This window comes from Bufo bufo, chromosome 9 (genome assembly GCF_905171765.1).
Source record: "Bufo bufo chromosome 9, aBufBuf1.1, whole genome shotgun sequence".
In the NCBI taxonomy this organism is placed as follows: Eukaryota; Metazoa; Chordata; class Amphibia; order Anura; family Bufonidae; genus Bufo; species Bufo bufo.
In genome coordinates, this window is record NC_053397.1 from 147852222 (window position 1) to 147996400 (window position 144179).

Consider the following 144179-nt stretch of genomic DNA (forward strand, 5'->3'; position numbering starts at 1 on the left):
ACTGCAGTTGCAATAACCATTTTACTTCCATTAATAAAAGCACAATTTAGAAATATGTAATGTGGTTTGCATAAGACATCTGAATTTTCAGAACAAAAACTAATTCCTATACTGAAATTCCATGTAAAGATTTTGCAGCTGGAAAGAAATCTAATACAAAAATACCTGTCCTCCCAAAAAACAGCGAGGATACACTGTAAATATGAAGCAATTCATGCAATTTATCCTGATATAATAAAATTTCAGTTTCATTTAAGGAGGCACAATCAAGTTGTAGAATTGTTAGATGTGAAACAACCAATACAACTGAATGTTCCATTTAAATTTTAAAACCATATTCAAACACAGTAACAATGTAAACTGTAGAAAGAGCGAGTGTGCAAGACAGGACAGCCTGCACAATTCCTGAACTATTTTTATTTTTTTTTAGAATAGAAAATTGATGGGAGGAGGAGCAGCAGAAAGACACTCAAAAAGGGGAAAAAATAAAAACATTTTGAGTTTTAAAACAACTGCTCTTTGGCATTGGGATATGGGAGAATGTAATAGACCAATAAAGGGATGGATGGGATAGAGACCAAATACTGAAACACAGTCCTTTTTCAAGTTAAGGCACAAAAGAAAAAGTTCACATAAAGGTATAAAAAAAGAAAATAAACACAAGACATTAGCTTGTTAATCCATATTATGTGTCACAAACAACTGATCGGTGTCCCCAGCCAGTGGGGATTAAATAAAAGTTTTGCCTTTGTATATGAATAAATCACAAAACACTGGATTTCCTCTGTAATACTCGTTATTTTAGGAGCTACACATTCCCAAGTATCAAAGCAAGACATTCCAATTCTTTTGAAAATTATATATCCAATTGTGTCTACTCTGTCAATAGTTTCTGGCACACAGCTTTCACAATAGCTGCTAGTCATCTCCATTTCAGTCAAGTGGCTTGGTTTTGGCCTACTGATACGCAAACACTCAGGATTAGTGAAGTCAAAGAAACCATTTCAAATCAATTCACATTCTGCAGAAGATTGGTCTTAACAAAAAGACATTTCAAAAGTTCTTGGCAGAAATGCAAGCTAATTTGTGACAATAGACAAGTGCTGTACATGGTTTCCATTATGAAAACCCAGTAATTCATCTAAAATAGATTTCATGCGGGATATCTTTTCTAATAAAAAACTTCAGAGGAAGAATTCCACTACTTCCTAACTGCTTTGAGTAGAGATGACATCTGTTGACTGTGGATCACAAAAAGGTCCAAAGCGGCCATAAATGTCCTTTGCCCGAACAGCAAAATAGTATTTGCTGCCTGAAACAAACTGTGTAAGAGTACATGCCATTGGAAGAGGTAGCGCTTTCACTTCACCAATTTTTTTCCACTGTGATGGAGATGTTGCAGTTGGGTCTTCATGATAAGCATACAGGTGGTAGCTATCTACAATGGCACAGGTACGGTCTACCTCTAATACACTCCAGGATAGAACAATTCCATTTTGGCTTTGTACTCTGGCTAATTTCAGATGAGGTTTCTGAGGAAGAGATGTTGAAGCAGCTTCAGGTGGAAGTCGCTGGGGCTGAGGAGCTTCAGGAAGCGGGGCTGGGTGGATTGGCCTTGCAGGTTCCTAAGGGAAGAAAACACCATTGTAAGCAAAACAGTTTCTTATTCTGTGAATATGATCTGTAAACACTGGATAATAAAATATAGGTCAATATTTTTGATTATCAACATTCAGTAAAGAAATGAAAGGGTCCTTACACAAACAGATAAATTGTTATGAGCGCCGATTGTCGATACAGCAAGTGGATCAACGCTTGTTTACTTGTATTCATGTGTGAATAATTGTATTATTCACATAAATTTGATTGCTTAAATCAGTCATTTGTTTTTCCTTACTCCACATGCTCACTTTAATAAGAGGTTACAGAAGAAGATTTACGCCGACAAACAGTTTATGTCACCATAAAGATGTGATTAACAAATAAGCGAATGTTCATTTGATCACTGCACAAGGATTGTCAGTTGTTAGACTGTGTAAAAAGCCTCTTTATTACAGATTGGTGACTAAACGTTTGCCTTCTCTAAATGCTAATCAAGTGTGAATGGGAACTTACTTGTGGAGGTCGATGATGAACTGTGAGTTGTGGTCCAGTAGAACTGATAGGCATCCCATTATTTACTACATATGCAGCAGTTTGTGGCATTCTTACAGACACTCCTAAATATTCCAAAAAGAAAGAAGTCACATTGAATTGATGTAATCCATTTTAGTGATCAATATTTGTAGATGATAAAACTTTACTTTTATTTAATCCATTATATAAAAAAAATAGCCCCTTAGATTAGTATATAAGATATACCTCAAATAGTAATCCGCAGTGTATAGAACTTCTATGAAAGTATATAACTGACTCCACAGAACATCTATGGAAGTGTGTTACTGACTCATGGTAAAGTTACAGCAAACATACCACTTCAACAGGTAGAAAAAGGGGTGCACGGTGGCACTCAATAAATGATAACCTGTTTGTCCTACCGCTTTGTCGAACTCCTCCAATTGTGCCGCAGTTACCTCACGGATCTATGATGTATAGAATCCTTGGTAGTTGGTGGTGATCTTGCTGCACACTGGTAGGGATCCGGACTAAAATTCCCTATAATTACCCTAGAGGGGGTACTACAATAGCCCTAAGGCCTAACTATGGGACACCCACTAAAGCAAGGGTGCCCTGTCCGGAACCTAACCCTGGAATTGGGGCTATTTTTTATATAAAAGAATAAAAGTTAAGTTTTATTATCTACAAATATTGATCACTTCTTTCCTGTACTTAATACGGGTGGTCCTCAAAATATACTTATACACTTCATTTTGTTAATCCATTTTAGTCTTTGATTTCAAGTAGCAAGCAATAGGCTTTAGGCCTACAACATGGTATGCAAGCTATAGAACAATAAGACAACAGACATATATAGAAATAACATGGAAAACACAGGGGGGGAAATGGTTGACATAGAAAAGCTTTGTCAGTTTCAAATACAGAAAAAAAAAAAAAAGTTCAATATATGTAGCAATAATAAAGGCATTTCATATACAGGGTATTCTTGTGTGGTATAATATGTACAGTTTATTTCAGATACTAAAAGTATGTGTTACACCGGTTGCTGCATTCTGCAAAACGGGTCAGTAAGAGTCACAAACAGCGGTGGGTTACAAACTAGTGAGTAGAGAAGTATGTTGTTTCCAATTTACTGCAGTAGAATCCAACAAAATAGTCTGGTTTAAAGGGGTTGTACAGGATTACGGCCGCTTTCTTACAGAAACCACCCCTGTACTTGTGTTGTGTCTGGAATTGCAGCTCAGCTCCATTGAAGTTAATAGTGCCAAGTTGCAATATGGGCCCCATTCACACAACCGTATTTTTGGTCTGCATCTAAGCCGCATTTTTAGACTGCCCAAACCCCTGAATACACAGAACGCTCTGCGAAACATGTTGGGAGGCAGACTCAGTTCGTTTTTTAGCACAGGTAGTGAGCGCTATGCAAAACACATATAGGAGGTAGAGACAGATAGTCTGAAAGTATAAGCGCCGGTGGCAGCGCACGCCCACCAATGCAGACAAGTTGAGAAACTGTGATAGGCTGCCAAGCACGACCAGCACGACAAGTGCAATAACCTTAGCTCACCCTGATAGTTTTTTTTTTTCTGTTTGTTGTCTTATCAGTTGAGCTTATAACCTATATCAATAAAAGTGAAGTTTTAGCAATTCATAGAATGTAGTCGGAAAAGGGAGTTTGTTGTAGTCTTATGACAATACATTACCGAACATGCATTTTTGGCCGACCCATTTATTTCAATGGGTCCGCAGAACATATGGACAGCACTCTATGTGCTGTCCTCATCTGTATGTCCGTTTTGTAGCCGTAAATTTTATATAATATATATATATATATATATATATATATATATATATATATATATATATATATATCTTTATCTCTCTCATGTCCTATTCTTGTATATTTTTTGTGGATCCGCGTTTTGTGGACTGCAAAATACATAGAGTCTTGTGAATGCACCCCATCACAAATAATATGGACAAGCCATCATTTTATAATCCTGTACAAGTCCTTTAAAAAGTGCCTTAACCGCTGTAAAAACAAAGGGACAATGCGGCTGCTTTGAGCGCTCTGCACCTTCAGCTTTCATCTCCTCTGCTGTCTGATTATCTAAATTACAGGTTTCCTATACTTTCTATGATAAAAGCCAAAAGCAAAGAGTATTTTTCCCCCAAAAGGTTTAGATTTAACTTGTGAATATGGATTTATTAACCACTTCTCATTCACTCCATGCAGATTACGGGTCCAGTTTCATGGCGCCTCTGCCAAAAGCCTATTAATTAACAAGCCGACTCAGGTGGCACCAAGTGCTGCTGAAATAATGAGTCCAGTCACTAAAAACCTCTGGACAAAGCTTACATAATGAGTGGTGCTCCTAAATGACAAGAACTGCATTTTTGTGCACACAGATAATCTAGCAGACTGCTACCATGACTTATCAGTGATCTGTATAAGGGGACAGCAGGGGGACAACGTGAATGCATGTACAGTATAGCCTTACCTCCAGTTTGCGGACTGATCTGCCGCAGGTTTTGGCTCTGCATGACTGTGTTGCGTATAGGAGTCTGTGAAGGTACTGTTGGGAGGGCAGTTGTAGTGTAAACCATATGTGGGTTGCTTGATGCTCGAGGAGCTGCAGCTCTTGGTGTAGTCTGGGTTCCTGGCCGTTGTGTTATATTAACAGTTGTCTGGGCTTGAGAGGAAGTAAGAAATGGCTCATTAGACTTTATCCACTAACCAAATAACCATATTTACAAACTGCTATTATGTATTACACTTTATGCAGTGCTTATTGTATTCTGCAGACATACACATCTTACATATAAAATCCAAGTTCCAGATTTATTTTCCATATAGGGACAATAACAATGAAATCATTGAAAAGAAAATTTACTTTAAAGTTGTTGTCCGGGCTTTTAACGCCGATGACCTATCCTAAGGATAAGTCATCAATATCAGATCGGCAGGGGTCAGACACCCGACACTACTGCCGATCAGCTGTATGATGAGACTGAGCAGAACTGTGATGTGAACGAAGCCCAAGGTAAATATTTGTTTTGTGGCATTTGCCGCCACTGTCAAACTGTGCAGGGACACACCCGCAACTGGTAACACCCATCTGTACCTTTTGTTCATAAGCTTCTAACCAGGAATAAGCGAAGAATGTACAACATAGAATTATAAGAAACAAGTCTCCAGAATTGCCATTACATGGAAAATGCAAGTAACTACTAAAACAGACAGGCATGTCAAGAGATGCGACTGGTCCTCTAAAGGGTTTCTGTCAGCAGAAAAATGGTTATTAACCTGGCTGACATTAGTGATGTACTGATGTCAGCTGAACATAACTATATTAGGCTACTTTCACACTAGCGTTCAGAGCGGGTCCGTCTGAAGTCTGCTCAGACGGATCCGCTCCTATAATGCAGACGTTTGTATCCGTTCAGAACGGATCCGTCTGCATTATAGTTTGAAAAAAATTCTAAGTGTGAAAGTAGCCTGAACGGATCCGTCCAGACTTTACATTGAAAGTCAATGGGGGACGGACCTGTTTGAAGATTGAGCCATATTGTGTCATCTTCAAACGGATCCGTCCCCATTGACTTACATTGTAAGTCTGGACGGATCCGCTTACCTCGGCACGGCCAGGCGGACACCCGAACGCTGCAAGCAGCGTTCAGGTGTCCGCTTGCTGAGCGGAGGCTGAATGCTGCCAGACTGATGCATTCTGAGCGGATCCGCGTCCACTCAGAATGCATTAGGGCTGGACAGATGCGTTTGGGGCCGCTTGTGAGCCCCTTCAAACGGAGCTCACGAGTGGACACCCGAACGCAGGTGTGAAAGTAGCCTTAGTGCCATCTCACTGGGTGCCGCCGTTATTGAAAAAAAATATCATATGTAAATGAGCCTCTAGGAGTAGGGGGGCATTGATCCTGCTCCTAGAGGCTCCGTTCTCCCACCTCTGGCCACGCCCTGCTACACTTGATTGACAAGGCCAGGCAGCATCATACCATCGCTCATTAATAAGGTAGCAGAGGGATTGCTGGACTCCTGAATACACTACACTCAACTAGTTTGCTGTAACCTTTCTTTTAGGCAATTATCCAAAAGGAACAATTGGGTCATTTATCAAACTGGTGTAACGTAGAACTGGCTTAGTTGCCCACAGCAACCAATCAGATTCCACCTTACATTTTCCACAGCTCCTTCGGAAAATGAGCAGGAGAATGGAAAGGACGAATTCGGTACATAACTGAGCCGAACGGAACCTAAGGACCCCTTAGACTATAAAGGGGTCCGTTAAGCCTCATCTGACCTATTTTAATAAACTGCTCAAAAAAATAAAGGGAACACAAAAATAACATCCTAGATCTGAGTTAATTAAATATTCTTCTGAAATACTTTGTTCTTTACATAGTTGAATGTGCTGACAACAAAATCACACAAAAATTTAAAAAAAATGGAAATCAAATTTTTCAACCCATGGAGGTCTGGATTTGGAGTCACACTCAAAATTAAAGTGGAAAAACACACTACAGGCTGATCCAACTTTGATGTAATGTCCTTAAAACAAGTCAAAATGAGGCTCAGTAGTGTGTGTGGCCTCCACGTGCCTGTATGACCTCCCTACAACGCCTGTGCATGCTCCTGATGAGGTGGCGGACGGTCTCCTGAGGGATCTCCTCCCAGACCTGGACTAAAGCATCTGCCAACTCCTGGACAGTCTGTGGTGCAACGTGATGTTGGTGGATAGAGCGAGACATGATGTCCCAGATGTGCTCAATTGGATTCAGGTCTGGGGAACGGGCGGGCCAGTCCATAGCATCAATGCCTTCGTCTTGCAGGAACTGCTGACACACTCCAGCCAAATGAGGTCTAGCATTAGGAGGAACCCAGGGCCAACCGCACCAGCATATGGTCTCACAAGGAATCTGAGGATCTCATCTCGGTACCTAATGGCAGTCAGGCTACCTCTGGCGAGCACATGGAGGGCTGTGCGGCCCTCCAAAGAAATGCCACCCCAAACCATTACTGACCCAATGCCAAACCGGTCATGCTGGAGGATGTTGCAGGCAGCAGAACGTTCTCCACGGCGTCTCCAGACTCTGTCACGTCTGTCACATGTGCTCAGTGTGAACTTGCTTTCATCTGTGAAGAGCACAGGGTGCCAGTGGCGAATTTGCCAATCTTGGTGTTCTCTGGCAAATGCCAAACGTCCTGCACGGTGTTGGGCTGTAAGCACAACCCCCACCTGTGGACGTCGGGCCCTCATATCACCCTCATGGAGTCTGTTTCTGACCGTTTGAGCATACACATGCACATTTTTGGCCTGCTGGAGGTCATTTTGCAGGGCTCTGGCAGTGCTCCTCCTGTTCCTCCTTGCACAAAGGCGGAGGTAGCGGTCCTGCTGCTGGGTTGTTGCCCTCCTACGGCCTCCTCCACGTCTCCTGATGTACTGGCCTGTCTCCTGGTAGCGCCTCCATGCTCTGGACACTACGCTGACAGACACAGCAAACCTTCTTGCCACAGCTCGCATTGATGTGCCATCCTGGATAAGCTGCACTACCTGAGCCACTTGTGTGGGTTGGAGACTCCGTCTCATGCTACCACTAGAGTGAAAGCACCGCCAGCATTCAAAAGTGACCAAAACATCAGCCAGGAACTGAGAAGTGGTCTGTTTTCACCACCTGCAGAACCACTCCTTTATTGGGGGTGTCTTGCTAATTGCCTATAATTTCCACCTGTTGTCTATCCCATTTGCACAACAGCATGTGAAATTGATTGTCACTCAGTGTTGCTTCCTAAGTGGACAGTTTGATTTCACAGAAGTGCGATTGACTTGGAGTTACATTATGTTGTTTAAGTGTTCCCTTTATTTTTTTTGAGCAGTGTATATTCCTTGACTGTTCTCCCACCTGAAGGCCTTGATTTTTTTTTAGCTTAAAAAAAAAAAAAAAAAAAAAAAAAGACTGCACTGGTGCATATGGAAATGTAAAAAAGCCATTCTTCAATTGTCGCATATACTCAAACAGCAATATGGATATACCAAATCTACACAAGAATTGCATGGCAGCTGAAATAGTGATGAAGCCCCACTTTTACAGGGTCACCATTTTGCCTCCGTTAGTAAGGCAAAACCAAAATAAGTCCAAAACAAGGAGATTTTTTGTGAAACTCACCTGTAAAATAGATTTTTCTCGTCTTTTCCATTGAGGGACACAGACCATGGGTATAGCCTAGGTCATTACTAGGAGGAGACCCTATGCAAATAAAAAAAATAAAAAAAGAGAGCTTCTCCTCCACGGGCTATACCCCCATGCTCCACCAGGAGGACTCCTTCTCCTACTGCTTTTGCACGCACTGGAGTCCTCCTGGTGGAGCATGGGGGTATAGCCCGTGGAGGAGGAGCTCTTTTTTTTTTATTTGCATAGTGTCTCCTCCTAGTAATGACCTAGGCTATACCCATGGTCTGTGTCCCCCAATGGAAAAGACGAGAAAAAGATTTTACAGGTGAGTTTCACACAAAAAAAAAAAATCTCCTTTTCTCGCACATTCCATTGGGGGAAACAGACTATGGGACGTCCCAGAGCAGTCCATGGGATGGGAAAAAGATCAGCACCTCCAGGGGGAAACGCCCAACGGTCAAACAGGAATCACTGCCTGCAATACCTTGCGCCCAAGGGCAGCATCAGCCGATGCCAAAGAGTGCAGTTGGTAAAACTTTGTAAAGGTATGTAAGGACGACCAGGTGGCCGCCTTACAAATTTGAAATGCCGAGGCGCGATTACGCCTAGCCCAGGAGGACCCCAGCTGGGGGAACGATAGGCCGTGGCAATAGCCGACCAAACCCACCGAGACCTTGGAAGCCGCCAGACCCTTACGAGGTCCCTCGGGAATCACAAAAAGGGAGTCCGAACGGCGGAAGGGTGCAGTAACCGAAAGGTACACCCGCAGAGCATGGACAACGTCCAGGGAATGTAGAGAGCGCTCCTTGAGGTTCGCCGGGGATGGGCAAAAAGAGGGCAGGACTATATCCTCATTAAGGTGGAAGGCGGAGACCACCTTGGGCAAAAAGGAAGGGACCGGGCGTAGCACCGCCTTATCATGCACAATATCTGCATCCTGAAGATTCTAAGGCCGTGTTCAATGTATAAAAGAAGCTATGAATATCACCAATTCCCATATCACTAGAGGCTTTATTTCACGACTAATAAAAAGACGTAAAGCAGGTATCAAACTCTTATCAAATACTGCACCCAACAGTTGTCAAACACTATCTGTATTTGGACCATCCCGCCGACTTTCCACAATTTCTCAGAATCTAAACACTGCCATTTTCCAGTTCATTAAATACTGAATTCTAGAAACTTACTAAACCACGAGACACTTAACCACCTCCGGACCGCCTAACGCAGATTCGCGTTCCGGAGGTGGCAGCGCTGCGCACAGTCACGCATATACGCGTCATCTCGCGAGATTTCGCTCCAAGCCGGCCCGCGCATGCGCATCGCGGGCCGGCAAAAGTTAAAGAACAAGTTAGTCACCAGCCTGCCAGCAACGATCATTGGCTGGCAGGCTGGCGATTTTTAAAAAATCCAATCACAAGCCATATAACAGATCATATTAGTAAATATGATCTGTTATATGGCTTGTCTGCTCCTGTGCTGGTCCTTTTCGTCGGTTGGATCCAGCACAGGAGCAGACTTCACAGTGAGTAGCACCAACACTACACCTTAGCCCCAGATCACCCCCCTGCACCCCAATTAACCCTTTGATCACCCCTTTGATCGCCCCTGTCAATCACCAGTGAAAGGAAAAAAAGTGATCAGTGTAAACTGTCACTTTTTTTTTTTCACTAGTATTGGCTGTTAGGTTTTAGGGATAGTTTAGGCCCCTTGGTTAGGTAGTTAGCGTCAGTTAGCGCCCACCCCACCGCACCGCAGTCACTTTTATTCGCTGAATAGCGTATCGCTAATCAGCATTTGTACTTTTATAGTATCTGTAAGTGATCAAAACTGATCACGGTCAGATCTATAATAGTATTAGTGTCACTTTAGTTCGCCCTCCACCCAAAACGCAGTGTTTGCCCGATCAGGCCTGATCGGTCGCCCACACGTGCGTTCACCCACGCCCGCCCCACCGCAGTGACAAAAAATATATATTTTTTGATCACTGCACATTCATTTTACACGCACTGCGGCGATAAAAAAATCAGTTTTGATATTTTTTATCAACCGCAGCGGCCTCCGGTACTTCGCTAGCCTCCCCTTTGTAAGACAGGTTTGCTTTTTTTCTTGGGTAGTCTCAGGGAATACCCCTAAATTTAGTAGTCCAAAATGTCAAACAGGGGGTATTCTTCTGAAGAGGCCTACAGGATTCTGACCCAGTCGGATGAGGAGTGGGAACCCTCATCTGATGAATCTAGCGGGTCAGAATATGAACCTGTGGAAAGCAGTGGCTCTCTGACCCAAAGTTCGGACGAGGAGGTGGAGGTCCCTGGCAGCACCAGGCGTACCCGGCCCCATGTCGCTAGACCACAGGTTATGCAGGATCCGCTTCAAGAGCAGCAGAGTGGGGCTGTCGCTGCCGGATCACGTGGTGAGGCATACACCAGCAGCGCAGCCCTCCCTGGACCTAGTACCAGCACTGCCGTACAACATGGTGACGTGGCGAGCACCAGAAGGGCAGTTGAAGCTGGTACGGTGGCACGTGCACTAGTTACCCCGTCGCAGCCACCGCAAAGACAGGCCCGTAGAGCCCCTAGAATCCCTGAGGTGCTGGCAAACCCTGATTGGCAGTCACCAACTTCAGCCGCACCTGTAGTTCCCCCTTTCACCGCCCAGTCTGGAGTTCGGGTAGAGACGGCTCAAATCGGTTCGGCCCTGGGATTTTTTGAGCTGTTCTTGACTGCGGAGCTCTTGGACTTAGTCGTGGCAGAGACCAACCAGTATGCCACACAATTTATATCCGCCAACCCGGGAAGCTTTTATGCCCAGCCTTTCCGGTGGAAACCAGTCCAAGTTTCCGAAATTAAATTTTTTTTGGGCCTTCTCCTCAACATGGGCCTGACAAAAAAGCATGAATTGCGGTCATATTGGTCAACGCACCCGATTCATCACATGCCCATGTTCTCTGCTGCTATGTCCAGGGCACGATTTGAGGCCATCCTCCGTTTCCTGCATTTTAGCGACAACACCACCTCCCGTCCCAGAGGCCACCCAGCTTTTGACCGGCTCCACAAAATTCGGCCCCTCATAGACCATTTCAACCAGAAATTTGCAGATTTGTATACCCCCGAGCAAAACATCTGCGTAGACGAGTCCCTAATACATTTTACCGGGCGCCTTGGCTTCAAACAGTACATCCCAAGCAAGCGTGCCCGGTATGGGGTCAAATTGTATAAGCTCTGTGAAAGGGCCACAGGCTATACCCACAAATTTCGTGTCTATGAGGGAAAAGATCAGACCCTGGAGCCGGTCGGTTGCCCTGACTACCTGGGGAGCAGTGGGAAGACAGTCTGGGACTTGGTGTCACCCTTATTCGGCAAGGGGTACCATCTTTATGTGGACAATTTTTACACAAGTGTGGCCCTCTTTAGGCATTTGTTTCTAGAACGGATTTGCGCCTGTGGCACCGCGCGAACTAGTCGCGTGGGCTTCCCCCAACGGCTTGTAACCACCCGTCTTGCAAGGGGGCAGAGGGCTGCCTTGTGTAACGAAGAACTGCTCGCGGTGAAATGGAGAGACAAGCGTGACGTTTACATGCTCTCCTCCATTCACGCAGACACGACAATCCAAATTGAGCGAGCAACCCGTGTCATTGAAAAGCCCCTCTGTGTCCACGACTATAATGCGCTCATGGGAGGGGTGGACTTCAATGACCAGATGTTGTCTCCGTATTTAGTTTCCCGCAGAACCAGACGCTGGTATAAGAAGGTGTCTGTATATTTAATTCAATTGGCGCTGTACAATAGTTTTGTTCTCTACAGTAAGGCTGGGAGAACACGATCTTTCCTCAAATTCCAGGAAGAGATCATCGAGAACCTCCTTTACCCAGGAGGTTCCGTGGCCCCATCCCCCAGTGTAGTTAGCCGTCTACACGAGCGACATTTCCCCAGTGTCGTTCCTGGTACCTCAACCCAACCGTCACCCCGAAAAAGATGTCGTGTCTGTAGCAGGAGTGGAATAAGGCGTGACACCCGCTATTTCTGTCCTGACTGTGCTGACCACCCTGCCCTATGCTATGGAGAGTGTTTCCGGAAGTACCACACACAGGTACACCTAGCATAGGGATTGCATCTCACAGGACAGGCACACAGGGCTATTAGGGCCCTTTTACTCTCAGCTGCTGCAAACCTCTCCTTTCACCTGGGATAAAGTGCATAACGTACTTCGCCACATCTTTGGGCGATTTGCGCTTTGCACATTGTCCCATGGGGAAGGAGAGGTTTGTTCTATAAAGGTAAAAAAAACTAAACAAAAAAAAAATTACCGGTAAGTAAAAAAGTTAAAAAAGTTTAAAAAAGTTAATATGTTCTGTTCTAAAGTTAATAAAGTTATTGCTTTGCGGCCTGGTTTTTTCTTTTTTGTTTTGTTTTTTTTACCTTCCAGGTGGACCAACCGATCGACCAGCTGCAGCACTGATGTGCATTCGGACAGAAGCATTGTGCTGCTGTCAGATTACACGCAAGTCGGTGTATGCGGCGCTGCAAGACGAGATTTCTCCTCTGCAGTAAAAGATATGTTTGCCGAGGCATATGAGCTGAGGAGGTGGCGGTGTTCATATACTTTGGCAAACACTTTGTATATATAAAAAAAAAAATCCCGGCAATGATTTATTCATCCACATCGATTGATGTGAATGGAGAAATCTGGTTTGCCAGGGCATACGAGCTGAAGTGGGTATGGATGTTGGGCGGAGCTCCTATGTCCTGGCAGACGCCTTTCCCCTCCTTTTTCTTTTTTTGGCAGAGATTTTTTCATCCACATTGATCGATGCGAATGAAGAAATCTGTGCCGTTCATTTTTTTCTTTCAGCCCAGAGGCTGAACGGAAAAAAAAAATCTCATTACCCGTATGCTCAATATAAGGAGAATAGCAGAAACTCCTAATGCTGGGCATACATGTAATGATTGCGGAGACCCTCAAATGCCAGGGCAGTACAAACACCCCACAAATAACACCATTTTGGAAAGAAGACACCCCAAGGTATTTGCTGAGGGGCATATTGAGTCCATGAAAGATTGAAATTTTTGTCCCAAGTTAGCGGAAAGGGAGACTTTGTGAGAACAAAATCCAAAAAATCAATTTCCGCTAACTTGTGCCAAAATTTTTTTTTTTCAATGAACTCGCCATGCCCCTCATTGAATACCTTGGGGTGTCTTCTTTCCAAAATGGGGTCACATGTGGGGTATTTATACTGCCCTGGCATTTTAGGGGCCCCAAAGCGTGAGAAGAAGTCTGGTATCCAAATGTCTAAAAATGCCCTCCTAAAAGGAATTTGGGCCCCTTTGCCCACCTAGGCTGCAAAAAAGTGTCACACATGTGGTATCTCCGTATTCAGCAGAAGTTGGGGAATATGTTTTGGGGTGTCATTTTACATATACCCATGCTGGGTGAGATAAATATCTTGGTCAAATGCCAACTTTGTATAAAAAAATGGGAAAAGTTGTCTTTTGCCAAGATATTTCTCTCACCCAGCATGGGTATATGTAAAATGACACCCCAAAACACATTCCTTACCTTCTTCTGAGTACGGAGATACCAGATGTGTGACACTTTTTTGCAGCCTAGCTGGGCAAAGGGGCCCACATTCCAAAGAGCACCTTTCAGATTTCACAGGTCATTTACCTACTTACCAGACATTAGGGCCCCTGGAAAATGCCAGGGCAGTATAACTGCCCCACAAGTGACCCCATTTTGGAAAGAAGACACCCCAAGGTATTCCGTGAGGGGCATGGCAAGTTCCTAGAATTTTTTATTTTTTGTCACAAGTTAGTGGAAAATGATGATTTTTTTTTTTTTTTTTTTTTTTCATACAAAGTCTCCTATTCCACTAACTTGTGACAAAAAAAAAAAATTTCCATGAACTCACTATGCCCATCAGCGAATACCTTGGGGTCTCTTCTTTCCAAAATGGGGTCACTTGTGGGGTAGTTATACTGCCCTGGCATTCTAGGGGCCCAAATGTGTGGTAAGGAGTTTGAAATCAAATTCAGTAAAAAATGACCTGTGAAATCCAAAAGGTGCTCTTTGGAATATGGGCCCCTTTGCCCACCTAGGCTGCAAAAAAGTGTCACACATCTGGTATCTCCGTACTCAGGAGAAGGTGGGGAATGTGTTTTGGGGTGTCATTTTATATATACCCATGCTGGGTGAGAGAAATATCTTGGCAAAAGACAACTTTTCCCATTTTTTTATACAAAGTTGTCATTTGACCAAGATATTTATCTCACCCAGCATGGGTATATGTAAAAAGACACCCCAAAACACATTCCTCAACTTCTCCTGAGTACGGCAATACCACATGTGTGACACTTTTTTGCAGCCTAGGTGGGCAAAGGGGCCCATATTCCAAAGAGCACCTTTCGGATTTTACTCGTCATTTTTTACAGAATTTGATTTCAAACTCCTTACCACACATTTGGGCCCCTAGAATGCCAGGGCAGTATAACTACCCCACAAGTGACCCCATTTTGGAAAGAAGAGACCCCAAGGTATTCGCTGATGGGCATAGTGAGTTCATGGAAGTTTTTATTTTTTGTCACAAGTTAGTGGAATATGAGACTTTGTATGAAAAAAAAAAATAAAAAAAAAATCATCATTTTCCACTAACTTGTGACAAAAAATAAAAAATTCTAGGAACTCGCCATGCCCCTCACGGAATAGCTTGGGGTGTCTTCTTTCCAAAATGGGGTCACTTGTGGGGTAGTTATACTGCCCTGGCATTCTAGGGGCCCAAATGTGTGGTAAGGAGTTAGAAATCAAATTCTGTAAAAAATGATGAGTGAAATCCGAAAGGTGCTCTTTGGAATATGGGCCCCTTTGCCCACCTAGGCTGCAAAAAAGTGTCACACATCTGGTATCTCCGTACTCAGGAGAAGGTGGGGAATGTGTTTTGGGGTGTCATTTTATATATACCCATGCTGGGTGAGAGAAATATCTTGGCAAAAGACAACTTTTCCCATTTTTTTATACAAAGTTGTCATTTGACCAAGATATTTATCTCACCCAGCATGGGTATATGTAAAAAGACACCCCAAAACACATTCCTCAACTTCTCCTGAGTACGGGGATACCAGATGTGTGACACTTTTTTGCAGCCTAGGTGGGCAAAGGGGCCCATATTCCAAAGAGCACCTTTCGGATTTCACTCGTCATTTTTTACTGAATTTGATTTCAAACTCTTTACCACACATTTGGGCCCCTAGAATGCCAGGGCAGTATAACTACCCCACAAGTGACCCCATTTTGGAAAGAAGAGACCCCAAGGTATTCGCTGATGGGCATAGTGAGTTCATGGAAGTTTTTATTTTTTGTCACAAGTTAGTGGAATATGAGACTTTGTATGAAAAAAAAAAAAAAAAAAAAAAATCATCATTTTCCGCTAACTTGTGACAAAAAATAAAAAGTTCTATGAACTCACTATGCCCATCAGCGAATACCTTAGGGTGTGTACTTTCAGAAATGGGGTCATTTGTGGGGTGTTTGTACTGTCTGGGCATTGTAGAACCTCAGGAAACATGACAGGTGCTCAGAAAGTCAGAGCTGCTTCAAAAAGCGGAAATTCACATTTTTGTACCATAGTTTGTAAACGCTATAACTTTTACCCAAACCATTTTTTTTTTACCCAAACATTTTTTTTTTATCAAAGACATGTAGAACTATAAATTTAGAGCAAAATTTCTATATGGATGTCGTTTTTTTTGCAAAATTTTACAACTGAAAGTGAAAAATGTCATTTTTTTGCAAAAAAATCGTTAAATTTCGATTAATAACAAAAAAAGTAAAAATGTCAGCAGCAATGAAATACCACCAAATGAAAGCTCTATTAGTGAGAAGAAAAGGAGGTAAAATTCATTTGGGTGGTAAGTTGCATGACCGAGCAATAAACGGTGAAAGTAGTGTAGGTCAGAAGTGTAAAAAGTGGCCTGGTCTTTCAGGGTGTTTAAGCACTGGGGGCTGAGGTGGTTAAAGGGCTTCTGTCACCCCACTAAAGTCATAATTTTTTTGGGGCTAGTTAAATTCCTTATACTGCGATATATGAAAATATAATGGTCCTACTTACTTTCCTTCAGCAGTTTCTTATAAAAACAAATTTTTATAATATGTAAATTAGGTCTCTACCAGCAAGTAGGGTGTCTACTTGCTGGTAGACGCCGCAAAAAACCGCCCCCTCGATGTGTTGATTGACAGGGCCAGCCGCGATCTCCTCCTCCGGCCGGCCCTGTCAGCATTTCAAAAATCGCGCGCCGATGACGTCTTATCTTTCGGTGATGTCATCGGCACAGGCGCCTGCGCCAAATCAACACAGGCGTGCGATTTTTGAAATGCTGACAGGGCCGGCCGGAGGAGGAGGTCGCGGCTGGCCCTGTCAATCAACACGACGAGGGGGCGGTTTTTTGCGGCGTCTACCAGCAAGTAGACGCCCTACTTGCTGGTAGAGACCTAATTTACATATTATAAAAGTTTGTTTTTATAAGAAACTGCTGAAGGAAAGTAAGTAAGACCATTATATTTTTATATATTGCAGTATAAGGAATTTAACTAGCCCAAAAAAAAAATTATGACTTTAGTGGGGTGACAGAAGCCCTTTAAATTACAACGTTCCAGGCTGTAAAAGAATATCCTTACAAACAGTGAAAATGTCTAAGTCTGTCTAGTCTAACGGGAATCGGCTATTCATTAGTTTCCGAAGTATAGGACTTGTATAAATACTTCTATTTTTGTCAGTCCTTGCATGTAACATTTTATCTAACCCTGCATTTTCACTTCCATCTGCATACAGACCAATTCACAAGTTATCATACATCATTTGCTATACTCAAATATTTGCTTACTTTTATTTCCACATAGTTGTCAATGCATTTTTAGTGTGCTACTACTGTGTAAAATGTACAGCTGTATACAGTTTTTAAATAAAAATATGGCAGTATACTTTAATGATATTTGTGCTTAAAGTGGTTGAATGACAACTTATCACCTATTAATAGGACAGGTGGCAACTGGCAAGTGTGAGATCGGTGAGGGTCCAAATGCTCGGATCCCCACAATCATGAAAATAGTCCCTCGTTTGAACTGGGTGCCAGCCGAGCACAGATACTCTATTCAAACTCTATGGGACTGTCGGAGCAAGCCAAGGAGTAGTAGTGCATTACACAGACAGCATGCTAATATCATTGTAACTGTGTAATATTTAGCACCCCTGTGGTAGAGCTGCAGAGAAATTGAACATCACTGATTCTCGGAAGACCAGCAGTCGGACATTTTCCCTCAGGGTCACCTATTAACTAAATTAAATGTTATAAAGACAATGGACATTTGCTGGTACCTGTTGGTAAAACATGTATAGTGGCTTGAGATGGCAGCCCAGCAGAAGCAGATGAGGTCTGCACAGTGTTTGCCTGCTGGAGCTGGCGACCCATCGGCTGCGATGATTGTGTACTTGTTGGTATAGATGGAGCATTGCTCCTTCTTGAATCTACTGTAAAATATGAAATATTTTGCCTCATTAACTTAGATTTTTAAATGTTCATACAATAGTCATGTAATGTCTAGGTCTTCATTTAAAAAAAAATGGACACACTCACCACGAGTGGACATTTGAGCATCTTCATCATCCAGTGTAAGGTCAATAACACCAGTTGCACCTTTGCCGGCCTGGGAGAAAAGAAGTATGCAATATGTATTCGCCAAATAATTTAGTGCTTCTCAAAATGTTGTGAATGCTTTTAATTTAACAAGTTAAATGGCTGCTGGTAGGTAAATGGGAAAAATCACTATCACATATAGTATCCTTTAATTTACCATAAACTGAAGATGGACATTTCCCCTTCATACAAGATCAATACAAGAAATACAATGCAATGTATTAAAGTTTAACATACTTTATACACAGATTAAAAAAGGACAATTCCATTTCAAAATGCCAGGTCGCTGCAGGGAATTTGTAGCATTACATTCAAATAAAAAGGTCAAAGTAATGCAAGAATGGCTGAAGTCCACAAGAACTGGAGCTGCAGAGTGGCTTTCCATTCTAGTCCCCTTCCTTTACTCCTATATGCCCTGAAGTTCAAAAGTAAGCAAGCACTTGAAGAATTTATAAAAGCACCTTAAGAACCTGTCAGATTTTAAAGGGGTTGTCCGGCTGTTAAAATTTATGACCTTTTGTCAGGATAGGTCCTCAATATAATCGGTAGGGGCCTAACACCAAGCACCCCCGCTGATCAGCTGTTTGAGAAGGGGTGGTGCTCCATGCTTCCTGGTCTTTGCACTATGCCTCGTTTCCCCGTGACACAGAAGTGGAATTAGAAGTTCAAGTGAATGGAGTGAGTACTTCAATTACAATGCACTTCCGAGGTGCTTGTATGGACCGCCGCTTCATCTTCAAACAGCTGATTGGTGGGGGTGCTGGGATTAAGACCCCCGACGACCATTAACAGCTGGACAACCTCTAACTGCTATCAATCTTATAAATATAGATTTTCAGCAAACATACCTGTGCAGTACCATCTGTTAAGCAACGCTTGTTTGAAGCAGTCTCTGCTGTTGGTGTCCGATTAATCTGTAATTCTGTAAATTAAAAGGCAATATTGTAAGTTCACAAAGAAACTAAAAAACTTACCACTGATTGACAGCTTAAGAAAAGAAACAAGATCCAGAAAAAAATAGCAAGCTTTGCTTATCTGACATGTCAAAAAACAGCCCCCTGTCAACTCGGTCTAGAAAAACTTTTACCTTTACCCTAAGTTCACACTTGCGCGTTTTACAGCGCGTTCGAACGCGCTGTAAAACGCATAACCGATGCAAACCAATGCTTCCCTATGGGACTGGTTCACATTCTCGCGTTTTACAGCTCGTTCGAACGCGCTGAAAAACGCCCGACGCATAAACAAGTTCTTGAGCTTCTTTGGGACGTTTTGTCGCGCGTTTGCGGCCATAATCACACAAACGCGCGTAATACGTGCGTTGACTATGGACAAAAACGCGCGTTACACGTGAAAATCAAATACGCTCAGGTCTGAACCCAGTGTGATAGAACCAAACAAATGCACTCACCTGATCTACCTCCAGAGGGCGAGTCACTTGTGGTGGTGGTGCTAAATGCAGACACTGGAGATTTTAACGGCGTCGTATTTCGATTACTTGCTTGATTGTATGCACCAGACGTTCCAACATTTGGCAGGGATTGCCTCGAGGATAAATTAAGTGAATGTGTTGGCATAGCCTGCACAGTCATTGGAGAATTCATTGAATTAGCTGAAGAATTGCGCTGGATGCCCGAGCTGGACATTGAAGGGCTGTTCATTGCTTTAGTAACAGGTAGAGACACAGGGGTTTTTGTAAGATTACTGACTGTGGGCTGATTTTGTACTTGGATAAACTCCACATTGCCAGATTGATGATTGGTCACCAATGTTCCTGTTGTGCCTTGTAAGAGCTGTGTCTGAGAAGGTACTGCAACTGGAACATGGAGAATGACGGGCAAAGACTGAAGAGACATGGACACTGGCTGGGTGTTGCTAGTAGACACCTGGCTGTTTCCAACAACAGTTGCAGTAGTAGAAGCAGAAAGGACTGGAGTCAAAACTGGGGCCGTAGTAACTGGTGGTATAGGTTTGGATTGACTGCTCAGAGTACTTTGAGATGCTCCAATAGTGGAAGCATTAACTGTAACAAAAATAAAAAAAATAAAAATAACCACAACTTGTGAACATTCACACAGAACTGCTTGGACTGGGTATTAGAGACATCAGCACATCATTAGATTTTTTTTTTACACAGTTTAATGTTTTTCTTATCAATAATCTCACTCACTTTTCTGCTGAATTAATTTCCAATCAGGTGGTGGCCGCATTTGTAGTGCGTTACTGGCAGGAGACTGGTTCATGGGCATCTGTGTGGTGCTTGACGTGCGAAGGGTTAAATTAGGTGTGCTTGGTGCAGAAGTCACAGCTAAAACAATAAACAATGCATTTAGTTTTCTCCTGGAAATAACAGATTTTACTTAATATGAAATTTAATTTAACTACATAAAATGTGTGTATCCCATAAAGTGCCTTACCTGTAGGTGAAGATGGGACATTTACTATGCCAGTATCTCCCACACTTCGCTTTGTTTCCAACATTTGCCTCACTGTGCCAGCATTTCTGCAGAACATTAAAGAGTACTGCATGATCATTTGAAGAAAAATGGTCCTCAGTGTTGCAAGACATCAAGATAGTCAAGACTACAAAGGTCATGGTCATTTGCCATCTTTTGACACCAAAGATGTCTGGAAGATTTATTGACAACAATGGGGTTTAGGTTTTTAACAAAATGCACCAGAAATTGTCAACTATAGGAACGAGTGTATTCTAAAACAAGTGGAAAGTGTTGCACAAGGTGAAAATCAAAGACTAAATCCATTTTATCTGTTTCTCCACTCATTTAAAAAGGACAGTCAGCAGTTTTGACCATCAAAGGGGCTGGGGTAGCAGTACAAACATACATTTTGTGGCATTTTAGTTATCAGGAGTAGTGGGAATATGAACTTTAATTCTGCCAGATTCTGCTTTGGCAGGTGTCCCCTGGACAAAGCTGCTTTACAGACCCTCCTCTCAGCTCTGAGTGACAGCTGTCGTGGTCTCCTGGTTGGATGCTACAGCTGTCGCTCAACTCCATGCAGAGAGCACTTCACAGTGAAGAACCCGCCTTTAGTGCACTTGCAAGGGCAGAAACTAAAAAAATAATTTCATATTCACTCTACTCCTGATAATAAAAGCTTCAAAAAGGCAAGGCAAGCACCAAAAAGACAGACTCCCTTTATGTGCAAACAAATGTCAGGTGGTAAAACATGTTTCTTGTTGACATCGGTTTGAAGAAAAGATGAATGGCACAATGGATAAAAAAGGGGAAACAACTTTTCTCAATAACCTCCTGAGACAAAGTCAATATAACAGACAACAACATGTAAGTTTAAGGGAACATATACACGACAGGGGCAGTGCAGTTAGTCATCAATATCAACAGGGCTCTGACACCCGGGACTCCTGTCAATCAGCTGTCTGAAGAGGAGGTAGCCGCTTCTTCAAGATTACACTGCGCGTTATCACTTGAATGGGACGAGCAGTTGTAATTACAGTGCACCGCCATGCAGTGTAATCTCGAAAGGAAGAAGCATTCACATTAGAGTTGCCTATTCGTCAAATAACTGGTCAGTGCGGGCCCCAGGTGTCAAACCAATCCGATATTGATAACCTATCCTGAGGATAGGTTACCAATATCTACCCATAGCACTACTCCTTTAAAGTCTATTTCTGTCTGTCTGTTTTCACGACCAGACCCACCAGGCCTTTTTGGGGTTAAAAAAAAACAAAAAAAAAAACAAAAACACGGGGTTACATGACCACTTGCACATGTGGGAACACAATTGATGATTACGTACTCTGAGGGCACTAAAGGGGTTGGGAAAAAAAAAAAAAAAGGGGGGGTTGGCTCCTCCTATCTAGGTTATACCCACTGCACATGCAGGAGCAAATCAGTAGATGCACAACTGAAAAAAAAAAGAGAAGCGAACAAGTCCTAAACCAGAGAGGATCAACAAAGAGGGTGGGATCTGTCCCCCCCAATGCATCCTACGAGAAAAGTATTTTACGGTGAGTACAAAAATCCAGTTTTCTCGTGAATAACATTGGGGGATACAGCACCATTGGACATCCTAAAGCAGTCCACGAGGGAGGGCAGAAAACAGCCATGCAACGCAACTAACTCACGGATGCTTGCAGAACCCTGCGACCCGAACTGGCATCAGCAGAAGCCAAGGAGTGGATGTGGTAAAACTTGGAAAAAAAAAAAAAAACGTATGGACAAAGGCCTTGCAGACCTGGGAAGCCGAGGCCTGATGTCGAACCACCCAAGAAGCCCCGACCGCCCTAGTGGAGTGAGCGGTCAACCGAAAGGGAGGGACGCTACCCTTTGCAACATAGGCTTGTAGGGTAGCAGAATTTCAATAATATCACTCACACTCTGAACACATGTAAGGAACAATAAAAAGTTTGTTTGTACTTTACAGCTTATAAAGACCCACATAAGTTTATGTATCTACACAACATGAATAGTATAATAATAAAAATTACCTTTTTTTCCTATCAATTTAATATAAAAAATTTGTATCCCATTTAAAAAAACACTGGATCCAGACTATATGTGCAAATCATGCTTGTTTTATTTGTTGATTTATTCAATTATGGTAGTCCCAAAAACTATTATTTTGCTCTGAAAAGCAGAGGCGAACATTGCACTTTCTGCAAAGTGTGTTGGTGTAGACTTTAGCAGTGTCGGCACCGTCCTCTATCGGCTTTGATGGGAAAATGTCCAATCATGTCCTTGCAAACTTCCTTTGGAGGGTGTGCATTTTACTTTTTGGCTGTCTTGGCAGCTGAAGAACCTCCATCTGTATACTGCCTCTTTTGGAAAGTCAAGGGGCCCCCCCGGATGAAACTGGGCTTGTGTATGGTCGCCCTCGCTTTGGCACTGATACAGCCGTGTCGATCAGGATAAGAGAAGATGCCAACTGGGACTGAAACAGTCTCCTGTTCAGCATCTGTTTCTTTGGGATAGCCAAAGCTTTGCAGTCCCTTTTGTACAGGAGCCAAGCATTGATCTCAGCTAGGACAATGGTGTGCCAGAAGATGTAAAGGTACCAGCGGCAGGACTTCAGTGGAAACTTGTATTTTGCTGCAAATGAGTCTAACAAATCCACTCCGCCCAGGAATTTGTTATAGGTAGCCACAATGTAAGGCCTCTTAACTTAAATCTTTTGGCAGTTTTGTGCCAGCGTTGAATCTTCTCCACTGGTTATGGGCCAGCAAAGGATGACCCAAGTATAACCTGCCTGTTGTCAAACCATTTCACAGCACAAATGTTGTGGTTTGACTCCACTCTGACATCAAAGCTTCCTCTCCCCTTTTTCTTCAAGCTTTTCTCATCCTCAAGGTTACAGTTGGGAAGGCGCACTTGTCTGGCTGTTCCTGTGAAATGAATTCCACAATCCAGCAGCCTATCAATCAATGGGATGCTGGTGAAAAAGTTTGTCTGCAAAAATCTTAAAGTTGTGACCATGTGGAAGCAAGTTATCACAACATCCCCTGATAGTTCAAGTTCAGATCTTGCCCGTATTCCATTCACACTGCTTTGGTACACATCAAAATCACCAATTATACCAGAGATTCCAGTCCTTGCCCACAGCTTGAACCCCCATGGGTTTGGCTTGCCACGCATATACTGATTGATGATGATCCCTTTCAGGGGGAAATTCAGCATTTCATCAACAGAGTTATGTTCTTCAGGGACCACCTTTAGGCATTTCTCTCTGAAAGCATCAAGCGATGGTCTGAGTTTGTCAGTGTTTTGTTCCATTTCAGACACGGTTAGACTGTTCACAAAATGTAATAATGTCAGAGACTGGAATCTGTTTTGTGACATTACATTGGAGACAGAAATGTATCTTGTGTCTGCTTCCCAGTACATGCGGACTCAGGCATTTGGACAAGACCCATCTTCAGATACATGCCAATCATCTGCTCTATTTCCTTTGTGTTTGTGGATGATCCTTTCTTCTGAAAACTGTACTGATTGGCGTTATCTGCCAGAGAGTTGATCATGTCTTCTGTCACAAACTTCTGAAAGTACTCCAGTGGTGTGCAGAGGGATTGGACACCATTACTGACATCTTGACCAGAAAAAAATCAATACTGGGACTGATGAAATTCGTTTTCAGCCATCTATACCTGTCACGAGACATGGTCTGGGCATTAGGATGCACTGCCTCTGTTGGGGTGATGTGAACATCAGAAGTTAGGTGGCCGTTGGGTAATTTATTTTCCTTGTCCACTTCACAGATAACTCCATACTCTTAGTCACTTGAATCTGAGTCAAAAGGACATTTCCAAGTCGCTGTCCCCATTCTGGCGGCCTTAACATCCTGTACATGATTTGGCCCCTCTTGGTATCAGGCATTCTAAAAGTTAAAATTAATTATTTTCCAAGCAAAGTAATTGCAATACAAATTAATTGTAATTATGCCACACAAAAGATTCACATGTTCCTAAAAATTTCACACATTCGGAAGGTCCTACAATTTCACACATTCCAAAGCTCCACAACTCTTATAAAAGGTAGACCTATTGTTCAATTAGTCATGCAAAGACTTACACCCACACCTCCCAGAACATTATCACCTTCTCAAGTTTACTGTGCAGACAAAATCTTACAACATAGAAATAACCAGCGCTAAATCTCTCAATATCAGTATATTCAAATGTCATAAAATCTGCATGATCTACACATATCAATTATCACAGAAAAATAATATTTCAAGCTTTTAACTTGTCTTGATTTATCCCGTCCAAAACAACAAAATGATGTACTCCAAAAGCAGGTACCCGGGTTGTATGACTTCATGGCCAGATAAAAACAGGCCTATTTACACAAACAACCATCCAATAGTGTTGCAGAACTAAACAATAGGACCTATTAGTAATGTACATGAGTTTTTAAAAAGAAAAATGGGGAGGGTTTATTTTTGTAGCCATAAATATGATGTTGTAATATTACAACACTGGGTCTCTGGGGGTTAAATTTATTTTACAATGAATTCTAAAGAAGGTCATAATAAATTGAGTCAAATTCTGCTACTCAAACTATTTTGACATTTATTCAGTTACTTGCTCGAAACAATTTCAACAGTAACATGTATTTATGTACATATGCTAACAGCCAAAACCTAAAACATATGCATCAAGGTACTGTCTCAAAATGCAAAATGTGATAGCCTAACAGTTCAGGCTATGATAGTCAGCAAAGCAGTTGCGTGTCTTTGTGTAACAAAAGGTGCACATTACATGTGTCGCAGAGGCTGTGCGATTTTCTATCCCACGTTTGGCACATTGAGCACATAGTTTGCGTCTATCGCTTCTAATCATGGAATGTTTCGGCTTTGGTGCTGGAAGGACACTTCGTGAACTTCTGACTGGCGCTGACGGAGCTTTTCTATGTCTGAGTATCCACCCACCTATCATCTGTCAATATTTCACTGGTGTAAATCACTTTGTACTCTGGGTGCCTCTCTTCATTTGCTTGTATATAAATGCAGTGACTGTTTACAGCAATATCTAGGAGGTCAAAGAAAATCCTCAAATAAAACTTTCTTTTTGACTTCCATTCTGTCTCGTAGGACACTTTCTTCTGATCCATCAGGTCCACACCCCCACGTACTTGTTGAAAATAGAAACAATGGTTGGACATGGAATATGCAGCTTTTCTGCACATCCTGCCTGCCTTCTCAGCACATGCGTCATATCATCCTTTTTGCATGTATGGAAATTTGACAACAGTGTCACTGATCTATTGTCCATCCATTTTACACATATGACGCAATTTGCACTCATAGTATCCACATCTCCTCGTTTCATTTCTTTGTCAGCTTTCAAGTTTTTGGGCATATTTTTTCTGTCCACACGACCTATGCCACAAAAGTAGATCTTCTGCAACATCTCGTAATGTAGCAGTGGAGAATGAAAAAAGAAATTGTCGATGAAAACCTGACAGCATAGCTGTTCTAGTTGTTTTGTCAGCATAACAATAACACTCTCTCCAAGACCATATTCTGTCTGTTTTTCGTCCAGTATAGATGTCAAACTGATAAAAGGTAGCCTGAGATAGCATCACATCTGCACCATAGCTTGAATCCCCATTTCATAGGCTTGTTTCTCATGTACTGCTTCATGATGTTTTGACCTTTATATTTTATCATGTGCTCATAAATCGACTGTTGCTTGCTTGCATTTCTCGCAGCCTGGAAGCATCGATTGAAGTGCTCGATCAATGGACGAACGTTGAAAGCTCTATCACACTGGGGACGAGCTCTAGGTAACATGTCCTCATTATTTGCAAAGTGCAAAGCAGAGCGAATTGCTTCAAATCGAGCAGGACTCATTGTATTTGCTATAAATGGTACCTGAAGATCTGGCTGAGTAGACCAATAGTCTGATAGATGGCAGAACATGATACTCCATAACAAGACATATTCCAACAAAGGCTCGAAGCTCATCTGCATTTGTCTGGAATGGAATGCCCTTCTGTTTCATATAAAGCTCACTTTGCTCCACAACGAGTGAGACTAAAGTGCTGAAATCAGATGCTTGTTCAGAGATGTGACAAACTCCCCTCTTTTGAGTTTGCCACGAGTACTTGGAGAGGACTACTTGCCAGCCTCTTACCATGTGATTACGGTCCCATGTTGAATGCACCGGTTTTATGCAATAGCTGCATAGTTATATAAGTTCATGTATTTTGCTACCATGTGGCTAATGGAGTCTTGCCCCTGTCCTTGGGAGATAAGTGGATCACTTCTCAATTGTCTCCAGGACAAAAGACTGTGTAGAACCGGTTTTGGACAGAAAACCCATGAGTACAGCCAGGCCAAAGAGACTTTTACTAACTTTTGAATTCCTGGTCTAATTCGTGCCATTTTGGGATGTGTTAAATGTCTATGTGTATTGTAAAGGGTGGGACATTGTATATTTGAGTAAGTGATGTGTCCTATTGTCTCCCCGTGTGTATTGGCGATTTCCCTTTGTCCTGAGAGATAATGGAATTACACCTCGGTTATCTCCAGGACAGAGGACATTGTGTATTGTCCTGCCTGGGATAAATTATGTTAACCATTGTGTACCATAATTGTATCACAGGCAGAGGGGAGGATTTCTGATGTAATGAATGGGAGTGTTAGCTGTGTTGTAATATGTTTATTGGTTGTTTTATAACACCGTGTGGGAGGTCCTGTATGTGTAAGACCAAAATAAAAAGAGGCTGTATGTCCCAGGACAGGCAGTTCTTCTTCACCCTCAATTTGAAGTGTCGTCTCTTATTGGGGGAATCTGCTACAAGGGATTGCTATGCTCTGCATATTCCCTTGCTGTAATCACTACTAAGCTCTTGTAAGAGTTTGTTCCTGCTCCACTCTGAAGGGAGATAGCCACAGCCTGCGGTGGTTGTGGTGTCGGCTAGAGTGCTTGGAGTCCTCAGGAAGCGCTAGGAGCATACTTCAACGGAGGTACCCAGTTGGGGTGCCAGGCGATCCGTATCTGCAGAGTCATCTAATTTCAAGTTAACTTGTCCATAGTCATATTCAGTAATGTTTGTTATGATTTTAGTTGCTCCCCTTTTCCACCTAAAGTCAAAACCAGTGATCATTAGAACTACAGTCGTGGCCAAAAGTTTTGAGAATGACACAAATATTAGTTTTCACAAAGTTTGCTGCTAAACTGCTTTTAGATCTTTGTTTCAGTTGTTTCTGTGATATAGTGAAATATAATTACACGCACTTCATACGTTTCAAAGGCTTTTATCGACAATTACATGACATTTATGCAGAGTCAGGATTTGCAGTCTTGGCCCTTCTTTTTCAAGACCTCTGCAATTCGACTGGGCATCCTCTTAATCAACTTCTGGGCCAATTCCTGACTGATAGCAACCCATTCTTTCATAATCATTTCTTGGAGTTTGTCAGAATTAGTGGGTTTTTGTTTGTCCACCCGCCTCTTGAGGATTGACCACAAGTTCTCAATGGGATTAAGATCTGGGGAGTTTCCAGGCCATGGACCCAAAATGTCAACGTTTTGGTCCCCGAGCCACTTAGTTATCACTTTTGCCTTATGGCACGGTGCTCCATCGTGCTGGAAAATGCATTGTTCTTCACCAAACTGTTGTTGGATTGTTGGAAGAAGTTGCTGTTGGAGGGTGTTTTGGTACCATTCTTTATTCATGGCTGTGTTTTTGGGCAAAATTGTGAGTGAGCCCACTCCCTTGGAAGAGAAGCAACCCCACACATGAATGGTCTCAAGATGCTTTACTGTTGGCATGACACAGGACTGATGGTAGCGCTCACCTTTTCTTCTCCGGACAAGCCTTTTTCCAGATGCCCCAAACAATCGGAAAGAGGCTTCATCGGAGAATATGACTTTGCCCCAGTCCACAGCAGTCCATTCACCATACTTTCTGCAGAAGATCAATCTGTCCCTGATGGGTTTTTTTTGGAGAGAAGTGGCTTCTTTGCTGCCCTTCTTGACACCAGGCCATCTTCCAAAAGTCTTCGCCTCACTGTGCGTGCAGATGCGCTCACACCTGAGTGCTGCCATTCCTGAGCAAGCTCTGCACTGGTGGCACTCCAATCCCACAGCTGAATCCTCTTTAGGAGACGATCCTGGCGCTTGCTGGACTTTCTTAGATGCCTTGAAGCCTTCTTAACAAGAATTGAACCACTTTCCTTGAAGTTCTTGATGATCCTATAAATTGTTGATTGAGGTGCAATCTTAGTAGCCACAATATCCTTGCCTGTGAAGCCATTTTTATGCAACGCAATGATGGCTGCACGTTTCTTTGCAGGTCACCATGGTCAACAATGGAAGAACAATGATTTCAAACATCACCCTCCTTTTAACATGTCAAGTGTGCCATTTTAACCCAATCAGCCTGACATTATGATCTCCAGCCTTGTGCTCGTCAACATTCTCACCCGAGTTAACAAGACGATTACTGAAATGATCTCAGCAGGTCCTTTAATGACAGCAATGAAATGCAGTGGAAAGGTTTTTTTGGGATTAAGTTAATTTTCATGGCAAAGAAGCACTATGCAATTCATCTGATCACTCTTCATAACATTCTGGAGTATATGCAAATTGCTATTATAAAAACTTAAGCAGCAACTTTTCCAATTTCCAATATTTATGTAATTCTCAAAACTTTTGGCCACGACTGTAGATCGCGACCTTTTCGGCAGAGGAAGTGGCTCTCCTTCGGAGTTCACTGGTGAAGTCTGGAGTGTACATTTACATTTCGGTAAGCCATAGAACAGCAAAAGGTTTGACAGGTAGAGCTGTACAAGCTAGGTTTGTGCTAGAGTTGGGTTCAATTGATGAAGGATCAGGATGCTCTATGATCACTTCCTGGGTAACACTGTCAACAGCTTCAAACAAGAAACTCTGATCTTAGTCATCGAGAGTGAGGTCCTCTTAATCACTGTGGTCGGCAAACAACAGCCGTTGTATATCCTCTTCACGTATTGTAAACAAGTGTTCGCGCTGTGCCATCGTGTTTGAGGCCTTGCTAAGAACAGATGAACAATAGCGAATAAAATAGGTTACGATAGTGACTCTGCCATTTCATGTAGCTGAAGAAGTGAATGATTTCCTTCAGCTGCCTCCTGATGTACTGCTGTAATTAGATAATACGTGTGTAATGAAAAGGTCTCCTATACAGCACACTTCAATGATACAGCAATGGGACAGCACTGTCCAACAAACATACCTTTCTCACTGATGGCTGACTGACTTCAGTTATACAGAATTTCTTTGTGCTGCATCTCCTTACTCCCCCCTCCCTTCTTCTCAGATGTTACAGAAGGGAGTGCAGCACATTATCTTGTCCCACTTAATCTGTACAAATTATCTTTTACTTTCTAACACTGCTATTGCTTAGCATAGCATTAGCCTGTGTACATCTAGTGTCATGCTGAATGACAGTTTTATCAGTTGCTGTTGAGTTCCAAGAGGTAAAACTGTACAGTAACTGGAAAACTGCTTTTTAATCGACGGTCCCTAAAGTTCCACAGAGCTCAGATAAAGCATAGGCTGAATGACTTCTATACCTGTCCAAAGTTATTTGATAAACAACTCTGCATTGCGGCAGGGTTTCTTTAACAGCCGGTTCAGACCTGAGCGTTTTACAGCGCGTTCCTACGCGCTGTAAAACGCTCAACAAGGAGAAACCAATGCCTCCCTATCGGCATGGTTCTCACCTGGGCGTTTTACAGCGCGTACGATCGCGCTGTAAAACGCCCGACGCCCCAAGAAGTTCAGGAGCTTCTTTGGGGTGTAGTGTCGCGCGTTCCCGTACATAGACTTCCGGGAACGCGCGACAATGGGCGTTCGCTTCTGTCCGACGCGCGATTGTAAACGCCCGTACAGAGCGTACGTTCAGGTCTGAACCCGCCGTAAGGTATGGTCCGTTGAGGACCATAGGGGCATATGTGTCCCACAGCAAAAGAGGTCAGCCAAATTGGTTCAAATGATAAAATCTCTCAAAAAACATTTGTCAAACACAAGTCTATCAACAAATATCAGATGATCCAATAACATCTGACTATTTAGGTCACTTTTTATGGAACGCCAAAAGTTCGTACACTTCAGTTGCTGTAACCAAGCCATTTCATATTAATAACTAGAATAAAGCTAGATCCATTTGTTGATCAGAACTAATATTTTCACAAAAAAAAAAAAAAAGTATTTTAAGTTCTTAATCAGATGATATAGGCAATTAAAAACATGGGACAAATACGTCCCTTGGTCCTGAAAGGGTTGCTCTTGAGTATCTCACATTCCTGGTTACCCTCAGGACTGTCCACAAATTATTCACCCAAATTTTAAATTTGAAACCATATTGGTGTCCCCCATTCAATTGCTCGAATTAGAAAAAGTGGTGGTCAATTAAAGTTAATTCTGCACCAGGTACTGATGGTCTCCCTTTCGAATTGTATCGGCGATACAGTGGGGTTCTACTGCCTCATTTATTATATCTTCTAAATCAGGCATGCTCAACCTGCAGCCCTCCAGCTGTTGCAAAACTACAACTCCCAGCATGCCTGAACAGCCTACAGCAGGGCATTGTAGAAGATGTAGTTTTACAACAGCTGGAGGGCCGCAGGATTAGCATGCCTGTTCTAAATGCTTCTTGGAGTGAGGGATGTTTACCCCCCTCAATGTTGGGAGGCCATCATCACCTTGGACCTGAAAAAGGGAAAGGATGAAATGGAAATGGGATCTTATAGACCCAACTCCTTACTTACTGAGCAAAAGTATTGTAAAATATGTGCAAAAGTATTAGCGAACAGGCTTATGCGTGTAATTACTAAGATAATCCACCTGACCAAACGGGATTCATCCCGAAGCATTAGGAGAAGAGGAGGACCGCTCCATCCTGTCATTGGATGCTGCTAAGGCCTTTGACAGGGTGGAGTGGAACTTCCTATGGGAGGTTATGGATAAAATTTATTTTGGTCCCACTTTTATCCAATGGATTAAGTTATTATATAATCACCCTAAGGCACGGATAAATATAAATGGTACATGGACGAACACGTTTGATCTTCAGCGGGGCACTAGACAGGGATGCTCCTTATCCCCTCTTCTGTTTGCTATCTTTTTAGAGCCTCTCACATGTAGAGTTAGACAAGATGACCAGATACGAGGGTTTGGAGGCCAGGACCTGCAAGATAAAATTAGTCTCTACGCAAATGATGTCCATATATATTTAAAAGACGGATATCATGCCCTACCCCACGTTAGGATGATCATTAACAAATTTGGCACATTCTCAGGCTATGAAATAAACTGGTTGAAATCGGCTCTACTTCCATTAAATAAGTTTCACCCAATTAAAGTCTCTGAAGTTAGGGATAGACCCCTAACAGATTTATTGGAATATCTGAGTGTTAGGATCGGTCCCTCGCTGGTGGATTACACCAAATTGAACATCAACCCACTGATAGAATTAAAAATAAAATCTGAGTGTGGGAAAAATTGACGTTGGGCCAGATAGGATAGCCTTTATCAAAATGGTATTACTCCCACAGATTTTATATAAAGTTTCCCCCTGTCCAATTTGGATCAAGGACTCCTTTTTTAAAACATTGGAGAAATTGTTTAATGAATTAATTTAGGGCAGAAAGAGTTCGTATAAAGCAGAAATACCTTTGGCTAGCTGTGGAGAACGGGGGGGGGGGGGGGGGGGGGGGGGGAACTATCTCTACCCTTTGTTCAGGGCTACTATTTGGTAGCCTAGATCCAAAGGTACTTAAATGGATTAGACAATATATTCCCCCAGCTGATCAGAGCGTATAGGGGAAGTCAGCGAGATGTATTCACTATATTAGAATCTTGTTATTTGGGAGAAAGAGGGGAAAAAAATTATTATAAGTCACTCAATGCAACTAGTTTGGAATACACTTAAATCAATTTTTGGGATCACCTGTACACTTAAATACACGCCTTTATGGTATAATTTTACACTGATTGGGATGGGGAATCTGTGGATGACGCACTGATGGGGGGGGAATCTGTGGATGACGCACTGATGGGGGGGGGGATCTGTGGATGACGCACTGATGGGGGGGGGGGGGGGGGGATCTGTGGATGACGCACTGATGGGGGGGGGGGGGGGGGATCTGTGGATGACGCACTGATGGGGGATCTGTGGATGACGCTTATGTCATTCACAGATCCCCATAAGTGTCATCTACAGATCCCCCATCAGATGCATCAGTGTGAAGGGAGGAGGCGGAGACACTCATGGCGGGGCCCGGTGCAGTGACTCTACTCTAATACACCGGGCCCCACAACTGTTAAATACATTCTATCCGATCTATATCTAAATGTATACGCACTGTTCGGTACTTACTGTAGTACCGTAAGTATAGCAATGCGACGGCGCAGACCGGCAGCTCCCTCGGTCATGCGACGGCGCATGACAGAAGGAGCTGCCGGTCTGCGCCGTCTTAATGCTATACTTACGGTACTACAGTAAGTACCGAACAGTGCGTATACATTTAGATATAGATCAGATTGAATGTATTTAACTAGAGGTGGGACGAATTCAATTTTTTTCAAATCCGAAAAAGGTTCTCGAATATATCGAATCTTTCGACTCTCGAATCCTATACATAATTGTGTGAACGGTGTAAGAAACAAAGTCAGACCGCGTCAGTTTGTCTGAACCTCCACCTCCCAGTCGCACCCTATATGACCCCTGCTCCTATCACTACAGAACATACAGGGTAATACAGCGCCACATACCTCTTACATCCAGTGACGTCTCCTTTGATGTAGATGTTCTCTTTCCTCATCTTCTCCTTTCAGACCAGACCACCATTTTTCAGCCATTTTTCGTCTCTGCAGTTTGACAAAAAAAAAAAAAATCCTACTTTTCCATCATACTCCCATTTTCTGGACAAATCATCCTAACACCCCCAATACTGTTCCGCTGTGCTCCCCAATACTATACTGCAGAAACAGATAATACCCCTGATAATACTAGTACCACACAGAGCATATAAAATACCCCTTCTTTGTGGCCTCAGTAGATGCCCCCAAAGTGCCCCCCAATAATGTGCCAATAAGAAGGAGCCCCACAATAATGTGCCAGTAAGTGTCCCCATAGATGCCCCCCTAATCATGTGCCAGTATTAAATGCCTCTCTCCTCCCCCCATGTGCCAGTATCAAGTGTGGAGTGCCTCTCCTTCCCCCCCCCCCCCCATGTGCCGGTATCATAGTGCCATCTCCCCCCCAATGTGCCAGTATTATAGTGCCATCTCCCCCCATAATGTGCCAGTATCATAGTGCCATCTGCCCCCCATAATGTGCCAGTATCATATTGCCACCTCCCCCCCATAATGTGCCAGTATCATAGTGCCATCTCCCCCCAATGTGCCAGTATCCTAGTTCCATCTCCCCCATAATGTGGCAGTATTATAGTGCCACCTCCCCCCATAATGTGCCAGTATCATAGTGCCATCTCCCCCAATAATGTGCCAGTATCATAGTGCCATCTCCCCCCATAATGTGCCAGTAGTATCAGTGCGATCTCCCCCCATAACGTGCCAGTATCATAGTGCCTCCCCCCCCCCAATGTGCCAGTAGTATCATAGTGCCTCTCACCTCTCCCCCTCGCCAGTAACAGATAAAAAAAATAAAAAACACTTTTACTTACCTCCGCTGCGATGCAGGCCTCTTCTGGCCTGCGTCCCGCGCTGTACGGCTCAGGCGGCGCGATGAAGTCATCGCGCCGCCTGCACCGGCCTCTGATAGACTGCGGGCCTTGTGCCGGCAGCCTATCAGAGGAACAGGGAAAGGAAACGCCTCTCCCTCCCCTGTTGCAGCAGCGAAGCGCTCATCTTCTATAGTGCCCTGCCGCCGCCACCACCAGTCTGGGCACCACCGGGATTCGTCGGATTCGTATCCGGTAAATTACGTCGGGATTCGAGTCCAGCAAGATTCGAGGGATTCGACGAATCCCCCGTCCCATCTCTATATTTAACAGTTGCGGGGCCCGGTGTATTAGAGTAGAGTCACTGCACCGGGCCCCGCCATGAGTGTCCCCGCCTCCTCCCTCCACACTGATACTTCGCTGTCCGCGCTGTGCAGCATAGCGGCCAGCGAAGTATCAGCTCTATAAGACGCACGGCCATTTTCCCCCCACTTTTGGGGGGGGGGGGGAGTGGGTCTTATAAAGCGAAAAATACGGTAAATATCTGATAAAACACGCTTTTGACAGCACTAGAGACAAAGCTTGCTTTTTAGTTAAATCCCATGACTTTATGGATTGGTGCTTTCATGTGAATCAGAATAGGGTGTCTATCTCACAGATCTATAGTAAACTGAGAATAGAAATGGGTAGTACTAATAAGTTCAAAAGTGAAATAAAATAGGTTCATGATATAGGGAATAACAAGACACTTAATTGGACATCCATATACAAAAATATTAGGAAAACATCTATCTCCGGGAATCATAAACGAATCCAGTTTAGAATCCTACATTGGTTATACTACAGCCAGTCTTCTTTCTCTAGGTTTTATAATACCATTCTAGACAGATGCCAGAGATGTAATAGTCAACAAGTGGATTTTGTCCATCTTATCTGGTCATGCCCTGTGATTCAGTTTTTTGGGGAAAATATTTTTTCCGAGTTAGGTGGTTGCTATCCTTTTAACTCTGATAGAGATATTAAAATTGCCGTTCTAGGTATTCCCCTTTTTGATAGACAGGGATGTGAAAATATATTCTGGATGAAGGCTCTGAGGCTTGCCAGGGTTATAATTGCCAGGAAATGGGGCTCAAGCAGCCCCCTGGAATTAACAGAATCGAACTCGTATCAAAAGTGAAGAACTATGAGAAATCTGTTATCCAAGAGAAATGACATATTAAAGTGGGAAAGAACCTGGTCATTTTGGCAAAAAGTATGTTGAAGACCTGAGCTGTCATGAGGAGCCTGTCCATGGCATGTGGCCCCGAGACCATGAGGATGGGTGGGGTAGGGTTGAAGGGGAAAGAGTGGGTTAATTAGTAGCTGTCATGAGGAGCTCTGGACCTGTCCGTGGCATGTGGCCCCCGAGACAATGAGGATGGATGGGGTAGGGTTGAAGGGGAAAGAGTGGGTTAATTAGTAGCTATATACTGCTTAATTTATGATGTATTGTTTTCCTTTTCGATAAAATAGAGACTCTGGAATAATTTAATGTGACCATGAATAAGCAGGAGACCTGAATGGCTTTTTGATTGATGATTTATATAAAAGAAAAAAGTAATAATAAAAAAAAAAAATTGAAACCATATATTTATGTACTACTGTCTGTTGCAATAAGTAATTCTACATGACTTTACAGCATAATTCTTGTTGTAGTGAAGCTTACCTGATATTTGCTGTATTAGCGTTTTGAGCAGAATCATTTACTGTACATTTCACTGGTGATGCAGGCTGGTTGGCTGTGGTCTGCTTTTTTTGGAGGAAAAATAAATAAATTGCAACAACTTGATAAATTAGAATTGTTACTATAATTTCTCTTGCACATTTTATCCTGTTTCCCTTACCAAAGAGAGGAGATTGAAGACTGACTGTGGCAAACTGAATTAGTTGGAGGCATTGCTGACAAGGCTGGATATTTCTGTGCTTAGGTTTGTCTGGTGGGTGGGTTTTAAAGAGGACCTTCCACCGCTCCTGACATGCCTGTGTTAATAGCTTCATCCATTCCTTTCTTATTTCTACTAGAAGTCATGAATGAATTGCTATTAGCCTTCAGTAAAAGGTACAGAGGGGTGGTAACCAGTTTGGGGGGGAGGGGGGTGTACCTGCACAGTCAAAAATTGCAGCACTGATCTGTGCAGGTACACCCCCCCCCCCTCTCCCCCCCCAACTGGTTACCTCTGTACCCTTACTGAAGGCCAATAGCAATTCATTCCTAATTTCTAGTAGAAATAAGAAAGGAATGGCAAAGCCATAAGAATAGATGTTCAAGAATTGTTATTACCTGGAGAATGCATGAAACTATCAAAAACAGTCAAGTCAGGAGAGGTGACAGGTCCTCTTTAAAGAGGACCTTTCACCAAAAAATGCAATACAATCAAACAGCACCATGGTGTAGATCAGGAGGAGCCCAGTAGATTGATATATATATTTTTGTGGGAAAAGATTCAGTAAAACCTGTAATTTATATATTTATATCTCTGCTTTTTCTACCTTCTGTGAACAGCATTGGTACAGGGAGGTGTTGTCATCAGTGATTGATAGCATTGTGTATGTAAGTGTGCATTGCGAGATAGCAGTCACCTGTCCTCCCGATTACCAATAGTGCTTCACAAGGCTGCAGATTTAAAAATTAAAAGGTTTTACAGACTCTTTTCCCACAAAAATATATTTCAATCTGCTTAGCTTCTCCTGCTCTGTAACGTGGCGCTTTCAGATTGCATTTTTTAGTAAAAGGTCCTACAGTGAAGGTTGCATGTTATAGCGCATAAGGAGCTGAGCTAAGGCTATGTGCCCATCTGCGTTGGAGGCTCCAAAAATATTGGAGAGAAAAGTCCTGTATGCAGAACTTTTTTCTCCGCTAAACAAATGTACTTTAAAACAAACCAAACGAATCCCATTATAGTCCATGGAATCTTTCATGGTCTGTTCGTGGCAGTTACGTGCCGAATCCGGCACTTCCGTTATTCCCGTTCTTCTGCTCCAACAACAGAGCAGAAGAATGCAAAATAATAGCGCTGATGTGAACGAGCCCTAAGTCTGTACTCTTTCTGAACACCAGTTATACATTGGCACCATCAGTATTGATATTATAAACTAGTGACTGATGCTTTTTGGGTAAAGTCATGCTTTTAAGATTCCTGGCAGTTTTGGAAGCCAAAACCAGGAGTGAATTTAAAGAGGACCTGTCACCAAAAACTAGATTTTTGTATAACTTACCAGTAAAATCTCTTTCTCGCTCTTCCTTGGGGGACACAGGAGACCTTGGGTATAGCTCAGCTCCCTAGGAGGCGTGACACTAAGTGAAAACTGTTAAGCCCCTCCTCTAGCAGCCCCTCAGCCTGGAGAGAGAGACTGCCAGTTGCGTGTCCAAGTAGTGAGAAAAGGCAATGTCCAACAAGTGGAACCAACAAGCCAACTACCCAACGGGGTAAACCAAGTCCGGAAACCGTGTAGAAAAAACAATGAATGGGTGGGTGCTGTGTCCCCCAAGGAAGAGCGAGAAAGAGATTTTACTGGTAAGTTATACAAAAATCTTGTTTTCTCACCCATTTTCCTTGGGGGACACAGGAGACCTTGGGACGTTTGAGAGCAGTCCAAGAGGGGGGGCACAGCTCCAATGCGAAGCACTCGAAGGCATCAAGGAACCGCCGCCTACAAAACTAGGCGGCCCAAGGCAGCATCCGCCGAAGCCAGAGTATGCACCCTGTAGAACTTGGTAAGGCGTGCAAGGAAGACCGGTGGCCGCCTTGCACAATTGCGGAGGAAGCCCAATGTCTCCAGCCCAGGAGACACAGACAGCTCTGGTGGAATGAACGGCAACAACGAAGGCGGAACCCTGCACTTGGCGCGGTACTCTCAGCAATAACCATTCTGATGAAGCGGGCGAAAGCCACCCTGGAGGTCGTCAAACCATTGCGCGGACCTCCTAGAACCACAAGAGTCCGAGCGCCAACAAGGATCGGTGATCTCCAAGTAAAAACTGCAAGGCCCGAACAACGTTCAATCGGTGAAGTGTCCGTGGGAAGAGGAGGACGATGGCCTCGTTGAGATGAAAAGGCAGATACCACCTTCAGAAGGAAGGAAGGAAGGAAGGGACGGGATGGAGAACGGTCCTGTCCTGGGGAAGGACAGAATGCTCGGAACAAGAAGGGCCTCCATCCAGACATCCGTCTGAGAGACACGATGGTTACCGAAAAATAACCGTACAGGACAGAAGGCGCAGAGAGAAGGGGAAGCTTGGAGCGCCGAGAGCACAGTATGTAGTCCCCAGGGCGGTACCGGGGGACGGTACAGAGGAACCAATGAGCCACTCCGTGGAAGAAGGTCTTGACAGGCCCGAGAAGGACAAGGGAACGCTGGAAGAGGATGGACAGCGCTGACACTTGACCCTTTGAGGAACAGAGTCCCAGGTCCAGGCCGGACTGGAGAAGGACAGAACCATGGGGAGAGAAAGGCAGAGTGGGGGAATGCCCAGCTTCCCGCAGAACCCCAGGTAAGAACTCGAAGTCTGATACAGATCCTGGACAAAGCACGGCCGGAAGCGAACACTAGCGCGCCCGCTGAAATCGCCTGGGCAAGCGGGAAAAAAAAACAACGTGATCAGGCGCAGACCAGTAACACGAGCAGAATAGTCCAGCAAAACTGGTCCCGTCGGCCCCCGAGCAACGTCGTCCCGTATCCACCTGGAGTGGGGAAGCAGAAGGGCAGACGGAAGGAACCGAAAGGGTCCGCCCAGCATCCAACAGATGCCAGGACAAGACAGACTAAAGTCCATGTCGACGTTACCACCAGAGGAAGGGGATCTACCGTCCCGGTGTGGGAGATCTAAGGAAAATCTTGACCGAAGGGTAATCCCTCCCAAGTTACCGAGAAGGTAAGTCTATAGCAGGACAATCGCCTAGAATGGAAAAAGAAATCTGCACCCAAGCGGGAGACAGAACGCGGTAGACCCGGTAAATGGGCGCACAGCAAGTACAGCCAATGTGAACGAGTGAGACGGTACGAGGCCACAAGGAACACCGGAACCATCCAAGTAAACAACCATGCCCTCCCCAGAGGGGAGGGCAGTGAAGGAACAGCCTCTGAAGCCAGGCCGGGGCAGAAGCCACATGGAGTGATATGCCCCGAGCGAGAGCCAAAACAGAGCCGGCTAGAAAAAAGTTACTCTGTGAGACGCCCGGCTCACCGCCTCGCAGAAGGCAAATACCCTGAAGAACCCAAAGTGAAGGTCCCCCGGACCTGGATAATCAAGCACCCAAGAGAAGTTGGGTGACCTACCTGAGGGGAGCGGCCCTAACCTGGTAGCAGAGCAGAACCATAGGAAGGACTCATACCACACTGCATCCGAAGAGGAGGAATTGGTAGTAGGCGAGGGAACCGTAGTCCCGCCAGAGCCAACGTAGAATTTGGGGGGCGCTGCAGACAGCACTCTCGTCCATGTGACCGATTGCGCAGGGAAGCCATGCAGCGGGAGGACGAATGGGTACATCTAGGAACCACGAACACTCCCCAGGTGGAAGGGCCAACGAACATGGCGGATACCGTCACAACGGAATCGCAATATACAATCCAAAACAGAGAATGAGTACCGCCTAGCTCGGTGCAGTAGAGAGCAAGCAGAACCCGTCCGGGTCAGGTGGAAGCAGAATTATCACTGCAGAGAAGAGTGCAAGGCTTGCAGCAAGCATCGTATCCTAAGAGAAACAAGTATGTCGCAGGAGGAAGGGAGGCATACGAGTAGCCCCGTAAGCAGTGAGAAGGCCCACCCACCTACAGGAGGAGAAGGCATACATGGCCCAAACAACGCAGAGCGCACAAGAACGTCCGCTCACTGCAAAATAGTCACTCGGCGAAGGGGGCCAGCCAGAGTCCCACAGTATCTACAGAAGCGTAAAGTGCCGCCCGGAAGGGAGTTATGTACAAGACTAGTATGGCATGCGATGGAACGCAAGCAGTACGCCCAGAAAGGGGGGAAATGTACCTGGCAAACACTGCAGTAGTTAAGAGTGCAAAGGCCCGCCCCAAAAGGGGGTGATGCCCAAGGCCAGTACCGACTTCAGAGAAGTAGGACATACCATATTCAGCACAGAAGGGGGCCATGCACATGGCCGCACAGTATCAAGTAGGAATGCAGGAGGTCCGCCTAGTGAAAGGGGAACATGTACAGGTTTATCCTAGCATTAAAGAGGACCTTTCACTAGAATAGAAAATCTAAACTAAGTATACAGACATGGAGAGCGGCGCCCAGGGATCTCCCTGCACTTACTATTATCCCTGGGCGCTGCTCCGTTCTCCCGCTATGCCCTCCGGTATCTTCGGTCACTAAGTTATGGTAGGCGGAGTCTGCCCTTGTTCTGCTGTAGCGCTGGCCAATCGCAGCGCAGAGCTCACAGCCTGGGAGAAAAGAACCTCCCAGGCTGTGAGCTCTGCGCTGCGATTGGCCAGCGCTACAGCAGAACAAGGGCAGACTCAGCCTACCATAACTTAGTGACCGAAATCTCTGCCTACCATAACTTAGTGACCGAAGATACCGGAGGGCATAGCGGGAGAACAGAGCAGCGCTTAGGGATAATGGTAAGTGCAGTGAGATCTCCGGGCGCCGCTCTCCATGTCTGTATACTTAGTTTAGATTTTCTATTCTAGTTAAAGGTCCTCTTTAAGTGATGGTGCAATAATCCAACACTGAATTTTGTGAGAGTGCAACTACTCCGCCAATGAAGGGGGACATGTACGAGTCCAGCACTTCATGTACAAGGACAGCCATGAGTCCCATGAACGTGCAAAAATCCGCCCATGGAATGAGAGGTGGTCGTGCACCAGGCCAGCACCGTATCCAATGGGAGTGCAAGCATTTCACCCATGGAAGAGGGCCATGCTCACGGCCAGCAACGTATCCGGTGAGAGTGCAGTATTCCACCCAGAGAAGTGGGGTCATGCACATGGCCAGCATCGCATCCAGTGAGAGTGCAAGCACCCCGCCATGGAAGGGGGTCATGCACATGGCCAGCAACGTACCGGCGAGAGAACAACCACAGTCAGTGAGAGTGTACGTATGCTGCCCGAGGAAAGGAGGCATGCCCATGGCCGGCCGCGAATCCAGTGAGAGTGCAGCACACCGCCCTTAGAAGGGGGGTCATGCACATGGCCGGCAGCGGATACAGTGAGAGTGCAAGCACCCCACCATGGAAGGGGGTCATGTACATGGCCATCAACTTACCGGCGAGAGAACAACCCCAGTCAGTGAGAGTGTATGTATGCCGCCTGAGAGTGCAGCATACCGCATATGGAAGGGAATCGTGCACATGGGCGGCAGCGAATCCATTGAGAGTGCATAATTCCGCCTACAGAAGGGGGTCATGCACATCGCTGGCAGCGAATCCAGCGAGAGTGCAGCGTTCCGCCTATGGAAGGGGGTCGTGCACATGGCCAGCACCGTATCCGGTGAGAGTGCAGTATTCCGCCTATAGAAGGGGGGTCATGCACATGGCCAGCCCGCAGCCAGGGAGAGTGCAGTATTCCACTTAGGAAGGGGGTCATGCACATGGCCAGCACCATACCTGGAGAGGGTGACAAATTCTGCCTATAGAAAGGGCGGAAGGGGGCGCTTGCACTTGGCCAGCGCCGTATCCCGGGAGAGGGCAAGGGTCCGGCTAGAAGGGGAACATGCACCTGGCCAGCACCGCAGCCGGGGAGCGCGACATGCCGGGACGTAGGGCTGGAGAAGCCACTCTCTCACCATCAACCGTCTTCACCCTCGGTCCGTTCCAGCAGGGTCGCCCCTTCAGCTACTGGCACCGTAGTGGCAGGACGCTGGAAGAGGGACTTGGCGTGCGGGCGACCCTTGTGCTGGCGGGATGCAGGGGAACTAGGCTGCACTGGTCCACCTTGCCTTCTGTGGGGGAGGCAGCAGTGCGGGTGACCGGCAATGGCGCCGCTCGACCCCGGGAGAAACAGAGAGGTCTATTGCGTCTCTGTTGTCCCTGATGGTCTGGAAGAAAATGAAAAAGGAAAAAATCAAAAACTAAACAAGGAGAAAACAGCCCTGCAGAGCAGGGAGTGTCTTGCCTCCTTGGACACTAAGCGAAAACTGTCAGTCTCTCTCTCCAGGCTGAGGGTATAGCTGTGGAGGAGGGGCTTAACAGTTTTCACTTAGTGTCACGCCTCCTAGGGAGCTGAGCTATACCCAAGGTCTCCTGTGTCCCCCAAGGAATTGGGCGAGAAAAATGAAACACAATCTTACAGCACCATGTTGTAGAGCAGGAGAGGCCAAGCAGACCGAGAGAGATAGATAGGCTTTTTGTGAGAAAAGATTCAGTAAAAACGTATAATTTATTATTTATCTCAGCTTTTTCAAATTTCTGTGAACAGCATCGGTACAGGAGGAAGGTGTTATCAGTGACTGATATACACACAATGTTAAGTTTGCATAGAGAGATAGCTGTCAGTCACTGATAACACCTCCTCCCTGTACCAATAGCGCATCAGATGTAAATGTAAAAAGAAGAAGCCATATCTCCCATTTACACTTTGTCTCCTTTCATGAACCACTCCTGATTTTATATTCCAAAACTGCATCAGGAAACCTGACTGTGCGGCAATACCCTTATCAAAGTGCTGTGTCACTTACTTTAACTGACTAAGCTGTACTGTACTGAACAGTCCTGATATCTGTGAGGACCTGGCTCTCCCCGCCCACCTGCTGCTTACTGTGGCAGGGAAAAGCTGTCAGTGGCAGGTGGGTGGCTGATGAATATGAGGACTCATTGGCAGGCGCTGGAGCTGTCAGAGCTTGGCAGTTAGGACAGAATAAAACTGGTTACAGATTCCCCTTAATTAAATACCAACTTCTGGTGCACACTTCTGTATTTATAGTTATGCATCTTCACCAGGGCTCCTAATCTACCACATTATGCCTACAAGATAACCCCGCCTGATACATACAGAGCAAGAAAAAAAAAAAAAAAAAAGATGAATATATAAAGAATCTCCCACATCAATTTACATATTGCCTTTTTACCTATACCATTCAGTCTTGATAATCTTGCATTAAATTACCTCAAAAGATAAAATTATATTTAGATTTAAAGGGGTTGTTTGCACGTGCCTTCTCCTTTCTTCCTGCTCGCTGCTATGTCTATGGCAAAGCAGCAGCAAGCAGGATGAGAGATGGGGACGTAAAGTGCACACTGCGAGCGCCTTCCCTTCGTACAGTTGAACGGCGGGGGTGTCGGACCCCTGCTGATCTGATATTGATAACCTATCCTGAGGAGAGGTCATCAATATTAAAAAGGCCAGTGAGGTGTAAAATGTTCAAGACTGACCATGGTTCTGTTCTAGAGGAGGAGAAATATTTCACATTTAAATATAAAAGAAAAAAAAAAATTATTAAAAATGCAAGAGGAAATAGTACTGGAATGGTAATGTGTTTTACCTCAGGTCTCTTCTTTAGGTCCTCCTTCGCTGCCCCAAAGCGCTTTGTTAAACGAGTAATTTTAGCCTAAAAGAGCAAAAAGAAGAAATGAGGAACACTGGTATACATTGGGTGCACGGAGGGCAATAATTCATAATGAGCAGAGCTGGAAGAAAAACATTACCTGCATGGTTTGCAGAGCAGTCTCATGTTTCTTACATTGAATTTTCTCCACTCTTGATTTCAGGTCAGCTAATGCTTTGTCAAAGTCCAAACACTGCAATGCACTGAGCTTTTCTTCAAACATTCTCTGGATCACCTATGAATGAATAATTAAGAGAATATAGGTGCAGTAGTCTGAGGTGTGTGCTATGCTTACATAATCATGGCTATGGAGCATGTATTGGTTTGAGTATTGTTATACTAACAATTTAATTGTTGATAAACTTTATGTGAATGCAAAAATCCTACCATCTCCTGTAGTGAACTTTATCTATAGCAACCCAAGAAAAACCTAAAAATTCACCAGGAGTGGTCCCTACATGGATAAGGTATAATTCAAAGATTTCGCCCTGTTCTGTGATTTTGACCTGCACCTGGTGTTGGCTAAAAGGAGATTTTTGGATAACTTACCAGTAAAATCTCTCTCACTCTTCATTGGGACACATGAACCGTGGGTATAGCTATGTCCTCTAGGAGGTGTTGACACTAGGTAAAAGCTGTTAGCTCCTCCCCTGGCAGCTATACCCCCGCCAGCCTGGAGAGAGAGCTTCAGTTTGTGCACAAGCAGTAGAAAAGCAAGCCAACGAAAAAAAAACATGGAACACCAACCAGCAACCGCCACAACTGTGGTCGAACAACAATACTGGATGGGTGCTGTGTCCCCCAATGAAGAGGGAGAAAGAGATTTCATTGGTAAGTTTTACAAAAATCTTATTTTCTCACCCATATTCATTGGGGGACACAGGAACCGTGGGACGTCCAAAAGCAGTCCACAGGGAGGGAAAAACCAGACCCATGGAAGCACGCGTCCCTGCAGGCATCTAAGAAACTGCCGCCTGCAAGACCATGCGGCCCAAGGCAGCGTCCGCCGATGCATAAGTATGCACCTGGTAAAATTTTGTGAATGTGTGTTAAGAGGACCAAGTAGCCAACCTTACACAACTGTGCAGCCGAAGCGCGATTTCTCCACCCCAACCCCGGAGACTAGCATCAGAGATTGGGAGGAAGGATCTCCCTGAAGCCAGAGTCTGAGGGGACAGCCACCACGGGAGTCCAATGCGAACCCGAGGCGGATATGAGAGTCCAGACCCCTCGATGTCCTGTCCCAGAAGGACAGGATCGCCTGTCGCAGAGGCAGAGTGTGAAACTGGGCAAAGGGAACAGCCTCGAAGGAGGCCACCATAAGCCCCAGAACCTGCATGCACTCCCTGATGGAGATACACGGAGAATGCAGAAGGCGAGACACCGACTCCCATATCCGAGAGAACTTGTAATCCGGAAGGAATACCCGGGCTGCAGTGGTGTCCAGAATCATCCCCAGGAAGGTCACCCTCTGGGCAGGTTGGAGAGAGGACTTCGGGAAGCTGATCAGCCAGCCGAACTGCTGCAGAGTCTGAACAGTGAACCAGACGCTGTCTTCGGCCTGGGGACGAGAGGGAGCCTTTATCAGTATGTCGTCCAGGTAGGGCACCAGAGATAATGACGGCCAATGGCGAAGCGCAGGTATCTGTGGTGAGATTCTGCAATAGGGACATGCAGATAGGCATCCCGGATGTCCACTGACGCGAGGAACTCCCCTGGAAGAAGAGAAGCAATAACGGAGCGGAGGGATTCCATCCGGAACCTCCTCACCCGACGGGACTTGCTAAAGAGCTTCAGGTCTAGGACCAGACGTACAGATCACTCCTTCTTTGGCACCACCAAGAGATTTGAGTACAACCCTGTACCCTGTTCCTCCAGAGGAACTGGGGCAACTACACCCTGGACCAGAAGGGAAGAGACCACTTGTAAAAGGGCCGAGGCTCGGGCCAGATCACCCGGAGCCCGAGAAGGGAAGAAACTTTCCGGAGGTCTGGAAGCGAATTCTATCTTGTAACCAGAAGTTACAATTTTCAGGGTCCAGGCATCTCGAACGTGAGCTCTCCAGACCTGCTGAAAGGAGAGCAGACTGCCCCCCCACCGCAAGCGGTGGAGGCGCCCCTTCAGGCGGAGAACTGCTTGGGAGCCGCGGGGCGGGCAGAACTCCCCTGGAATTGTGCCCGCGGACACCAGGGAGGCTGAAGTGTAAAGGAAGGCTCATTGCGGGAGTCCTGAGAGCCACAGGAGGAGGGGGCTGTCTCGAAAGGACTGGTTTCTAGAGCCAAAGGGGTGAGCTCTGAAGGCGCGCTTGGATCTAGATTGGGGCAGGTGTGTGCTCTTGCCCCCCGTAGCGTCAGAGATAACCTCTTCCAGCGTAGCACCAAAGGGCCTGGAGCCCGCAAAGGGGAGGTTAGTGAGGGAGTGCTTGGAGGAAGAGTCGGCGTCCCAGACCTTCAACCAGACCTCCCTGCGCTGCGTGACAGAGAGGGCCGAAATCCGCGCAAAGAGTGCTGAAGTCCAATGAGGCCTCACAGAGAAATATTGTCGCTTGGGACATCTGGAGCGCAAAGCTCAGGGTGTCCGCAGAGGTATCCTGCTCTGCGAGGTCCTGGATGATGGCGCTGCAACCACACCGAAAGCGCCCTGGCTACCCAGGCCGGGGCGAGCGCGGGCCGCAGACCAGTGCCTGCCAGGATGAAGATGGCTTTGGAAAGAGTCCAAATGCCTATCAACGGAGTCCTGTAGGGAGAACCCGTCCAGGACTGGTATTGCCGAATTCTTAGCCAATCTGGCCACCGGCGGGTCGACCATAGGAGAAGACCACTGCTGTGCATTATCTGCCGGGAAAGGATACAGAGTATCCATGCGCCTTGTGGCAGAAAAAACTGTGATTAGGGTGCTCCCAAGCCTTAGAAAGTACCTTGGTGACTCCCATGAATGGGGAATGTCACTGCCTCTGGTGCGTCACCCCTTCTGGAGTGGAAAAGGGGGAATTCCTGGTAACTAGAAGGAGGTTCCCCCTGTATGTCAAAGGTGTCACGGACCGCCGTGACCAAGTCTGCCCCTATGGTGGAGAGCTTAGGCGAGGGTTCCGGTTCAGTGTCCTCGTCCGAGCCAAACCTTTCCCCTTCAGACCTGCAGTCCCCGCGAAGGGGAGAGGCTGAACACGCCTCCAGGCGAGGGGGAGAAGCAGAGTCATCCGAGGAGGGATGTTGCTGCGCATGCTGCCTCTTAATGGTCGAGCGTCCTCTATGGAGGGCACCGGGAGGTGGAACGGTGCTAACCACAGGCATCGCAGGCGGTGGATCCGAGGCCGCCATGCGTTCCATAAAGGCCATGGCCGCGCGTGAGACTTGGAACAAGTCTGCGGCCGCCCTAGCTATGGCAGAGGCCCAGGAGGGCTCCGAAGGGGCGGAGGAGGGACTGGGCTTGTTTGATGGAGGGGGAGGAGGAGGTGGATGATCCTGTCCCGAGGCAGGGCAAGAGTCACAGGAGCCTGTAAACGATAGTGGCAAGCAGCATACCTTACAGGATCCCAGTGGGACCTGAAGTGTCGCTTTAGATTTTTGGGGGGCCCCCGGCCTGGCATGACGGCGGCAATCCCGGAGTCAGGGTCTCCTACAGTTTTGCGGAACACTATCTGTCCTACTGTGACCTGTGAGGAGCTGGAGTAGCAGCCAAGCGTGGAGAAGCGCTGAGGCAAAGTGGAAGAGCCCCAGTCGCGTCACAGATTGCGCAAAAAATTTGCGGTAAAAAAGAAAGAGAAAAAAAAAAAAATCGCGCAAAAATGCACGCGGGAAACATGAAGAAAGGCAGACCCCGGCTCCGAAAATGGCACCCGCCGTCAGGATGCAGGGGGAAAATATTTTAGAGGCTGAAAGGGGCTTTGAACACTGAAAGCCTGGACATGGGGCAACAGCATTACAACAGAGCTACCAGCTTGCCTTGTATAACGAGTTCTCCGTTCAAAACGGGAAAAGGCGCAGCAACATGGCGCTGCGAATAGCCGCTGCCCCAAGAAGGAATCCCTCCTCCCTCTCAGCCAGCCAGCCCTCTCAGATCCACAGGTAAGCCCTGAAGAACCGTGTCACAGTGTGAACATGGGGGAGGGGGAGCTGCAGGAGGGCCGGTGTACTTATCTGAGTCCTGCAGTCTTCACCCTCTGTTCCGGACCAGCATGGGGTCACCTCTTCAGTCATCTGGCACAAGGAGTGGCAGTGCACTGGATAGAGGGCAGGACTAGGTGACCCCGGATCTGGAAGGCCACCGGAGCTGCAGGTCGAGCCCGGTTCCACTTATCTTCTGGGGGGAAAGGGAGGTAGCCGGGGACGGTCATTCGACCCTGGTGCTCGCTCCGCTGAGAGACCAGGGACGCACCATGCGACCCTGCGTCCTCTGTTTAGAAACAAATAGGAAAAGAAAAAGTCTACAGGGACAACCCTGCAGGAGCAGGAGTGTCACCTTCTTATCAGACACTAAGCTAAAACGGAGGTCCTCCTGTTGGAGCATGGGGGTATAGCCAGTGGAGGAGGAGCTGTTTTTTCTTATTTGCATAGTGTCTCCTCCTAGTGGTGGCTTAAGCTATACCCATGGTCTGTGTCCCCCAATGGAACGGGCGAGAAATAATCTCGTCCAGCCGGGCACCAAAGAGTCGAGACCCGGCAAAGGGAAGTCTCAAAAGCGATCGTTTAGAGCAGTGTTTCCCAACCAGTGTGCCTCCAGCTGTTGCAAAACTACAACTCCCAGCATGCCCGGACAGCCTTTGGCTGAGCGAGCATGCTGGGAGTTGTAGTTTTGCAACAGCTGGAGGCACACTGGTTGGGAAACACTGGTTTAGAGGATGAATCTGCCGCCCAAACCTTGAGCCGTAACTCTCAGCAGATAGATATCACTAGAGCCGAGGAACAGGCGACCATCGTCCCAGCGTCCAGAGCCGTTTCGCAGAGATACTTCCCTGCCTGAGAAATTTGGAGTGCTAAGGACTGGAGCTCAGCAGGGGCAAGATCGGACACTAGGTCTTGGTTCAAACGGAGGGCCCACTCCAATACCGCCTTGGCTACCCATGCAGAGGCGAAAATTGGTCGTAAGGCTGAACCACTAGCCGCAAAGACAGACTTGGAGAGTGATTCTATGAGACGGTCTACCGGGGCCTGGAGAGAGGAGCCATCCGCCAACGGGATAGCCGTTTTCTTAGCCAGGCGAGCGACCGGTGGGTCCACCCTCGGAGGAGAAGCCCATTTTTCCACGCAATCGCCTGGAAAAGGATATAGTAGGTCCAATCGCTTAGGAACAATGAAGCGTAGACCTGGCTGGTCCCAAGCTTTTGTGACAAAAACAGAAAAGTCATTGTGTAACGGGAAAGACTTAGGTGTCTGCCTTGAACTGGTGGAGGGGAGTTCCTCCTGAACCTAAAAGGTGTCACATATAGCAGATATCAGGCTATCCACCATGGATGCAATCTGAGAAGAGTGCCCCGGGTCCATTTCCGTATCCCCAATCTCACCCTCCGAAAGCATGTCGTGTAAGAGGGAGGACGCCTGTGATCGGGAGCCGAGAGGGGATGTTGTGGCATCAGAGGAGGAACGGTGGCCTGCTCTGGGACGCTTACTAGGAAGTCTGCTTCTAGTTTGTACACCTTGCGACGGTGTGGATTGCGGTGGCGAATTCTCAACCAAACGACCAAGCAAAGAAAGGGTGAAATGGGAGATTTTAGAGAGGTCGTCCACTGCCCGGGACAGGGACCTTGCCCAGTTGGGTTCCCCACAGCCAGGATGGTCCTGCACTTCTGTGGGCTGCTGTAGAATGGAGGGACGGCTCTGTGCAGGTGCATGGCATGCAGAGCATAGCGATAGTGACTGGCCACGAGGGAACTTTACTGAGCATGAAGTGCAGGCATAGTAGGTGGTCCTGCAGAGTGCCTGAGGGGAGGTATTGGCCGGATGAGACATTGTGACGCTCTATGCTGGAGGGGGTAGCGATCTACCAAAAAAATGGCGGTCCCAGTTCTGTGTCTCACCCTGCAGCCGACAGGAAGGGGGAAGAAGCATTGCCGCGGCGGGAGAATAAGCTCCGCCCCCTCCAACTCTGAGAAGGACGGCAGAGCGGGCCGATGTAGAGGAAGCCACGGCCCCCGCTCTCACTGTGCGGCGCATGGAGCCGCCATTAGCCGGGGATGTATGTAAAATGAATGGCGGCCGAATGTAGGAAGTGGCCACTGAGAGTGCCGCATGCAGCGATATGAGCCCCTGGAACTGGAGGGGATGAGGGAGGGAGCCGCCCCCCCATGCGCGGTTAACATGAGATGTCGCCGCCAGGATTAACCCATGCCGTACTGAATGTGGGGAGTCCAAGATGGGCGACAGGTGGGTGGGATACATCGCTACCCCCTACAGGCAGGGATGGGAGACAGGGTTGATACTCACCTGTCTTCATCTGTGGTCTTCGTCCTTTAATCTTGTACCAGCAGGGCCACCACCACGACCGCTGGCACAAGGCAGCAGGGGTCCGGGCAGAGAAGGGCTGGAGAGTAGGTGGCCCTCTTGCTGGCGGGAAGCAGGGGAGCGAGGCTGCCCTGGTCCGCTTTGTCTTCTTGGGGGGAGGCAAAGCGGCGGGACAACCGACACCGGCCAGCCTCCCAGGGAGACAAAAGCCATGCGAATCTATGCCCCATCCAGGAAACCTATTAAAAAAAATTGAAAAATAAATAAAATTTTAAAAAAAGAGCCACCCTGCTAAGCAGGGAGGTCTGCCTCCTACAACACTAAGCTAAAAAACTGACATGCTCGCTCCAGGCTGGAGGGGGTATAGCCTGCAGGGGAGTAGCTAACAGATTTCAGCCTAGTGTCGCCTCCTAGTGGCAGCAGCAAACTATACCCACGGTCCTGTGTCCCCCTAAGATATGAGCGAGAAAAACTGTATTGGCTGTGTAGTAACTCCTCTTTACAGAACAGTGCAATGCTACATGTACTGTACTGCCTTCTGTCTGTGCCAAGATTAGCTGTTCATTTGGATGTCAGAGAAGGATGGCTCCATTTTCTTTCTAGCACATTGTATGCTAGAATTTATTATATAATTTATATATTAAAAAAAATCGAATAGAATTTACAACATTGGGAACATCATGTGATGTCGGAATTTCATTTTTGACTGGACTGATCTTTTAGGTGCCTAAATGCAGCATTACACATAATCTGATATTAACAGTAACGCTGTACCTTCTGCAGTTTCTCATTCAGATTATCACCAGCTGTGATTTTAACCTTTAGTTCTGCCTCATACTCTTCACCCTCAAACCGCCTCCTCTTTGAGCTCTGGCTGTCCAAATCTTCAGACTTAGAACGCTTCCGGCGGCAAAGTTCACCTGTTCAGACAGAAATATAATGAATACATACAACATACAGACATCATGTGACCCCTTTCACTCAGCAACAAGGTTATGTTACATAGTAGGGCTGCACGATATAACGCAAAATTAATGAATCGCGATAATCGGCAAATGCGATATGGCGATTTGGCCGACTCGAAAATGCCACGATTATATATGAAGGGGCCCCGCGCACATAACTGGCTTTGTGTGTAAAGTATTTTACTAGTGTGTGAAACAATCTCTCTCCTATTGATAACAGGTCCAGCCTCTGTACTCACTGTCACGATGAATGCACTGCAGGAGCGTTACTAAGTGACGTCAGTCACGCGCCGGCCGGCCAGCTCGCTGCAGTGCATTCATAGTGACAGTGAGTACAGAGGCGGCCATGTTATCAATAGGAGAGAGCTTGTTTTACACACTAGTAAAATACTTTACACACAAATCCAGTTATGTGCGCAGTTTAGGACACATAGGGCCATGAGGGGGACCAGCATAAGATGCTATATGTCTTATGCTGGCCCCCCTCATGGCCCTATGTGTCATAGCACAGATCCACCCCATAACAGCGCGTCCTCCACAGATCCACCCCATAACAGCGCGTCCTCCACAGATCCACCCCATAACAGCGCGTCCTCCACAGATCCACCCCATAACAGCGCGTCCTCCACAGATCCACCCCATAACAGCGCGTCCTCCACAGATCCACCCCATAACAGCGCGTCCTCCACAGATCCACCCCATAACAGCGCGTCCTCCACAGATCCACCCCATAACAGCGCGTCCTCCACAGATCCACCCCATAACAGCGCGTCCTCCACAGATCCACCCCATAACAGCGCGTCCTCCACAGATCCACCCCATAACAGCGCGTCCTCCACAGATCCACCCCATAACAGCGCGTCCTCCACAGATCCACCCCATAACAGCGCGTCCTCCACAGATCCACCCCATAACAGCGCGTCCTCCACAGATCCACCCCATAACAGCGCGTCCTCCACAGATCCACCCCATAACAGCGCGTCCTCCACAGATCCACCCCATAACAGCGCGTCCTCCACAGATCCACCCCATAACAGCGCGTCCTCCACAGATCCACCCCATAACAGCGCGTCCTCCACAGATCCACCCCATAACAGCGCGTCCTCCACAGATCCACCCCATAACAGCGCGTCCTCCACAGATCCACCCCATAACAGCGCGTCCTCCACAGATCCACCCCATAACTATGTCATACCCAGCTGCGTCAGCGGCTCATATGGGAAAATCCAAGCAAATAGACCTCTAGCACAATTCCCTTAAAATATCGCATCGCATATCGTTATTGCAATTTTTAGGGCCCTAATCGCAATCGCACAAAATTGCCATATCGTGCAGCCCTATTACATAGTGCTTGGGATGTGACCAGTGACATGTAGAGGTGTAAGCTCTAAATTTTTCAGAACCCGGTCTGGGTGAAAATCCATCAATACCGCAATGTCTTTCAGAAAGGCTCTTCTCCACTTCCTTGGTCAGTATATGTTATTTTTTTCCTTTCTTTGTTAAAAGGGCTTCCCTGGCAAGAAGAGACTAAGCGCCGGCCCCAAAAGGCTGGATTACAAAAACAGCCAAGTGTGGTCGGTGTGCCACAGTTTCCGTAGCTCACTGTAGCGAATTGGAGTTACACAATCCTCATAGCGGAACAGGCCATCTCATTTATCATACATATTGCGCTATATAACAAATTCATCTATCAATTCCTTGCTTGTACACAGAAGCCATAAACTCTGCATTTATATAGAAATGTGAGATTAAATGAGAAATTCTGTAACCAACGCAATTTCTAAAAAGTAAACACTACAGAATTAAAGTACAAAAAAACAGGCTAACCAATCTGTAGTGTTACTGCCATTTTAGTTTATTTGTAATGTATAGTGCAGGGACAGGGATGTTAAACATTTTCATAATATAATGGTCGAAGATATAGAAACAGTCGGCACTGCATAATGCGGTTTTAGTATCCAGCATCATTCACACCCATATGACTTCTCATGCGGTACTTGCGGTGGTGCTCAACTAAATAAAGTATTGAGTCCAATCATTTTAAAAAAAAGAGAGCAAGAAAATAGTGGCACTCACCAAATACTTTTCCACTCCTAGCTTCATTCCGGGTAAAATCACAGCAGATGCGGGTCACTGCACAGAAACACAAGGCAACAGCCATTTTGCACTAAACAGTGCTTTGTCAAGCCTCCCGTGACGTGGTAGGGGGATGTAGTAAATACCTCACTCACTCCACCATGTCACAGACAGACAGGTGAGACAATCACATCTCCATAAGTCTAATACATATTAATTCAATAGTAAAAACAACACGATCATATAAAGACTGCCAGGTTATCAATGATAAGAAGTGAGGTATTTACTACGCCCCCCTACCACGTCACGGGAGGCTTGACAAAGCACTGTTTAGTGCAAAACGGCTGTTGCCTTGTGTTTCTGTGCAGTGACCCGCATCTGCTGCAATTTTACCCGGAATAAAGCTACGAGTGGAAAAGTAATTTGGTGAGTGCCGCTATTTTCTTGCTCTCTTTTTTGAATTTTTCATAATATACTTTATTAGGGAAACGTGTTTCTTTGTTCTAGAAAACACTGGGGTAGTGACAATTGGCGGCTGGACGCCTCTATATGTTACACACAGACAGAGCGAAAACTCTACTTAAATATGCATCTAACGCAGGAAGATTCACATCAAAAGCAATAGCAGAAATTTACCCCCATGCCTGGACCTGGCTTAAGAGGAAAAAGATCCAGAGTAAAATTGCCATTAATTCAGCATCTCAGTCCATAATTCTAAAAGTGTTATCTGGACAACACTGCTGCAATGCTTTAAAGGGCTTCTGTCACCCCACTAAACTCATATTATTTTTTTTTGTGTACTTAGAATCCCTATCCTGCCATATTGCCATACATTATGTTATTAATAATTTTCGTTCAGTAGATTTAGCAAAAAAATTACTTTTATGATATGCTAATTACGTTTCTACCAGCAAGTAGGGCGTCTACTTGCTGGTAGCAGCCGCAGAAAACCGCCCCTCCTTCTGTTGATTGACAGGGCCAGCCGCGATCTCCTCCTCCGGCCAGCCCTGTCAGCATTTCAAAAATCGCGCGCCTGTGTTGATCCAGCGCAGGCGCTCTGAGATAAGGAGGCACCTGCGCCGATGACGTCACCAAAAGACAAGACGTCATCGGCGCAGGCGCACTGAGGGAGTGCTGAGGAGGCGAGCCTCCTCATCTCAGAGCGCCTGCGCCGAATGAACACAGGCGCGCGATTTTTGAAATGGCTGGCCCTGTCAATCAACACGACGAGGGGGCGGTTTTCTGCGGCTGCTACCAGCAAGTAGACGCCCTACTTGCTGGTAGAAAGGTAATTAGCATATTATAAAAGTAAGTTTTTTGCAAAATCTGCTGAACGAAAATTATTAACATAAGGTATAGCAATATCGCATGATAGGGATTATAAGTACACCAAAAAAAAAAGAAATCAGTTTAGTGGGGTGACAGAAGCCCTTTAAGTCTCAAATTTCTGAAATAGTCAAGAAATATTAGAGGACAGGAGTCCTGAAAACGTTGTCCAGCCCCATGAAATTCCTTACCAACAGCTTACAATATTAGGAGTAATACATACCTTACCAATCCCCTCGTCCGTGCTTCCAGGTCCACCACCTACATCTGTTCACTCAGCTCCAGTGAGGATGTGCCAACACGATGTGAGACCATTGCATCCAAACCAGGCCGATCAGTGGCAGCACTCGTCACAAGTTGAGTTGCTGGAGACTGGTAAACAGACTGGCAGGAGAGCAGGATGCTTTGGAATTGGCGTAGCAAGGGTCTGGTAAGGTGGGTATTACTTATTTTATTAGTTTATGGCATTGTAAGATGTTGGTAAAAATTTCTCAGGCCTGGACAACTCGCTTCTAAGGATCCTTTAGAGAAAAGCGGAGCAAAAATATGTCAGTATTGGACTTTTTGGACTTTCTAGTATTCGAGTTACTAGTTGTCCTACAGGATCTTCACCTGAGGCAGTGATAAGGTTTTTAGCATATACAACTACCGTATATACTCGAGTATAAGACGAGATTTTTGGCACATATTTTTGTGCTCAAAAAGCCCCCTCGTCTTATACTCGAGTCTAGGTCTGTATTATGGCAACTTACATTGCCATAATACAGACCAACAGTGGCGTAGCTATAGGGGTCGCAGCGGTCGCAATTGCGACCGGGCCCCTAAGTCAGGGGGGCCCACGGGGCCCCCCAGGAGATAATGAGTAAATCCCTGGATTATTTATTTGGATATCTTACTTTGTTTTAGCTCCGGTAATAGCAGGCAGTGCGGGGGGCGGCGCTCACTCACTGACGTCGTGGGAGAAGCAGGCGCGTGACGTGAGTGAGCGCCGCCCGCCCGCACTGCCTGCTATTACCGGAGGTAAAACAAAGTAAGATATCCAAATAATCAGAGTAAAGAGCCCAGCAATGAGCAATGATTAAAGTTAAAGTAGTTACTGATTCTTTTATAAATATACTGCTGTGAGCGTCGGGGAGGGGGATCTGTGGATGGCAGTGCCATCCACAGATCTCCCCCCTAAACAGTGCCATCCACAGATCCCCCCTCCCCTAAACAGTGCCATCATGGCACTGTTTAGGGGAGGGGAGATCTGTGGATGGCACTGTTTAGGGGAGGGGAGATCTGTGGATGGCACTGTTTAGGGGAGGGGAGATCTGTGGATGGCACTGTTTAGGGGAGGGGAGATCTGTGGATGGCTCCCTGTATTTAATGCAGAGTGTGTGTGTATATAATGCACACACTCTGCATTAAATACAGGGAGTCAGAGTCAGACTCCCATCAATCTGAGTCACCCTCTTTCAGAGGTGTGTATATAATGTAGAGTGTGTGCATTATATACACATACACTCTGCATTATAGCTGCATTTCCCACCCTAGTCTTATACTCGAGTCAATAATTTTTCCCATTTTTTGGGGGTAAAATTAGGGGCCTCGGCTTATATTCGGGTCGGCTTATACTCGAGTATATACGGGTAATTAAATTTAAAAACCATCCTTGTTTTCTAGATTTCTTTTACAGTAATGATCTTTTCTTACTTTTCTCCGCTTGTGGTTCTTCTTTATTCTCTGGCTCTTTCTGTTCATTTTTAGTTCTTTCCTCTGTCTCTTCAATAACTTCTTTCACATCATCTGCAGTAAGAAGAGGCGACTTAAAATGTTACTTAACCCAACGATTATTGTGCATTGTGATTGTTACTCGCTTTTTAACATTCATACAGAGAAGGCTCGTTTTGTGTAGTCCAGTATAAGCACATGCCTTCTTACACTGCCACTGCTCCGTCAGCTGTTTGCTGTTGTGAATAATGTAGCAGACACCACTATTCAGTAAAAGCAAACCAAAGACCCAGACAAAATCTATTAAAAACATTAAGATCGGACAACACAAATGGTTTCTCCATTCTAAAAAATAGAAGTTATAATGTAATAGGTTGCTATGGTATTGATTGGTACCTGTGAACAAGGCAGACAAAGCAGAGCTGGAGAGGGTTCAGAGGAGGGCAACTAGAGTAATAACTAGAATGGGTGGACTACAGTACCCAGAAGGATTATCAAAATTGGGGTTATTCAGTTTAGGAAAAAAGATGACTGAGGGGAGATCTTATAACTATGTATAAATCAGGGGTCTCTCTCATCATCTATTTATCCCCAGGACTGTGACGAGGGGACATCCTCTGCATCTGGAGGAAAGAAGGTTTGCACACAAACATAGAAGAGGATTCTTTACGGTAAGAGCATTGAGACTATGGAACTCTCTGTCTGAGGAGGTGGTGATGGTGAGTACAATAAAGGAGTTCAAGAGGGGCCTGGATGTATTTCTGGAGTGTAATAATATCACAGGTTAAAGTTATTAGATTTCTGGAGAAGGGTCGTTAATCCAGGAAGTCATGAGGAAAATTGGCTTCTACGTTACGGAGTTTTTTTTCCTTCCTCTGGCTGAACTGGATAGACAGATGTCTTTTTTCGGCCTTATATACTATGTTACAAGGCTTCCTATAGTAATTTACTATTCTAGAATTAAAAGGCTCGGGTACAGCACCAACAAAATGATAAAAATGTTAGATATTTGAAAAAACATGTGTCTGTATTCTGCTTATGGCATTAAAGTTAAGCGCTGATCCAATAGTAAATTAAAGGGTTTTCTCACTTCAGCAAATGGCATTTATCATCATGTATTAAGACAGCAAAGGAGGCAATATGGACAATCACAGCACCTTAGGAAGTGCCTTGTATTACTTGTCTACATGATAATGCCGTTTACTGAAGTGGGACAACCCCTTTAAGGTTAAAATTCAGAAAGTCACCTTGATCAGTTAACACGTTTCCTTTCAGTGGCGTGCTCTCACCACAGGGTTCTTCTTCATCTGAAAGCACTAAAAACGCTTCACTTGGCAGAGTCTCATTTGTATCGTTCTTAGTTGGAGAAACTGCAATGTTTTCACTTTTTTCTTCTTCTTTATTAGGAACAGTTGCAACATCTGCTTTTTCCTCTGAAACACACTGAAGTTCATCTTCCACTGGTGCAAGCTTTTCAAGAATGGGAATAATCTCATCAGTTTCCATCTCATCAGTATTTTCTAAAACAGAGCCAGTCTCTATTTCTGACAGAGATTTATCAATTGGAGCTTCTGCAGGTAAAGAAATATTTTGCTCTAGATTTTTCAAGTTATGGTCAACCTCCATGCTGCTTGATATAGCCTCATCCCCAATATCTTGTTGCTCTCCCTCGGTCTCTGAAGTTTCCTTATTAGCCTGTGAAGGGGATCCATTATCAGACACACTGATATCTGGTAAAACATTAGTATCATGCGACTCATTTACAGGCTCGGTTCTCTCCTGCTCTTCAGTATGGTTTTCAGTTTCCGCTACATTCTGTATTTCACTGTGTAGGTCCTCATTGCTGGCTTCAATTTCCTGCTCCTCAGATAGATCATCTTTTTCTCCAACATCAACAGAATCTACAGGCTCTGGATCAACAGGTTCTTTAATAATATTACCGTCTTCCATTTCACTATCTGCATTAGCAGTAGGATCCTCTGAAATAACATCCATATCTTCATTTTCCAATTCTTGGACATTAGAATCCTCCACAGGATTTTCATCTTCCAACTTACTTTCCTCCTCTAAAATGCTGCAACTTTCCACCTCATTGGGAATGTTTGACTGGGTTTGTTTCTGTGAAAATTCAGGCTCACAAGCGAGATCCTCCAGAAACAGTCCACTTGAATCACTTTGTTCTACGCTTCCATGAGGAACCACTTCATCATCTTTAGTTGGGCAGGCTTGAACAGCAGCCTCAGTAGGCTCAATTTTACTACTATCGTCTTGACATACAGTACTTTCATTAAGTTCAAGATCAAGTGTCATCCTTAAGTCACTGGTTTGGTCAACAGGTTTAAAACCTTCTTCTAGGTCACACAGTTTCACAACTGGAACCTCGTGAGGATCATTGTTCATATCTAGAATGCCATTTAGATTCTGTGTGTCCTCCATGGGTTCTTTATCATTGTTTGTATAATTCATATCTAAATCACCATTTTCATGGATTCCATTAACCAGCTTTATCTCTGTAGGTTTAAGCAGGTCCTCTTTAGCTTTCTGTACAGCTTCTAACTGTTGGCGGTCACTTGCTTTCATTGTTTTGCGAGCTTTAAAGACTTTCTTCTGTGGTTCTTTTGCTGTTTCCATCTCAAACCTTTAAAACAAGAATTAGACCGTTTACATTACATAGCCCGCAAAAAAACAAAAACACTTTACAAAGGCAAACATTGTCCACACACACACACAAGTCCCACTGTCCAATAAGTATAGTCATACATTTTCAAGTGGAATAACAGAGGAATGGCAAAACAGGGAAAGAATGATCCAGCATTACATGGGGAATACAAGTATTTACTATGTCAGGAAAGCAGATTGGTTCTCTTTCAATGCAATCTGAAGGCAGCATGTTATAGAGAAAAAGATACAGTAATTTATACTTTTATATCTCTGAATTTAAGACTGCCCCGTACAGCTATCTCTGTATACACACTTAGGGTCCATTCACACATCCGTGTGTGTTTTGCGGATCCGCAAAACACGGAAACCGGCAATGTGTGTTTCGCATTTTGCGGACCGCACATTGCCGTCACTAATAGAATATGCCTATTCTTGTCCACAATTGTGGACAAGAATAGGACATGTTCTATTTTTTTTCGGGAACAGAATTGCAGACCCGGAAGTGCGGGTTCGCAATTCGTATCCGGGCAGCACATCGTGCTGCCCCATAGAAATGAATGGGTCCGCAATTCAGTTCCACAAAATGCGGAACGAAATTGCGGACGTGTGAATGGACTCTTATACAGAGAATGCTATCAATCATTGATAACACCTCCCACGTGTACAACTGAAGTCAGAAAGATCAGACGTATAAATATATAAATTACAAGATTTACAGGCTCTTTTCCCAAAAAGCTATATATCAATCTGCTCAGCAAAAAAATAAAAAAAATTGCAGTCTTTCTAGAAACAATATTACATTACAGAAATGTTACTATTACCAACTACTAAAGTGTGACCCCTGTGAAACAGTGAGGGGTTGTGTCTGGCAAGGCAGGTATTTTCCTCCCAGCATGTGCAGCTGGGCTGGTTTCCAGCCAGGTGAGGTCAAATACTGGATCGGAGTTTAAGTGCCGGTCCGGGTTTTGGCAGCAACTGGCTGTCCTTAAATAGGCAGCTGGGCTCAGCAGAGATCTCTGTCTTTGGGATCTGAGGCTTTGTGCCGTGCTGGAGGGCTGGGAGCCGCATGCTGGGGAAACAGGCCCCCTAAAGCCTGCTGTGGACTACTGGAGGCAGAACTGCCAGTAAGGTGACTTGTGTTATATGAACTTTCCATTGTGTGTGAATTAACACCAAGACTACAAAGTTACATGCTGTTTTGTGCAATTGCCTCAAGTGTGAATAAACACGTTTGAATGAAGAACTTGTATTTTGCCTCTGTACTGCGCCCGCTTACCCCATCCGCCCGCTTACCCCATCTACCAGAGCGAAACCCCACACCCCAATGAAGCATGCTTTGCCAACCATAAGGGTACGTTCACTCTGAGGTTTGCAGAAATCCATGCACATTCTCATGCTCCTATAAAAACTTAGCTCTAAATGGAAAACCAGTATTTTTGTACAAGTAAGGACCCTTTTTACCCAGGCCGAGGATAGGGACAATTATCTCTAACAACCATTCATGCAAACACTCATTTTCAAACATTTGCATATTTGATGCAGCACCAAAAATCTGCCAGCAGCACATTGCACTGTGTGAACACGTGGTCTACTGCCAATAATATGCAAAGTGAATGGGGGGCGTAATCATTTGCTATGTACTCTCTGAAAAGCACTAAACAAGCACTGATCGCCTTGCATATTGTTATGGCCCAGCATCAGCCAGAGTAAGACCCTTAGACTCTCTTGCAACAGGTTAAGTGCTATAGGATTGAAGGATGGTTGAGGTTGTACCAACATTTACTTAGGGTACAAAGGTGGAACCATGCAGCCACTGCCCAGTACATTTGACACGCGTTATGTATTTTATTTCTTAGAATACCTTCACCTACCTTTACATGGTTATATAGCTACCAATATTACAACCGATAACCACATGGCTTCATGGAAAACCGGTCATGACAACCAACATGACTGAAAAAGAAAGGAGGAGGACAGCACACCAAATTTGCTTGATAAAGGCTCTCCAGAAAAAACGTTGCATCTGTAATAAATTTCCAACAGGACGTGCTGTGTCCATCTATCTTTTTTCTACTGATGCGGATCAATTAACCAACATGACTGGTGATACTGAACCGCACATCAGTCTTGTACAGATGTAGGGTCTAAAGCTGGTCATACACAACTCTTGTCGGACGAACCTGCCAAGAACGGCCAATACACTAATGTGTCAGGGGAGACAAGGATTGGGCAAAATGATTATTTTTGTCTGATCCTTTTCGTGCTGCATGAGAATCCGCATGAAAAAAAAAAAAAAAAAAGTAATCAGCATATTGTGCGGGTGCTTTTAACGGTACATATTAACCCTTTCACGACTGCCATCCATTTATATATGTGCTGTCTATGCCTTGAGCAGTTAGCACATATAAACGATTGCAGCATGACTAATCTGGAGTGCTGTACACGAACAGCACCACAATAAAGTGTCACTGATAGCCAGGGACCCCGAGGAGAAAAGTTTATTATTGCTTCTGCCTTCTCCTCCGCTACATGAACAGAACTCAGCGCTATTCAGTGAGTAGAGGAAGCGGCTATGCCACTTAATATATTGGATCTGGCGATCATGTGATCTCTGGGCGCTCAGGCATAGGAGAGCTGCAGGGTCTTAGCAGATCCTGATCAGATCTGACTGTGCAATGCCCCTACAGGCAACTGTTTTCCACTGTAACTGGGGCATCCAAAGGATCCAGTTACAGGGGAAAGGTGCAAAAAAGTGTCTTTTAAATAACCTGTTGGGTGGACATATTATGAACCAAAAATATATTTGAAAAAGTAAACTAAATAATACACAAAAAAAATAAAAAATGCCCACATCAACCGAAGCCATCGCCAGTCACCACATGCAAACAAAATTATACATAAAACTATAGAGATAAATTTAAAAATAAAATAAAAAATTTTTCCAAAAATTTTACCTAAAAGGAAAACAAAAATACTTGTCAGTTGCCAATTTATTTTGGTAATCAACAAATAAAGTAAGGGTCATTAAACCACCCCATGCGCTAAATCACAAAAAAAAAAAAAGAAAAAAAAAAGGGTAATTGAAGGATAACTGTCACACTTAGACCCCAATTTCAATTTTCATATATGTAGTTACTAATAACATGATATTCCAGAATCAGTTACTATTAGACTGACTTGCCCCATATTTAATAAGATTCAGCCCTTAGTAACCAGTCTGCATAAAACTGCAATTTCCCTATTCAGTTAAAATGGCCGCCACTGCCCTCACCCTGAGGCTAATCCCGCCTGCCCTCACTAGCCAGTAACAATAGCCCCCCAAAAGTGTCAGTAACCAGAGCCCTCCCCCTAAAGGGTTAATCTCCTGCAGCACAAAGGGGTCCTCTTACCACATGTTGCTTTCATTTATACACTGAGCAGATGGCAGATCTCCCTTCCCTGTTGTGCGCTGCTTCAACTCTGCATTCTCCAGCTCTGCTGAGTGAGGGAGCGTCTGCCAAGCGCAGGGACAGGGAGAAGTGCACACAGCCCAGGCACTGTTATCAGCTGCTGGGGAGGACCTGGCTTTAATCATTTACTTACAGTCCCTGGCTGTCAGTAATCTGACCTTGCACGCAGCGTCCTCCATCCGGACCATGCCTAGCAACTCTATTTTAAGCACCGGTAAAAGTAGGCAGTACAGGGAACAAAACTGTGGAATTAAGGGGTAATTGAATACACAGTGAAAAGTTAAAATAGGGCCACCAAGGTTATATTAATCCCCACAATCCAATACTCCAAAAAAATATATATTTACGACAGATATACTTTAAGGCTTGGTCATGAAAGGGGGAGAAAAAGAAAAAGGGCGTCCCGACGTAATATTATTCCTCTATAATTACCTTGTAAGGTTACATCTTGAATATGGGATTCAGTTTAGTGCTCCAAATTTTTTAAACAGATATGATAGAGTTGAAAGCAGAAAAAGACACCTTAGGCAGGTTTCACAGCTGCATTGTGAACCCTGCCAATCTGATCCGGTCACTGTATCTGGCACACACACCGGCTTTTGGCAGCATTTTTTGGTGGATGGTGGTATCTGGATACAGCTGAACGTAGATGTGAATGTGGCCTTAGAGGAGATCTCATTTACATCTAGAAATCTATGTGTGCTTAATATGAAGAAATTGAAAATGGTTTATTCTCTCAAGGCCTTTAAGAAAACAATTATTACGGGTAGAGGAAAGTCGGGCAAATCAAACTATTGAATGCCCTACCCCAAGAGGCAATAGAAGCAGATACGACTTTATAATAACAAATGTCATGGTGGGTTATAAACACATCTAGCAATGAAGGATGCAGAATTGATCGAGAAAGATGGACCATTGGCAGAAAATAAGCCAACCACCAGGTGGAGTACAATCATCAAAAGTGTCTAGCTTGAAGCTTGTCCTACTATTATCCGCACAGATCGGTCTGCAACCCCATTCAAGTCAATGGATCCGCAAATTGCGGATGACATACGGAATGGTTTCTGTATGTTATATGCGGATCCATTTTCGTATTATTTAAGGCCTTTTTTCCTTCCTTTTTTTGCGGACCATAAAAAAAAAACGGAAGACATACGGAACAAACGGAAGTCATTCGGCCACAAAATGTGGACACACGGTTCCGTTATTTTCAGACCGCAAAACGGAAAGGATTACACATGGTTGTGTGAATGTACCCTAAAAGATTTTCTGTATGATTCTGATACAAACAATTGCAAGTTAACAGATGCTCCCTGCCAATCCAGGATCCACAGAAACATTCCAAGGATTTTTAAACTAGAAGCCCAATTTCATATCGCATACAGGTGATCTACTCTTCTATAGGTCTTTATTTAAATCAAAAGGTGGATAGTGTAGAGGTAGAAATGGGATGGGGACAATATTCCCTAATATCAGGAGAGGAAAATCTTCACTCATTAGGGCGGTGCTCTAATCCTGCTTTTGGGCCAAACAGATATCTGGTCGAGGTGAAAGAGGCCTAAGCGGTTATGACTATTCCGATCTAGTTCACATCCATTAGCACATTTCCTAAAAAAAAAAAAAAAAAAATACATCCATTCAATTCTGCCTATTATCCTGCAAAGTTGATCCAGAGAAAGGCAAGTCACTCTCACAAGGTAGAAGCTAATTTTCCTCATGTTAGGGAATAAAATTTCTAACTGACTCAAATCTGGACATCAGAATAAATCACCTGCAGAAACCAAATAGTTAGAACCTGCTGAAAGTGGAGACGTTATTTTCCCACAACATAAACAACTGAAGACCATGTATAGTTTACAAACAGCCTAAAAAGCAAAAGGCTTGCAAATTCCTCCAGAACTACCCATGTCAATGGTTAGATTCGCCATATGAACGTGTGTGCCAGTTAGCATAAGAAAACTAAAATTTGGAGTATGACGTTTAAATGTGTAGGAGGGGTCACCATAATTAAGTACTTGTGGGGCTTGGCATTTTAGATGCTTGAGAACCAGGTCCTTCACACACAGTCTCGGGCCTAACGCTCAACAGTCAAGAAAAAAAGAATAGCTAAGATTTTCATAAATCTGTTTTTAGGAGAATTTTCTGAGAGGGAAATTTCTTGAGTCTAAAAGCCCATCCTACAACTTTTTATCGTTAAATGATGTGTATTTGTTCGGAGTCCTGCAATAAAACAATTTCTGGGCTGTCCCCTAACTTGTCCAGCCATTTGCTCTAACTTGTGGTAATATGGGAAAAGTGTTGTAACTAACCCTTAACCACCTCAGCCCCCAGTGCTTAAACACCCTGAAAGACCAGGCCACTTTTTACACTTCTGACCTACACTACTTTCACCGTTTATTGCTCGGTCATGCAACTTACCACCCAAATGAATTTTACCTCCTTTTCTTCTCACTAATAGAGCTTTCATTTGGTGGTATTTCATTGCTGCTGACATTTTTACTTTTTTTGTTATTAATCGAAATTTAACGATTTTTTTGCAAAAAAATGACATTTTTCACTTTCAGTTGTAAAATTTTGCAAAAAAAAACGACATCCATATAGAAATTTTGCTCTAAATTTATAGTTCTACATGTCTTTGATAAAAAAAAAATGTTTGGGTAGAAAAAAAATGGTTTGGGTAAAAGTTATAGCGTTTACAAACTATGGTACAAAAATGTGAATTTCCGCTTTTTGCAGCAGCTCTGACTTTCTGAGCACCTGTCATGTTTCCTGAGGTTCTACAATGCCCAGACAGTACAAACACCCCACAAATGACCCCATTTCTGAAAGTACACACCCTAAGGTATTCGCTGATGGGCATAGTGAGTTCATAGAACTTTTTATTTTTTGTCACAAGTTAGCGGAAAATGATGATTTTTTTTTTTTTTTTTTTTTTTCTTACAAAGTCTCATATTCCACTAACTTGTGACAAAAAATAAAAAGTTCTATGAACTCACTATGCCCATCAGCGAATACCTTGGGGTCTCTTCTTTCCAAAATGGGGTCACTTGTGGGGTAGTTATACTGCCCTGGCATTCTAGGGGCCCAAATGTGTGGTAAGGAGTTTGAAATCAAATTCTGTAAAAAATGACAAGTGAAATCCGAAAGGTGCTCTTTGGAATATGGGCCCCTTTGCCCACCTAGGCTGCAAAAAAGTGTCACACATCTGGTATCCCCGTACTCAGGAGAAGTTGAGGAATGTGTTTTGGGGTGTCTTTTTACATATACCCATGCTGGGTGAGATAAATATCTTGGTCAAATGACAACTTTGTATAAAAAAATGGGAAAAGTTGTCTTTTGCCAAGATATTTCTCTCACCCAGCATGGGTATATATAAAATGACACCCCAAAACACATTCCCCACCTTCTCCTGAGTACGGAGATACCAGATGTGTGACACTTTTTTGCAGCCTAGGTGGGCAAAGGGGCCCATATTCCAAAGAGCACCTTTCGGATTTCACTTGTCATTTTTTACTGAATTTGATTTCAAACTCCTTACCACACATTTGGGCCCCTAGAATGCCAGGGCAGTATAACTACCCCACAAGTGACCCCATTTTGGAAAGAAGAGACCCCAAGGTATTCGCTGATGGGCATAGTGAGTTCATGGAAGTTTTTATTTTTTGTCACAAGTTAGTGGAATATGAGACTTTGTATAAAAAAAAAAAATAAAAAAAAAAAAAATCAGCATTTTCCACTAACTTGTGACAAAAAATAAAAAATTCTAGGAACTCGCCATGCCCCTCACGGAATACCTTGGGGTGTCTTCTTTCCAAAATGGGGTCACTTGTGTGGTAGTTATACTGCCCTGGCATTTTCCAGGGGCCCTAATGTGTGTTAGGTAGGTAAATGACCTGTGAAATCCTAAAGGTGCTCTTTGGAATATGGGCCCCTTTGCCCACCTAGGCTGCAAAAAAGTGTCACACATGTGGTATCGCCGTATTCAGGAGAAGTTGGGGAATGTGTTTTGGGGTGTCATTTTACATATACCCTTGCTGGGTGAGAGAAATATCTTGGCAAAAGACAACTTTTCCCATTTTTTTATACAAAGTTGGCATTTGACCAAGATATTTCTCTCACCCAGCATGGGTATTTGTAAAATGACACCCCAAAACACATTCCCCAACTTCTCCTGAGTACGGCGATACCACATGTGTGACACTTTTTTGCAGCCTAGATGCGCAAAGGGGCCCACATTCATTTTATGAGGGCATTTTTAGACATTTGGATACCAGACTTCTTCTCACGCTTTGGGGCCCCTAGAATGCCAGGGCAGTATAAATACCCCACATGTGACCCCATTTTGGAAAGAAGACACCCCAAGGTATTCAATGAGGGGCATGGCGAGTTCATAGAAATTTTTTTTTTTTGGCACAAGTTAGCGGAAATTGATATTTTTTATTTTTTTCTCACAAAGTCTCCCGTTCCGCTAACTTGGGACAAAAATTTCAATCTTTCATGGACTCAATATGCCCCTCACGGAATACCTGGGGGTGTCTTCTTTCCGAAATGGGGTCACATGTGGCGTATTTATACTGCCCTGGCATTCTAGGGGCCCTAAAGCGTGAGAAGAAGTCTGGAATATACATGTCTAAAAAATTTTACGCATTTGGATTCCGTGAGGGGTATGGTGAGTTCATGTGAGATTTTATTTTTTGACACAAGTTAGTGGAATATGAGACTTTGTAAGAAAAATAAATAAAAATTCCGCTAACTTGGGCCAAAAAAAATGTCTGAATGGAGCCTTACAGAGGGGTGATCAATGACAGGGGGGTGATCAATGACAGGGGGGTGATCAATGACAGGGGGGGTGATCAATGACAGGGGGGTGATCAGGGAGTCTATATGGGGTGATAACCACAGTCATTGATCATGCCCGTGTAAGGCTTCATTCAGACGTCCGTATGCGTTTTGCGGATCCGATCCATCTATCAGTGCATCCGTAAAAATCATGCGGACATCTGAATGGAGCTTTACAGGGGGGTAATCAATGACAGGGGGGTGATCAGGGAGTCTATATGGGGTGATCACCACAGTCATTGATCATGCCCCTGTAAGGCTTCATTCAGACGTCCGGATGCGTTTTGCGGATCCGATCCATCTATCAGTGGATCCGTAAAAATCATGCGGACGTCTGAATGGAGCTTTACAGGGGGGTGATCAATGACAGGGGTGTAATCAATGACAGGGGGGTGATCAGGGAGTCTATATGGGGTGATCACCACAGTCATTGATCACGCCCCTGTAAGGCTTCATTCAGACGTCCGGATGCGTTTTGCGGATCCGATCCATCTATCAGTGCATCCGTAAAAATCATGCGGACATCTGAATGGAGCTTTACAGGGGGGTAATCAATGACAGGGGGGTGATCAGGGAGTCTATATGGGGTGATCACCACAGTCATTGATCATGCCCCTGTAAGGCTTCATTCAGACGTCCGGATGCGTTTTGCGGATCCGATCCATCTATCAGTGGATCCGTAAAAATCATGCGGACGTCTGAATGGAGCTTTACAGGGGGGTGATCAATGACAGGGGTGTAATCAATGACAGGGGGGTGATCAGGGAGTCTATATGGGGTGATCACCACAGTCATTGATCACGCCCCTGTAAGGCTTCATTCAGACGTCCGGATGCGTTTTGCGGATCCGATCCATCTATCAGTGCATCCGTAAAAATCATGCGGACATCTGAATGGAGCTTTACAGGGGGGTAATCAATGACAGGGGGGTGATCAGGGAGTCTATATGGGGTGATCACCACAGTCATTGATCACGCCCCTGTAAGGCTTCATTCAGACGTCCGGATGCGTTTTGCGGATCCGATCCATCTATCAGTGCATCCGTAAAAATCATGCGGACATCTGAATGGAGCTTTACAGGGGGGTAATCAATGACAGGGGGGTGATCAGGGAGTCTATATGGGGTGATCACCACAGTCATTGATCACGCCCCTGTAAGGCTTCATTCAGACGTCCGGATGCGTTTTGCGGATCCGATCCATCTATCAGTGCATCCGTAAAAATCATGCGGACATCTGAATGGAGCTTTACAGGGGGGTAATCAATGACAGGGGGGTAATCAATGACAGGGGGGTGATCAGGGAGTCTATATGGGGTGATCAGGGGCTAATAAGGGGTTAATAAGTGACGGGGGGGGGTGTAGTGTAGTGTAGTGGTGCTTGGTGGGACTTTACTGAGCTACCTGTGTCCTCTGGTGGTCGATCCAAACAAAGGGGACCACCAGAGGACCAGGTAGCAGGTATATTAGACGCTGTTATCAAAACAGCGTCTAATATACCTGTTAGGGGTTAAAAAAAACACATCTCCAGCCTGCCAGCGAACGATCGCCGCTGGCAGGCTGGAGATCAACTCTCTTACCTTCCGTTCCTGTGAGCGCGCGCGCCTGTGTGCGCGCGTTCACAGGAAATCTCGCGTCTCGCGAGAGGACGCACCGGCGCGTCCACCCAGAAGAGCAGGGCCGCCGCAAAGACGCAATCCTGCGTACGGCGGTCCTGAGGTGGTTAAGAGTGGTTTATTCTGCGCTCGAGTTTTTAAAAACTAGCAGGAAGGGCCTGTCGTAATCCAACAGAAAACAGTAACATGCATACAAGTTAGTACTGCATATGGCTCACTACAAGCACTGTGTACTCCCACATGTATAAGTGTACCTTTAAGGCCTTATTATTTGCAATGAATAAAACCCGTAGACAGGAGACTGCACAATTCCTTCAACATTTCCGTTCCCTGAAGAAAAAAAAAAAAAGCACAGGATTAAAATGTGGCTTCAAAAGTATATAAAAAAGCATACCAGAAAGGGAGCCCCCTGCAGCCATGGTGCCGTCAAAGATCAGCTCTCCCGGCAAATAACCACACCAGCCCTGTCTGATGTCAATTGAATGAGTGTACAATTTGCATAGAAGCGACCATTGGTGTTCATGCCTCTCATTATGCAGGCCAATCAGGAGAAGCAGGAGCAGCTGACTGCACAGAGAAGGAGGGGATGGAGAAGTCTGCCTAGTAACAGCAAGACTGGGAAAAATATCTCATGTCCTGAGATCCGACCAGATTGTGGCATAACCTAGTAAATCAGATACAATAAATGCTGCACATTTTGATGTGGTTCAATAGCCTTTATCCACATACACATAAAAGGGGCTTCACAGGAAAATGCCTTTAAGTAATTATCCTTTATTGTACACAATTCAATGTCAGACAACATTGTTGATGTGTCTATGGGCACACAGACATCCACAGATGCCTAGGCCGACTACTGTATGCCCATTAGACACTCAGGCGTTGTCAGGACACTATAAAGCACTGCTGCAAAGTTCCAGTTGTAATAATGAGGAGCAGTAAAGCAATGCTCCTGCACCAAATTAATACTGGAGCCTAGGAGATGGTGCCTGGCATCACCAGTTTGACCAAGATCAACAGATATGTCTTTGGTACTGAGCCTTCTACTTGTATAGCCTGACGAAATTGATACCCGCTTCCCTCCTGCCTGTTCCGGCTCCGTGACTCTGGCTTCACCTAACTTTCGGTCTCAGTCTGTTAAAGATGGGTTCTCCGGCCCCTACTGGGAAATTGTCCCTGAAAACCTGTGGAGGGACGGTTATTATACCCATAATTACCCTCCGCAGCATAGGCCTTCCTTCGAGCCTCTTCGCGGTCACGTGACCGCTCCGAACGCGGTTTCCAGGCTTCCGGTCCAGCGTCATCTTCTTCTTTACCTCCCTGAGGCAGGGGACGGCACGTCATCACTGACGTCACCGCTTCCTGCCGGCCTTCCTTGGTCCCGTCGCTTGCACTCAACTGCGCATGCGCCGGGACCACCAGCCGTTTTTTCAGCGTACAGGCTTGTATGTAAAACCTGTACCGACTCATACAGCGCATTGCAAGCGGCCACAGAGGCTGATCGCTATGCTGTGCATGTCATTAGAGGCAATGTGGATAGTACAGATGGCCTCCTGCTATGTATTTATAGCAGAAGCCCAGGTTCCTCTACTGAAATGTCTGTTTTAATAACTACTTACTTTCATAAGACAATCATTCTGGAGCATCTACTCTTAAAAGGGGTTGTGCAGCGGTTCTGCTCACCTTTTCTCAGGATAGGCCACAATACAGAGGCGGACATACCGCCTGTGCAGCCAATTCGGCTGCACAGGGGCCCAGTGCAGAAGGGGGCCCCTTCTTACTGGCGGCAGGGGGGGGGGGGGGGTGAAGCGCTCAGCTCTCTATATTCATCTGTATCTCCGTCCTTAGGACGCGTCTCCCTCCCCAGTCCTCTCATAGGCTACAGGCACGTACACCGCAGGACACAGGCCGGAAGAGGCCTGCATCGCATTGCTGAAAGCGGCAAGGAGGTAAGTTTGGGAGTTTATTATTTATTTTTTATTTACACTTTGCTAGGGGCCCTATCTGGCACTCATGGGGGGCACTATGGGGGGCCCCATTTTAAATACTATACACAGAGATTTTGACAGCACTACTGATCCCGTAATTGGAAAGGCCATTAAAGGTACCTTTAAGGTAGAGGTGGTGCACGCAGATGGGGATCTTGGCTTATGGTCCCAACGGCTAGAAAAATGCAAAAAATCCGCAGCACTCGCTAGTGTAGTAAATCCAGTGGGGAGTTATTGACAAAACGGCATGGTAAAGCGACGTTTCGACCTTCATCGGTCTTTCTTAAGCAATAAAATAAAATTAACAAACGTGTGCCTTATATAATACAAAGTAGGTGGGGATATCCCTCCCCCAAGTGGGATGGTACATCGGAATTCATATATCCATAGATCATCCTATACTCCTAAACAGGGATTACTTCCGATCCAAATCAGTGCAGTGTTACATCAGTGCAGTGTACACTCTAGTATATCTGTAATATTACCTCATAAGCAGAAATAACGTCCCCGAGGTGCTGCTCCATGTCCACAAAACTCCTAGAAAGCGCTAAACTCAGCGTACCAGAAACCACAGTGCGCATGCATCCACGTCTGCCAATAGGATAAAATTCTCCTTGTGACGTCAGTTGTTGCCAATGCCCGAGGAGACAGAAAACACCCCGCTCCATGGCACTGCATCGAACTGAAGGTGTCGCATAGCTATGACGTGAGTGGTTGCCATGGGGACGCAGCCGTCCACAAAACAAAGTCGTGAACCATCCGCGTCACCCGGCAACCCACCGCAGTCGCATCTAAGTGGTTCAATGGTAGGCCTTTCCTATTACGGGATCAGTAGTGCTGCCAAAATCTCTGTGTATATTGAATACAGCTTTTTATTGAGCGTGCACACTGAAATACAGACTTTTTTATAATAAAGGAAAAACTCCTTTTACAAAAATGGCAACAGCAGGAAGCTCTGTCTATACAGATGAAGAGGTGACAAGGATCCTGGGACAGACCTCTGAAGAGGGTTCCTTTTTGAACAAACCTACGGCGGATCTTATTAAACGCAAATTAGAACAAGAAAGAAAAATATGGGTGTCACATGAACTCCATCTACCTACTCTCCAGGAGTATTATAAAGCCGGGAGAATTCCTAGGGGCCTCCGTTCCCATCTTAAACCGATTTTGTTACCAAATAACAAGGAATTTTGCGCAAATTTCGAAATGATTTCTAATCGTTATTCCATGGACATCATGCTATTGAATATGGAACATTTACAAATTGAATTGGAAGCAAACCAGATACGAATACACTGGAGAGCCAATTAAGCACATTAATACCAGTAACTGAAGTGTCCATGATCAAAGCTGAACTGGATGCGGATTTAACTAAATATCGGAACAACATTGAAATCACTAAAAGGCAAAAATGGCACCGGGACCTTGACTATTATACGAGAGGTGACGTCTACAGGAAACAAACCATGGGACGACAGAGGAACCAAACTAAGCATTTTAAACCAAAACCCAGACGCAAACCATATAACGGCAAAAATGACAGAGATATGACTACTACAGAATCATCTGAGGATTGCAGTGATTAACTTTTTTTACGACAAGGAACCATCCAAGAAAAGCGGGACAACAAAGGAGGGGATGATCTAAGCACAGGCGATGGAGGAAGCACTATAACCACCAGATCAAAGAAACCCCCCTTGGGTCAGAACCGGACGGGACATTTGATCAAAGCAAAAGAGCAGGCCATGAACAGACCGAGATGGATTCTTTGGTGGTAAATATCTCCTCTTTCACTTTTACAGAGTCTGAACTGACTTTATTGAACAAGGGTTTGTCCTATTGCCCTACTATGTTTATTGATTGGTTTGAATATGAGGTTCATTTATATATGTTTTTTAGGCGTTTAAGACTTAAAGAGGACCTTTCACCGATTATTACACTATGAACTAACTATACAGACATGTAGAGCGGCGCCCGGGGATCTCACTGCACTTACTATTATCCCTGGGCGCTGCTCCGTTCTCCCGCTATGCCCTCCGGTATCTCCGCTCACTAAGTTATGGTAGGCGGAGATTTCAGTCACTAAGTTATGGTAGGCGGAGTCTGCCCTTGTTCTGCTCTAGCGCTGGCCAATCGCAGCGCAGAGCTCACAGCCTGGGAGGTTATTTTCTCCCAGGCTGTGAGCTCTGCAATGCGATTGGCCAGCGCTACAGCAGAACAAGGGCAGACTCCGCCTACCATAACTTAGTGACCGAAGATACCGGAGGGCATAACGGGAGAACGTAACGGCGCCCAGGGATAATAAGTGCAGGGAGATCCCCAGGCGCCGCTCTACATGTCTGTATAGTTAGTTCATAGTGTAATAATCGGTGAAAGGTCCTCTTTAAAGGCTTTTTTTCAGATAAGGACAACAGTTCCAATAAGGAGATGGAGAGTGTTGGTAATACCATGACCCTTAAAGAGTTTAATCTCTCAGTTAAAAGTAGAATTCAACCCCCTCCAAACATTAATGTTATTGAGGCATATATCTCACTAGTACAGAAAGATATGCTGAAACTAAAAGAACAGTCCCAGATTAAATTTAAAGGGAACCTGTCACCGGGATTTTGTGTATAGAGCTGAGGACATGGATTACTAGATGGCCACTAGCACATCCGCAATACCCAGTCCCCATAGCTCTGTGTGCTTTTATTGTGTAAAAAAAAACGATTTTATACATATGCAAATTAACCTGAGATGAGTCCTGTACGTGAGATGAGTCAGGGACAGGACTCATCTCAGGATAATTTGCATATGTATCAAATCACTTTTTTTACACAATAAAAGCACACACAGCTATGGGGACTGGATATTGCGGATGTGCTCGCGGCCATCTAGCAACCCATGACCTCAGCTCTATACACAAAATCCCGGTGACAGGTTCCCTTTAAGTCCAACCTCACTAAAATAGAGAAGGAAACATTGACCAAATTAAGCAATAGGAATGAAATTACCATAAAACCGGCCGATAAAGGCAGAGCTATCGTCATTATGGACACGGCAAAATATGAACAGGAGATTAAGCGGCAACTCGATGATACTTCAGTCTATCGTCAGATCGACCATGATCCGAAATTTGAGATCTCTCGGAAAATTGAACTTTTGGTCGATGATGCATATGCTGAAGATATCATTGACAATTCACTACACGATTACTTAATTGTAACGCATCCAGTTACTCCGGTATTATACACCTTACCCAAGATACATAAGGACAGAATTAATCCGCCAGGGCGCCCTATTGTGTCCGGCATTAATTCTGTCCTTTCACGATCAGCTATTTTTCTGGATGGGGTGCTCCAGAAATACGCAACAAATGCCACATCCTATGTGAGATACCACCCACTTCTTACTTAAATTAAAAGACTTGACATTTCAGACAGGAGATACACTGGTTTCCTTTGATGTGGTCAGCCTCTACACCAGCATTGACCACAACAAGGGCCTAGAGGCAGTCAGATACGTCTTACACAACTCGGAGCTTACACCAGGAATGGTGAACTTTATTTTGGTGTTATTGGAGATCATATTGACCTGCAATTATTTTATGTTTAAGGATCAATTCTTTTTGCAAAGCAGGGGGACCGCGATGGGGTCACCGCCTTACGCCAATATTTACATGTCCTATGTTGAAACTTTATTTGTGTATCCATCCAGCTTCTTCAACCAAGTAAGGGGGCTGGATGAGATACATAGATGACATTCTTTATATGGACAGGTTCTGAATTAGAACTACAGGAATTCAATGAGTACCTAAATAATATCCACCCAGCCCTGAAACTAACCAGAGTCAGTTCTATGACTCAATTACAATTCCTGGACACACTGGTGTGTGTACAGGGCAACACACTGGGTACAGACATCCATGTGAAAAAAAAACTGACAAAAACAACATTTTACAATATAATAGTTCACACCCACGGGGTATGATCAAATCACTCCCCTATAGTCAATTCCTACGGGTACGCAGAATTGTGAGCGATGAAGGGAGGGTAGAAACTAGATTGCAAGAAATGAATCAAAAAATCATCAATAGAGGTTACCCCCCACAACTGACTAATAAACATCAGGATAGGGCCCTTAGGACGGAAAGACAAACATTACTTGAGAAAAATAAAAACAGCTCAAATGTACAATGTAGAATCCCTTTTGTCTCTCGATACACAATGCTGAGTAGACAGGTTGCCACGGTGATCAGAAAAAATTGGACACTCCATACCCAGGCATTTCCGAATACTCCAGAATTTAAAAACCCTCCCCTGTTTTCATACAAAAGGGGCCCTAATGTAAGAGATAGATTGGTACATGCCGATAGACCCCTGGATACACAGCAACAAAAAAAAAAAACGGGTTGCTATCCATGTCTTGGCTGTTGCCATTGCAATAGCATGGTAAAAGGAAAAAACCTTTGTACATCCTCATACAGGGAAAAGATATGAAATTAGACAGTTTTACACCTGTAACTCATCGTACGTAATCTATATACTTCAGTGTCCGTGTGGACTCCTATATGTGGGGGAAACCACACAAGAGGTTAAAAAGAGAATAACACAGCACAAGTCAAAAATCCGCAAAGAAGCGAGCATTTCTATAAATCTGGACATAATGTATCACAATTGAGGTTCCAGATTATAGATGGAGTGCCACATTTACGGAGGGGAGGAGATCGAGAAACTCTCCTCAAACAACTAGAATTAAAATGGATCTATAGGCTTAACACACTAAAGCCCAAGGGTCTCAACAGAGACTTCAATCTAGGGCTCTTTCTATAAAGAATCAATTTTTGTCGCTTCTTCCTCTATATAGAGGAGCTTTTTATTATTTTTTGTTACTAAGCTCTGTGCCCAAAGTTATTGTTGTGATGGTTTTATGCTCATAATTTATGGGTTTCACAATTTTTTTTTAAATGTATTTAATTATCTCTTTTCAGGGATGACCTCGCCGAGGCCCTCCATGATCCACATTTCCCCTTTCGGATGCCTCCATAGTCATGCAGTTCAGCCTTTCATTCATTTACTATTTGTGGTGACCAGGTGCGGCCGGTGGGGGGCGAGTCCAACTTTATAGTCTAAAGTCTCTGAGTGTATAGTTGTGCGTGAGTGGACGGTCGTGGTCTGCCACAGGGGCTGTTGTCATTTTGTAATGATCGACCCGTGTGACATTCTTCACGACCGTGAACCCCCAATTGAGGACATGTGCCCCATCTGATGGTACGGATGGGACAGGGTCATCGCTGGAAGGGGAATATGTGTATGTAGTGTCATCATAGGGGCGTACTACTGAGGGAAATCAGTGCTTGCCCTGGAGGAACCACATTCAATCTTGAGGGTACATTGGGTCCGGAACCGGTGATCTAACCAATGACTGGGTTCCCAAGTTGATCCCTTTGAAAAACACCAGAGGTATGACAAAAGTATTTGGTTGCGCCTCCCCCCCACTTGTCCCTACCTTTGAACCACTTGGATGCGACTGCGGTGGGTTGCCGGGTGACGTGGATGGTTCACGACTTTGTTTTGCGGACGGCTGCGTCCCCATGGCAACCACTCACGTCATAGCTATGCGACACCTTCAGTTCGATGCAGTGCCATGGAGCGGGGTGTTTTCTAGGGGTGCACCGAAATGAAAATTCTGGTCCGAAACCGAAAATTCAGGATGCCCTTGACCGAAAACCGAAACGGCCTTTTTGCCCAAATACTTTTAAAATACTTTTTTTTTAATGATTTTATTAATAATTCTTTTTCATGAATGAAATTCATCTGTGGGTGGCGCTGTTATGGAGAGGGGGATCTGTGGGTGGCGCTGTTATGGAGAGGGGGATCTGTGGGTGGCGCTGTTATGGAGAGGGGGATCTGTGGGTGGCGCTGTTATGGAGAGGGGGATCTGTGGGTGGCGCTGTTATGGAGAGGGGGATCTGTGGGTGGCGCTGTTATGGAGAGGGGGATCTGTGGGTGGCGCTGTTATGGAGAGGGGGATCTGTGGGTGGCGCTGTTATGGAGAGGGGGATCTGTGGGTGGCGCTGTTATGGAGAGGGGGATCTGTGCACTGTTATGGGGAAAGGGATCTGTGCACTGTTATGCCCATAACAGTGCACATAACAGTGCACAGATCCCTTTCCCCATAACAGTGCACAGATCCCTTTCCCCATAACAGTGCACAGATCCCCCCTCCCCATAGCAGTGCCATAGACCGATCCCCCTACCCATAACAGCCCCGGCCCTGCTGCTCACAGCATCACTCACTGCATCTTTATTTTACCTTACAATCGTGACGCTCCAGTAACAACTCTGCAGGCAGAGCGGAGGGCGGCGTAACGTCACTTACTCACGTGACGCACCTGCTCCGCCCACTTTATGAATGAAGGAGGCGGAGCAGGCGCGTCACGTGAGTAAGTGACGTTACGCCGCCCTCCGCTCTGCCTGCAGAGTTGTTAGTTACTGGAGCCTCACGATTGTAAGGTAAAATTAAGATGCAGTGACAAAGTAAACCGCCCGCCCGCAGATGGTGGGTGACAAATCCCACACCCCATATTTTCGGCCGATATGTAACAATATCGGCCGAAGTGGATTAGGTGCATTTTCGGCCGATATTTTCGGCTGCCGGAATTTCGGTGCACCCCTAGTGTTTTCTGTCTCCTCGGGCATTGGCAACAACTGACGTCACAAGGAGAATTTTATCCTATTGGCAGACGTGGACGCATGCGTACTGTGGTTTCCGGTACGCTGAGTTTAGCGCTTTCTAGGAGTTTTGTGGACATGGAGCAGCACCTCGGGGACGTTATTTCTGCTTATGAGGTAATATTACAGATATAATAGAGTGTACACTGTACTGGATGTTGTAACACTGCACTGATTTGGATCGGAAGTAATCACTGTTTATGAGTATAGGATGATCTATGGATATATGAATTCCTGAATTCCGATGTACCATCCCACTTGGGGGGGGGGGGGGGGATATCCCCACCTACTTTGTATATATAAGGCACACGTTTGTTAATTTATTTTATTGCTTGAGAAAGACCGATGAAGGTCGAAACGTCGCTTTACCATGCCGTTTTGTGAATAAATCACCACTGGATTTACTACACTGGCGAGTGCTGCGGATTTTTTGCATTTTTCTATTTTAAATACTGACACACATGTGGGGAACTATGGAAGGGGGGGGGGGGGTACTATTGTGTGCCAGTATATAAACTAGGGCCCCATGGGGGCACTATGGAGGAGGAGCACTATGGGGGGGCCCTATCTTATATACTGGCACACATCGGGGGCACTATGGGGACCCTATCATATTGGCATACATAGGGGGCACTATGGAGGGGGAGGAGCACTATGGGGGCCCTATCTTATATGCTAGCACACATGGGGGGGCACTATGGGGGCATCTACTGGTGACCCTATATTGTATACTGGCACACGTTATGGGGGCATTTTATACTGCCTCATTGTCAGACACCATGGCGACAAGGGGAGGTGCATGATATAGAAGTATTTTATGCTGGCGCAAATTATAGGGCACTATGGGGACCTTGGCTCAACTGGGGGCACTAAGAGGGTTTTTTGAGCACACAGTAGGGAGCATTGGCACACATTATGAGGGTACTATGGGGACATTGGCTCTACAGGGGGCACTAAGGAGGTATTTTTTTTGGCTCTACAGGGGGCACTAAGGAGGTATTTTTTTTATACTGTACTGCCACACACAACAGGGAATTTTTATGTACTGGCGCACATTATAAGGGGGCATTTTTCTACTGTTACACATTATAAAGAGAATTATTACTATCAGGCGCAATATGGTGGGCTTTATTACAGTTGAGGGACTATGAGGACCTTGAATACTATTATAAGCACTGTGGGAGCATTATTACTTCTGGGACATAGTGGGGACATTATTACTGTAGGGGCACTATTACTACTACGTGTTGTCTAGTAGATAATTATTTATATTGGTGGGACTTTGGGGAACACTGTTACTTTGGTGGGCACCCTGGCACAGTATCAGCTTGGCACAATTATTTTTATTTACACTATTAGTGTCAGGGACACTGTTTACTGGGCGCAGTTATTTTTTAGGACACTGTCTGCCAATAATTATTGAAGGGGAACTGTGTGTAACTTGTATAGGGAGCACAGCAGGCACAATATTAGAGGTGGCATGATGGGGTGTTCAGAAGGTGGGAGGATGATGGAAAACTAGGAAACTAAGATGTCTGTCTGTCAAACTGCAGAGAGAAGAGATGGCTGAAAAATCATCATGGTGGTGTGGTCTCAATGGCGAAGATAAAGAAAGAGAAAAGAAGAATGTCTACATCAGAGGAGAGATCACTGGATGTAAGATGTATGTGGACCTGTATTAGGCTACTTTCACATCTGAGTTAGTGATTCTGGCAGGCTCTCCCAGCAGAGAACAGCCTGCCGGAATGCCCAGCACTGCTGAATGCAGACAGAATGCCCACCGGCCCCATTAACTATAACGGGGTCTGGCAGAGATCCGGTCACAATCTGGCAAAAATGCAGAGAATCAGCGGGACACAAACCGCTGCATGCCTGAGGTTGTGTCCGGCCAATTCCTTGCATTCTCTGCCGGATCAGGTGGCCGGAGCGTAGTGCCGCAGGTGTGAAAGTTTCCTTACCCTGTATGTTTTGTATTTCTATAAGTAATGTTTGGACGGAATTGGTTATGTTGAGAATTTGGTGTGGGGGTGGGGCCCAGGCACATTCTTTGCACAGGGACCACTGCTGTCTGTGTCTGCCACAATATCTGATTGGCGGGGGATTGACATCCAGTACCCCCCTCCAATCAGCTTTTTGAAAAGGCTCAATGCTAGTGCCGCTTCCTCTTCAATACACTATACATCGTCTGCTTTGCAGCGGTTGCATAGTTTAATTACAAATACTCGCTCCATTTAATTGTAATTACACTGCACTGCCGAAACTTTACAGAGGACAGGCAGTGTGATGAAGAGGAAGTAGCTCTTGCCGCCTCCCCTTTAAACGCTGTCAATATACAATGACTGCACAACTCCTTTAAGACTATGTAGTGTCACTCCTATTATTCCTTCTAGAAGTTTATGAATTAATTGCCAGTAGCAGGTTTTATTTCTGCAGGACAAATCATAGTTTTCACTGGAACCATTTTGAGGGACATACGACTTTTTGACTGACGTATTCCATTTTTTGAGAAGCAGGCGAATGAAAACATCAATTCTGATATTTTTTAAATTCACTGTGCAGGATAAATAACATTATACATTTGCACAATAAAATGTTTTTATTTTTCCGTCAAATGAGCTACATGAAGGGCTTAAAAAAAACAAAAAAACAGGATGAGATAGTTTATATTGGTAGCATTTTGAGGAACATATGAGTTTTTGGTGACTTTTTGTTCTGGTCTTTGGAGGCAAGCACAATACAACTGCAATTCAGTTTTTTCCTTTTAGAGCACTTACCTCGCGTAAAAAAAAAAAAAGTGCGGAATGGATTGGACCCAGAAATACAGTCGTGTGAATGGACCCTAAGCCTTAGATCTATTAAAATCTTATATACCATATTTACATAGTAGTTAGTAAGGGAGGGAATGTACGTGTGCGGTCATGAGGGACTCTCTGGAAACCGAATTACCAGTAAGTCTAATTTCTATTTTCCAGTTCATCCCTCATGACAGCACAACATGGAGACGTACCAAATTATAATTTGGGGGGGGGGGGGGGGGGAACGGACCAAGTCTAAGGATGATATCTCAGATATTTATCAATCGATAAAATTATCATTCCATGGAATCAGTAATAACCCTGAGACAGAATTTTCATCTTTTTTGTTGTTGCCAGAACTTGTGAACCCAGTCGTAATTCTGAAATGCCACTTATCTGCATCCTTGATCAACAGATATACCTCTGTTTATAGACTTAAATACTTAAAGGGAACCTATCACCTCCAAAAACCATCCCAAGCCGCCAGCAGCATGTTTCTGACAATAATTTTCTTCCTGAAGGCTGATGCGGCTAAAGCTCAGAAAATTTTCTTTTATCCCCTGCCGGCGCGCTTCTCTAGTCATGCTTAAAGTCAAGGGGGCAGCGGCCTCCTTGCTTCAAGTCAAGATAACCACGCCCCCTTCACTGTGACTGACAGCGCTTATGCAGAGAGTTCGGCAAAGCCAGCCGAACTGCCAGCTGTCAGTCACAGCGAAGGGGGCGTGGTTATCTTGGCTTGAAGCAAGGAGGCCGCTGCCCCCTTGACTTCAAGCATGACTAGAGAAGCACACCAGCAGAGGATAAAAGAACATTTTCTGAGCTTTAGCCGCATCGGCCTTCAGGAAGAGAATTATCGTCGGAAACACACTGCTGGCGGCTTGGGATGGTTTTTGGAGGTGACAGTTTCTCTTTAGAGGAGGAATAAATGGTCTTATTAGACATAAAAAGGATGTCCTTTACCTCTAATCCTAGTCTATATGGTAAGTACCATTGTGTAAAAGCGACTCGCTCTAAACCAGATAAAATATTGTAACATCATATATAACCACTGCACTGAGTAAAAATGTACTGTAGACCCCATTGCAGTCTATTCCCAAGTTGTTATAATATGATAAATAACAAATTTCAGAATGTCGACAAGGTATATGTAAGAAATGAGCTGACAACCCTGGCACCCGGCAGACATGGACATCAACGATGAGGTAACAAAAACTGTACCATTTACTTCCTACCGGACCAGGACAAGCCTGGACCCCGTACCAGGAGGTGTTGGTATGAACTCAAGGAGAAGAAACCTACCAACGAAATTAGGCCAACCAAAAACCCACCTGCCTGCATAGCTTCAAGGTCAGAGGCAGTCTTAAGGGTTCCACAAGATCTTTACCTGGCCCTAGTCAGGAGACAAAGGGACTGAGGAGTGGCAAAAGGTTACAGGACCCCTGCAGCGTACATAGCCACAGCTTATAAGTGTGAGCACGGCGGTAAGTGTGAATGTGGACTGCACAGTCTCTATTGCTGTTTTGTAGCTCCCTGGGTTGGCCTGCAGTGAGGGGAGTCACTTCCCGGAGGCGACAGAGGAGCCCTTGAGGTTATGGGTATTAGGTGCAATGAAGGCAGGGTCTGTAATGTTCTAGACATCAGCACCCTTAAGGTGCAATTAGATAGAATAACACAGAGAAAGTTTAGTTGGGCATAAGTTCCTTAAAACGTCAGGCTGACTCATACTATCTCCAGGTGTAGAGTATACTATACCCTATATCTCACAAGGCCTGTACACATATATGTCTTGTACTCCTTGAATTAAATACCATTTCCATTAACCTGTTCCGGACATAGGGCATACCGGTACGCCCTGATGTCCGGGTACTTAAGGACACAGGGCGTGCGGTGATCGGAAACCGGTGCCTGCTCAAATCATTGAGCAGGCACCTGGGGACAATGCACCGGGGGGTCCTGTGACCCCCCCAGTGTAGGCGATCGCAGCAAACCGCAGGTCAATTCAGACCTGCGGTTTGCTGCATTTCCGGGTTATTCGGGTCTCTGAGGATCCGATAACCCGGAACAGGATGGTGATCGGTGGTGTGATAATACACCACCAATCACCATCCTGAGAGGTGATGTGACATCGCCTCTCATTGGGCGGGCGGGCATTTCAAATTACATCAGCGCTCCTCTCCTCCTCCTTTTCAGTTCGGGAGAGAGGAGCGCTACAATCGGATTTCCAGCCAGCACCCCCATCTGTTCAGAGCTCAGGATAGTCATCCAGCACCCATCTGTGCCCCAGCACCACCCAGGTATTCAGGGACAGGTTAGGTTAGGCAGGGATATTCAGGGAAAGTTAGTGGAAGAAAAAAAAAAAAAAAAAAAAAAACTTTCTGATCGCATCACCCTAAATCTGGTGTCTGGGGTCCACAGCAGTTTTTTTTTTTTGGGGGGGAGGTTTGTGCGTACGCTGACTGTGGCCGGCAATCTTAGCGTCCGGCAACTGTTAGCGCATCGCACACCCCACCGCTGATCAACTTCGGACGGTTGATCAGCGATTTTGAAATTTTATTTATTTATTTTTCACATTTTTTGCCCTTTTTTTAGTTAGTCTTTTTTTTTTTTGTCTGTTAGGTTTAGGGTAAGTTCGTGAACACCCATGCCCCCAAACACACGCTCGCACACTCCCCTATGGCCCGCCAGATGTTCTCGGCCGAGGAGGCATACGCCCAGCTTGCCTCCGACTCAAAGAGTCCCAGTGAAGATGAGGATGACCCCACTTTCTTTTTGTCATCCACGTCCTCCTCATCATCTAGCGATGATGATGAGCCCCCAAGGCGGCGGAGACACCCCGCCAGGCGGAGCAAGGGGACCGCCATGCCAGGGACCCTGTGGCCCACCCTAGTACGAGCAGCTCTGCAGCTCGTACTAGTTTTCCGGCCTACCAGAGCCTCCTGCCGGTGAACTTGTCTGGTATGCCCCAGAGCGTTTTGAGCCCGTGATTCCTGATTTTGTAGGCCAACCAGGAATCCAGATTTCCACAGTGGGCTTTACTGAATATGACTACTTTAGTCTTTTTTTCAGTGACCACTTTGTAAATCTAATGGTGGAGCAAACAAACCTGTACGCCCAACAGTTCGTTGCTCAACACCCGGGCTCCTTTTTGGCTAGGCCCGGTGGCTGGACTCCGGTCAGTGCAGCCGAGATGAGGACATTTTGGGGCCTCGTGCTGCACATGGGCCTAGTCAAGAAACCTAGTGTCAGGCATTACTGGAGTGGGGACGTCCTCTACCAGACCCCACTTTACAGTACGGCCATGACACGTACCCGGTTTGAGGCCATCCGGAAATGCTGCATTATTCAGATAATGCAGCATGTGTCGTCGTCCCCCCCCAAGGCGATTCTGCCTATGACCTCCTGTACAAAATCAGGCCGGTGATCGATCACTTTGGGGCCAAATGTGTACCTGGAAGGGAGGTCGCGGTTGAGGAGTCTCTCATTGCTTTCAAGGGGAGACTCCTTTTCCGCCAGTATGTTCCCTCTAAGCGGGCGAGGTATGGCGTGAAGCTGTACAAACTTTGTGAGTGTACCTCAGGGTACACTTACAAGTTTCATGTGTACATACGAGGGGCGAGATTCCCGTATTCAACCCCCAGAATGTCCCCCCACTCTGGGTGTTAGCGGGAAACTTGTGTGGGACCTTATGTACCCACTGCTAGATAAGGGTTACCACATGTACGTGGATAACTTTTATACTAGTATCCCCTTGTTCCAGTCCCTCGCCGCTAGATCCACATCCGCTTGTGGGACCGTGTGGAAAAATCAACGTGGCCTCCTTACCTACCCCCTCCAGGTACCTATCCCCAGGGGTGCGACCCGTGCCCTTATCAGTGGAAACCTGTTGCTGGTCAGATATAAGGACAAGAGGGATATCCTTGTACTGTCCACAATTCATGGTAACGGCATCACCCCTGTCCCTGTGCGAGGTACCGCGGCAAAGGTCCTCATGCCCGATTGTATCGTCGACTACAATTGGTATATGGGAGGAGTTGATCTCTCTGATCAAGTCCTCAAGCCATATAATGGCATGCGCAAAACCCAGGCATGGTACAAAAAAGTTGCGGTCTACTTGGTACAGGTTGCCTTGTACAACTCTTTTGTGCTGTCCAGGAGCGCTGGCAACACAGGGACATTCCTTCAGTTCTATGAGGCAGTCCTCAAGGCCCTGATCTTTTCTGACCGGGAAAGAGCAGGCCAGAGTACCTCGGGAACTGGAGGAGCCCGGATCGTCCCTGGCCAACACTTTCCAGGTGTGGTCCCCCATACTGGAGAGAAGGGACGGACCCCAAAAAAGTGCAGAGTGTGTCACAGGAGGGGGATACGGAAGGACACCACTACTCAGCTTGACACGTGCCCCGATCATCCGGGCCTCTGCATTATTGGTTGCTTCAGGGAGTACCACACTTCCATGGAGTACTAAATTTATATCCCAATTTAGCCACTGACAATCGGATTAAAAAACAAACAAAAAAAAGATGGTTCTCAGACTTGAGACACAAACTAAAAAAATAAAAATTTCAAATATATTATTTAGTAAAACTAAAATAAATAAGAAAAGTAGACATATTAGGTATCGCCCTGTCCATAAGAATCTGCTCTATAAAAATTCCCCATGACCTAACCCCTCAGATGAACACGGTCAAGAAAATAAAATAAAAACGATGCCAAAACAGCAATTTTTTGGCAAATTTTCCATTTTAATCAGTTTTTTCCAATAACAAAGCAAGGGTTAACAGCCAAACAAAACAATATTTATTACCCTGATTCTGCAGTTTACAGAAACACCCCACATGTGGTTTTAAACTGCTGTATGACCAAACGGCAGGGCGCAGAAGGAAAGGAACGCCGTATGGTTTCTGGAAGGCAGATTTTGATAAACTTTTTTTTGGCACTATGTCCCATTTGAAGAACCCCTGATGCACCCCTAGAGTAGAAACTCCATAAAAAGCAACCCCATCTAAGAAACTACACCCCTCAAGGTATTCAAAACTGATTTTACAAACTTTATTAACCCTTTAGGTGTTCAACAGTTTATGGCAAATGGAGATGAAATTTCAGAATTTCTATTTTTGGTAACCTTGCCTCACAAAAATGTAATATAGATAAACCAAAAATCATATGTACCCTAAAAATAGTCCCAACAAAACTGCCCCCTTATCCCATAGTTTCCAAAATGGGGTTACTTTTATGGAGTTTCTACTCTAGGGGTGCATCAGGGGGGCTTCAAATGGGACATGGTGTAAATAAACCAGTCCAGCAAAATCTGCCTTCCAAAAACCACACAGCGCACCTTTCCCTCTACGCCCTAACGTGTGCCCGTACAGTCGTTTACGGCCACATATGGGGTGTTTCTGCAAACTACAGAATCAGGGCAATAAATATAGCATTTTGTTTGGCTGTTAACCCTTGCTTTGTTACTGGAAAAAATGGATTAAAAATTGAAAATTTGCCCAAAAAAAATCTAAATTCTCAAATTTAATCTCCATTTGCCAATAACTCTTGTGCAACACCTAAAGGGTTAACGACATTTGTAAAATCAGTTTTAAAAAACCTTGAGGGGTGTAGTTTCTAGAATGTGAGGCTTACATAATAGAAACCACCCAAAGTGACTTCAGACCTGAACTGGTGCCTTAAAAAAAGTTTTTTTGAAAAATTTCTGAAAAGCTAAAATGTCATTCCCAAAATGATCCAAACATGAAGTATACATATGGAGAATGTAAAGTACTAACTATTTTTGGAGGTATTACTATGTATTATAGAAGTAGAGAAATTGAAACTTGGAAATTTGCAAATGTTTCCCAAATTTTGGTAAATTTGGTATTTTTTATAAATAAAACAACATTGCTTACCGGTAATCGTTTTTCTCAATACCCATGACGGCACCCAGTGCGACTCAGGACCTCCCATCAGGACAGGAAACCTGAGAAGATAAAAAGGACACACCTCCACCCAACACCAGTGGAAGAAATAAATTGTTCTCCGGAGAGAAGTGATAAGGGATTAAAGACCCCTTTTTTTTTTTAAATCTATATTACTTCATATAGACCTGACTGATACCCTATATATATTTATATAAATGTATATGTATCTGTATATGGGGAGGGAACTATCGGGTGCCGTCATGGGTATCGAGAAAAACGATTACCGGTAAGCAATGTTGTTTTCCCCTCACCCATGACGGCACCCAGTGCGAGATAGACTATAAGTAAAGTCTAGGGGGGGGCCACAGCCTGAAGGACCTTCTCCCCAAATGAGGCGTCAGAATAGAGCTGCAACCTATAATGTTTGAGAAAGGTATGTGGGGAACTCCATGTAGCTGCCCTACAAATCTGAGCTAAGGACACATCAGCTCTTTCAGCCCATGAAGTAGACACTGCCCGAGTAGAATGGGCCCCGAACCCAGAAGGAGGGGAAAGACCCAAGGAGATGTAAGCCTTCGTTATGGCCTTCTTCACCCATCTGGCAATAACCCCGCAGGATGCTTTTTTACCCCTATTCCCACCTAAAAACTGGACAAGAAGGTTCTCGTCTTTCCTCCACGAAGACGTAACGTCAAGGTATACTAACAAGCATCTTTTAACGTCCAAGCAATGAAAACTTTTTTCCCTGCTATTGGAGGGGTTAGGAAAAAAGGAAGGTAACACAATGTCCTGGCTCCTGTGAAAATCCGAGACAACTTTGTGAAGGAAGGAAGGCAGGGGCCTGATTACTACTTGATTGTCCTGGATGACAGTATACGGTGGATGTGCAGAGAAGGCCTGGATCTCCGAGATCCTCCTAGCAGAGGTAATTGCCAGGAGAAAAGCCATTTTAATGGACAGGATGTCAATTGGGATCTCTAACAAGGGCTCAAATGGTTTATCGGTTAGGGCTGTCAAGACCCTGTTTAGATCCCATGGGGGGGAAAGAGGTCTTACAGAAGGATGGATTCTGGCCGCGGCAGAAAGGAAACGTTTGACCCAAGGATGAATTGCTAACTGATAGTCGAAAAAATAGCTCAAAGCCGATACCTGTACTTTCTCGCCCAATTCCTTGGGGACACAGGAAACCTTGGGTATAGCTCATCTCCATAGGAGGCGTGACACTAAGTGAAAGACTGTTAAGCCCCTCCTCCAGCAGCTATACCCTCAGCCTGGAGCGAGAGACTACCAGTTTTTTGCTTAGTGTCAAGGAGGCAAGACACTCTCTGCACTGCAGAGCTGTCTTTGCTAAAGATTTTATTTTTTCTCTTTTTATTATTTTCAATTTTTTTCCTTTTTTCAACAGGGACAACAGAGTCGCAAAGACCTCTCTGTTTTCCCGGGGTTGAGCTGCGCCAGTGCCGGCTATCCGCACTGCTGCCTCCCCCACAGAAGAAAAGGAGGACCAGGGCAGCCCAGCTCCCCTGCATACCGCCAGCACAAGGGTCGCCCGCCTGCAAGCCCCTCTCCAGCTTCCTGCCACTTCGGTGCCAGTGGCTGAAGGGGCGTCCCTGCTGGATGGACTGAGGGTGAAAACGTTGACTGGTGAGGTGGCTATGCAGCCGTTCCTAACCCCCCCCCCCCTTGTTAGGGCTCTAACTTCTGCTGTCCCCTCTGCCTAGCCTTGTCACCTTTACAAGGCTTCCTGTCGGCTTCCCCCCTTTGTGTGTGGAGCAGAGCGGAGCGGTGCTCGTGGGGGAGGGTTTACTGCGAAAGATTTACCTCAGGTGCGGCGGCCATGTGGGGCCGCCTTTTGTTATCTCGGCCAGTGCTGCCGCTATGTTCAGCTGCCGGCTGACTTCTCTTGCCGGCTACCGGTGTGTCGTTCGCCTCCGGTTTATATGGAGGTGGACGGGGGGCAAATATTCTCTTCGGCTGCATATTTGTTTGAATCGTGCGCGAAAGTTCCAGCGGGGGGCGGAGCTTCGTTCCGCTTCTCCAGTGCATGTTAGGCTTCAGTCGGGGGGGCGGACGTCTTTCTTCCCGCTCTTCGCTGGCCCCGCCTCTTCTTCGTGCCAGCCTGCTCTCAGGAAGGGGGAAGAGGATCGTTTTTACCTCAGGTGTTGCTGCTGCTGTTGCCGTCCGCTCCCACTGTGACCTGGTAGGACTGTTGACCCCTTCTAGCACTGCAGCCCTCTGGCCTGGACGCATTTTATTTACTTCAGCCAACATGTCTGACCCCTCAGCGCCGGCTGGTCCTTGGTATCATACCTGCACCGCATGTAAGGCGCCCCTTCCTCAAGGGCAGCCTGACCCGCATTGCTCGGCTTGCAAAGCCCCATTACAGGGTCCGCCATCTGTTGTGTCACCCCCTGGCCTATTGGATCCCCCTGACTGGGCTAGATCCCTTTCCCAGGCTGTGGTCAGTCTCTCTAACGTTGTGGGCCGCCTTGCAGAGGTATTGCCCTTATCGCAGCCGGATATTTCCCCTGCTGGGCCCTCCGGGTCCGCTATCTTAGCTGACCCGTCTGAGTCCCTCTCTCCAGGCGACACCTCCAGAGCCCGTCAACCCCAGAAAGTCTGGATCGGCACTTTCCCCTCCCCCCCCAGGTTCGCTCCTCTCTCCTCTGGTGGTTACGGACCCCTCTCCAAGGGAAGTCCTTCCTGCCGATAACTTGGTTGGTGATTACCACCGATGCCAGTCTGCGGGGTTGGGGGGGGTGTTTCCTCCTCGGTCCGTACAAGGCACTTGGTCTCCATCGGAGTCCAAACTGCCGATCAACGTTCTGGAGCTGAGGGCGGTTCTCCTCTCACTCCGGCATTGGACTTCGCTGCTTCAGGGTCTCCCTGTTCGTGTCCAATCGGACAATGCCACGGCTGTGGCATACATAAATCATCAGGGGGGCACTCGCAGCGCGGCGGCGATGAGGGAGGTGTCTCTAATCCTTCGCTGGGCGGAAGTTCATGTTCCGGCCATTTACATCCCTGGGGTGGACAATTGGGCGGCGGATTTCCTCAGCCGGACGACGATCGACCTGGGCGAGTGGTCTCTGCACCCCGACGTCTTCGAGTCTCTTTGCCTCCGTTGGGGTCGTCCGGACGTGGATCTCATGGCCTCCAGATTCAACCACAAGCTTCCCACCTTCATGGCCAGAACCAAGGATCCGGACGCTTACGGCGCGGACGCGCTCGTCCTTCCCTGGACGGAGTTCTCTCTCCTCTACGTCTTTCCGCCCCTGCCTCTTCTTCCACGAGTCCTTCGGAAGATCGCGGCGGAAGGCACGCCTGCGATCCTAATAGCCCCGGATTGGCCTCGTCGTCCTTGGTACGCCGACCTTATGTTGCTCCTGGCAGACGCTCCCTTGCCTCTGCCTCTAAGAGAAGACCTCCTCTCTCAAGGGCCGATCTTCCACCAGCATTTAGGGTCGCTACGTTTAGCGGCGTGGCTATTGAAACCGCGGTCCTAACGCGGCGGGGGTTTTCTGCTGACGTGGTCCGTACCATGATTCGTGCGCGTAAACCGGCATCGTCCAGGATTTATTACCGAACCTGGCGGGCCTATTTGAATTTCTGCGAGACCTTAGATGTTCATCCCCTTCGGTTTTCTCTCCCCACGATTTTATCCTTCTTGCAGTCTGGTCTGGACTTGGGTTTGGGTCTCAGTACCCTAAAGGGTCAGATCTCAGCGCTTTCGATCCTCTTTCAGCGACCTCTGGCTCCGCTCGGTCCAGTTAAGACTTTTCTTCAGGGGGTTGCTCACTATGCTCCCCCGTATCGCGCTTCCGTTCCATCTTGGGATCTTAATGTTGTGCTGACGGCTCTCCAATATTCTCCTTTCGAGCCTCTGCGCAGGGTTTCCCTTCGCTTGTTGTCTTGCAAAGTTTTTTTCCTCGTTGCCATCACGTCTCTTCGGCGTGTGTCTGAATTGGCGGCACTTTCTTGCGTAGAACCCCTCTTGGTTTTTCACCAAGATAAGGTGGTTCTCCGCCCGGTTCCGGATTTCCTTCCGAAGGTGGTGTCCGCTTTTCAACTGAATGAAGATATTGTCCTTCCTTCTCTGTGCCCGTCCCCGTCTCATCCTCGGGAACGGGATCTTCACCGTCTGGATGTTGTTAGGGCTCTGAGGATCTACTTGGATGTAACTAGACCCTTTCGGCGCTCGGATTCTCTATTTGTGGTTCCGGAGGGTCCGCGCAGGGGGCTGGCGGCATCTAAAGTGGTTATTGCCCGCTTAATCAAGATGGCTATTGCTGAGGCTTACCGTGCTAAGGGCAGGGAACCGCCCTTTGGTGTTACCGCTCATTCTACCAGAGCGGTCGGGGCTTCCTGGGCTCAGCGAAATCGAGCTTCGGCTGAACAATTGTGTAAGGCGGCCACCTGGTCTTCTTTGCACACTTTCACCAAGTTCTACAAGGTGAACACTTATGCATCGGCGGATGCTGCTTTGGGCCGCCTGGTCTTGCAGGCGGCGGTGCCTTAATGCCTATGGTGCTTTAATTCATCTTGGGTTGTGGTCTCTCCCTATTTGTGGACTGCTTTTGAACGTCCCAAGGTTTCCTGTGTCCCCCAAGGAATTGGGCGAGAAAACGAGATTTTTGTATAACTTACCAGTAAAATCTCTTTCTCGCTCTTCCTTGGGGGACACAGCACCCACCCATTGTTTTGGTTGCCCTGACGGGTGTTTTTTTGACTTGTTGGTGTTAATTTGATTGATCCTTGCCTTTGTTTTAACTACTTGGGCACATAACTGGTAGTCTCTCGCTCCAGGCTGAGGGTATAGCTGCTGGAGGAGGGGCTTAACAGTCTTTCACTTAGTGTCACGCCTCCTATGGAGATGAGCTATACCCAAGGTTTCCTGTGTCCCCCAAGGAAGAGCGAGAAAGAGATTTTACTGGTAAGTTATACAAAAAACTCGTTTTTAGGGTGGAGGCCTTGAGTCCCTTGTCTAAACCTGCCTGTAAAAAGTCTAAAACCTTAGGTATTTCTGGAGGTTTAAATGGATCAGGGCTAGACCCTAGAAAGGAAGCAAAGATATTCCAAACTCTATTATATTTCCTGGCTGTTGTAGCTTTCCTACTGCCTAGAAGGGTGGAAACAACCTTGTTAGAAAGCCCTCTCCTTAACCAGATGTCCCTGTCAAACTCCATACTGCCAATTGAAGAATCTCCGGATTGGGATGGCATACAGGCCCCTGGAGAAGGAGGTCCTCCCTTGGAGGGATCATCCAGGGGGGGCTTCTGGCTAGATTTAACAGGGTGGAGTACCAGATTCTTTTGGGCCATTTCGGGGCTACCAGGATTATAGAGGCTCCTTCCCTCCGTACTTTCTTCAGTACCTGTGGAATTAGGGAAATAGGCGGGAAGGCATAGCCGCGTTCTCGGCTCCAGTCCTGGGCCAGACTGTCCACAGCTGTAGGATTCTCTGTGTGATTTAAGGAGAAGAACCTCTCTGTCTTCCTGTTCTTCCGGGTAGCAAAGAGGTCTATAGTTGGGGTCCCAAACTTTAAGACAATCTGGGAAAAGACTTCTCCGTTCAGACTCCACTCTGCCTGGCTGAGTTCCACTCGGCTTAAAAAGTCGGCCACCCTTCAGATGTACTGCAGATAGGAGCAGGTTCCTGTCTTCTGCTATTTTGAAAATTTCCTGGCAGAGGAAGATTAGGGATGGTATCTTTGTTGCGCCCTGATGATTTATATAGGCCACCGTCATTGAATTGTCCGAGTAAAAAAAACGTTTTTTGTTTAAGACATCTGGAACTGCCACCCTTAGAACTCTTTCTACTGCTTTGAGCGCCTTGTAATTTGACGTGCAGGCTCGGGTTCTTAAATCCCATCTTCCCTTCCAATATTTCCCATCTGAATGAGCCCCCCAACCCCACGGACTGGCATCTGTTGTTATCCGTATGGGTTCTATGAAGGACCAGGGCATCCCTGCCGAAAGATTCTTCTCGGATGTCCACCATAGGAGGGAATACCTTGCTCCGGAGGAGAGATAAAATTTTTCCTCTAGCGTTTGTGGAAGACCATTCCATTACTTTAAGATATCCCACTGTAACGATCTTGTGTGAATCTGAGCAAACGGTACGGCGGGAATCGTAGCCGTCAGGTGCCCCAATACTGCCATCGCCTTTCTGATGGAACATCGGAAGGAGCGGAAAAGGATCCAAACATGTTCTTTTGTTGAAACCATCTTCTTCTGAGGAAGGAATGTTTTCTGAGCCGTGGAATCTAGCTGCAGCCCTAAAAATATGCAATTTTGAGAGGGGGTTAGGCAAGACTTTTCTCGATTGACCTTCCATCCCAGATCCTTCAATAGAGAACACACCAGGACAAGTTCAGTCTGTAACCGTACTTTCGTCTGGGCTATGAACAAAAAATCATCCAGATAGGGTACTAACACTATCCTGGACACTCGGAGGAATGCCACCATCTCCTCCACAACCTTTGTAAAAATTCTCTGGGCTTGTGAAACCCCAAACGGGAGGGCCCTGTATTGCAGGTGCAGAAGCTGGCCCTTCACTTGGACTGCTGTTCTCAAATACTTTTGGGAGGAGGGATGAATAGGGATGTGATAATAAGCATCCTCTAAGTCTATACTTGCCATCCAGCAATTTTTGTATAGCAGGTCTATAGTTGTCTTTATCGTCTCCATCCGGAATCTTTTGTATTTCAGGAACTTGTTTAGTCGTTTTAGATTTAAAATCATTCGAAAAGACCCATTGGGTTTCTTTACTAGAAAGAGTGAGGAGTAATACCCCCTGCCCTCCTCTTCTTTTGGAACTTGGTAAACAACTCCTTTGTCCAATAACAACTGAACCTCTGCCTCTAGAACTGTGGACTTTAAGGTATCTTTCGGAGTTGGAGTGCGGGTGAAGAAATTTTGGGGATAGGAGAGAAACTCCAATCTGAATCCCTCTGCTATCCCCCCCAAAACCCATTTGTTTTGGGTGACCTTTGACCAAGCCGGGAGAAAGGAAGAGACTCTTCCCCCAACCTGGAGACTGGCGTCATTGCTGCTTATCTTTTTTATTATCTTGGGACTTAAAAAGGAAGCCGCTAGATTTCCTCTGAAACCGATCCCTCTCTTTCCTATCGTAGGGCTTGCCCCTCTGCCTTCTAAAACTCTGCTGGGGCCTACGAAAAAAGGGGGGCTTCTGAGGGACAGGAAATCCCCTTTTTTTGTCAGAGGCCTTCTCCAGGATGATATCTAAAGATGACCCAAATAACCTGTCGCCCTCACACGGAAGGGCACAGAGTCTGGCCTTAGATCCCTGGTCACCCTTCCAGGATCTAAGCCAAATAGCTCTTCTAGCCGCGTTTGTCATAGCAGAGGCTCTGGCGGAAAAGCGCATCACATCAGTGGAAGCATCCGTTAAAAAAAAAATCAGCTGCTTTTGAGAAGGTGGGGAGAGAAGCTAGGAGCTCTTCTCTAGGCCTTTTTTCTTTAAGGTGTGTCTCTAGCTGGTCAATCCATAGTCTCAGTGACCGGGAAACCCAAGTGGCTGCGACTGCCGGTCTGAGACAGGCGGCCGACGTCTCCCAAGCCCGTTTAAGATATACATCTGCTTTTTTATCTAATGGGTCAGAAAGACAACCTAAATCATCAAAGGGGAGGGCAGACTTTTCTGCAATTTTGGCTACTGGTGCATCCACCGTAGGGGCCCTATCCCAGCTTGAGGACACTTTTTCTTCATAAGGGTATTTTCTTATTACAGAGGAAGGTATGAAGAACTTTCTGTCAGGATTTTTCCACTCTTTTTTAATAATCGCCTGCATGCTTTCATGCATAGAAAAAACCCTATGCTTTTTAGGGCCTAATGCCTGGAAGGCCTGATCCGCAACCGATCTGGTCTGCTTAATGTCTTCCAACTGCATAGTTGCTCGGACCGCTTTTAGTAATGGCTGCGTATCCTCAGGGGAAAAGAAGGACTTCCCTGAATATTCCTCGTCCGAGGAGTCCAAATTACTGGAATCTAACTGCCCGGATTCTCTGGCTTCACTATCGGACGAGTCCATTTCCATACTATCACATTCTGTAGCTTTATCCGGGGATCTGGCACGGCCTCTACTGAATGCCTTGAAGGATGCCTTGATTAAGGACTTCATAGATCTTGTAAGGGTCTGGGACTGTTCCGCTACCAGCTTGTCTATACATGCTGTACACAGAGGTTTCTGATAGGATGCAGACAGAGTCGTTTTACAATCTGCACACTCTTTGTGTTTTGACTTGGAAGACGACTTTTTAGGAGGCTTTGGGATCTAAGATAGAAACACCTTATTAGTAAAAAAAGGAACGTTCTCACCATGTGAATTTTCCTTCCCCGTCCTTAGGACCAGTACCAGACTTGCAGGCCTCAAGGGGTCCAGGGGTTCAGCGCGTCCATCTGTAGGCTCCGACATGCTTGCCAGCTGGATCCTACTTCAGCACAAACACTCTGTGCCTCCGCTGGCTGCCTGCACCTGCTGCCGCATTTATAGTTTAAAAAGACGCGCCTCGGCCCTCACTTCCGGGTCCTGCGCGTCGGGAGAGAAGCCCCCCCCTGACGTCATTGGCCGGCCCTCTGAAGGACGGCCCCGCGCATGCGCATAAGCGCTTAGACGCGCGGGTGCCATCTTTAAACTGGGCACGCCGGCGTGGGGAGCCGCCTGAACACGGCCACAGCGGCTCCCCGCAGGACCGGTAGCGAGTGCGGGCGCAGGCAGACTTGTGGGGAGCGGCTTCCGGCACGGCCACAGAACTACCGCTCCCCAGGGATAGGTCTTCCCACGGCAACGCCACAGACCCCCCCCCCCCCCCCCAGCGCTGGCTTCTTCTTCTTCTGGTATGTCAAGCAGTACTACTGCTGCTTCTCAGGAACTCCCATCCGGAGGACAGGAAACCTGAACTGGTGTTGGGTGGAGGTGTGTCCTTTTTATCTTCTCAGGTTTCCTGTCCTGATGGGAGGTCCTGAGTCGCACTGGGTGCAGTCATGGGTGAGGGGAAAAATTAATTTTTTGTACTTAATTTTACCAGTGTCATGAAGTACAATATGTGACGAAAAAACAATCTCAGAATGGCCTGGATAAGTCAAAGCGTTTTAAAGTCATTACCACTTAAAGTGACACTGGTCAGATTTGCAAAAAATGGCCTGGTCCTTAAAGGGTTTCTATCACTTTGTATCACATAATTAGCTGTCAGACACTAGCGATCTGCTAGTGTCTGCTCTGGCCAACCATCCTACTATAATCGCTTGTGGGGCAGCGGTTTTGCTAAAAAAAACGAACTTTAATAAATATGCTAATGAGCCTCTAGGTGCTATGTGGGCGTCATTAGCACCTAGAGGCTCCGTCTACCTTCATAAACAGTCGCCGCCCAGCGCGTCCCTCCAGCCCGCCCATGTCCTGCTGAATGCGATCCTCCGTGTGACGCAGCGGACGAATTCTCGCGCATGCGCCGTGCGCGGCTGTATTCGGCGCATGCGCATTGAATGTCTGCTCCCAGCTCAGACGTCTCAAATGCGCCGAATACAGCCGCGCACGGCTCATGCGCGAGAATTCGTCCGCTAGCTCAGACATCTCAAATGGGCCGAATACAGCCGCGCACGGCGCATGCGCGAGAATTCGTCCGCTGCGTCACACGGAAGATCGCATTCAGCAGGACATGGGCGGGCTGGAGGGACGCGCTGGGCGGCGACTGTTTATGAAGGTAGACGGAGCCTCTAGGTGCTAATGACGCCCACATAGCACCTAGAGGCTCATTAGCATATTTATTAAAGTTCGTTTTTTAGCAAAACCGCTGCCCCACAAGCGATTATAGTAGGATGGTTGGCCAGAGCAGACACTAGCAGATCGCTAGTGTCTGACAGCTAATTATGTGATACAAAGTGATAGAAACCCTTTAAGGTGAAATATGGCTGTGTCCTAAAGGGGTCAATATTGTCCACATTGTGCTAGGAGGAATGTGGCTCCCAATACAGCTTTGCGCTAAACTGTAGATCGTTAATAGGCACTGTAGGCTACTCCACTCACCAAATGGTAGTAGAGTGCATAGAATTAACTACCAATCATCTCCCTTAGGACTCCTGCACACGACCGTTTTTTTTCCCCGTTTACTGGCAGTTTTTTGTGTTCCGTATACGGTACCATTAATTTCAATTGTTCCGCAAAAAAAAACGGAATGTACTCCATATGCATTCCGTTTCCGTATTTCTGTTTTTCTGTTCCGTTTAAAGATAGAACATGTCCTATTATTGCCCACAAATCACGTTCCGTGGCTCCAAACAAGTCAATGGGTCCGCAAAAAAACTGAACACATACGGAAATGCATCCGTATGTCTTCCGTTTCCGTTCCGTTTTTTGCTGAACCATCTATTAAAAATGTTATGCCCAGCCCAATTTTATCTATGTAATTACTGTATACTGTATATGCCATACGGAAAAACGGAACAAACACAACGGATCTGTGAAAAACGGACCGCAAAACACTGATAAAGCCATACGGTCGTGTGCAATAGGCCTTAGGCTTTCTCTAATCTAATCTGTTGCCCTGAGTTCATATCTGAGGTCTTCACTTTAGGACCCCTAAAGCTTTAACTTAACTCCTGCCTCCTACCTAGTTACTTTTATGTGTCAGGGCACCAGTAGGAGGCAAGCGGCGGCAGGCCACTGCCCAGAGGTAAGCGGCCATAATGTCATGCAGCTTCTGCCAACACTTTCATATAGAGCATTGGTAAGAAGAGGAGAAACAGCCTCCTTCTAGCTGCTGACTGTTTCAGGCCCATTGAGGCGCGATCCTGCTGAACTCCCCTAAGGAACAGCGGATCTAAGCTTCCATAAACCCCCAGCAGGTCGCACATTTCCTAGTTTTATTTTGTGTATTCCATGGGATTTGCGTCCTCTCTCTTCTCATCCTAAGGGGGAAGAGAGAGAGACAGATTCCTATAGTCCGCTCTATCTTGCTGGACAAACAGGGCAGGGAGTGTAACTTACATAACCCTGGATGGGGAAATCTGTACCGGCCTCCTGCTTTCCAGATACCTGAACCTCCATGATGTACAACTGAACTCCTCAGCCAACATCATATAAATGGACTTAGCCAAATTGGTCCACCCTTGCTGCCGCACAGCTCCTCCTCTTCCTGGGGGACTCTTTCCAAGGAAGAGTCGACCCCCATGCAAGGCCTCCGAATAAAAAGGCCTCCAGCATGCGATAATGTGCGCCGCCATCTTCCGGCGCACACACCCGCATCAGGACGTGTGTCGAGAAGAGCGTAGGAGCCGCAGCCGAGCCCAGAGCTCCCACAGGAGAAGTGGCATCGGCTTCCCCAATACCGCAGCGATGCATGCTGTACCAGCTCTTTCACAGAAGGAGCTCCAGCCCTCTAAGGTACCGGGGAAGAGCTAGGGGACCCCTTCCCAGAGAGGTGCTAGCCTGGGCTACGGAAGGCTGAGAGGAGAGGCATAAATGACTTTTCCAGCATGAGGAGCATCGACCTACTAAAAGTATATGGGATTTATACACCCTACACTGGAAAAGCAGAGAAGAGACAATAAAACCCGAAGGTGCAGAGCCCGATGAGAAGCACTGCTGCACATCTGTGGTTCCAGCAAAGATTTACCGGTAGGTTTGACAAAGTCCCCAGCTGCCATGACAACAGCATTGCAGCAGGGCCGAGGGATGCAGTGATCCCCCTCCCTCTGTCTAAGGGCTCATGCACACAAACTTATTTTCTTTCCGTGTCCGTTCCTTTGTTTCTTTTTTGCAGACTGTATGCGGAACCATTTCAACGGGTCCGCAAAAAAAAAAAAAAGGTACATTGCGTTTCCGTATTTCCGTTCCGCAAAAAAAATAGAACATGTCCTATTATTGTCCGCATTACGGACAAGTATAGTACTGTTCTATTAGGGGCTAGCTGTTCCGTTCCGTGTGCATAAGCCCTAACTGCTCAGATGCCACGGTTGTTACGGGCTGTGGCACCTGAGGGATTGAATGGGTGGGATCGATGTCATCTCCGATCCCAGCCGCTGCATGCAAGTTTGCCAGATGTACGACAAAGCTGGCACCCATCGTGTATGGAAGGGTCTCATCTTTTGAGCCCTCTCCTCACTCACCTGTGATGTACATCAGAATGCATGAAGGGGTTAAAGATGACTTAAAATATTACAATGGTATACAGTCATTTTACAAACAAACAGTGGTAGACATTTAGCACAAGAACAGTGGTGCAGTTAGTTATTTTTCTTTCGTTCTAGCTGTAAATCTTTCCAAGTTGTTTGTCAGTAGGATGCAGATTTACTAATTAACCACCTCAGCTCCCCTAGCTTAACTGCCTCACGTCCGCCCATAGGATATAAATGTCCTATGGGTGGACGTCTATTTCTGACAGCACGTTTTAAAACGTCCTGTCAGAAATAGCAGCTGCACGCTAATCGTGCAGCTGCTGATCGGGTTGCCCGCTGTCAGTGACAGCAGGGCAACCCTAAGACAAGGCAGGGACAGTGCCCAGGTGTCCCTGCCTTCACGATCGCTGCAGACACAGCGCTCGCCGAGCGCTGTGTCTGCAGAGCAGGAAGCGCTGTGCGCTTCCTGTTCCGGCCCGGCGGTCATGTGACCGGAGAGTGCAGGAGCTGTGTGAGGTCTCTCAGAGACCTCGATCAGCCCTGCACTGAGGCTGTACAGCGCTGGATTGCTGCTGTACAGCCTCTATAGGGGTGCATTTGTCCTGTAACTGGGGCTACTATGTCAGCCCCAGTTACAGGAGAAATCAACAGTGTAAAAAAAAATAAAAAAAGTGAAGTAAATGTCCCCCAGAGGTCTTGTATGACCTTATGGGGGACGAAAAGTGTAAAATAAAAATAAAATAAAGGGTTGAAAAAAGAAAATAAAAAAAAAAGTTTCACATGTAAAAAAAAAAAAAATCCCAAGTAAGGAATAAAAAAAAAAATTTAAAATAGAAAAAATAAAATAGACATATTTAGTATTGCCGCGTCCGTAAAAACCAGCTCTATAAAAATATCACATGACCTAACCCCTCGGGTGAACACCGTAAAAAAAAAAAAAAAAACTCAAAACAAGCAATTTTTGTCACCTTGCATCACAAAAGGTGCAGCACCAAGTGATCAAAAACGCGTATGTCCCACAAAATGGTACCAATAAAACCGTCACCTCATCCCGCAAAAAATGAGCCCCTACATAAGAAAATCTCTCAAAAAATAAAAAAAACTATAGCTCTCAGAACATGGACACATTAAAACATAATTTTTTGGTTTCAAAAATGCTATTATTGTGTAAAACTTTAATAAATGAGAAAAAGTATACATATTAGGTATCGCCACGTCCGTAACAATCTGCTCTATAAAAATGTCACTTGACTGAACCCCTCAGGTGAACGCTGTAAAAATAAATAAATAGAAACTGTGCTAAAACAACCAATTTTTTGGTCACCTTGCCCCATAAAGTGTTATAATGAATGATCAAAAAATCATATGTTCCCAAAAATAGTACTAATAAAACTCGCACCTTATCCACTAGTTTCCAAAATGGGGTCACTTCTTGGGAGTTTCTACTGTAAGGGTGCATCAGGGGGCTTCAAATGGGACATGGCACCGGACGGGGTTAAAAGCAGAGTGTGCTTGGCGTGCACGCTGACCTGCATTCCCTGGATTTTGTGTGGCTGTCATGGCCCATAAACAGGTAGGAACTAGTGTTAGGGACCACTCAAATAGAGGCGACCTTGACGTGGTGAGTGGCTTACTACGCTTTGGCCAAAATGTACACCAATGCCTCATCCAGCATGGAGGCAAATTGCTGGATGTAGAGTGCTATCACATTTGTATTTTTCGTTTGTATATGTATTTCGCCATAGTGATGTGCACCACATACAGGTTGTGCTGACCCAATTCCCCACATTTTTTTCATTGTGTAAAACTTTAATAAATAAGAAAAAGTATACATATTAGGTATCGCCACATCCGTAACAATCTGCTCTATAAAAATGTCACTTGACTGAACCCCTCAGGTGAACGCTGTAAAAATAAATAAATAGAAACTGTGCTAAAACAACCAATTTTTTGGTCACCTTGCCCCATAAAGTGTTTTAATGAATGATCAAAAAATCATATGTACCCAAAAATAGTAGCAATTAAACTGGCACCTTATCCCCTAGTTTCCAAAATGGGATCACTTCTTGGGAGTTTCTACTGTAAGGGTGCATCAGGGGGCTTCAAATGGGACATGGCATCTAAAAACCATGTGGAGTTCCTTTTGTTCTGTGCCCAGCCGTGTGCCCATACAGCAGTTTATGACCACATGTGGGGTGTTTCTGTAAACTGAAGAATCTGGGTAATAAATATAGAGTTTTGTTTGGCTGTTAACCATCGATGTGTTAAAGAAAAAAATTGATTAAAATGGAAAATCTGCCAAAAAAGTGAAATTTAAAAATTTGATCTCCATTTTCCTTTAATTCTTGTGGAACGCCTAAAGGGTTAACAAAGTTTGTAAAATCGGTTTTGAATACCTTGAGGGGTGTAGTTTCTACAATGGGGTCATTTATGGGGGTATCCACTATGTAGGCCCCACAAAGTGACTTCAGACCTGAACTGGTCCTTATAAAGTGGGTTTTGGCAATTTTCTTAAAAATTTGAAGAATTGCTTCTAAGCTTCTAAGCCTTCTAACGTCCTAAAAAAAATAAAATGACATTTCCAAAATGATGCCAACATAAAGTAGACATATGGGGAATGTTAAATAATAAATATTTTATGAGGTATCACTTTCTGTTTTAAAAGCAGAGAAATTGAAATTTAGAAAATTGCGAATTTTTCAAATTTTTGGGTAAATTTGGGATTTTTTCATAAATAAAGGTGAAATATTTTGACTCAAATTTATGACTATCATGAAGTACAATGTGTCACGAGAAAACAATCTCTGAATGACTTGGATAAATAAAGGCGTTCCAAAGTTATTACCACATAAAGTGAGATATGTCAGTTTTGCAAAATTTGGCCTGGTCAGGAAGGGGGCAAAGGGCCCAGATGGGAAGTGGTTAAACACCCTTAATGACCAGACTACTTTTTACAATTCTGCACTACACTACTTTCACGGTTTATTGCTCGGTCATGCAACTTACCACCCAAATGAATTTTACCTCCTTTTCTTCTAACTAATAGAGCTTTCATTTGATGGTATTTCATTGCTGCTGACATTTTTACTTTTTTTGTTATTAATCGAAATTTACCGGGGGTTTTTTGCCAAAAAATGACATTTTTCCACTTTCAGTTGTAAAATTTTTCAAATAAAACTACATTTCTATTTAAATTTTTCTCTAAATTTATTGTTCTACATGTCTTTGATAAAAAAAAAAATATGTTTGGGTAAAAGTTATAGCGTTTACAAACTATGGTACAAAAATGTGAATTTCTGCTTTTTGAAGCAGCTCTGACTTTCTGAGCACCTGTCATGTTTTCTGAGGTTCTACAATGCCCAGACAGTAGAAAAACCCCACAAATGACCCCATTTCGGAAAGTAGACACCCCAAGGTATTCGCTGATGGGTATAGTGAGTTCATAGAACTTTTTATTTTTTGTCACAAGTTAGCGGAAAATGTAGATTTTTTTTATTTATTTTTTCCCCTTACAAAGTCTCATATTCCACTAACTTGTGACAAAAAATAAAACTTCCATGAACTCACTATGCCCATCACGAAATACCTTGGGGTGTCTTCTTTCCAAAATGGGGTCACTTGTGGGGTAGTTATACTGCCCTGGCATTTTAGGGGCCCTAATGCCTGAGAAGTAGTTTGAAATCAAAATGTGTAAAAAATGCCCTGAGAAATCCTAAAGGTGCTCTTTGGAATGTGGGCCCCTTTGCCCACCTAGGCTGCAAAAAAGTGTCACACATATGGTATCGCCATACTCAGGAGAAGTTGGGCAATGTGTTTTGGGGTGTCATTTTACATATACCCATGCTGGGTGAGATAAATATATCTGGGAAAAGTTGTCTTTTAGAGAGATATTTCTCTCACCCAGCATGGGTATATGTAAAAAGACACCCCAAAACACATTGCCCAACTTCTCCTGAGTACGGCGATACCACATGTGTGACACTTTTTTGCAGCCTAGGTGGGCAAAGGGGCCCACATTCCAAAGAGCACCTTTAGGATTTCACAGGGCATTTTTTACACATTTTGATTTCAAACTACTTCTCACGCATTAGGTCCCCTAAAATGCCAGGCCAGTATAAATACCCCACAAGTGACCCCATTTTGGAAAGAAGACACCCCAAGGTATTCCGTGAGGGGCATGGCGAGTTCCTAGAATTTTTTATCACAAGTTAGCGGAAATTGATTTATTTCTTTTTTTCTCACAAAGTCTCTCTTTCCGCTAACTTGGGACAAAAAGTTCAATCTTTCATGGACTCAATATGCCCCTCAGCGAATACCTTGGGGTGTCTTCTTTCCGAAATGGGGTCACATGTGGGGTATTTATACTGCCCTGGCATTTTAGGGGCCCTAAAGCGTGAGAAGAAGTCTGGAATATAAATGTCTAAAAATTTTTACGCATTTGGATTCCGCTAACTTGTGCCAAAAAAATGTCTGAATGGAGCCTTACAGGGAGGTGATCAATGACAGGGGGGTGATCAGGGAGTCTATATGGGGTGATCACCCCCCCCGTCAGGCTCCATTCAGACGTCCGTATGTGTTTTGCGGATCCGATCCATGGATCTGTGGATCCGTAAAACACATACGGATGTCTGAATGGAGCCTTACAGGGGGGTGATCAATGACAGGCAGAAGATCAGGGAGTCTATATGGGGTGATCAGGGGTTAATAAGTGACAGGGGGGGGGGGGGGGTGTAGTGTAGTGTGGTGCTTGGTGCTAATTATTACAGAGCTGCCTGTGTCCTCTGGTGGTCGATCCAAGCAAAAGGGACCACCAGAGGCCCAGGTAGCAGGTATATTAGGTGCTGTTATCAAAACAGCATCTAATATACCTGTTAGGGGTTAAAAATATCGCATCTACAGCCTGCCAGCGAACGATCGCCGCTGGCAGGCTGTAGATCAACTCGCTTACCTGCAGTTCCTGTGAACGCGCGCGCCTTCAAAGGAAATCTCGCGTCTCGCGAGATGACGCGTATATGCGTCTAGGAGGAATGAATCGACCGCCGCCAGGACGCATCCCTGCGTTAGGCGGTCGGGAAGCAGTTAAAAAAAAAGTAACAAAACTCTGACAATTTTCTAAAAAAAAAAAAATGGAATACATTCCTTGCACCATGTTTATAAAGTGTTTTAGACATTTTCTTCACCTCCTGCAACATGGGGTGTGGCGCAGAGATATCTTTACTCAAGCACAAGGTATGGCTACTTTCACGCTTCTGTCATCATGATAATACAACTGTCTGCATCCGTTATGAACAGATCCGGTTGTATTATCTTTAAAATAGCCAAGCAAAGCACTGGGGGACAGATCAGTTTTCTATTGTGTCAGAGAAAACGGATCCATCCCCATTGACTTACATTGTGAATCATGACGGATCAGTCTTGCTCCACACCACATCACGGACAGAATGGGGACAAAATGGAAGCGTTTTCCCACGCTATTGAGATTCTATGACGGATCTCAATTGCTGAAAGGGAAAGTGCAGATGTGAAAGTAGCCTAAGGCTGAGTTCACACGGGCGAGTATTCCGCGCGGGTGCAATGCGGGAGGTGAACGCATTGCACCCGCACTGAATCCGGACCCATTCATTTCTATGGGGCTGTGCACATGAGCTGTGATTTTCACGCATCACTTATGCGTTGCGTGAAAATTGCAGCATGCTCTATATTGTGCGTTTTCCACTCAACCCAGGCCCCATAGATGTGAATGGGGCTGCGTGAAAATCGCAAGTGTGGATGCGGTGCGATTTTCACGCACGGTTGCTAGGAGACGATCGGGGCTGAGACCCGATCATTATTATTTTCCCTTATAACATGGTTATAAGGGAAAATAATAGCATTCTGAATACAGAATGCATAGTAAAATAGTGCTGGAGGGGTTAAATAAAAAATAATTTAACTCACCTTAATCCACTTGCTCGCGCAGCCCGGCATCTCTTCTGTCTTCATCTTAGCTGTGTGCAGGAAAAGGACCTGTGGTGACGTCACTCCGGTCATCACATGATCTTTTACCATGGTGATGGATCATGTGATGACCGGAGTGACATCACCACAGGTCCATTTCCTGCACACAGCTAAGATGAAGACAGAAGAGATGCCGGGCTGCGCGAGCAAGTGGATTAAGGAGAGTTATATTTTTTAACCCCCTCAAGCACTATTTTACTATGCATTCTGTATTCAGAATGCTATTAATTTCCCTTATAACCATGTTATAAGGGAAAATATTAGAATCTACAGAACACCGATCCCAAGCCCAAACTTCTGTTAAGAAGTTCGGGTTTGGGTACCAAACATGCCTATTTTTCTCACGCGCGTGCAAAACGCATTACAATGCACTCACGCGGAAAAATCACGCATGTTCCCGCAAGGCACCCGCACCTTTTCCCGCAACGCCCATGTGAACTCAGCCTAAGCCAACTAAGGGCTCTTTAACAGAGTGTGTGCATTTTGGAAATTACGCTCAGTGTGCAAGGGTGATCCTCTGTTCTTGACACTGCTCGTCTTGCAGGAAGGCACGACACTACAGGTGAAACTCGAAAAAGTAGAATATCGTGCAAAGTTAATTTATTTCAGTAATCCAACTTAAAAGTTGAAACATATGAGAAACTCATTACATGCAAAGCGAGATATTTCAAACCTTTATTTGGTATAATTTGGATGATTATGGCTTACAGCTTATGAAACCCCAAAGTCACAATTTTGAGGTACCCTTTGATCAGGGATTAATTAGCTGACTAGAGTGTGACACTTTGACCCTAGAATATTGAACCTTTTCACAAAATTCTTAATAATTTCCAGATTGCACACCCTTGTCTGAAAGAGTCATAATAGGTGGTATAAACTTAGGCCTCATGCACACAACCGGTGTGTTTTGCGGTCCGCAAATTGCGGATCCACAAAACACGGATGGCGTCCGTGTGCGTTCCGCAATTTGCAGAACGGCACAGACAGCCATTAATATAACTGCCTATTCTTGTCCGCAAAACGCTGACAAGAATAGGACAAGTTATATTATTTTTTTGCGGACCACGGAATGGAGCAAGGGATGCGGACAGCACACAGAGTGCTGTCCGCATCTTTTGCGGCCCCATTGAAGTGAATGGGTCCGCATCCGAGCCGCCAAAACTGCGGCTCGGATGCGGACCAAAACAGCAGCCGTGTGAATGAGGCCTCAGACTACACAGTCTAAGGCCGAATGCACACGGCTGTGTTCCGCGGCCGAGAGCAGTCCGCGGTATGCCAGGCGGGATTCCTGTTCAGAGCAGGAGCGCACGGCGTCATTGGTTGCTATGACGCCGTGCGCTTCATGCCGCCGCTGCACTAAAGTAATACACTATACGAGCTCTGAACAGGAATCCAGCCCGGCATATACGAGTGCATTACTGTAGTGCAGCGGTGGCATGAAGCGCATGGCGACATAGCAACCAATGACGCATGCGCTCCTGCTCTGAACAGGAATCCAGCCCGGCATACCACGGACCGCTCTCGGCCGCGGAACACGGCAGTGTGCATTCGGCCTAAAGCTGCACCTTCTTTTGCACTAGTTTTGATAAATCTCCCCATATGAGTCAGTTTTCCACTTAGGCCTCGTGCACACAGTCGTTGTTTTGGTCCACATCCGAGCTGCAGTTTTGGCGGCTCGGATGCGGACCCATTCACTTCAATGAGGCCGCAAAAGATGCGGACAGCACTCCGTATGCTGTCCATATCTGTTGCTCCGTTCCGTGGCAAAAAATATATCCTATTCTTGTCCGCGCAAATTGCGGAACGTGCACGGACGCCATCCATGTTTTGCGGACCGCAAAACACGCCACGGTCGTGTGCATGAGGCCTAACGAGAAGAGATGAACAGAGGGGCACAGCATTTGGCTGAAAATGTGTGCCTCTTCCTTTCAGAGATGGTTAAGGGTCCAGGTCCTCACTACGACATGTTACATTTTATGAATGTGCAGTTGCTTTTTGAAAAACGTTTCTGCTGCATAGCGAGGTCATTACAGTGGGCAGTGGCTGACTTGCTATTAGGCCTTATGCACACGGCCGTTGCCGTATTATGGCCCGCATACAGTGGGTCCGCAATACACGGGCACTGGTCGTGTGCACCCCGCATCACAGATGCGGATCCATTCACTTGACATGTTCTATTTTTTACGGTGCGGATGGATCACAGACCCATTAAAGTTGAATGGGTCTCGATCCGTCCCGACCGCCGCACGGATGTTGCCCGTGCATTAAGGAACTTAAATTGCGGTCCCCAATTCACGGAACGGCGGCACAACGGCCGTGTGCATGAGGCCTTAGGATGTGTTGTCCCTACTGAGAACAAGTCTCCATGCAGAGGCAAAAACAAATGTGGCAGAAAACAGCATGAGAACCATGGCAAATCTGAAATTACACTAAAGGGGTTTCTGGGACTCTAATATTGATGGCCTATCCTTACTTCATTGTGGGAAGCGCTGCAATAACTAGCTCCATCCTTTCCACAATGTATGGAGTATGATATAGTACATCAGGTGGGCTGTAATAGCATCTGCCCCTACCAACAACCATCACCCCTTTTTTAGCCAATTTAGAAAATTGTTGAGAAGCTCAGTCTCTCTGTTTTCAAATGACAAGTAACGAATGTTGCTGGACAGCCAAAACTCATTATAATGGGATCAGTCAGATTTCCGTCAGAAAACTCAGCATCTTGGACTTTTAACGCAGAATCCCCTAATAGAGCCTCTGACGCCAATGTGAACATAGCCTTACTTGAGCCTTCCAAAGAATCTTTCAGATCTTGTCACACGTGCACATACAGTGAATACCATCCTTTCTGGTTCATGAAATGGAAAGATCACTTGCCCCACGTACAGCCCAATTCTTAAATAGATTTACAAAATGTGGGCATGTCATAGAACGTTTCTGAATGCACTACGGTCCCCATGATGTGCTCTTAGGGACCAAATTATTGCACAGTTCGGCACATACTAATCCTACCAATACTCACAAGTTTTTAAAAAAGTGGTTGGGGGCTTAATTATAAAATTCAACATGAATGCTATTCTTTTTACTTTATTATTACAAAAAAAAAATTCTAATTGGTGTATGCCTTTAATGGAATTGTAATCATCCCTAAATAGATTACCATGCAGTTTGCGACTGCACAAAAAGAAACTTGACCTTTACAAAAAACTAAAAAATAATAAAAATAAAAAATAAAAGCTTAACATTAGACTCGCTAAACCCTACAAAAAATAAAATAAAAATATGCAACATAGTGACACCAAAAACTGAAAAGGAAACAATACAGAATATAAACACTAGAGTGTGCTGCAACAGCAACAGACAATAACTAAAAGACATTAGGAGTAAACAAATGGAAAGTTATTATAGTGGCTGCTGAAAATATCACTAACACTATACTTAAATCACTACATTAGAAAATGCTGAGCCCGAGACATCTTTAGGAAGCAGGATCTTAAATATAAAAAATATAAACATAAATATAAAAATGCACATACAGATACACGTCAAACCAAAGGTCTAAAACCATCTGATGCCAAATACATTTTAACAGGCTTTACAAATTCATGCACATTTACCTACCTACAGACAGTGTCATTAAGTCCCCTGTGGGTGGCGCTTTGGCACAATTACTTCAAAAAGCTTGCCACTCCCCCAAATACACCCCCCACCTTCAGTCTCTGGACACCAAACTTGCAGTTTAAGTGGAATTCATTTTAGCAGTATAATCATAAAGAAGTGTTCTAACAGAACTGCACAATAAAATACTAAAATAAACTGCCTTACCTGGCAAAACAATGCCCGCGAAGCAATCTTCCCCTCTTTGGACACACCGCCAGGTGTACCCCAACATGTATTTGCTATTACACACACTAGACATTAATATAGAAAAAATAAATAAAACATACATCAAGGCACAAATACAATCATGTTCTATCCACACTAGCATGTAAAAACTACCTGCATAAAGTGCAAAATCAATGACAAAAGGAAAAATGAAGGCAAAGTAAAAGCTGTGGGAGACAGGCTGATCGTGTAGTTACTATGGTCTGGCCTCTTTGTGCTGCTTTTCTGTGCCTGCCAACTAAGAGTACTGCAGCAAATGTGTGCAGCGAGGGCCCTCCCACACCACACACAGCAGCACCAGCAGACTAAACTAATCGCTCACAGAAAAAGACAAACAGGACATGATCAAGGCAGGAGTAAGCACTGTTCCTTATGTGCTAGCCAATGAAAACCTGAAGCTTGGGAAACATGACCTGTGGGAATATGCTGCTCAAAAGACTCAAATCAGAGACCCATTCCACAACTTCCCTGAATAGTAGAAATCCTCAACTTTGTTAAATCTTGATTTTCTGAGGATTGCGACCACAGCAGAAAAGAAGTTTCATGTTTTAAGGAAGAATACTGAAGCACAAAGGAAAGAAAAATCATTTGCTTTAATGTGCAACTTGTAGAAGGCCTCCTTGATAGGAAACAACATGAAGAGAAAACATTCAGGGTGCCGCCATCAGGAGTGAATTCAGAAATAGAGAAATCCGATCTGTCCTTTATATTCTCTACTTTTATCATCCACTCCTGATTCTGGCTTCCAAGACGGCATCAAGAAGTGATCAGAGGGTGTTCTGTTGGTCGGCCCCACCAATCTCACTGTTCTATCAACTAGATGGGGTATAGGATAACTTGTTACAATCAGAATACCCCTTTAAAGGGAACTCTCACCATGGAAAAGCAATCCAATCTGCAGGCAGCATGTAATAGAGCAGAAGGAGCTGAGCAGATTGATTATTAGTTTTATAGGAAATGATTCTGCAAAATGTGTTATTTATTAACTTACACATGGCTCTTTCTATTCTTAAAGGGGTTGTCCGGGATTGGGGACATTGTTGCAATAGTACTATAGTGACATACATATTACATACATGCATGCCCTACCCTTGACACATTTCTGAAGCCCAGTTTTCATATATGAAATTATTAGCCGGAAGTGAGTGTTTTCTTAGACTCGGTGACGTACCGGGTCCCTTGCAGGCGATCGCAGCCTCTTCTTTCGGCTGCTCATGGTGCCCGGTGACGTACCGGCAGCCTAAGTAATTATGCAGAGCGGAAGGAGGGGGGGGGGGTAACTAGGCTGGCCGACATAGCACTAAGCCACGCTCCTCCGGTCCGGTGACGTCACCGGTCATACAGCTTTCTAATGAATGGAGGCAGATCACTATGCTACTTAGCATAGCAAACTCCTCCCATGTAAAATACTGGCTAATGGGGCAAAAGGCTGTAGAAAGGATCGATGGAGGAGTGGACGATGTACAGTAGGCTGATTATGTATGAGGAGGGCGGGTGCAGGGACGAGATGTTAGACTGTAGAAACCGGGAGATGCCGCGCTGGGACCCACAGTGCAGTGTGGCAGGAAGTAATCACACAGATAAACAACTATGTCAACAATCTGTTGGGGACCGTAGGAGCCATGCAGCAGTGTAAAAACTACCTAAATACATCTGGGGAACCTTGACTCGGCTATTAATAGTGAGTAAACTGTTTTAAAAAAAAATGTATTTTGATCCCGGACAACCCCTTTAAAAGGGGATGTCAACTTTTTTATATTGATGATCTATCCTCAGGATAGGTAATCAATATCAAATCGGTGGGAGGCCAACTCCCAGCACCCACCCCAACCCCGCAGCACTCGTTCAAGCACTGTCTTCCTGCTCGTCGTCACAACTGCAGCGGTGAGCAGATCTAATGACAACTATGGTGCCATCCTATGGAAGTGAATGGGACGGCAGAGTTGTAATTACACCTGCTCACCACTGCGGTTGTGACGGCGAGCAGGTAAACAGTGAAGAGAAGGCAGTGCTTGTATGAGTGCTACGTTTACTTCATTTAGCCCTCCGCCCATTTGATATTGACTTCTCCTGAGTCCAATGGCTTATTTTGAAGGAAAGTCTTAGTAAATTACCTTCAAAATCACAACGCCTTTAGCGGTTGTGGGTGCGGAGAGTTTTGTCGGCACGCAGCCATGTTTGAACATACTGTTTAGCTGCAAAACCTCATGCCATGAACAAACGGCTTTTAGTTGCAATCAGATCTGCGTGATGATGTGGTTCTGGTGCAATGCATTTTGGAACCAAGTGCACAGGTCTCACATGCAGCTAATAGTCACGTGTGTCAGATTTGTTGCAGGAATTTCTGCAACTGATAATCAGTCACATTCATCTGAATAGGGTTTGCAGAAATCCATGTACTTGCCACCAAAACAGTCCCATTCAAATGAATAGAGCTGACTTTAAATCCCAGAAATTTCTGCAATGTGTGACGGCACCATGGGCAGATTGGCCATAGACCTTACAGGGAATTTTCCCGGTGGGCCGATGCTCAGGGGGCTGCCTGAGCCCACCTCACAGCCGGCCAGTGGAAGTTTTTGGGGATGTATTTTGTGCTGCCGACAGTATTTTGTGATGGACTGTGGTATTTGGCTCTGTTGGGGTGGTACAATCTGCCACAATATGGTTTGTTGGCCCTGCCTAACATCAGTTAAGTGGGGCCACTCCTAGTATTTTTTCCAGGGCCACTTTAGTTCCCAGTCCGCCCCTGGACAGCAACTTGTGGTACACTGCGCAGTTTTGATGCAGTTAACGCCTTAAAAGGGAGTCTGTCACCTAAATGACCGATTTCAAACAGGTGACATTGTTAAGTGGGGCACAAAGACATGACACAGATGTTACCCGTGTTTAGTTCTTCAGATGCTTCAAAATCGCCCAAAAAGTAGTTTTTATCATATGCTAATGAGCCGTCACAAGTGCCCAGGGGCGGAGAGTTTTCTGAAAGTGCCCAAGTTCCCCCGCCTCCCTCACGCCTAACTTTGCCCCTCAGTAAGCTCAGGCCAGCCCTGTGGCTCTGTGACATCATATTTCCCTATAGGCTGTTCGCGCATCACTGCCAGGCCTGACTGTTCTGCCCACTGTGGTCAGAGGCACAGAGATATGCAGTGCGCATGCGCCAATTTCACGCCAGTAACTGGTGCATGCGCACTCCATATCCCTGTCCCTCTGCCCACAGTGGGCAGAACACTGCGCATGCCCGGGCCCAGCAGTGATGCGCGAACAGCCTATAAGGAAATATGATGTCACAGAGCCATAGGGCTGGCCTGAGCTTACTGAGGGGCGGAGTTAGGCACGAGTGAGGCAGAGGAACTTGGGCACTTTCAGGAAACTCTCCGCCCCTGGGCACTTACGACGGCTCACTAGCATATGATAAAAATGACTTTTTGGGCGATTTGAAGCATCAGAAGAACTAAACACGGGTAACATCTGTGTCATGTCTTTGTGCCCCACTGAACAATGTCACCTGTTTGAAACCCTTCAGGTAGGTGACAGACTCCCTTTAAGGACCCTGGGATTTTCCATTTTTGCGTTTTCATTTTTCACTCTCTGCCTTCCCATAGTAGTAAATTTTTTATTTTTCCATTCACATAGCCTTATGAGGGCTTATTTTTTGCGGGACAAGTTGTACTTTCTAATGGCACCAATTATGGTTGCATACCATGTAGTAGGGAGCGGGAAAAAAATTCCAAATGGGGTAGATTTGGGAAAAGACGCAATTCTGATAAAGGTTTTTTGGTTTTATTTTTTTACATTGTACACTATGCGATAAAATTTATCTGTTATCTTCATTCTCCAGGTCAGAATGGTTCCAACGATACCACACTTGTATAATTTTTCTTGCATTTTTAGGCCTCTTTCACACTACCGTATAGCTATTTCAGTGGTTTTTGGTCCGTTTTTCACTGATCCGTTGTTCCGTTTTTTGGTGTCCGTTGTGTTTCCGTTTCATTTTTCCGTTCAGTTTTTCCGTATGGCATATACAGGATACAGTAATTACAAAATTGGGCTGGGCATAACATTTTCAATAGATGGTTCCGCAAAAACGGAACGGATACGGAAGACATACAGATGCATTTCCGTATGTGTTCCGTTTTTTTTGCGGACCCATTGACTTGAATAGAACTACGGAGCGTGATTTGCGGGCAATAATAGGACATGTTCTATCTTTCAACGGAACGGAAAAACGGAAATACGGAAACGGAATAATAAGGAGTACATTCAGTTTTTTTTGCGGAACCATTAAAATGAATGGTTCTGTACACGGAACGGAAAAAAATGGCCCGCAAAACGAAAAAAAAAAAAAAAAAAACGGTAGTGTGAAAGAGGCCTTATACTGAAAAAAAATTAAAACCTTTGAGTAAAAAAACATTTTTTTTCATAACCATATTCTGACCCCTATAACTTTTTTGTAGCCACGTGTAGCTAATTTTTTGCAGGACGTTGAAGAGTGGTAATGTGACAAAAAATGGCAAATTGGCTGTTTTTATTTTTTCCCCGGCTACACCATTTGCCATAAATATTGTTATATTTTAATAGTATGGGCATTTTCGCACGCGGCGATGCCAATGATGTTTATTTTTTTTATTGGTTAAGTATTTTTATTTTAAGGCAAGGGAGTGATTTGAACTTTTTTTTTTTTTATATTTGTAAACTATTTTTTACTTTTTTTTTTTAAGTCACCTTGGGTGACAATAACTGGCAATCATTCGATTGTCCATAGTATTCAGTGATGGCTAAAATAGCCATCATTGAACACTTTATTTGCACTATATCAATAAAAGGCTGCCTGTATTGATATATACATCGAATTGACTCTAAAGCCTGCTTAAGGATTCGGTCAATTAGAGCAAGGTAACAGATTCCCCGATCTAGCCGGGTAAAAGCTGTTACCGGACCGGAAGCGCGCGACTTCCAGTTTTGGTCTGCGCAGATGCCGTGGTCACATTTGACCACGGCATCTGAAGGGTAAGATGTATGCGATCAGCCTTATGGCTGATCGCATACATGTGCCGCGGGTCTCTGCTATTTAAAATAGCAGAAGCCCGGCGGCTAAGGCGCCCGCTGCACGTGCGAGCGGCTGCCATGTTTAGGGATTAGACCCATGACGTACAGCTACGTCATGGGTCCTTAAAGGGTTAATGCAACAGACACATCAAAAACAAATGTGTTTTTTGCAACAATTTACCTGCCTTTATACTGTGTTCTTCTAGAAAAGGAAAAGCATACATCATACTTAAAGGGGTTTTCCAAGTATTTTTTTTTTTACTGAGGATATATCATCTGGATAAGTCATCAGTATCTGATCAGTGGGGGTCAGACATCTGGGACCCCCACTGATCAGCTGTTAGAGAAGGCACTGTAGCTCCTGTGAGCGTTACAGCTTTCATAAGTGACATGGCGTGGGAAAGGGATCAGAAACCTTTGGCACTCCAGCTGCTTTGAAACTCCCAGCATGCACATTTACTTGGCTCTTCTTGTAACCCCCATAGAAGTGAAAGGAGGATTCTGGGAGTTGTAGCTTCAGAACAGTTGGAGTGCTGGGGGTTGGTGATCCCTAGCCTAGGGGCAGCTCAGCCCCATAGAAGTGAAAGGGGCTGAACTGAGATACCAAGCACAGCCGCTATACAATGTACTTAGTGAGCTCAAACAGCTGATCGGCAGGGGCTCCGGGTGTCGGACCCTCACAGATAACATGCTGATGATCTATCCAGAGGATAGGTCAACAGTAAAAAAACAAACAAACATGGAAAACCTTTTTAAATTACCTTTATGTAACGTGTAATAAATGTAATTTAGTTTTGCTGTGCGAATCTTGCCTTCTTTCCTTTTGCTGGAACAAAATGCACTATAAACACAGGTACATTGTTTTAAAAAACCACATGTTTTTTGGCGTCTTTCTGCTGCATCAAATGCCCAGCACATTCACGATGCATGGCAGCACCCACAGAGGCCCAAATGAACGCCGATGTCTGCATAGCATGTCTGCCGTGTGAACACAGGCTGTGTCATGACTGTACCACGTGGCAGCACCCTGACCGTTTCATTCATCTGGATGGTGCCATCAGAAATCCATGGGCATGCTGCAGAAAAAGGATTTCTGAAATCTACCACGTGTCAACATCCCCCGACATGTCTGTGTGATTACAGGCCAAGTCTAATGCCTTTAGAGGAGTATTCAGACAGTCGGGTTAAAAACAAACATACAGATATGTATTTAAAAATCCAAAAAGTTTTTTGGTGTGGTTACATTTTTTACGGTAAAACATGTTAAATAAATGCGTCATATGTAAGAACCACAAACACACTTTATCCATTGCAGTTTTAACACCGTCTTTAACCATACAGATCTGAAGACTACCTGTAAGGATAGCCGCTTACAGTAATTGGGTTCAGAATAATTATATTCCAGGCCAGCATACATGAGAAGCTTCATCTGCAATTATGGAATTCCATTACAGAAAACATTTAAAGCAATTTCTAGGATTGGTAATATCAGAATACTGAAGAAAAAAAGGAGGTGAGCCTTGCAGCAAAACAATCAAACGTCATGTAATGTGCACCAGAAGGCAGTGAAGTCTCTGACCTGATCTACTGCAGCGGAGTTCTACTGGTTATGACTGAGGATCTGCCACTTGCTAACAGCAGCCCTTTTGTGTCTTGTGAGGTGACTCACTGGAAAATTACAGCTCCACCTCCTGCATTCCAGCCTCCCTTCCCCCTATGGCTTTTCATTAGCAGGAGCTCTGCCTGGGTTTTTGCACAGAACAGGATCCCAAACACCCTTGCAGTGCTGCTCCTGCAGCAGAGCTGACTGCATGCAGAAGGAGGCAAGGCTGCAGCAGAGCACAAATCAGCAAGGTCACAAGTGAGTAGCACAGTGCTCCTGGAGATCACAAATGGCTGCTGCAGCAGTGATCAAATGCATAGCAAAAACTAAGGTATAAGAACGGACCTCAAAATTCCAGAAACAAGGGGCACGGCCTAAATTGTGCTAAATTCATTAACACCATTATTTGGCGTTGCCTACCGGTGTAAGCGTACACCAGCCAATAGGTGACGGGAGGCCAATTTCAGATGCATTTGTGCACCCCTATCCTGCCTCAGCTGCGGGTCTAATGACATGAAGGGATCCTACGGTCGGGCCAGATTGCGTGTTAATCAGCCTACATATATGTTGGACAAATCCGACATGTATGCGTTGTGGACGACTCCCAGTGCATTCTGATGTATGTAATTAGAAAACAATATTCCAGTGTTAACAGACTTCATGAAAATACAAGTCCACGTACAGATACGGCAAACTCTGAAAGTACTGCATTGTGTTTTCAGTTTTTCGGTGCACCCAGGAAGTGTCATGCTGGTGTCTTTCCACACCACTGCTGTACTGGAGCAGGGCCTGTAGCCCTAACAACACTTGCCAGTCCCCGGTTGTCCCTCTCAGCAGTCCTTTACTCACAGGACTGCACCTCCCTGCTTGTTCACAAGATTCTTGACTGACTAGTACAGATTTACTAACCTCACAGACAGTGGGCAGTACTGGGCGACACTAGAGGCGCACGCCCACGACATGGTCAACCTTCCTGCTCTCATCAGCTCACTCACACAAGATATAGGATGACAGATTTTCAGTGAATTCAGAAGACAGCAATGGTTTCCCACAGCCCTATAATTCCTATCCACCATTGTACACAGTTTATATGAAGGGAGGGCAGCAACGGCATGTCTTCAATTGTAGGCTGTGGAGCCAATACATATTGCAGTACTGTCGTGTATGGGAGCTCTGAAGGGGCCAGATGACTATTTGGGAGCTGTGTGGAGGGCACCTGACACTACACTTTGATTTGGGCTATGCTTCTGGCACTGGTGGGGAACAGCTGATGGGTGTCAGACCTCCACCGATCAGATATTGATGACTAGTGATGAGCAAATTTCATGTTATGAAATTCGTTCACGCTTCGTTTGGTGGTAAAAGCAGAATTGCGTTATGGATTCCATTACCACGGACCATAACGCAATTCTATGACGGAATGCATACCGGAACGCCTTTAGAGGCATTCTGTTATTCATTCCATCATAATAAAAGTCTATGGCCTGCATAACGGATCCGTCCCGTTTCCGTTATGCAGGAGAGGACTCCCGTGCATAACGGAAACGGGACGGATCCATTTTGCAGCCCATATATGACGGAATGAATAACGGAATGCCTCTAAAGCCATTCCGTTATGCATTCTATCATAGAATGGCGTTATGGTCCGTGTTAATGGAATCCATAACGCAATTCTGATTTTACAACCAAATGAAGCGCGAACGAATTTCAAAATATGAAATTTGCTCATCTCTATTGACCTATCCCGAGGATAGTCACCGATATCATAAGCCTGGAAAATTCCTTTAGTTTTTACCAATTATTAGAATCCACACATATAATGTAAAGACACAACTTTATTAGTACAAATTTTCACTACATATGATAAATAACATGATTTTTTGCAGCAATACATGAAGTGCCATGACAACAGCATTCCCCCCAGAATACACCCGGTCACATGTTAGATAAATTACCAGCGGGTATATAATATACAACATATACATTTACCAAAATATCAATAATATCCTGGCCTTTTATGTATAAACCCTGCTATTGCCTAAATATGGTTATCCACATTGCAATAAATGACCAAAACCAATTCCAAAATCAAATGTACCAATGACCTATATCAAGTAGGGTACAAGGTCAAAATAGCCTATACTATGCAACACCAAAGAAACAACAATTGTACAAAAAGGCAGAAGTAACATATACAGACCGAGGACCATGGGGGAACTTCATGTTACTTCTGCCTTTTTGTACAATTGTTGTTATTCCTTTGATGTAGCATAGTATAGGCTATTTTGACCTTGTACCCTCCTTGATATACAGTTGCAAGAAAAAGTATGTGAACCCTTTGGAATTATATGGATTTCTGCACAAATTGGTCATAAAATGTGATCTGATCTTCATCTAAGTCACAACAATAGACAATCACAGTCTGCTTAAACTATTAAAACACGAATAATTAAATGTTACCATGTTTTTAATGAACACACCATGTAAACATTCACAGTGCAGGTGCAAAAAGTATGTGAACCCTTGGATTTAATAACTGGTTGAACCTCCTTTGGCAGCAATAACTTCAACCAAACGTTTCCTGTAGTTGCAGATCAGACGTGCACAACGGTCAGGAGTAATTCTTGGCCATTCCTCTTTACAGAACTGTTTCAGTTGAGCAATATTCTTGGGATGTCTGGTGTGAATCGCTTTCTTGAGGTCATGCCACATCATCTCAATCAGGTTGAGGTCAGGACTCTGACTGGGCCAATGCAGAAGGCGTATTTTCTTCTGTTTAAGCCATTCTGTTGTTGATTTACTTCTATGCTTTGGGTCGTTGTCCTGTTGCAACACCCATCTTCTGTTGAGCTTCAGCTGGTGGACAGATGACCTTAAGTTCTCCTGCAAAATGTCTTGATAAACTTGGGAATTCATTTTTCCTTCGATGGTAGCAATCCGTCCAGGCCCTGACGCAGCAAAGCAGCACCAAACCATGATGCCCACACCACCATACTTCACAGTTGGGAAGATGTTTTGATGTTGGTGTGCTGTGCCTCTTTTCTCCACACATAGTGTTGTGTGTTTCTTCCAAACAACTCAACTTTGGTTTCATCTGTCCACAGAATATTTTGCCAGTACTGCTGTGGAACATCCAGGTGCTCTTGTGCAAACTTTAAACGTGCAGCAATGTTTTTTTTGGACAGCAGTGGCTTCCTCTGTGGTATCCTCCCATGAAATCCATTCTTGTTTAGTGTTTTATGTATCGTAGATTCGCTAACAGAGATGTTAGCATATGCCAGAGACTTTTGTAAGTCTTTAGCTGACACTCTAGGATTCTTCTTCACCTCATTGAGCAGTCTGCGCTGTGCTCTTGCAGTCATCTTTACAGGACGGCCACTCCTAGGGAGAGTAGCAGCAGTGCTGAACTTTCTCCATTTATAGACAATTTGTCTTACCGTGGGCTGATGAACAGCAAGGCTTTTGGAGATACTTTTATAACCCTTTCCAGCTTTATGCAAGTCAACCATTCTTAATCGTAGGTCTTCTGAGAGCTCTTTTGTGCGAGGCATCATTCACATCAGGCAATGCTTCTTGTGAAAAGCAAACCCAGGTGTGTGTTTTTTATAGGGCAGGGCAGCTGTAACCAACACCTCCAATCTCTTCTCATTGATTGGACTCCATTTGGCTGACACCTCACTCCAATTAGCTCTTGAAGATGTCATTAGTCTAGGTGTTCACATACTTTTTCCACCTGCACTGTGAATGTTTGCATGGTGTGTTCAATAAAAACATGATAACATTTAATTCTTTGTGTGTTATTAGTTTAAGCAGACTGTCATTGTCTATTGTTGTGACTTAGTGACCAATTTGTGCAGAAATACATATCATTCCAAAGGGTTCACATACTTTTTCTTGCAACTGTATGTCATTGGTACATTAGATTTTGGAATTGTGCTTGGTCATTTATTGCAATGTGGATAACCATATTTGGGCAATAGTAGGGTTTATACATAAAAGGCCAGGATATTATTGATAAAAATTGGTTAAAAAAAACGTGAAATCAATTTGGCCAAAATACATCAATAGAAATTATCTAAAAAAATATATTAACAACTAGTCTAGTTCTAAGAAAAAATAAATGTATTAAAAAAAAAGTGTGACCTCCATGAGGCGGCCGTTATAGAGCTGCACCTGAGGGAATATTCACCTTCTACACAAAGAAGCAACAGTTTCTGATGAGAAGCAGTGCACCATTCACCATCTTACTCCCACCCACTAGAAGGCAAGGCAATTACTTCAAGCTAAAGCTACAGAAAAGATGCTCTGATCATTTCACCACCAAGAACAGGAGAGAGCCGAGGTGAAGCTCATCCAAAATCTTGTAAAAAGGGAGGGGTGCTATGCACCATTTTCCTCAAATCGAAGGCGCCATTTTGGGTTCCAATGAGAAAACCGACAGCAGAGCTGTTCCATCACAACATAGTGCTACTGAAAATGCTACCTGAACTAGATTACCTTACATCGTTGTTAAGGTTGGAAAAAAACTAAAGTCCATTAAGTACAACCTGTAATCCTGCTATATTGATCCCTGTATCAATGTCCATCTTCCTTTTAAAAAGGGGTTGGGCCAAAGGGAAAGGGTGTGTAGAACAAGATTTCTATACATTGTCATAAGCCTCAATGTTATTAAGTGTTCTTGCATGGCAAGACCACTTCCTGTTATCTCACATATACAGGGTGGGCCATTTATATGGATACACCTTAATAAAATGGGAATGGTTGGTGATATTAACTTCCCGTTTGTTCACATTAGTATATGTGAGGGGGGAAACTTTTCAAGATGGGTGGTGACCATGGCGGCCATTTTGATGACCCCAAAGATAAAAGTCTAAGGGGGTCAGATCGGGAGACCTTGGGGGCCATTCAACTATCCCACGACGACCAATCCACTTTCCAGGAAACTGTTCATCTAGGAATGCTCGGACCTGACACCCATATTGTGGTGGTGCACCATCTTGCTGGAAAAACTCAGGGAACGTGCCAGCTAGATGAACAGTTTCCTGGAAAGTGGATTGGTCGTCGTGGGCCAGTTGAATGGCCCCCAAGGTCTCCCGATCTGACCCCCTTTTATCTTTGGGGTCATCTGAAGGCAATTGTCTATGCTGTGAAGATACGAGATGTGCAGCACCTGAAACTACGGATACTGGAAGCCTGTGCTAGCATTTCTCCTGCGGTGTTGCTATCAGTGTGTGAAGAGTGGGAGAAGAGGGTTGCATTGACAATCCAACACAATGGGCAGCACATTGAACACATTTTATAAGTGGTCAGAAACTTGTAAATAACTCATGAAAGAATAAAGTTACGTTAAAACCAAGCACACCATTGTTTTTCGTGTGAAATTCCCAATAAGTTTGATGTGTCACATGACCCTCTTCCTATTGAAAAAACAAAAGTTGGATTCAAAATGGCCGACTTCAAAATGGCCCCATGGTCACCACCCATCTTGAAAAGTTTTCCCCCTCACATATACTAATGTGCCACAAACAGGAAGTTAATATCACCAACCATTCCCATTTAATTAAGGTGTATCCATATAAATGGCCCACCCTGTATATTCTTGTTATTATAGCCAAATTTACCACCCTAACTCTTCCCACAGTTTTTACACTACATAGACAGTAATATATCGAAACGTACGGATTGTTCCCGAATGGTGTGCTATTACTTTGGTTCCCGAATGGTTCACGAAATATCTGCATTTTTGTGGCGAAATTGGTCCCATAGGCATGAATGGCTGAATGTTCAAAACTAGAGTGGGAGCTGACAAAAGCTAGAGTGGGAGCTGAAAAATCAGGACATGATTTCTAAACTGCCACCACTCTCTCATTTTTAAGCCCACCTACACAAATCTTACATCAAAACGTTCAGCTATCCCTGCTGCCACTAAAAATGCCCACGGCCATAGTCCTGATAGTTTTCACAATATGAACATTTGTTTGCAACTCACGCCGCCCATTGACATTCATTGAAACTCCACTCTAGCCACCTCAAATTTGAAGAGCAATTTCTAAACTGCGACTGTGCCTTCATTTTTAAAATTTCAGAGACATACTATGTGTTACGGATATCTTACACTCGAGCTGAGTAAATCCGTACAGCGTCTCCCGAAAACCAAGTAAATCCGAAGGTGTTGTGAATATATAACTCCCAATCCCCCACAAACAGGATCCAGGACTTCAGGAAGGGGATAAAAACTATCAACTTTATTGATGGCCACAGCTCAGCCTTTTATCAATTCCTCCAGCAAGGGTTACTCCCACGGGGCCCTTGTAGGGAACAGGCACACAAAATACAGTGACCAATCAATATACAGTAAGATATAACAAACTCCCACATGAACAGTAAATTCTCTCCTCTCTATCCTGGAGATAATTGGATAAAGGGGCCGGACATAGTTCCATGCGGTCGATGACCCAGACCATTGTGTTTGCTAAATGTATCACAGGCAATATCCATTGTGTTTGTGGATTGCATCACGGGCAATATCCATTGTGTTCGCTAATGTCCATTGTGTACATTTAAAGGGCGAAATAGGGTTAATTACATGAACAGCAGACGAAATACAAGAGTCTGGACATTCCTAAAACAGGGGTTTTGTCACACTATGCATCAAAATGTAGGTCTGGGTCTTGTGAGTCTCACAATATAAAGCTCTTCGCTGTAGGATTTATAGTTTTTATAGTAGTGCCATATTGCATTGTTCAGAGACAAGTCTAGGAGATATGGACTGTTTGATTCTCATAGTCGAAATAAGGATGGACTTCCTGCCACTGTAAAAGGAAAAGCTGTTATGATCACTTTTACACATTTGAGTGATATGGGGACAAGGATTTATAAGTTGTATGAATTGCTCCTTACAGACACCAGAAGCCCTATTGATGGACTGAAGTATGAGTTCATGCCAGTCTTATTTCATCGAGCAAGACATCTGTCAGATGGTTTGCTGTCCCCACCGGTGCAATCTGACAAACCACATAATGGAAAGCATGTGGAGAACAAAGCTACACAGATGACCAAAGATGCAACACACACTGGATTCCCAGCCAGCAAGCATTCTCCATGGACACTTGATGCAAAATCCTCACAGGGCATATGGAAGGACAGTAAGGCATTTTCCAAATTAGATGCACAGCGACAACAAAAACTGAAGACAAGACACAGAAATAAAAGAAGGCGTGGTTTCAAGGCTACAAAGATGTCTGTCACCAATAAGAATAGGACATACATCACCAGTCAATACAGAGCAGATGCGGATTTTAAGTTGAAGCAGAAGCAATACATCACCTGAAAATATGCGACAAATGCCGATTTCAATTTGAAGCAAAAGCATTAAATCACCAGGAAATATGCAACAGAAGCATGTTTCAAGTTAAAGCAGAAGCAATACACAACCAGCAAATATGCGACAGATGGCAATTTTAACTTGAAGAAGAAGCAATACATCACCAGAAAATATCATAATGATCCTGCTTTCAGAAAACGTCACTTGCAACAGTGCATAAGTTACATGAAACTGAAGCGTCACACTCAAGCAGATTTTCACATTACCCATAAGATGCAATATGCTTTCAAAATAAGAATGAAATACAGACGATGGACTCGTGTCATGCGGGAATGCAGTCAACCAGTGGACAACAGCCTAATGCAGACAGCTACAGCCAGGTCGGTCCATAAATATTGGGACATCGACACAATTCTAACATTTTTGGCTCTATACACCACCACAATGGATTTGAAATGAAACAAATAAGATGTGCTTTAACTGCAGACTGTCAGCTTTAATTTGAGGGTATTTACATCCAAATCAGATGAACGGTGTAGGAATTACAGCTTGCATATGTGCCTCCCCATTTGTTAAGGGACCAAAAGTAAGGGGACATAATAATAATCATAAATCAAACTTTCACTTTTTAATACTTGGTTGCAAATCCTTTGTAGTCAATTACAGCCTGAAGTCTGGAACGCATAGACATCACCAGACGCTGGGTTTCATCCCTGGTGATGCTCTGCCAGGCCTCTACTGCAACTGTCTTCAGTTCCTGCTTGATCTTGGGGCATTTTCCCTTCAGTTTTGTCTTCAGCAAGTGAAATGCATGCTCAATCGGATTCAGGTCAGGTGATTGACTTGGCCATTGCATAACATTCCACTTCTTTCTCTTAAAAAACTGGTTGCTTTTGCAGTATGCTTTGGGTCATTGTCCATCTGCACTGTGAAACGCCGTCCAATGAGTTCTGAAGTATTAGGCTGAATATGAGCAGATAATATTGTCCGAAACACTTCAGAATTAATCCTGCTGCTTTTGTCAGCAGTCACATCATCAATAAATACAAGAGAACCAGTTCCATTGGCAGCCATACATGCCCACATAATGACACGCCTTCACTGATGAGGTGGTATGCTTAGGATCGTAAGCAGTTCCTTTCCTTCTCCATACTCTTTTCTTCCCATCACTCTGGTACAAGTTGATCTTGGTCTCATCTGTCCATGGGATGTTGTTCCAGAACTATGAAGGCTTTTTTAGATGTCATTTGGCAAACTCTAATCTGGCCTTCCTGTTTTTGAGGCTCACCAATGGTTTACATCTTGTGGTAAACCCTCTGTATTCACTCTGGTGAAGTCTTCTCTTGATTGTTGACTTTGACACACATACACCTACCTCCTGGAGAATGTTCTTGATCTGGCCAACTGTTGTGAAGGATGTTTTCTTCACCAGGGAAATAATTCTTCGGTCATCCACCACAGTTGTTTTCCGTGGTCTTCCCGGTCTTTTGGTTGTTGAGATCACGGGTGTGTTCCTTCTTTATAAGAATTTTCCAAACAGTTCTTTTGGCCACGCCTAATGTTTTTGCTATCTGATGGGTTTGTTTTGTTTTTTCAGCCTAATGATGGCTGGCTTCACTGATAGTGACAGCTCTTTGAATCTCATCTTGAGAGTTGACAGCAACAGATTCCAAATGCAAATTGCACACTTGAAATTAACTTTGGACCTTTTATCTGCTCATTGTCATTGGGATAATGAGGGAATAACACACACCTGGCCATGTAACAGCTGAGAAGCCAGTTGTCACATTACTTTTGCTCCCTTAACAAGTGGGAGTCATATATGCAAACTGTTGTAATTCCTACACCATTCACCTGATTTAGATGTAAATACCCTCAAATTAAAGCTGACAGTCTGCAGTTAAAGCACATCTTGTTCATTTCATTTCAAATCCATTGTGGTGGTGTATAGAGCCAAAAATGTTAGAATTGTGTCGATGTCCCTATATTTATGGACCATGAATGCATTAAGGCTGAGCCAACTTTTGTGTGCACGATGTGTCATCACACCCTTTTCCCTAACCAAGTGACACATTGCATTCACAGCAATTACAAGAAGAATCTACACATTATTGCTGCCTGTTTGACAGGGAAATATGTCCATGGGTGCAACAATCACTGTCAGGGCCCTGAACAATGCACCATACCAGATGAAAGGACCAAAGAATGGATTTGTCACAACTGTGATTCACATTTAAAAGCAGGACACAAATCATCCATCGCTGTGGCTAACAAAATGGAGCTGGCGCTCATTCCCCCAGAGCTCTGCGATTTGATTGTGCTGGAAAGACAACTTTTGGCCAAAATACTGCCATTTGCCAAGATCATCACACTTTCGAAAGGTCGACAGGCAGCTATACACTGCGTTGTAATGTGTGTGCCATCCGAGGTGGAAACCACAGTCAATACTGTACCAAGATCGCACAGCACATCCCAGTTACAGAGTGAAGCTGAAAAGACATCTAACTTACAAAGGCCACCAGCTGTTTCACAATGTCAACATGAGAAATGTAGTAGGTCTGTCAAAACTCATTGACACACACCCCGACTACAGTGACATTTCAATCAGAGTGGACAATCGCTGATGATGATGATAATGATGGGATGGAACTCGACAGTTGTGATGAAACTGAAATGATGGAGATACTTGAACGCATCGAAAATTGTGATCTATTAGAGGTACAGTCTGCAGGTTTACCAGCTGCTTCTGAGCAACAGGAAGGCCATGACCAACAACCTCCCAATGCAGAGGATGAGAAGGATGCACTAAGAAAATTGGCCTAGACAGTTATTTGCAGCCATATGACCTTGGAGAGGAAGCACTGACACATGGTGATGAAATATTAAGCATTGCACCTGCACAAGGAAACACACCTGTCAGCTTCTTTAAAGTTCCTAGGCTTGAGGCAATGGCTTTCCCTGTTCAGTTCCCTACTGGACAGAATACATTGGACCAGGCAAGACAAGTCAAACTGTCCAGGATCATGTATTTCAATGCAAGGCTTTTTTGTGTTGATACTCGTTTTGCAAGAGACACAAAATACCTCTTTTGAAATTTAAAAACAGGCACTCACCATCTGACAGATATAAAAAATCTGTCAGATGGTGAGTGCCTGTTTTTAAATTTCAAAATTGCTATTTACATGGGATGATTAGGTGAATCATCAAAAAACAGAGCACCTTAACCATAGATCGGGTTTGGGTGAGCTACAGTATACTTGCTATATACAAGCTACCTCTTCTTTGCGCAGTTTGTCATAGAGACACACATGGCCAAAAGCAGCATGTCCATCCAGTTAAGAAAAGGAAAACCCAATACCAGGGATGGACGGAAAATATCCTACAAGTGGCTACAGGACAAGCGTGAGGTTGAGAGGTTGGTGCGAAACCGAGATGCCACAAGGTTCATACAACCACTGAGAGGGAGTCCAGCTTACTGGGATAAAAATCGGAAGAATTTGCTAGCCATGGTCAGACAATTGAGTTAGCCAACTTTTTTTCTTACCTTCTCTGCTGCAGAATTCAGATGGCCAGAGGTAATAATGGCAATAAAGGCGCAACAAGGTCAAAGGGTGGATTTTGCAGAGCTAGATTGGGCTGGAAAGTGTGACATTCTTCGAGGCAACCCAGTGACCACCATGCGCATGTTTGACAAACGGGTTGATGCTCTGATGCGAGAGCTGCTGTTGGGTCCTGCACAGCCAATCGGTGAAGTTATCGATGACTTTTACCGGGTTGAATTTCAGGCGAGAGGAAGCCCTCATATACATTGTCTCTGCTGGGTAGCAGGAGCTCCTATATTTGGAAAAGACAGTGATGACAAGGTGTGTGCCTTTATAGATCATAACATCTCATGCCAGCTGCCTGATGAAGCCAAATAGGTCTTACTTCATAGATTTGTAACAGAACTTCAAATGCACAGCAGATCTTATTCAAAATCGTGCAACAAAGGTAACGGAGTAGGCAGATTTGGATTTCCAAAGCCAACTGTTAGAAAAATGAGGATAACTTACTGGATGCCAGAAGAAAAAGGAGATCGTGCAATGAAACCACAAGCAGCAAAAAACAAACTGAAACCAGTCTGGGATTTGCTTAATAACCTGAAAGTGCAGCTTGAAGACATGTCACAGCTACTGGCACACTGTTATATGACTTTGAATCAGTACAACTCGTACATTGAGGCATTGACCTCCTGAAGCATGATTCTAATGAAGCGTGATGTCAAGGACTGCTGGGTGAACAACTACAATCCACATTTGCTGACAGCCTAGAACGCCAACATGGACATCCAGTACATTCTTGATGAGTATGGTTGCATCATGTACATGTTGTCCTACATATCCAAGCCAGAACGCGAGCTGAGTGAATATATCAAAACAATAGTCAAAGAAATTAGCCCAGGAACAGAGCCAGAACGAGAAGAAATGAAAGTTCTTCAGGCTTATTCAAAACATAGAGAGGTCAGCGCCCAGGAGTCCGTGCAGCCTGAAAATTAAGTCTTGCTCATGTGAGGTTGTTTTTCTGCCAACTGGAGACAACGCACTGAAAATTAGTCTCCCGCCCAGTGCGTTGCAGAACAAACCAGCTGATTCTCTTAATGTGTGGATGACGAGTTTTGTCAACAAATACAGAGCCAGACCCGAAACACCAGAGTTTGAGTCCATGTGTCTGGCAGACTTTGCATCTCATTATAGGGTTGTCTATGGCAAGCAAAAGGAAGATGGCAAGCATAAGGAAGACGGCAAGCGTGTCAGCCTATTGAATGAAATGGGAATGATTCAAAAATGCATAGAAAGGGTAGAGGAAAACCTGAGACAGAAAGGAGTTGGCTTTTGCATGTACGATTCATAAGTGTCAGGGGATGTCGATACAGTCGGCAGTGGTCTCATTGAAACGGGTCTTCCAGTCGGGAATGCCCTATGTTTCTCTGAGTAGAACGACTACACTGCAAGGACTGCACATAACCAACTTTGATGAGAAGAAGATCTTCGCTGATCCTGAAATCACAGCCTCCCTGGACTCCATGAAGAATGCATCACTGGAAAGTGTTATGCCCCTCTTAAAGTCTCTATAGACAACAGACAAACAGCAAACATTAACAATTATCCATCACAACACAGAAGGATTACCAGCTCACATTGAAGATATGAAATTGTAACATCCCAGAGTTATGTTACTAAACTCTTTTTCCCAGCTACTATTTGTTGGTAACATGTGCCTTGTCATCTAATGTGATTTTATTTAATATTCCTCACAAATGTGCATTGAAAGACTTGTTTGAATGTACTTTGCTGTAATTTTCATTTTCACCAGCAGGTGGCAGCAATGTGTCAGCAGGGCCTTAGTTCAGTTTAGCATATCTAGATTGGAATAGTACATTCCAGTTTAGCTCCCCCCTCATTGAGGAGGTGTGGAATGTTCCCACATCCTGCCTCATGGGGAGGAAAGGAAGTTAGAGGTAGTGTGCCAGCCACCCCGGCTAGGGGAAGGCTGTGCTGGTAGGAGCTCCCGGTTCTAGGGATCCCAACCCAGGATCGAGTCTCGGCTGAGACCAAAGATCTTCATCCCCAGTCTGAGCCTTCAGCCTCAGCTGGTTGACAAGCTAGCAGCCACTTCCAGATCTCCAGGAAGAGCCATTCCCTGTGAGCATAACTGTGAGTAACTATCCAGAGACCAGGAGAAGCCAAATTCCTCCTCAGCTAGTCAGTCCCATACACAGCAGAAGATAGACAGAGCAGAAGACAGATTCCTGCCATATTCTCCAGGCACATGATAGAAGCAGAAGAGATATTGATCCCTGCCATACATTGCCAATACCTGCTGGGACCCAAGACTATTGCTGTACCTCATATGGATTAATGCTGCCTTCAGTAAAGACAAGTTTAATTATATTTCAAGTCTGGATCTCATTCATTACTACCAAGTTCCTCAATTACTCCTACTAGCAAAACACTCATTTATTGCAAGTGATCCAGGAGTCCAGCCGTACCCAGGTAGGAGACACCGTTGACACTATACCTGCTACCATACAGAGACATTATACCACTCTGGCATTCCTCACCTGGTACGTGAGTTGCAACACCTTAACCACCTCAGCCCCTATAGCTTAAACACCCTTAAAGACCAGGCCACTTTTTACACTTCTGACCTACCCTACTTTCACCGTTTATTGCTCGGTCATGCAACTTACCACCCAAATGAATTTTACCTCCTTTTCTTCTCACTAATAGAGCTTTCATTTGGTGGTATTTCATTGCTGCTGACATTTTTACTTTTTTTGTTATTAATCGAAATTTAACGATTTTTTTGCAAAAAAATGACATTTTTCACTTTCAGTTGTAAAATTTTGCAAAAAAACAACATCCATATATAAATTTTTCTCAAAATGTATTGTTCTACATGTCTTTGATAAAAAAAAAATGTTTGGGTAAAAAAAAAAAATGGTTTGGGTAAAAGTTATAGCGTTTACAAACTATGGTACAAAAATGTGAATTTCCGCTTTTTGAAGCAGCTCTGACTTTCTGAGCACCTGTCATGTTTCCTAAAGTTCTACAATGCCCAGACAGTACAAACACCCCACAAATGACCCCATTTCGGAAAGTAGACACCCTAAGGTATTCGCTGATGGGCATAGAACTTTTTATTTTTTGTCACAAGTTAGTGGAAAATGATGATTTTTTTTTTTTTTCTTACAAAGTCTCATATTCCACTAACTTGTGACAAAAAATAAAAACTTCTATGAACTCACTATGCCCATCAGTGAATACCTTGGGGTGTCTTCTTTCCAAAATGGGGTACTCAGGAGAAGTTGGGCAATGTGTTTTAGGGTGTCATTTTACATATACCCATGCTGGGTGAGATAAATATCTTGGTCAAATGCCAACTTTGTATAAAAAAATGGGAAAAGTTGTCTTTTGCCAAGATATTTCTCTCACCCAGCATGGGTATATGTAAAATGACACCCCAAAACACATTGCCCAACTTCTCCTGAGTACGGCGATACCACATGTGTGACACTTTTTTGCAGCCTAGGTGGGCAAAGGGGCCCACATTCCAAAGAGCACCTTTCGGATTTCACCGGCCATTTTTTACAGATTTTGATTTCAAACCACTTCTCACGCATTCGGCCCCTAAAATGCCAGGGCAGTATAACTACCCCACAAGTGACCCCATTTTGGAAAGAAAACACCCCAAGGTATTTCGTGATGGGCATAGTGAGTTCATGGAAGTTTTTATTTTTTGTCACAAGTTAGTGGAATATAAAACTTTGTAAGGAAAAAAAAAATAAAAAATCATAATTTTCCGCTAACTTGTGACGAAAAATATAAAATTCTAGGAACTCGCCATGCCCCTCACGGAATACCTTGGGGTGTCTTCTTTCCAAAATGGGGTCACTTGTGGGGTAATTATACTGCCCTGGCATTTTCCAGGGGCCCTAATGTGTGGTAAGTAGGTAAATGACCTGTGAAATCCTAAAGGTGCTCTTTGGAATGTGGGCCCCTTTGCCCACCTAGGCTGCAAAAAAGAGTCACACGTGGTATTGCCGTATTCAGGAGAAGTTGGGCAATGTGTTTTGGGGTGTCTTTTTACATATACTCATGCTGGGTGAGAGAAATATGTCGGCAAAAGACAACTTTTCCCATTTTTTATACAAAGTTGGCATTTGACCAAGATATTTATCTCACCCAGCATGGGTATATGTAAAATGACACCCCAAAACACATTGCCCAACTTCTCCTGAGTACGGCGATACCACATGTGTGACACTTTTTTGCAGCCTAGATGCGCAAAGGGGCCCACATTCATTTTATGAGGGCATTTTTAGACATTTGGATCGCAGACTTCTTCTCACGCTTTAGGGCCCCTAGAATGCCAGGGCAGTATAAATACCCCACATGTGACCCCATTTTGGAAAGAAGACACCCCAAGGTATTCAATGAGGGGCATGGCGAGTTCATAGAATTTTTTTTTTTTGGCACAAGTTAGCGGAAATTGATATATTTTTTTTTCTCACAAAGTCTCCCTTTCCGCTAACTTGGGACAAAAATTTCAATCTTTCATGGACTCAATATGCCCCTCACGGAATACCATGGGGTGTCTTCTTTCCGAAATGGGGTCACATGTGGGGTATTTATACTGCCCTGGCATTCTAGGGGCCCTAAAGCGTGAGAAGAAGTCTGGAATATAAATGTCTAAAAAATTTTACGCATTTGGATTCCGTGAGGGGTATGGTGAGTTCATGTGAGATTTTATTTTTTGGTCACAAGTTAGTGGAATATGAGACTTTGTAATAAAAAAAATAATAATTTCCGCTAACTTGGGCCAAAAAAATGTCTGAATGGAGCCTTACAGGGGGGTGATCAATGACAGGGGGGTGATCAATGACAGGGGGGTGATCAGGGAGTCTATATGGGGTGATCACCCCCCTGTCATTGATCACCCCCCTATAAAGCTCCATTCAGATGTCCGTATGTGTTTTGCGGATCCGATCCATGTATCAGTGGATCCGTAAAAATCATACGGACATCTGAATGCAGCCTTACAGGGGGGTGATCAATGACAGGGGGGGTGATCAATGACAGGGGGGTGATCAGGGAGTCTATATGGGGTGATCACCCCCCTGTAAGGCTCCATTCAGATGTCCGTATGTGTTTTGCGGATCCGATCCATGTATCAGTGGATCCGTAAAAATCATACGGACATCTGAATGCAGCCTTACAGGGGGGTGATCAATGACAGGGGGGTGATCAGGGAGTCTATATGGGGTGATCACCTCCGTCATTAATCACTCCTCTGTAAGGCTCCATTCAGACGTCCGTATGTGTTTTGCGGATCCGATCCATCTATCAGTGGATCCGTAAAATTCATACGGACGTCTGAATGCAGCCTTACAGGGGGGTGATCAATGACAGGGGGGTGATCAATGACAGGGGGGTGATCAGGGAGTCTATATGGGGTGATCACCTCCGTCATTGATCACTCCCCTGTAAGGCTCCATTCAGACGTCCGTATGTGTTTTGCGGATCCGATCCATCTATCAGTGGATCCGTAAAATTCATACGGACCTCTGAATGGAGCCTTACAGGGGGTTATCAATGACAGGGGGGTGATCAATGACAGGGGGGTGATCAGGGAGTCTAAATGGGGTGATCTGGGGTGATCAGGGGTGAATAAGGGGTTAATAAGTGACGGGGGGGGTGTAGTGTAGTGTAGTGGTGGTTGGTGCTACTTTACTGAGCTACCTGTGTCCTCTGGTGGTCGATCCAAACAAAAGTGACCACCAGAGGACCAGGTAGCAGGTATATTAGACGCTGTTATCAAAACAGCGTCTAATATACCTGTTAGGGTTTAATAAAATCACATCTCCAGCCTGCCAGCGAACGATCGCCGCTGGCAGGCTGGAGATCCACTCTCTTACCTTCCGTTCCTGTCAGCGCGCACGCCTGTGTGCGCGCGTTCACAGGAAATCTCGCGTCTCGCGAGATGACGCACGGATGCGTCCAGGAGGAATGAATCAACCACCTTCCGGACGCATCCGTGCGTTAGGCGGTCTAGAGGTTGTTAAAGGGCCTTGTGTTAGTACCCTGCGCACGCTGCAATTGGCGTCACAAACAAAAACGATAGACTTATATACCCATATCTGGACCCATTGCATATTTTGGCATCCGCGTAACCGTATAAATCACAGAAAAAATGCACCAAACGGATATGCCACTGACTATACTGGCTAGTCATAAATGCAGATATTAAAAGCTGAGACTTTCGCCAATATATTCCTGTCAGGAAAATATCGGAGCCCATCATGCACCACGTCACGGTCACTCAGCATGGCAAGGGGTCCTACCACTACGCTAACTATGGTGTGAACAAGGTCTGAAGGTGATGAAATCTGCTATGGGTGTGGCTTACAGTCTTGCTTTGTTCACATTGCACTAGTTGTCCTGCTAGGCGGTTGTGTGGAAGCTTGGCTGTGAGCTGGATTTCATCACCTTCAGACCTTGTTCACACCATAGTTAGCGTAGTGGTAGGACCCCTTGCCATGCTGAGTGACCGTGACGTGGTGCATGATGGGCTCCGATATTTTCCTGACAGTAAAATATTGGCAAAAGTCTCAGCTTTTAATATCTGCATTTATGACTAGCCAGTATAGTCAGTGGCATATCCGTTTGGTGCATTTTTTCTGTGATTTATATGATTATATTTTCATCCGCACAATGCTCCGTTTTGTGTAGGATGCCTTTGTGGTGCATGTGGACCGCGCCGACATCCTCCATTGTATGCATTTTTTTGCTGGGGATAGTCGTTTGCTGCAGTCCACATGCGGTGGGACTGCTCCCCCAATGAAAAACACGCTACAGTGTTAGGGGTTGAGCAGCTCCCCCAGAATTGCCACTATATTTCTGTGTTTGTGTCTTGTTTTATATGTAGTGTATGTGCCTTTACCTGGCATTCAAACACTCTTTTGCACCTGGTAACCTCCATCACATGGTCTGATATGGGTGTGGCTTACAGTCTTGCTTTGTTCACATTGTACTAGTTGTCCTGCTAGGCGGTTGTGTGGAAGCTTGGCTGTGAGCTGGATTTCATCACCTTCAGACCTTGTTCACACCATAGTTAGCGTAGTGGTAGGACCCTTTGCCATGCTGAGTGACCGTGACGTGGTGCATGATGGGCTCCGATATTTTCCTGACAGGATTATATTGGCAAAAGTCTCAGCTTTTAATATCTGCATTTATGACTAGCCAGTATAGTCAGTGGCATATCCGTTTGGTGCATTTTTTCTGTGATTTATATGATTATATTTTCATCCGCACAATGCTCCGTTTTGTGTAGGATGCCTTTGTGGTGCATGTGGACTGCGCCGACATCCTCCATTGTATGCATTTTTTTGCTGGGGATAGTCGTTTGCTGCAGTCCACTTGCTACAGTGTTAGGGGTTGAGCAGCTCCCCCAGAATTGCCACTATATTTCTGTGTTTGTATCCGCGTAACCGTACCACGGTCCTGTTCATTGCATTTTTTGGCGTCACTCGAACAGGTTCGAGCTGTGTGCCAACAGGATCGAGCTGTGTGCCAACAGAACTGAATTGTGTGCTACAACAGAACCGGATCCAATAGTCTGCTTAACTGGATCAAATTGCGTGTTTCACAGTACTGCAAGATCTACAGATTGTGCAAAAACCCTGAAAATGGACTTTATTACTTTCATTGCGGGACCAGAAAACGCTGCATTGTGCGCGTCAGCACTGCAAGGGTTAATCAGCCATATTTCCCTCATGGCGCAGTGTCTTCATGCCTTTCAAGAGCCCGAAAATGATGACTACACCCCCCTAGAAGCAGGAAATCTAAAGCCTGCCCACCAAGAACTTTGCAATGCGAGCCAAGGGAGTGAAGACTCCTCCCTCTGGGCTCCACCCTCATGTCCTGCACTGATTGTGACAGAGGAGCCAAGGAAGATGGCGCAGCCCCCAAAGCCAAAGTGGGACCAGATGGCGTTACCAGAAAAAACAGTGTACGAGGCTCACCCACCAGAAATCCGGGTCTCCCAGCTTGTGAAGAGAGCTGGCCCCAGCGCTTTTGGAGTGTCCCCGGAGGCTGTGAGTTCCTCAACTGGTGGCGAGATGGCCGCCGCTGCTCAAACAAAGATGGCCGCCGTTCCGGAACCCGCTCCCGCGGATGAAGAGGTCGTATCTCCAGTTCGGACCCCGGAGGCTGTGGATCCCTCCGCGATGGCCGAACGCACAGAAAAGACGTCCCCAAAGATGGCTGCCAGCATCAAGCCTGCTCCTGCAGATACCACCGCCAGCCAAGCTGCCCAGGCCCCGAACATACCTGCATCGCCGACGGCATCTACAGCTTCGGAGACAGCCACGATGACGTCACCTACCATGGAGGCTCCCGCGCACCACCAGGAGGCACCGGAACCGGCCACCCGGGCCGCGATATCAGGTAGTAGCAGACGCGCTCCCTGAGGCCCAGGCCGGTCCGAAGCTGCCCCTGCACTGCTCCCTGTGGGTCTCGATACCCCTGATAGGCCCAAGCCTGCTCCGCCATGCACACATACTGGTGCGGAGGAGGTGGTCGGAACTTCCACTCCGCCGCCCAGAACCAAAACCTCCAGAGCAGGACGCCTCAATCCTGAGGTCCCAATAGTGAGCCCTGAAATCCCTGCGGCTCCAACTCTACAGGTGCGGCAAAGAAATAACTCTGTCCTGACTTTTAATCCCAGAGTGCAACCCTACATACTGCCCTGGAATCAGCCTCAGGCACCCCCTGTTTGCCTACCAGAGCCCCTTCAGCCGGAGGTTTTGAACCCCTCTGCACCGGCTAGGGATCCCGGCTTGCAGCAGGTCAAAGCTGCGTTCTCCAGGCTGTCTGCACAGCCAACTCCTACAGCCACCACCAGAGGTCAGTGGCGTACCACAACTGCTGCAACCATGAGCTACCAGAGGCAAGAGCGCCCCCTGATGCGCTTCAGTAGCTCAAGCAGCGAGGAGGACATGGATGTCCTTCTCTAAAAATGCATCCTCTTTAAAAAATAAGGACATTTGGGAGCCACGTCGTCGACTGTTCCTGACGGGTGAGGACCCGTTAGCATTGTGTTTTAACGTTTTTATTTCCAGGTTGCCCTATTTAGTCCTCACCTGATGGTCATGAGCTGTAAGTACTCCCCCCATCAGCATTTAACCCATCATGTACAAGTTCATTGTTTTACCCCCTTTCTCAGGTTACTTGATAGCCTTGTGGAACTATGGTTCTACAATATGCTGCTTTTATACAATATTTTATGCCTCCATTGGATTACAATTAACTTTTATTCTTGTGGATTACAATTGACTTTTACTTGTTTCCAGAGGATTCAACTTCAATCACTTCAAGTCAAAGGACTCAAGTTATTTTTGAGCCTACTCTTGCATTAATAAAATTGCACTACTTTTATTTAAAATGTTTTACCGCAACATAAAAGCTTGCACCCAAAGAAAAGACTCAAACGATACCTGAGCTCTTTGTGATTTCCATTGCTATATTATTGCACTAATTTTTCCAGTTTACATTTTATGTAGAAACATAGAATGTGTCGGCAGATAAGAACCATTTGGCCCATCTAGTCTGCCCAATATACTGAGTACTATGGATAGCCCCTGGCCCTATCTTATATGAAGGATAGCCTTATGCCTATCCCATGCATGCTTAAACCCTTTCACTGTATTTGCAGCTACCACTTCTGCAGGAAGGCTATTCCATGCATCCACTACTCTCTCAGTAAAGTAATACTTCCTTATATTACTTTTAAACCTTTGCCCCTCTAATTTAAAACTGTCCTCTTGTGGTAGTTTTTCTTCTTTGAAATATGCTCTCCTCCTTTACCGAGTTGATTCCCTTTATGTATTTAAAAGTTTCTATCATATCCCCTCTGTCTCTTCTTTCTTCCAAGCTATACATATTAAGGTCCTTTAACCTTTCCTGGTAAGTTTTATCCTGCAATCCATGTACTAGTTTAGTAGCTCTTCTCTGAACTCTCTCTAGAGTATCTATATCCTTCTGGAGATATGGCCTCCAGTACTGCGCACAATACTCCAAGTGAGGTCTCACCAGTGTTCTGTACAGCGGCATAAGCACTTCACTCTTTCTACTGCTTATACCTCTCCCTATACATCCAAGCATTCTGCTGGCATTTCGTGCTGCTCTATTACATTGTCTTCCCACCTTTTAAGTCTTCTGAAATAATTACTCCTAAATCCCTTTCCTCAGATACTGAGGTCAGGACTGTGTCAAATATTCTATATTCTGCCCTTGGGTTTTTACGCCCCAGGTGCATTATCTTGCACTTATCCACATTAAATTTCAGTTTCCAGAGTTCTGACCATTCTTCTAGTTTTCCTAAATCCTTTTCCATTTGGCGTTTCCCTCCAGGAACATCAACCCTGTTACATATCTTTGTGTCATCAGCAAAAAGACAAACCTTACCATCGAGGCCTTTTGCAATATCACTTATGAAGATATTAAACAAAATCGGTCCCAGTACAGATCCCTGTGGAACCCCACTGGTAACATGACCTTGTTTTGAATGTTCTCCATTGACTACAACCCTCTGTTGTCTGTCACTCAGCCACTGCCTAATCCACTCAACAATATGGGAGTCCATGCTCAATGACTGCAGTTTATTGATAAGTCTTCTATGTGGGACAGTGTCAAAAGCCTTACTAAAATCTAGATATGCGATGTCTACTGCACCTCCACCGTCTATTATTTTATTCACCCAGTCAAAAAAATCTATAAGATTTGTTTGACATGATCTCCCTGAAGTAAACCCATGTTGTTTTTCATCTTGCAATCCATGGGATTTTAGATGTTCCACAATCCTATCCTTTAATAGGGTTTCCATTAATTTGCCTACTATTGATGTCAGACTCACTGGTCTATAGTTCCTCGATTCCTCCCTACTACCTTTCTTGTGAATGGGCACGACATTTGCCAATTTCCAATCTTCCGGGACGACTCCTGTTACTAATGATTGGTTAAATAAATCTGTTAACGGTTTTGCCAGCTCACCACTAAGCTCTTTTAATAATTTTGGGTGTATCTCATCAGGCCCCTGTGACTTATTTGTCTTCACCTTAGACAGCAAACTTAGAACATCTTCCTCTGTAAAGATACATGCATCAAACGATTTATTAGTCATTCTTTCTAGTGGAGGTCCTTCTCCTTTTTCTTTTGTAAAAACTGAACAGAAGTATTCATTAAGGCAGTCTGCTAGCCCTTTATTCTCTTCTACATACCTTCCGTCCTTTGTTTTTAATTTAGTTATTCCTTGTTTTAATTTCCTTTTTTCATTTATATATCTGAAGAATGTCTTATCCCCTTTTTTCATAGACTGAGCTAGTTTTTCTTCTGCCTGCGCTTTAGAAGTTCTTATAACTTGCTTGGCCTCTCTCTGCCTAATCTTGTAGATTTCCTTATCTTCATTGCTCTGTTTTTTTTTATAATTACAAAATGCTAGCTTTTTATTTTTAATGATTTGGGCCACTTCTGCTGAGTACCACAGTGGTCTCCTCCTTTTTTGCTTTTACTGACAAGTCTAATGCAATTTTCTGTTGCCTTCAATAATGCACCTTTTAAGTAGTCCCATTTCTCCTGGACTCCATGTAATCCGTTCCAGTCTGATAAGGACTCATTTATGACTAATTTCATTTTTGAAAAGTCTGTTTTTCTAAAATCTAAAACTTTTGTTTTTGTGTGGTGGGACTCTTTCACAGTTCTTATATTAAACCACACTGACTGGTGATCACTAGATCCCAAGGTTTCGCCTACAATGACATCATATACCGAATCCCCATTTGTGAATACCAAATCCAAAATGGCCTCCCTCCGGGTTGGCTCCTCAACCACTTGTTGTAGAGATAACCCAGTAGGGAATTTAGAATATCTGTACTCCTGGTAGAACTTGCTATTTTGGTTTTCCAGTTTATATCTGGAAGATTGAAATCTCCCATAATGATAACTTCTCCTTTCATTGTCATTTTAGCTATTTCTTCAACTAGTAGATCATCTAGTTCTTTAACTTGACCAGGTGGTCTATATATCACACCTACACGAGTTACTGCATGGTTAGCAAACTGCAACGTAACCCAAACTGACTCTATGTTGGCCTCACCAACTTGTATTAGGTTAGATTTAATGCTATCTTTCACATACAGGGCCACTCCTCCTCCTTTCTTGCCTTCTCTGTCTCTTCTGTATAAAGAGTACCCTGGTATGGTTATGTCCCAGTCATTTCTTTCATTAAACCATGTCTCCGTAACAGCCACTAAATCTACATTCTCAGATGCCATTATTGACCCAAGTTCATTGATTTTTTTACCTAAACTGCGAGCATTTGTAGACTGGACTCTGAGCTTATCATTTCTTAACCTCTGTGCTTCTGACCTGTTCTGGCATTGTTTCGGGGGGCAATTGGACTCTTTTATTTTCACTCTTTTGCCCCCCCTTCCTAGTTTAAATACTCTTTCGCAAATTCTTCATCTCTAACATTTAACATGTAACATTTAAGTATAACGTGCCCATTGTGTGTATTCTGTCCTAGGTGCCGCAATGTGACTTTATGCACTTATTGTGATGTTTGCACTTACCATTGCACTTAACTTAAAATGCAGTAACTTACTTTTGTATGTGTCACGAGTTGGAGGTCCCAGGAGAGACCACCGCGTCGTCAAGCAATAAACAAACGGAAATCAGGTACAGACACACAAGAGTTTATTGCACAAACAAAAATCAGGGAAGGCAGCACAGACAAAACATGAGCTCTATGTACCGTCAGCACAGTGGGAGAAAACCCCCACTGCGCCACTGTCTAGTAATACTCCAGAGGGGCATGACTAAGCAACTCCTGGTATTCACTAGGGCCCCAGAAGGTAGGGTTAGGCTTTGCCGCAGGAAGTTGCCAGGGTCCACTCTGGAGCGTGAACTAGACAGTGACAGCAGGAGCGAATGGACAACAGGTACCAGAAGGTACCGACGGCACATAGGCATACATAACAGACAGGCAAATACAAACAGGGCAACTAATAGCACAAGCAGGAGTACATAGCAAGGAAACAGGAGTGACAATGAGCAGAGAAGGACTTGCTCCACCAGTAGTAAACTGCATGGCCTTGCGCATTTCACTCTGCTGCAAAGAAAGGTGCAGCAAGGGCTTGCTGAACACAGACATATGAATACACACAAAGTAACTAAAACATAACTGGCAGAACAGATAACAGAAAGACAGGAAAGAGGACGGGAATGAACAAGTAGGAAACCCACAAAGCACAGACAGACACGGATCCCATGGGTCAGCAGCATGGGAGAGTGAGTACAAACAGGAGCAGGACAAGACAACACACACCAGGAGAGCTGACACAGAACTGAGGAAACCTCAGCCTTATATACAGGTTCCATGGGTGCAGCAGAGAGGCCACACCCATGGAGCAGACAGAGGATTAACTCCTAATAGGCACACAGGGGAGTTAACCCATAAAGAACCACAAATGACACACAGGAACGGAACTTCAGCAAGGAGCGCCGAACGAGCAAGGATGGAAGGTCACAGCCAGAGATAGTGGCTGTGACAGTATGCCTTAACTTGATAGCTCTTGTTCTCTCCCCCCTTTATACGGACTGTCTTCATACGGACGCTGAATACTAATGGCCTACACCCGGTGATATATACCCATAGGTACCCAGGGTAGGACCAAGTGGTAAGTCCTGGCAGGTCCAGTAACTACACAGGTACCACCGCTGCTTCGTGAATCGTTAGAAGTCCTAGACTGCTCCTTCCCGCTTGTTTCATGTTCAGGATTGTTCCCATCCTGAGGTGTCTTATTTCCAGGAGTGCCAGAAGTGTACGGAGACAATTAATACCTCCCCTTCTGAGCCTTTGCTTAAGGTACGGGCCCTCAAACCTTAGAGCCATAACTTAGCTACCCCATAGTCACCATAGTGATCGTGCTTTAAGCCAAATTTCTCAGGCTTTGGTGCAGGAAAGGGAATACAGGATAAAGACACCCTTTCATTTGCTGGCATTTCATTACACAATGGCGGGACTACAGAGTAAAGACCCCCCCATGCTTTCTTTGGTGTTTAAAGGATCCAGAACATTTCAAAGTCAATCAGTAATGTGTGCTTTGTGCAGTATTTAGGTTCACTGGTTATACCAAGAGAAGGAAACTGTGTGTTGGACACCTTACTCTAGCGGGCAGGAACCTGGGGAAAGCCGTTTCATGTTTTGTCTTTGTATGTCTTTATGTGTAATTCACACAGCACTTTGTATTTTAGTGGGTACCCCAGAGATGATTCCTCTCCCTCCTAAGCATAAGCCGAGGGCAGCTTAATTCTAAGTAAAGGGGAATGTAACATCCCAGAGTTATGTTACTAAACTCTTTTTCCCCACTACTATTTGTTGGTAACATGTGCCTTGTCATCTAATGTGATTTTATTTAATATTCCTCACAAATGTGCATTGAAAGCTTTGTTTGAATGTACTTTGCTATAATTTTCATGTTCACCAGCAGGTGTCAGCAATGTGTCAGCAGGGCCTTAGTTAAGTTTAGCATATCTAGACTGGAATAGTACATTCCAGTTTAGCTCCCCCTCTTTGAGGAGGTGTGGAATGTTCCCACATCCTGCCTCATGGGGAGGAAAGGAAGTTAGAGGTAGTGTGCCAGCCACCCCGGCTAGGGGAAGGCTGTGCTGGTAGGAGCTCCCGGTTCTAGGGATCCCAACCCAGGATCGAGTCTCGGCTGAGACCAAAGATCTTCATCCCCAGTCTGAGCCTTCAGCCTCAGCTGGTTGACAAGCTAGCAGCCACCTCCAGATCTCCAGGAAGAGCCATTCCCTGTGAGCATAACTGTGAGTAACTATCCAGAGACCAGGAGAAGCCAAATTCCTCCTCAGATAGTCAGTCTCATACACAGCAGAAGATAGACAGAGCAGAAGACAGATCCCTGCCATATTCTCCAGGCACATGATAGAAGCAGAAGAGATATTGATCCCTGCCATACATTGCCAATACCTGCTGGGACCCAAGACTATTGCTGTACCTCATATGGATTAATGCTGCCTTCAGTAAAGACAAGTTGAATTATATTTCAAGTCTGGATCTCATTCATTACTACCAAGTTACTCAATTACTCCAACTAGCAAAACACTCATTTATTGCAAGTGAGCCAATATCCAGGAGTCCAGCCGTACCCAGGTAGGAGACACCGTTGACACTATACCTGCTACCATACAGAGACATTATACCACTCTGGCATTCCTCACCTGGTACGTGAGTTGCAACACCTTAAAGGGCCCTGTGTTAGTACTGTGCGCACGCTGCAATTGGCGTCACGAACAAAAACTATAGACTTATATACCCATATCTGGACCCATTGTATATTTTGGCGTCCGCGTAACCATACCACGGTTCTGCTCATTGCAAAATCTCACCACGAGTTGATACTTGGAGATGTTTTATGTTTCACTAAAACTCATCTCTCAGGCTCTTCTGTTTCTAAAAGTCTCCAGCTGGAGGGCTACAACCTGTTCAAACGTAACAGACACCTCTCGTACACGAACCTTCCTGACATTGCAAGTAAAAGTGATGGAGTTGTCGCCTTGTATGTCAGAAACTATTTCAAGGTCTTTGAAAAGCAGTATCATCACAATGTGACTGATTTGGAGTTCTTGATTGTCAAACCTGAGTCCCCTGTACAAGCTTTGATCGCCGTTGTTTACAGGCCACCGGAAGACAGTATTGTCCAATTCCTTACTAACCTGCTGGGCCTCTTGGAATCTTTGGAAAGAATGGATTGCCAACCTATAATACTCTGTGGATATTTCAATGAAGATTTTATGTCCAGAGCAAATAAGCCAATATCTGACCTTCTTCACTCAAGAGGATATAACCAACTGGTCTGGGCAGCCACCACAGAAAAAACACACTGTTGGATCACATTTACATCTCCAGGGTGCAGCACTGTCTCCAGTCAGGAGTACTGCACAGTTATTACAGCTATCATGATCCTGTGTATTGTGTTTTGAGCAGTGGTTGTGAACACGCTTAGAGCCTGCATAAATGGGGCATGAACGTTGCCAGGAAACAGTGGTTGTGAACACTGATTATCATCAAATAGATAGCACACCTTCACCTCCATTTTACGTCAAGATGCTGAGACCCCCCAAATGCATGTGGTCATACCTTCATCTGCTAGGCTTGATAATGCTGCTAATGTTTTTATAAATGTATGTTTTAATGTAACTGTGAAGCACTTTGGGCAACAACATTGCAATTAAATGTGCTATATAAATAAATAAATGTTGAAATGCATTTCTCACTCTATCAAGCTTGCCATGTGCACTTTTTAAATTTGATCAATCAATTGGTTAGTGTAATGCTTACTATCTTTACTCACTCAAAACACTCCACACAGTTACTCTGCCCACTGCAAAAAGTTACTCTTCCCAGTCCAACCTTTCCACAGTTACTCCAGCCACTCCAACCACACAACAGTTACTCAAGCCACTCCACCCACTCCAGTTGTAGACTACTGTTGGAGGCAAGAACACTTCACACAATTTCCCCAGAAATTGTAGCTTTTCTAGTTTTGAATTAAAAAGACATCTAAACCTTTTTTTAAGCCATCTCCTGTATTTGCTATGACCAGCTCCTGTGGCAGGCTATTCCAGAGATTCACAGACCTTACTGTAAAGAATGCTTGTTGCTTCTTATGACTGAATCTTTTTTTCTCCAGGCGTCGAGAGTGGCCCCTTGTTTTTTTAGGGGTTTTTAACACAGAATAGTTTCCCTTGATATTTTTTGAATGGTCCATTTATATTTTTGTACAGGTTAATCATGTCCCCCCCATAGACATTTTTATTTCAAGGCTAAACAAATTCAGTTTGTTTAATCTTTGCTCAGAACTAAGATCTTCCAGGCCGTTTATGAGTTTAGTTGCTCTCCTCTGTACTTTTTCTAACTCCAGGGCATCCTTTTTATGGACTGGTGCCCAGAACTAAACTGCATATTCTAGTTGAGGCCGCACCAACGCTTTGTATAGTGACAATATTACATCCCTGTCCTGCGAGTCCATACCTCTTTTAATACAAGACAAAATTCTGTTGGCAGCTGACTGGCATTGCCTGCTGTTATTTAGTCTATGATCTACTAATACACCCAGATCCTTCTCAACAAGTGACTCTCCCAGTTTTACTCCCCCTAGGACATATGCTGCATGCAGATTATTAGCCTCCAGGTGCATAACTTTACATTTATCTATATTGAACCTCATTTGCCGAGTGGAGGCCCAAACAGTAAGTTTGTCCAAGTTAGCTTGTAATTTATTAACATCTTCCATAGACTGTACCGTATTAAAAAGTTTGGTGTCATCTGCAAAAATAGAAACAACACTATTAATCCCATCCTCTATGTCAGGACTGGCCAACTTGCGGCTCTCCAGCTTTTGCAAAACTACAACTGCGAGCATGCGTATACTGCTTACAACTATCAACCTACAGCGGGGCATGGTGTAAATTGTAGTTTTACAACAGCTGGAGAGCCGCAGGTTGGCCAGCCCTGCTCTATATCATTAACAAATAAATTAAATAATAGCGGACCCAGCACAGAACCTTGGGGTACAACACTGGGGGACCAATGGGGGACCATTCAGAGTAGGAATCATTGACAACAGCTCTTTGGATACGACCATGAAGCCAATTCTCTATCCAATTACAAATTATATTTTCTAAACCAATACACCTCAATTTACTCATTAGTCGTCCGTTTGGGACAGTATCAAACACCTCCTCATAAAAACAAATCAGGTTAGTTTGACAGCTTCTGTTCTTAGCAAAACCATGTTGGCTATCACTTATTATATTATTGACAGTTAAATAATCCTGTATGTAGACCCGTAGAAGGCTCTCAAACATTTTCCTACCATGGATGTTAAGCTTACTGTGCTTTAATTTCCTGGTGAAGACCTAGCACCCTTTTTGAAAATGGGCACCACATTTGCCTTGAGCCAGTCTCTTGGTACAATGCCTGTCATTAAAGAATCTGTAACTCTTATGAACAGAGGCAAAATAATAACTGAACTGAGCTCCTTCAGAACTCTAGGATGCAATCCATCTGGACCTGAAGTCTTGTTCACTTAATTTTTTTTTAGCATATTAACCTCTTGGGGACACCCAGGATGTCCCGGTACTTAAAGAGGACCTTTCACTGATTCTTACCCTATGAACTAAGTATACATACATGTGGAGCGGCGCCCGGGGATCTCTCTGCACTTACTATTATCCCCGGGCGCCGCTCCGTTCTCCTGCTATGTCCTCCGGTATCTCCGTTCCCTAAGTTATGGTAGGCGGAGTCTGCCCTAGCGCTGGCCAATCGCATTGCAGAGCTCACAGCCTGGGAGAAAATAACCTCCCAGGCTGTGAGCTCTGCGCTGCGATTGGCTAGCGCTAGGGCAGACTCCGCCTACCAT

General features: G+C 44.9%; 1 protein-coding gene across 6 annotated transcripts; it reads right to left on the reverse strand.

Moving 5' to 3' along the window:
• Positions 1–481: 481 nt before the first annotated feature.
• Positions 482–108440, reverse strand: LOC120979080 (activating transcription factor 7-interacting protein 1-like). 6 transcript variants are annotated; one of them, XM_040407620.1, is made up of 18 exons: positions 108282–108440; positions 108108–108193; positions 57436–58826; positions 56171–56263; positions 50883–51028; positions 43772–43906; positions 43609–43674; positions 35845–35927; positions 20402–20487; positions 20155–20292; positions 19396–20007; positions 18836–18909; positions 17928–17997; positions 17669–17821; positions 4620–4811; positions 2116–2219; positions 879–1625; positions 482–846 (listed from the first exon to the last, which is right to left on the reverse strand). In XM_040407620.1, exons 3-17 carry the CDS (start codon positions 58817–58819, stop codon positions 1209–1211), a joined length of 3753 nt encoding a protein of 1250 aa, XP_040263554.1. In that variant the 5' UTR covers positions 58820–58826; positions 108108–108193; positions 108282–108440; the 3' UTR covers positions 482–846; positions 879–1208. The 6 variants fall into 6 exon arrangements, with proteins under 6 accessions (XP_040263554.1, XP_040263558.1, XP_040263560.1 ...); XM_040407624.1 differs by lacking the exon at positions 108108–108193; XM_040407626.1 differs by lacking the exon at positions 108282–108440 and having other exon boundaries at positions 17669–17818; positions 108108–108181.
• Positions 108441–144179: the final 35739 nt, after the last annotated feature.

Bases quoted from the DNA above. Each gene is read 5' to 3' on its own strand.
- LOC120979080 (XM_040407624.1), bottom strand. From the start codon at position 58,819: ATGGAAACAGCAAAAGAACCACAGAAGAAAGTCTTTAAAGCTCGCAAA. The intron at 43,907-50,882 runs GTACAGCGTTAC...ATTCATTCATAG, and splicing joins TGAATGAGAAACTGCAGAAG to GTGATCCAGAGAATGTTTGA. The intron at 2,220-4,619 runs GTAAGGCTATAC...TGGAATATTTAG, and splicing joins GATCAGTCCGCAAACTGGAG to GAGTGTCTGTAAGAATGCCA.